The sequence below is a fragment of the Protomyctophum bolini genome (assembly GCF_963924005.1).
Source record: "Protomyctophum bolini genome assembly, chromosome: 17".
NCBI lineage: Eukaryota > Metazoa > Chordata > Actinopteri > Myctophiformes > Myctophidae > Protomyctophum > Protomyctophum bolini.
Genome location: NC_137878.1, coordinates 28,555,546 through 28,675,387, shown reverse-complemented (window position 1 = coordinate 28,675,387; position 119,842 = coordinate 28,555,546). Strand labels below are relative to the sequence as shown.

At 41.2% G+C, this 119,842-nt stretch overlaps 7 protein-coding genes and 1 pseudogene across 17 annotated transcripts; 4 read left to right on the top strand and 4 right to left on the bottom strand.

The window, feature by feature from the left end:
• Positions 1-20,816: 20,816 nt before the first annotated feature.
• Positions 20,817-32,764, top strand: LOC308331523 (serine/threonine-protein kinase Sgk1). Of its 2 annotated transcripts, none has more exons than XM_080786985.1 (13): positions 20,817-21,168; positions 27,372-27,447; positions 28,493-28,571; positions 28,677-28,720; positions 28,904-28,961; positions 29,070-29,153; positions 29,322-29,453; positions 29,548-29,660; positions 29,814-29,937; positions 30,071-30,166; positions 30,648-30,803; positions 31,026-31,115; positions 31,220-32,764. In XM_080786985.1, exons 1-13 carry the CDS (start codon positions 21,141-21,143, stop codon positions 31,385-31,387), a joined length of 1,248 nt encoding a protein of 415 aa, XP_080643111.1. In that variant the 5' UTR covers positions 20,817-21,140; the 3' UTR covers positions 31,388-32,764. The 2 variants fall into 2 exon arrangements, with proteins under 2 accessions (XP_080643111.1, XP_080643110.1); XM_080786984.1 differs by lacking the exon at positions 20,817-21,168 and adding an exon at positions 26,500-26,718.
• Positions 32,765-34,166: 1,402 nt separating this feature from the next.
• Positions 34,167-40,468, bottom strand: LOC308332375 (annotated as a pseudogene). The gene is made up of 7 exons (XR_013966244.1): positions 40,313-40,468; positions 38,591-38,730; positions 37,408-37,471; positions 36,847-36,953; positions 36,416-36,633; positions 35,304-35,381; positions 34,167-35,138 (listed from the first exon to the last, which is right to left on the bottom strand). The product of XR_013966244.1 is annotated as an uncharacterized misc_RNA (transcript).
• Positions 40,469-41,288: 820 nt separating this feature from the next.
• LOC308331531 (XK-related protein 8-like) lies at positions 41,289-44,990 on the top strand. Its single transcript, XM_080786995.1, has 3 exons — positions 41,289-41,986; positions 42,781-42,968; positions 43,506-44,990. Exons 1-3 carry the CDS (start codon positions 41,658-41,660, stop codon positions 44,261-44,263), a joined length of 1,275 nt encoding a protein of 424 aa, XP_080643121.1. The 5' UTR covers positions 41,289-41,657; the 3' UTR covers positions 44,264-44,990.
• A 774-nt stretch (positions 44,991-45,764) lies between these two features.
• LOC308331497 (XK-related protein 8-like) lies at positions 45,765-48,493 on the top strand. The gene is made up of 3 exons (XM_080786958.1): positions 45,765-46,190; positions 46,796-46,986; positions 47,561-48,493. The coding sequence occupies exons 1-3, from the start codon at positions 45,889-45,891 to the stop codon at positions 48,337-48,339; spliced, it is 1,272 nt and encodes a 423-aa protein (XP_080643084.1). The 5' UTR covers positions 45,765-45,888; the 3' UTR covers positions 48,340-48,493.
• Positions 48,494-48,886: 393 nt separating this feature from the next.
• On the bottom strand, positions 48,887-64,803 carry eya3 (EYA transcriptional coactivator and phosphatase 3). Of its 5 annotated transcripts, none has more exons than XM_080786911.1 (19): positions 64,689-64,803; positions 60,806-60,910; positions 60,524-60,573; positions 59,215-59,309; positions 59,028-59,108; positions 58,866-58,935; positions 58,564-58,673; positions 58,177-58,314; positions 57,863-57,948; positions 57,560-57,740; positions 56,521-56,690; positions 56,086-56,169; positions 55,890-55,979; positions 55,568-55,626; positions 55,074-55,231; positions 54,707-54,833; positions 53,563-53,684; positions 52,951-53,051; positions 48,887-52,369 (listed from the first exon to the last, which is right to left on the bottom strand). In XM_080786911.1, exons 2-19 carry the CDS (start codon positions 60,836-60,838, stop codon positions 52,289-52,291), a joined length of 1,836 nt encoding a protein of 611 aa, XP_080643037.1. In that variant the 5' UTR covers positions 60,839-60,910; positions 64,689-64,803; the 3' UTR covers positions 48,887-52,288. The 5 variants fall into 5 exon arrangements, with proteins under 5 accessions (XP_080643037.1, XP_080643038.1, XP_080643039.1 ...); XM_080786912.1 differs by having other exon boundaries at positions 54,719-54,833; XM_080786913.1 differs by having other exon boundaries at positions 55,074-55,192.
• Positions 64,804-65,571: 768 nt separating this feature from the next.
• On the bottom strand, positions 65,572-74,146 carry msto1 (misato mitochondrial distribution and morphology regulator 1). The gene is made up of 14 exons (XM_080786918.1): positions 73,959-74,146; positions 72,945-73,062; positions 71,912-71,984; positions 71,585-71,660; positions 71,237-71,288; positions 70,912-71,056; positions 70,452-70,566; positions 69,757-69,891; positions 69,399-69,551; positions 68,418-68,549; positions 68,015-68,199; positions 67,651-67,728; positions 67,412-67,527; positions 65,572-67,278 (listed from the first exon to the last, which is right to left on the bottom strand). Exons 1-14 carry the CDS (start codon positions 74,040-74,042, stop codon positions 67,022-67,024), a joined length of 1,719 nt encoding a protein of 572 aa, XP_080643044.1. The 5' UTR covers positions 74,043-74,146; the 3' UTR covers positions 65,572-67,021.
• Positions 74,147-75,649: 1,503 nt separating this feature from the next.
• Positions 75,650-79,797, top strand: LOC308331365 (transmembrane protein 79-like). 2 transcript variants are annotated; one of them, XM_080786781.1, is made up of 5 exons: positions 75,650-75,786; positions 76,211-77,017; positions 77,709-77,894; positions 78,219-78,441; positions 78,685-79,797. In XM_080786781.1, the coding sequence occupies exons 2-5, from the start codon at positions 76,318-76,320 to the stop codon at positions 78,878-78,880; spliced, it is 1,305 nt and encodes a 434-aa protein (XP_080642907.1). In that variant the 5' UTR covers positions 75,650-75,786; positions 76,211-76,317; the 3' UTR covers positions 78,881-79,797. The 2 variants fall into 2 exon arrangements, with proteins under 2 accessions (XP_080642907.1, XP_080642908.1); XM_080786782.1 differs by having other exon boundaries at positions 75,666-75,782.
• A 362-nt stretch (positions 79,798-80,159) lies between these two features.
• On the bottom strand, positions 80,160-111,012 carry LOC308332106 (myocyte-specific enhancer factor 2D homolog). Of its 4 annotated transcripts, none has more exons than XM_080787745.1 (12): positions 110,829-111,012; positions 100,330-100,750; positions 95,247-95,450; positions 94,230-94,367; positions 93,752-93,968; positions 92,315-92,371; positions 90,785-90,966; positions 87,705-87,834; positions 87,236-87,470; positions 86,032-86,100; positions 84,624-84,674; positions 80,160-84,104 (listed from the first exon to the last, which is right to left on the bottom strand). In XM_080787745.1, exons 2-12 carry the CDS (start codon positions 100,381-100,383, stop codon positions 83,663-83,665), a joined length of 1,779 nt encoding a protein of 592 aa, XP_080643871.1. In that variant the 5' UTR covers positions 100,384-100,750; positions 110,829-111,012; the 3' UTR covers positions 80,160-83,662. The 4 variants fall into 4 exon arrangements, with proteins under 4 accessions (XP_080643871.1, XP_080643873.1, XP_080643872.1 ...); XM_080787747.1 differs by having other exon boundaries at positions 93,752-93,965; XM_080787746.1 differs by having other exon boundaries at positions 100,330-100,745.
• Positions 111,013-119,842: the final 8,830 nt, after the last annotated feature.

Sequence of the window (119,842 nt, the reverse complement as noted above, 5' to 3'; positions counted from 1 at the left end):
CAAAGTACTGTACAAATCTGGTTGTGGCTGTGCTCCAATTGGGAACATTGCGTTCTTAACTTCTTTTGCATGCTGGCCAAAATATAATCACAGGAGTTTAGCCAACTCAGTCGAACCTGTTCTTAAGGATATGATTCATCAGTCATCTTCTCGATACTCATCAGTCATTGGTGGTGAGTTTAACTTTATGGTGCTATAGTCAAGGGGACACAGGCCCAAAAGCTCATAGGAACACACACACACACACATACACACACACACACACACACACACACACACACACACAATTGCGGAAATTGCGGAAATGGAAATTGAGGAAATGGTGGAAATGGAAATTGCGGAAATTGCGGAAATGGTAATTGCGGAAATTGCTCTTCAGTTATAGCTATCTATTTTCAGGTAGATTGTTTTATTTTACTCAGTCAGCCATATCACTACTCATTTTTTTTCATGAAAAAGGTCATAGCTTGGTAATCTATTTTCAGGCAAATTGTGTTTATTGTATTTTATTTTACTCAGCCATAACAATTTATTTTCTGTTAACCAACTTGCTGGCTGGCAGGCAGACAGCTACTCATAGACAGGCAGACAGACAGACAGCTACTCATGGAGAATTGGACAGGCAGGCAGTCAGACAGCTACTCATAGACAGGCAGACAGACAGCTACTCATGGAGAATTGGACAGGCAGGCAGACAGCTACTCATGGACAATTGGACAGGCAGGAAGGCAGACAGCTACTCATAGACAGACAGACAGCTACTCATGGACAATTGGACAGGCAGGAAGGCAGACAGCTACTCATAGACAATTGGGCAGGCAGGCAGACAGCTACTCATAGACAGACAGACAGCTACTCATGGACAATTGGACAGGCAGGAAGGCAGACAGCTACTCATAGACAGGCAGACAGACAGCTACTCATGGACAATTAGGCAGGCAGGCAGACAGCTACTCATAGACAGGCAGACAGACAGCTACTCATGGACAATTAGGCAGGCAGGCAGACAGCTACTCAGACAGGCAGACAGACAGCTACTCATGGACAATTGGACAGGCAGGCAGGCAGACAGACAGCTACTCATAGACAGGCAGGCAGACAGCTACTCATAGACAGGCAGACAGTAAGACAGCTACTCATTGACAGACAGACAAATAACTACTCATGGACAGACAGACAGACAGGCAGGCAGGCAGGCAGGCAGGCAAAGAGCTACTCATGTTATGTTATTAATTATTATAACAGCTACTCATGTTATGTGCAATAATTTGTGCAGTTATGGAAACAGCTCTTTGTGTTTATGCAAGAAAATGTAACACATTTATTTATTTACATATTGTGTGCATGCACATTGTACTTTGATACATTTTGCGAAAATAAAGCAATTGAAAGAGAGAAGTTATCAAGTATCATTAATGTCGTAATTTTATCTACTGGCCCCTGGCCCCTTGCCATTTTTGTAATGTGGCCCACAGGTAAATCTATTTGAGTATCCCTGCCCTAACCCCTCTTTCACTCCTGGTGGAAGCTGATCGTGACAATACATTATTGTCATTTGAAGACGGCATTATATATTCTTATTCTATAAAAAAATGCAGATTCAATAACAAGCATTGTCTCAGAGTGAACTTTGATCAGTGTGAGCGTGTCAGAGGGGAGGCCAAACAAAAGCACATAACACCAGACATCTGGAGACATGTCAGTTGTTGAGCTGCTATTATTAGCCAGACACATTCAGCCTGAGCCTAGTAGGAAGTGTATCAGCAGGAGGTGTAAAGTCCAAGTCGACACGACACTGCTGGGAACTGCGCGGCAGACTTTTGATGTGCCTGATGATGGGGCCGCCGTAGCCTCTTACCGTAACACAACAACACCCAGGAAAACCCATCGAGTTAATTTAACTCTGAGATTGTACAATCTCAGAGTTACTAATGGATAAATGAACTCTGACTGACTGAGGATTTGAAGCTGTCTTTCCAGGAAAGCTTCACGCACGCAGGCACGCACGCACGCACACAAACTCACTCACTCACTCACTCACTCACTCACTCACTCACTCACTCACTCACACACACACACACACACACACACACACACACACACACACACACACACACACACACACACACACACACACACACACACACACACACACACACACACACACACACACACACACACACACACACACACACACACACACACACACACACACACACACACACACACAATCCCTGTTTTTTGAGCCAAAATGTTTTTCCTGTAAGCCTTTATGTTGTATAAGGAGATTGGCTTAAAAGGCAATAGAAGTGTACTCAGTAGTACAGGCTGCCTAAAGTGTTTAGATCTGTCCAACTGTGTGTGTTGTGTATCTGTCCAATTAACCCTGCTTCTACAGCTGTTGCTGCAGGGGGCAAGCAGGCTTGGACAAGCTGTACTGTACTTTTTGGGAGTCTTGGCTATGTGTTTTATTTATGTTCATGTGTGTTTATTGCCACATACACAGCACAGCTGGTAGCAGCATGGCAGGCAGTGAAATGATTTGTGTGCGTGCGTGCGCTTTTCTATATTACATCCGTTTAGAGATCTTTACTCAGCTTGTTGAAATCTATAGTAATTTGATACATGAAGTCCACAATTATAGTAGAACGGAGATCAGATTATGGGTGTGGCACTTGAACTGGCCAGGTTACATTTCCTGTGTTGCTGTGTGTGTGTGTGTGTGTGTGTGTGTGTGTGTGTGTGTGTGTGTGTGTGTGTGTGTGTGTGTGTGTGTGTGTGTGTCTCAATGTTGCTGTAATTCCATACGTGTGCCACTGAACTATATTATCAGACAATAAACGAGATAATGTATGTGACCTATTTAATGCATACAGTATAATGGAGATTCTTAGTTCACGTTGCCTATATCGCCTAATTCTGACGTGGCTGTTTCACCATGTCAAGTGGAAGTGGTGGAAAAAGTACTCACATATTAAATGTATCAAATATAGAAATACTAAGTAAAAGTCTGGAATTCCAAAAAAGTATTGGAATCGAAATATACTTAAAGTACCAAAAATAGAAATTACTCACTATGCAGAATGTCCGTATGTATATAAATCTGGTGAAAATAGCAGACCTACAAGCTCACAATGTGTTACATTGCGATGCATTTTGAGCTTGTAGATCGTCTATTTTCAAATGGCCGAAATGTATATAGGGCTGAAGTGGCTAATGTATGTTTTGTAATAATAATCATAAGTAATAAGTAATTAGTAGCTAAAGTTTCCGACCAACCAACCGCAGCAGCAGCAGCAGCCAGGAGAATGAGACTAGCAGGACACTGCCAAAGACACCAAGAGTGGACCACTCTCAATATCTTTTATCAAATTCTATCCATAACCCTATACTTGTGGGGAAAGGTGGCCCTCACGTATAGTATAGTAAGTATAGTATAGTAAGTATATAGTAGGTATGTAGACACACGCACGCACGCACGCACGCACACAAAAACTACTATTCTGCTGGCTCATCTTCTCGATACTCATTCACAAACTCAGATTAAGCACACATCACCTCTTAATACCTTCCATAATCCATTCGCCTTGTAAGCCTTGTTATGAAGAGGATTGCATATTTGTGAATGATGTCCCCCCCCCCCTTCAGATTATGCTATGGGAGGTTCCGCTGATGTAATTTACCCAGAAGAATTTAAATCCAACAAAAGCCCAGTCCCAGCTGTTGAACGATACACACAGCCGCAATATTGAAGAATACTGTAAGCCTTTCAGAAATATGAATGGAAAGACAGGAAGGAAGAAGAATAATCTATTTATGTATGTACAGTATGTATATCATATATTTGTATTTACATTTCAGGGTCCTTGAAGACACTATACATTAGATCATCTAACCAGTCTCAAACATGGCGTTCCTATTTTGGACATGTCAATGTAAGCAAAGATTTTCAATTGTAAAAATAGTGAAAATAGCTGTTATTGATTGAATAAAGTAAATAAACATAACTAAAAAACATCGCATAGATGCAGCTTGGACGTATCCCCAGTGATGTATCCTGAGGTCAACAGGGTTTCGGGTCTCTCAACATCATACCCCTCACTCAGGCGACCCAGATCAAGTCCCGACTTACGTCCCAGTAGCTACCCTCAATCAGTCCCACTAGGGAAAAACCAGGGGCACACAATCCGTTGGAACTACTCCAGAACTACTCTGCCAGGGCTGGGAGGTACACTTCTGGTGCATGGAGGGACTAGGCTCTGTGGGTTGTCTCCTGTCCGGGCCACTCCTACGTCTCACCAGGTCCACTCCTGCTCTCACCAGGAGTAGAGCGAGGACCTGTGCGTTGCACCAGAGTCCCAGCACCAGACAGTTAATTCAGGAGTGGTGGGCAATGGTGAGTGAGGGAGATTACTAGAGGGATGGAGCAGTGATGGAAAATGTCCTGTTAACCAGGGTTCAACCAACAGATTATGCTGGTCACGGTCTATCTATACCACACATGCACACGACAGGGGCCGCGCTATCCCCTTCAGTGTTAGTGGAAAGCCTCCAAGCAGTTACACTGGATTGATGCCTGATTTATACGTTGGGAAAAAAACACATTTAAACGCACGTATAAATCAAGGCAGTTACGCACATACAAAATTTAATTAAATACCTATTTAATGATATTGCTATAGTTTCACTATGTCACACACATTTTATTTACAGCGGCACTATGTCAGTTCTTTATGAATAAAATGTCATGTTAATACAATATAACTTAGGATCAGGATCTGACACAAATTTTGACCTGATGGTCAAGATTCAATTCATACCCTGAGCAAGCAGGTAATGGTAAAAATGCGCGTTCATAAATTGCTCAATGTTGGCAAAGGCTCATTACATAACCCTTGCATGGCATGTTAGCGTAATCCCATTCCTGTGGTTCTATATAGCTAAGCATATAAAGAATTTACTCACTAAGTACTAAGTAGTGGCTCGCGAGCAGAGTATTCAGCAAATAGTGTGTGTGTGTGTGTGTGTGTGTGTGTGTGTGTGTGTGTGTGTGTGTGTGTATGTGTGTGTGTGTGTGTGTGTGCGCGCGTGCGTGCGCATGAGTTCATGCGTGCAAGCGAGGTTAGTGACCTATGTCTGTGGTCTGCACGATTGATCAGTCTCTTGTTCTCATGGTACAGCTCAGTAGTTCCTCGTCTCAATTAAATTCAAAAGAGCTTTATTGGCATGAGAAAACATAGGTTTACATTGCCAAAGCAAGTGTCAAAATATAATAAAAACTGTTGAAAATGGGGAAAGTATACAGTTGGAGGGGGTACAGCATTTTGTAAACAGAGCTATGTCACATTGTGTTGTTATACACAGCTATCCTATAAAGCTTTTTTGAAACAAATAACACCGAGTGTGAGTTTTGCAGTCACTTTGGGACAAATAGCAGCATTTTTACTCAAGACTATTTAAATAGTAGGCCTATACAAGACTTAAGATGCGTTTAAAGGTAGCAGCTCTGTTTACATGTGAAGTAGGTCTAGTAGTGGTCTCATGACCAACTTGTAATGCCTTGTTACAGCATTCGCCACACCGCAGGTCACACCACACTGCATTGCACAGACAGATTCAGAGAGAATCAATTTGATAGACGATGCATTCATCCTTAAAAGAAAAGAAAAAAAGTATACACTTTATAGCACTCCAAATTCATGATGAATGTGTCTATGATCATCAATATCTTGTGATTTGTTTGTGGAGAAGCCTAATAGGCACATTACATGATGTCAGAGGCCCTGCAATAAATCGATATGTTCACACTTGGCAGATGAGTGTGTCTGTATCATCACTCATCATTGTACAGTATGGCTGGTTGTGACATTCTAGCACTGGGACATTACACAAAGGGCCGGGCTGTAAGCCGAGCTATGTTTGGAGTCTCCCTGGATCTAGGGCAGTTACATGAGCCTGTCAATGCATCCTCACCACTCACACATGAGTCATGACTGGATCCCTTCCAAGGTGTCAGGTTGAAGCCAGGTTGAGGATAATGGCACAGGAATATCCACATGATCATCCATCATCCACATGTATTGCTTCATGGGCTTCTAAACTTTGTAGGTAGAAGCAGGCGCTGGTTAGGAAGAAGAAAATGATCAATGACCCTGGTGAAGACAGCAGCTTCTCCAGCCTTTCCCCCCTCACTGTGGCTGTATGAAATAAACTTCAAAGAGCCCAGAACACCAACCAGGCAAAGGCAGCAGTCTGTACTGTACCTTTTGATCTGCAATCTGTGATCTGGTTATCAGCTGCTGCCCGTGGAACCACAAGAAAAACATCCACTTAGAGTCATTATGTTCCTTTCTGGCTGAAGTGCTGCTTTTATCAGGGGTGGGAGGAAAGTATAGTATATGTTGAGATGGACATTTTCAAATATATCAAAGTAAATGAAAGCTACAAAGGGAGAGTTGTGATAAGCAACTAGCTGAGAGGCAGGATTGTCATTTTATAAAGAGATGTACGTCAAGTTTGGTGCACAGGCTGTTCTGTTTGTTATCGAACAATCTGTTCTGCTCATGTATACTTATACTTTATACTCTTTATGTCGATGACCACAAAAGAACACATCCACACTGGTTTGTTTTTTCATCTCTGAGTGAGTAGGTGCTGAATCTGCAGATATGAGGACATTTGTTATCTGGAATGGCCGGAAGGCGGAGATTATGTTTTCGCCATAGACTGAAAAGGTTTTCACCCATGTCCGTCTGTATGTCTGTTTCTTTTGCCCCATTGTCAAACTTTAAAACAAACCTATACAGGAATAATCTTCCAAAAGACTATTTCATCAACATAGAATATCTGTTCACCTAATGGGTCTAGTTTGATCTCCTTTGACAGTATTGTGGTTTGTTAAAGGCGTAGTTTATCATTTACTCAGCCTGTGATGAATGCACACAATGACGCACAGTCGCATACACCTGGGTGCATGTGCATGTGTGTGTGTGTTTTGTTTTTTTCTTTTATTGTTTGTTTACAACAGACAATATTGTGAGCGTTGTTTTGGAGTTTTTTGATAATCTTGGCCTCCATTTTACTTCAATTCATAAAGTATTTTCTCATTTTTTGGATTCTTCATTCACCATGAAAACGAAAATTCTTAATTTTTTTGAGGAGAACTTCTCTACGTTTATACATGTGCCTTTTTGTGAGCGGCCAAAAGCGCTGCCATGTATGCCACCGCCATTTTGGCTATTCAGTGCGAAAAGTTAATCTGTTCTTACTCAGGCCACGACCGGACCAACCGTTCCAACCTTTTGTGCAAATCTGTTTATGAGACAACAAGCTACAGGTAAACACATTATCCACTTGAATGAGGTCTTGTTCCCTGCCCTGTGTGTACAGCTTAATGGAAAGTGAAACATTTGTAAGAGGTGAAAATAACCTGTGCACATCATTGCCAGTTCCTAAACATCGAGGCCAGGTGGGGTGAGGCAGATGATCAACTTAGATGCTGTCCATTACGTCGAAACCATGACAGTGATATTTTTAACTGGGGTGTTGTTGCTGAGTGTTGTTAAATTAAGCATGATATTTGAATCCCATCATGGTATTTCTAACCTACAGTACAGAGTACAATAGAAACTCTGCTTTGAACCGGTCTGCTCATAGCACACCTCTCTTGAACAATAATACCATTGTAATTATGTCAATGCCAGAAGCTGTTGCTGTTGCTGTGTCTGCAAACCGGTGTATAATCTCATTGTCCCATGGCCAACTTTTCTAGGTCAAGCATTATTGAAACTAGTATAATAAAATGAAATGACAATATATTCCAAGAAACTGTATCAATGTTTGTTTGTTTTTTCATTTAAAACACTGTCACATGCACTGCAGTGACCCACTTCCACCTGTGTCTATAACACAAGATAAAGGAGCAACGCTGTTCTCACCGGGGAAGGCACGAAGTGGAAAATTCCTTCTGCAGTGGTCAAACAAACAGCGTGGGGCCAAGACGATGCCTGGACAAACTCAGCATTGTTCTGAAGAATAACTGCTTATCTGTGGAATCTCTGGACCATGGAGAAATGGTGGGAGTTGCAAAGCATTTCTCTGCATCAAGAAACATATTGACATTTCACAGAGTAGAAGCTGGGGAAGAGCAACAGCTGAAGGCAAGGTGAACTATTGATTATCATATGGCTGTAATCATGACCAACATTAAGAGCAGTGGCTTATAAAAGCAGAGCTCTTTAATTGTATTTTCATATATATATGCCTATGCCTACATTTAAACGTCCATTTATTTTCATATCGGCATCCCTAGGGCAGAATAATTTGAAATGGGGGTCTATGGCTTAATGAAAGTCAATATAGGGGTTTGGGACATTAAACATTTTGAAAACGCCTGACCTAGAGTACTCTCGTCTAAACAATAAACAAAGGTGAAAGATAAAGTTAATATAGATTATATTGTTTGTTGAGTTTTGATGAAAAGTACCCCTCAGGAAAAGAGCACCACGTGTGGTGTAAGTTTCTGGTCTCGTAAGTTAATATGCACATGGCTTACCAAAACAAAACTTTAGGGGAAACATTTGTTGAACACTCAAGTGCCACCACAAGCACAAATCAGCATCAACATCAATAAGTGGCTTCAGGACAATATCAGGGAAAGGAGACCTGACACTTATCCGGCTGGTAGCTCCGGAGTCACGTCAGCTCATTTGTCCCAAGACATCTCACAGTCCACTGATTTCATTACACTGATGGACCTGTTACATAAGGGGGTGTATGCAACAAGGGAGAATGTGATAGGATGCCAAGAAGCCCCCCTCTAAGTGAATTTCCAACATTAGGTTATGATGAATCACAGCTAAATTGGTCAAGTACACTTTTTTTCTTTTTCAGCACATGCACCTCGCGTGCCTTTGGGTCCCGAGCGTACAATCCAGATTCCAGACATCATGCGTAACATTAGGAGTGTTTCAATAAGCATGGTAAAAGTGATTACAAGAACCATATGAATAAATTAAAATAAATGATGGATGCTCGTCCACACAAAATGTGCTTGCGTACTCCTCATTGTCTCTCTGTGGCAGTGCGGAGATTAATAGATTTAGACTAGAGAACTCAGCCAGGGTGTGGTGTTTCTTGAGCTGGCAGGATGAGAGGATAGGTCACAGAGGTATGAATTCATGGCACGGTGCCGAGCTGCAGAAGGGTGTGAGGTGGCGTGATGCCGAGCCACAGAATGCCAGGGCATAATGTAGCTGCCTTTGCAGCAGATGTTCACTCTTTCATAACAGGTCGCTGCTGTGTTCTTAATCCCCCCATCAAGCTTTGCCTTTCATTTCTGACCCATGCCAGGCTTTAACCCCCCCCCCCCCCAGGCACAGTGTACACTCATTTATCTCTGTCTGTGCTCTCTATGTCCCCTAAGTCCTCTTCTTTGTCATTATCTTTCATTATGTTTCATTATCGTCAAGCGGAACGATTAAGCCTTGATTTGCTACGGAAGCATGTCTTGACTGTGCTGGTTCATCATACTTTGGTGTTAAATCTCTTCTTGTATTGATTGGCCTCATCATGCTCAACCAGTATCAACCTACAGTAGCTTACTACGTATACCAGTAAGACGCGCAAACGCGGGAAGCGAACGCAGCTGAGACCCTGCAGATAATGTCTGTCTGTCTGTGTGTCTGTCCCGCTGTTACTGTATATGTGGACCTGGCCCCTTTTGTGCCCATATAAGGAGCTGAGTGATTTGTTTGTGATTGATGCAACACACTCCCTTATTTGGACGTCTTGATGCAACACACTCCATATTTGGACGTATAGCGGGACAGACAGACACACACACACACACACAGACAGACATGATCTGCTAGGTCTCATAGTAAGTGCTCACTGCGTTCGCAATCACTGCGTTCGCAATAATCTATAAAACCTACAAATCTATCTGTCTGTCTGTGTCCCTTTTATGCCCATATAGGGAGATGTCATCAATATGACGTCATAGTATGTCATAGACTGGCTTCCAAGTACTACTAACCTGTATTGCATTACAGTAAGTACTCTGACAACAGGTAATGTATAATATATGAGTTCCCATTCCCAACAGGCATTGCCCTCTGAAAATGGGCTGAAAACAGGTAACCTCCAGAGGGGCTATTATTCCCAACAGACATGCGGCCCTAATTTAACAAAATCTAAACATAACCTACTGGCAGCATGCACAAGACCACTGCTCGGTCCAGCCGTTTGCGAGATTAGCCTCGGACAGACTCACAGACATTTTACACAGGATTTTGCTGTGCATTATTTGAATGACCTTGGATTCACCCAGTGATATAATCCGAGCCCTTTCAGATCCACTGGTAATACGGAGATAATATTTCACCAAATCTCACTGTAATCATGTTTATATCCAGTTAATACCCACTTAAACAATAAAGTTCTTGCTTCTTTTACCATACAGTTAGAGTGAGGGCTTTGCCTCTCTAAAATATATCCAGTTAATACCCAATTAGGGAGTTTAAATCACTCTGCTTACATGCCTCCTATATGTATTTTTTGATAACAACATGAACCTTGAGTTCCATGTCAAAAACGTCACCCAGGCGTGCTATTATCACTTACGCAACATTGCTAAAATAAAGCCTATTCTCACTCTCACCCTGACCTAGAAAACATGCATGCAGGCATTTTTTTCTTCCAGCCTTGATTATTGCAACGGATTCTACACCACTCTAAGCCGCTCCTCGTTATCCAGAGTTCCAGACTAGAACTTGTACAGAACACAGCAGCCAGAACCCTCACCAACAGTAACCGCCGAGGACACATCACCCCGGTCTTAGCCGCATTCACTGACCGTCCAGGGAGAGGTCGGAGTCCAAAAAGACACCAAGGTTTCTGGCTGTAGATTTGATATTGGGACGTAGGGGGCCGAGGCTAATTTCGACGTGCTCTGTCAATAGGCTGCAAGTGTACTCTGAGAGTAGCCTACACTTGTACATTTGTACACTCTCAGAGAGAGTTAAATTAACTTTGATTTTACACTACAAATTGGGGTCCCATGATAGAAATGCCATTAAATGGGGGGTCCATAGACTAATGCATGTCAAACCGGGGGGGTCCTTGAAATTAAACAGGTTGAGAATCTCGTCTAGAGCCGTAAAAATCTTCTCTTGTGGGGGTCCCTGACTGCACTGGCTACCCATCAAGGCCAGAATAGATTTAAAAACCTTTTAACCACAAAGCCCTACACGGACTGGCCCCACCTTATATTACTGATCTTCTTCTGTCTTTTTGGCATTATTACACAATTTTGTCTTGTTTTAACTTGTTTATATTGTACAGCACTTTGTAACTTTGTTTCGAAAGGTACTTACTACTTACTTACTTCTCAATTCAATGATATGTTATATAACTATTATTCCAAACTAGTTATATAATTTGGTATACTGTATGTTGACCCGCCATGTCAGCCTTTACCCCCCACCACAAGCGTTAGCTAAGTGCCCTTATACTTTGCTGTCTTTTTGGATTATTTTGTTCAATTGAACAACAAGATGATGATATAAGAGAGGTTCCGTTGAAATGAAAGAACATTCTCTCTCTCTCTCCCCATCATACTCTGATGTGATACTGTACTCCCGGGCTGCAGCAGCATTAACCCAGATACAGGACAGTCATTTGGTAAGAAAAGAAGCTAGCTATTTACGCCACATATCTTGAATAGGCCATCATCACCAGTGGCCTTGCCTGATCCTAGGAGGCCAGAGTGAGAGCGTCAAAGCCAAAGAAAGAAATGAAAAACCAGAGCATCATATAGAGGTAAAGTAAAGAAAAGGAATGGACGGAATGTGGAAGCGAAAACAAATACAGGCTGTACCAACGGACATACATCTGTATGTGAGGCTCTGAGATGTCAGCCATACGTCGACAAAGAGCCTAAATACGGTAGCTGTTCTTTTTCATAATGTTTTGTGTCTCAAGTGCTGTCCTAGACTGAAGGTTTATTATGCAAGAGCAAGATCTGGAATAAGGCTAAATGACGTCAGTAGTCTCTAAGGGATCAGGAGAGATTTAAACAAGAGAGAACGATACAGGCGAATTAAGACTATTCATCAGAGTAATCCAGAGAAGAGAGTAATCCAGAGAAAATGACCTGATCATTGCAGTTTGGCATTTATGGTCAATTGCACTATGGAACATTTTCACCAACAGCAGCAACATCAGGACACATAAGTGGCTAATCAATTGAAATTTTGTTTTTGAGGGGCGTATCCCCTCCAACGCCTGGCTTTCAGAAATCACGTCATATGACACTTTAAGTTTAAGGACCTTTTAATGATGTAAATAAATAAACGGCACCACTTGTGACGTCATGTGGCAGTCTATGGAGTTTTAATGTTTGCTTAACAAACAGAACCCCAAACCCCAGACAAGTCTAGGGACTTAAGCGCTGCGGGCTAAGGTGAAGTCTGAAGAGGTGGGTTTTCAGACTACGAAGATTCGAGTCATTATTAGTTATTATTATTATTATTATTATTAGTTATTAAATAATAATTCGATGAAATGAACACACACATCAACTAGTTGTCAATTGCAGTATTTACATGTTATTATGATTTTTATATAAGGAGAGTATCTAGATAACATGGGAGCTGTCAGATTCACAAGGTCTGTGCACTGGCTGGCAGCTCCACTACGCACTAATTCGTGGAATAGTTCCAGGAATTAATTGTTGCTTAAACACTTGACAGTGGCCTTGTAGTTAGAGTGTCCGTCCTGAAACTGGGAGGTCGGGGGTTCGATCCCTGGCCGGGTCATACCAAAGACTGTAAAAATGGGACCCAATGCCTCCTGCTTGGCAATCAGCATCAAAGGGTTGGATTGGGGGGTCAAATCAACTAATCGAATGATTCCCGAGCGCGGCACAGCTGCAGCTCACCGCTCCAAGGGTCAAATGCGGAGAACAAATTTCACTGTGGTAACGTGTGTGACAAATCGTATGACTTAGACTTTTTCCAGTAGACAAATTAGCCATTCAATAGTTCCATGCTTATTTCCCTTCAGCAGTGATCACAAATAGAGCATGTCGACATGCTCTATTTGTTTCTGACCAAAAGTTTTGCATCCTGTGACTGGTTAATGTGGGCTGTTTGTTGACACAAAGCCATCCATCACTCGCGATCCATTGTCGAGACTCACAAGTTTCGAGTGAACAAAGCCTCAGGTTATTTGAACTCAACTGTGAACGTAAATTCCCCGAATAACTAGAAATCCTAATACCATCTTCGTATTTCTTGAAAACCTCTTGGTATTCCCTTTTGGCAACACGCATTTACTTTACATCTAGCCTTTTAACCAAAGACGTGACTTCAGCCTGTGGCGTCCTGTCATGGGACTGTATTATAATATGAAGGAAACAAAAGGCCTATTCTCTATAGTCTCTCTCCCGGAGGGCACATATAGTGAGCATGTGTTCGTAGTAGGTATTGAACTTGTGCATTACTGCTAAAATCTCAATAGCTGATACAGGTTTCAACACTTATGGTTGTAACCAGTATAGCCATGTGAAAGTGCAGCAGAGAGATCACGGGCACTCTGAGGGAAATTGACGTCTAAGATAAACAGAGGGAAAGGGAACAAGGGATTCAGGGGAGGTTAGACGGGGTGATACGATCACGATTAGAATCGAGCAGTTTCTCGTGTCACCGTACAGTTTTCCCTCGTTAATAAATGAATTGCCACCCTTATTTAGCAGGCTTGTTGTCACACTGGTAGCTTTCATTTAAAAGCTTGAGGTCCAATATGTTTTGTCAGGCCTATAAAATAATAAAACATAATGCAGGTGCATCCACAGCAATCAGAGGCCTAAATAGTTTTTCTGCTTTCAAAGACCCATTCAAATGCTATCATACACTTGTTTAAATAGGCTTTTCTTTAATTTCCTTTTTTGTTTTGTTTTTTTGCATTTTGGCTTTTTGATCATATACCCTTTATGGGAAGAAGGCCAATTTCTCTATCCTGTGTAGAGTAATAAACATGCCCACTTGCCCAGGCCCAAGCACGTCCAGTTTCAGTTAGGCTGAAAAAGAAAGAACCTGCATTCAGGCCTTCAAGTGAACCAAAATAGCTTCTTGATCTAGTTTAATAGTTTCCTGTTTGCTCCTTTTCCTTAGTGAAAGTCCTTCCTTACTGAAAGTGTTGATGTTTTCAGGGGCAAAAGGTTAAAGTGGTGTCCAGACCGGCACTCAAAACAGCCATATCATTCTCTGCACTGGATTCATTCTAGCCTGAAAGAGCCCTATGCTTTTCTGGGCATAGAGGGGTGGAACAAACTAGCACTGGAAACCGATGCCGACTTCCTATTGGTTCACCAACACTGACATCACCAAATTTGACTGCACTGTCTGCACTGTTATTGGTTTAGCGAAATACAAGGTTCACGCCCACTCCTATGCCACATTTCCTGGCTCGTTCGCCCAGGCTTTTTGAGTGGCGCTAGCCCCTCATATGTTCAGCTTTGAGGGTCTGCGCAAACACAAACATTGAAGAAAAAAGTGTGTAAACACAAACATTGAAGACAAAACTGAGGACACAAATTGTGATTGGCCAGAATGAGATGATGTATGATGACATTATGATAAGAGAGGGCCCCTCACTTCACACGAGTGCGATTATTTTCCCCCATTGAAAACAAAACGCCTGCAATGTGCATTTTCCGAAGCTAATTCATTGGAGGCTCTCACCCTATAGAATAGAATACTTTATTGGCAGTATTCTTTTACTTTTATCATTTAAAAGAAACGCCAAATTGACTTAGACACAAAAAAGCCTTCGCTTGTTTCCATTGTGGTCCACTTTGTAACATAAAAACTATACACATACATACTGTACAGACAACAACCATGGAACATATAATAAATAATCCTTATATATAAGGCTGGGAGCTATATACATAGGACAAGAGGTACCCTGAGAGAATAGTTCTGAGCATGGGAGATGGGCTATCCAGGGTCAGAAGCTAACTATGACCAGTGAGTGTGTAGATGGAGCCATGATTTCAGGTCTTTCCTAAATATTGCAATAGAATTTAGGGATTTCAGGGCTGGAGGGAGTGCATTCCACAGAGTAGTGGCTGCGTAGAAAAAAGCATTTTTTCCCATGAGTGTCCTGAAACTGGGGGGAACTAGATCATAACGACTTCCTCTGGTTGAGTACCTGTGAGCATCCCTCACTCTGGGCAGGTAGCCCATCAGGTACTCTGGAACAGAGGCACCTAGGCTGAGATACTCTCTCCTCCACCCTTAGCCATCCCAGACTACTAAAGTGGGCAGAGGTAAGATGAGACCCTAGTACTACTACTGAATGATAACATCAGGATTCATGATGACACAGAATAAGAATGCCCTCACTTGAAATTCTTAAAAATACATTTTATAGACACATCATAAACTGCTGAGTCTCTTTCATGCAAGGCTTTGTTCTGAAACAGAATGATGATGTAACGTCCTTCTCTTTTCACACTACCTTTAATTATTTCATGCCTTATCCAGCACTGCCATTCCACGCCAACGGCTTTGAAGTGGTCTGGGTTGCAGCAGCAGGACAAAGATGAAATATGAAAAGGGAATTGATGAAAGAGGATGTTCCACATTTATTCAAATGACTATGCAGATATAGAAGTAACCCTCTCACAACACTTGTTTTACAAGTAATTTGCTAGACAAATTTTAATACACACACACACTGTGACACACACGCAAACACACTGTGACACGCACGCACACACACACACACACACACACACACACACACACACACACACACACACACACACACACACACACACACACACACACACACACACACACACACACACACACACACTATGTAAATGTGATTGTCATCACCAGTGGACATACACCTGCTTCTTCTATCCATTCCCCCCCCCCACATATAGAAGCCATGCTTTTTCACTCAAATAGTGATATTTTGAACAGAGGATATAGATAATCTCTGCCTGATGGAACTATTTCTCTTTTCCTTGTGGGGGATGTGTGTGGGGGTCCTTCAGGTGGCCCAGGATCTTATATAGCAAGTATACAAATTAATTACTCCGGGCTGTTTGCGGTGCATCCGTCCGGAATCAAGTGCAGGAGAAGAACAAGCATTCATTCAGTGCTGTTACATAAAAGCCTTGTCTGAATGCAGCGAACCATCACGCTCTATCCAGACCAGTGACCAAGTTCAGTTTAATGTAAAGGCATTATATGTACAGTACTTTACGGTGTGTGTGTGTGTGTGTGCGTGCGAGTGTGTGTGCACTGTATATACACACACAAGTACAGTAAGTACTTAGCTACTTTCCACCACTGCATGCCGCACGCATGCATGCACGCACGCACGCACGCACGCACGCACGCACGCACGCACGCACCCACCACTGTGATAGTGATATATGTTTGGTGTAGGTTCAGATCTGCAGCTGTCTTCAGAGCACGCACACATTAAGTGCAATTTAATGTGTGTGTGTGTGTGTGTGTGTGTGTGTGTGTGTGTGTGTGTGTGTGTGTGTGTGTGTGTGTGTGTGCACGCGCGCACACACACACACCCACCTATCCCTCTTGTTCAGAGCAAAACACTCCAGCTTATGTCACAGGGTCTGAACAGGCCATGGGCAGGATGATCGAGCTAGGGATCAGAGTGTGCTCTGAAGACAGCTGCAGATCTGAACCTACACCAAACTGTATATCACTATCACAGTGGTTCCCAAACCTTTTGGCTCAAGACGAAAAAAATAAGAAATTAGACGTTTGCCCAGGACCCAAATTAGTGAAAAGAACAGATCTACAAGCTCACAACACGCATCGTAGGCTTGACCGAGAACTACTGTACTGCCGAAAGTGTCCGTCTAACTGGAAGTACAGGACCATACAGTAGGCTGGACAACAAGCAGACCTGAAATTCCTGTTGGATGTTTTCAGCACTGCCAGATGTTGTTTACAACTAAGTTAAGCCTGACTGGCGATTGAGAAATGATGCGAAGCTTGCGTAGCTAGTTCAGGCAGACAACTCGTGAGCGAGCCAGGTGACTAGTCTCATGCACTCTTTACCTAAACCTAAACCTATCTGCCTTCTCTCTTGCTGTGCGGACGTGGCGCGTTTCTGCTGCTGCTATACTGCTGTCTCCCTGCCTCGCTTGCTGCTAACCTGCTGCTCATGAAGTTTTTGCAAATCCCACTGCCTCCCCAGCATCCACCTGTGTAGGCTCTGTTTCTGTATGTACACCATACAAATAAATGACATACCCATTACCCACAAGTTCACGACACACACGCGTGCTCGCGCATACACGCCACTCACTCATCAAAACACCCTCATGTCATATCCAACACTTCTCACTTCTACACTCTAATCTTCTGTGAGTTAAACTCACACTCAGGAGTTCACTGTGTGTGGGAGGTGTTGTGTAACCTTGCCTTCACACAGTCACTGTGATAGACATTTCTACTCATGCTGCTCGCTGGTGTGGATCAGTGGACATAGTGGGCACACGCGCACACACACGCACACGCACACACACACACACACACACACACACACACACACACACACACACACACACACACACACACACACACACACACACACACACACACACACACACACACACACCAAACGAGTGAACACAATAAATTAAATAAAAACAATTAATTGTTTTTTTGGGGTGGTTGAAATGCTATAAAAGCCATACAAACTGTTAAGCATAGTCATTATTTGACTCAGTTTATGCACCTCTAATGGTTCTAGTTATAGGTTCTAGTTTGCTACTAGCACCATTAACCCTGGCATTCTTAGTTTGGGCAAAAGTTAGGCCCGATTCGAATGCTTAATTTATACTCCTGTGTTGTCATCTCACCATCATGTATGACAAAATATGAAGTCCTACCTACAGTATGATGGTATCCACTATCCTTCGTGAGTTTACTCAAGGCAGGGGTTCAGAGATTTGTGGCTAAACCTCAAGTCAAACCACAAAGGAAACTAATGAACCAGCAGAATAAAAACTGTGGCAAAAAATTGGATCACACAGTTCTTAAGAAGGCCAAGAATGAACAGGCAGTGATAAGCTCTTATGTTTAGAGTGCATCTCTTTAAATACATTCTAGTATGTGACCTGTGGGCCACCGGCCGGCGGCCACCCAGCATAAGGCCTAATGTTACCTTATTCAGCTTTGAACTCCTTGAAATGCTAGAAGATATTTAATTGACTTATTTAACTTCAGATTAAACTAATACACTGTCCAATGAAGTATAAACTCCTCTCATATTATGGTAGTCTAGACAGGTTCGTTCAGAACATTTGCTATAGTAGTCTAGACTCTAGACAGATTCATCAGTCAAAAGTTTGTTCTGCTTAAGTTGACTGTACACATACGGATACAATCTTGGTTTAGTCTGAGACCTCAGTGCAGTCTCTCCAGTCAACCCTGTTCCTAGATCCTAACTGATAGATGACAACACTGCTCCTGCTCCTGATCATATATGACCAGCTTATAAGGCTAAAGATAGCAACAGGTGAGTGCATGGGGTCAGGTTGTCTGTTGACAGAGTCTACACTGGTCATTTAATCTGACCTCCTGGGAACTGATTAGTTCTCATCTAATTATTATTTGCCGCAGTTCGCTTGGTCTTCAACCAGCCAACATTCGCCCTAGCCCCGACGACCTTACAATAAGGTATAAAGCGTATACAAAGGCTCAAGGCTAAATTGTAATTGTAAATTATAATGAACCACTGTATGACTGACTTTTCTCCAGCATTATATCACAACTGAACTCATATCGCCAGCCTTCACTTCAACTAGTTGGCTCACACTCGACTTACATGCAAATCTGCAGAGTCAGAGGGATTTGACATCATAGTCACTACTGTTCTCTACATTGTTAAACTGTTTGTTTAACAATGTACCCATATGTTAAGGTCATAGGCGGATCTAGAAATTATATTTTTTTCCAGACGTGGCGCATACTGTCTGTAGTCTGTACATGTGTACGCATATAACAATTATGACATAGGCCTGCGATATTCAGATTCAGATTCAAAGTAAGACTTTTATTGATTTCTCAAGGTTCCTGATCTGAATGAATGAATATGAATTTTAACAACTTTGTTTGAGCTGTTGTTTTGGGTGCAACACTTTCAATATCAATAGAGGCAGACTGTTGAATGCGTCAAGGCATATACAGTACATGCAAGTAGCCTTGGTCAGAACTTGAAGTAGAGATGTACCGATCACGTTTTTTTGCTCCCGATCCGATTCCAATCATTTGATTTTGAGTATCTGCCGAATGCCGATACCGATTTCTCCCGATCCGATATTTATATTTTTACAGAAAACTTATGCCATATCACAATATCCAGTCTAATATCATGATATGGATATGACGTGATGGCCCCGATTTCTGATCACGTGATCGGATCGGGACAACCCTAGTCATAAGCTTTTGATAATGAATGTATAACAACAAAGTCAGTTTATCGTAAAAACAACTGCACGTACAAGCAGCAATGCTTTTACTGCACACACACAGACCCATATCACACACCATTTCCTGACTGTTCATCTATACATTAGCACACAGTATACACTATACACAAATAAATAAAGGCTTTGCCCCTGGCAACATTTCAACCGTTGTCATTGGCAGGCCATGTTATCATTCTCATTTGCAAAATGCAGAGTGAGCTGAACTTAGGACACCACGCAAGGAATACTGAGTCAGTCTGAGTGAGACAACAGCAAGAAACCATTAATTATTTCATTGTTTTCAACGCCTGTCAATATACGCTAGTCTAGCATCTAGCCAACACAGTACACAGTCATACCTCCACTGCATGTGGGAACACATTCGTTTTCTGCAGAATATTTCTTAAGAGATAAGTGCATGGCAAATCCATTAGTTAGGGAAGTGCATATTGATGAAATATTTCTTATCCAGCATCGAAGGACAAGCAACATAATTTATCACATTGCGTGACTCACCAAATATTGACTTGACTTATCAGTCTTGTTGTCTTGTCTATGGTTTATTTTCACACTGATTAACCTATCTTATATGAATGACTAAGACTAACCCTACAGACCACATTTCTCCATCAGATAATACTCAGTGTAACACTGGCCTAGAGCCCAAGGCTGTCAGCTAACAAAGCAATCAGACCTGTCAGTATGGCTAACCAGATCATATAACCAGCCTCTTCAGAGCACAGTTATTATAGCGCTGTAATGTTCTGTTCAGTTCATTTTAGTTCAATTTTTATGATTTAGAAATATTCCATTTTAGTTTGTGAAGATAATTTGTGTTGACAAATTTGACCAAATTGACAAAGTAAGAGTAAAGACATACAGTATGTGTGTGTGTGTGTGTGTGTGTGTGTGTGTGTGTGTGTGTGTGTGTGTGTGTGTGTGTTATACTATAATAACCTTACTTCAGATATGGAAAATAAATAAGTTATGGGGGCCGACAACCAGCAGGCAGTTAAAGCTAGTTCTTTTAAAAAGGTACTGCCTGTTCCCTGTATTCCACAGGTGACTTCTGTATCATAGGAACCGGCTTTCCCCGGGTGGGACACCCGTACTCACGGGAGCTTGTAACAAGACACCTGCTTTTGTTTTGTCTGTGGCTCCCAGGTATAGATGAAAGAACAGAAGGGGGGGGGGGGGGAGAGAGGGGGGAGCAGGTGCGTCACAGCGCTTTGGTTTCAGTTATATGGTGTCATTGTTTCAGCTCTGCATGTGAGAGGGGAGAGAAGAACCTGAGAGGCAGAGGAAAAAGGGAGCAGGAGGAATTGCGATGAAGAAAGTCGTTTGATGGTGATTGAATAGACTTTATTTCGGCCAGTGCTGCAGTGTGAGAGAGCGAGACACAGAGAGAGAGAGAGCGAAAGAGAGAGAGGAGTGCTATTAAGGAAAAGGTGGATTTACAGCAGCAGAAGTCAGAGGCATCTGTCTTGTGCTCTAAGCCATCAGGAAATTCAGAATCTGACACACATACCTACATTCATCAGAAACGCCGTCTCAGATCATAACACTTTGCATGTAATCACGGGAATACACAGGCTGCACAGCACAAGAGGACATGAAGACCGGCAAGAAATCTTTCATAGGTAGGTGGGGGCTCCTTTCATTATCTCTGTGATGTGTACAATAGCAAGCTGACGTTGACAACCATGGATCTCAGTGGTAAAGCAGTAAAAGGATAACATGCAATTTAGGCCTGCTTCAGTTTTCTGATGCAAGCTCATCATTTAGATTTAATTTACTTTCTTTATCTCCTATCTCACTGTGCCCCTTATTGGATGTAACATACGCATTCCCATTGTGTGACTTTGAATCCTAAATATGTCCGTCTGTTGACTTATTTACATGCATGTCTTCCAATCTGTGAACCTGTGCATTTGCCAGGTTCTGTGTGTGTACAGTATGTCTCTCTCTCTCACTGTTTTATTGATTGTATTATTACATTCCCTCCACCATTTTATATGACCCCTATCTACTCTGTAAGATCCTCAGTTATTTTACAGACCTGAAAGGGTACATTTGGTTCCTAACTATCAATTTAGCTCGGGACTCCCTGGTACCCCCTCAATGTCCAGCTCATCAGCCTTGTGGTTATAGAGTGTCCGCCCAGTACCACCCTGAGATTTGGAGGTTGGGGTTCGATTCCCCCGCTGGGTCATAACAAAGACTGTAAAAATGGGACCCGATGCCTACCTGCTTCGCACTGAGCATTAAGGGTTGGAATGGGGGTAAGTCTCTGTGACATACTAGCGTCATGTCCAGGGGGTGTACTTGTACATTAAGCTGCCTCACGCTACATAAACAGTAGATAGGCTCCTGCCCTATGGGCCTAATGTCAGCAAGGTTTGCATACTTGCATTAGGTCATGAACCCCCATATTATATGACCCCAAGTAATGGTCAATTTGGTTCCTAATTGTCACTCATTTAGCTGGGGACTCCCTGGTACGCCCTGGAGGTCCCTGGATAGTACTATGTTGAGAACAAGTGGTATAATGTATTGTTCAATGTCCATGCCTGGGCCTGGATAGCCCACTCTCCTATTTATTTCATTTCTCAACTGAGCTGAAAGTCCTGACAACCAGGGCCAAGGAGATAGGAGTCGGATCATTCTCAAATACATCCATGCACAGCAAAACATCAAACCTAGCATGAGAATGCACGAGTAGGGTACACACTTGTGCCATGCCCATAGGTCCCTATAATACAATATTATAAAGATGTTGTAAGGCATGTCAAGACTTCTAATTTATATACAGTATAATTGTATGCTGTCAGTTGATTGCAAAATGGTAAGAATAGTAAAGAAAATAAGTTCGCCGCTCGTTGATCCAGTGGGACTCGATCATCTGAGGGCGGCCTAGAGAGACGCTTGTTCACGACCAGTCAGTTTAGAATTGTGAATGAATGAGAGGGCTTGTTCTGTCTGCAACCACTTTGCTGCGCACCACTCACTGAGCCGTGGGTGTTTCTGTAATGGCAGGGAACCTGCTGAGGCATGGATGTCCTTTTACAGTCTTATCTGCTGCAGTGCTGGGGCTGCACCTAGAAGAACACACTCTCCAGATGTTATAATTTAGCTATTCACAATCACACCTGTGTGAAGTGAGGGGGGCTCTATCATCGTACATCATCATGTATAGTAAAATATACACTATGCTGATTTGCTCAGACACTATGACGTAAAATTCTCATTTCATTGTCAATGGGAATTTAATGTCTAGGACGAAAATAATATACACTAAGCCAATTTGCTCAGACACTGACCTAAAGTTCTCCGTTCATTGTCAATGGGAATTTGATGTTTGTGTAGGACGGAAATAGCCCATTTGCTCAGACACATGACACAAATTCTCCATTCATTGTCAATGGGTTCCTTAATGTTTGTGTAGGGCGGAAATGGCAGAATTGTGGTAATAATGATTGCCATTTGTGTGGCATTTTTAGATTAATTTTACTCATGGCTTTCCTGAATATAATGCCACTGATTTGACATCAGTGTGTGAGTCATCACTCATCACATATTAAGTTGCTTATATCTGACAGTGCCGATTTATGAACAGCAGCAAATGTCCTGTGTTGATGTGAAAGGCAGTCATCTTCTGATAGGGAAAGAGTCCGGTACTACTTCTACTGTGACTGTTTGGGACAAAATGTACAACCACTTACTGGGGCCAGGGACTGTAAAGCAGAGCAATAGGACCACAACCTCCAGTCCTGTGTGTTTATGGTTCTGTGGCGAGGATGTGAACAAGGCTGGCTTAGAAAAAGGCAGACATCAGTAACGTCAGAGCTAAAAAAGAAAGCATGGATGATGGACAGATTAATTTATTGGGTCAAACAAGTGAAAGACTCTTGGGACTTTCCTGCAGATCTATTACCTAACACCGCAACTGCCATGACTGTGTTGGATGGAAATTAAGTCTAACCCATGCAGTCAATATAGTTCAGATTTGAAATGTAAAAAACCCCCGACTACTATGAAAGATGAGGTGCTGGAGTCACAAAAGTATAGCAATGAAAAAATAAAGAAAGCCTCCTCACACTCAAATCTGTGCACAATCAATTTATTGCTGCAAGCTTTCGGTCTACTGACCTTCTTCAGGCTATAGTTCAGATTTTAGAAATGGTGGTCACCCAGGACCTGCTTGCCTATGTGACTCATCCGTTGACCCTGGATCTAGGCACAGCCTCGCCTTTTATGCAAATATCAACTTCCATCTCCCAGTCTCCACACACCAGCTCTACTTGTAGCCAAGGCAACACACTGTAGTAACCGTGATAATAGATGGCATCATGGCTCCCTGTCAAATTTAGAGGCTTGTATTGGCTTTGCTGACACAGTTCCTGGTAACACACATGGGCAGTCTACAAACGGAAGGAGCGCCTCTACCACCTGCCCACTTGGCACCACTCGCACAATTTCACAGTGACAGAAAGTGGGGAATCTATTGAGGAGGTGTTAAATAAAAACTTGCCAAGTCCATGCCATTGTCTTTAAGATAGGAAGGGCATCTGTCACTGTGTTAGTTTCAGTTAGTTTACAAAGTGCGTTTGCTCATTTCAGTTTAGTTTTCATTTAAAATTTCAGAATATATGCAGAAATTAATCTAGAAGCTGGTACTGACTTGACAATAACACGACTATGATTATTAGTGAAAAGAAAAGCATTGCAGAGACGGTATAATTTCTAATTTAGGGCGGCTGTGGCTCAGGAGGTAGAGCAGGTCGGTTCGAATCCCGGCTCCTCCTGTCTACATGTCGAAGCGTCCTTGGGCAAGACACTGAACCCTACATTGCCTCCAATGAGTTGGTCGGTGTGAGCTTGCCACCATTGGTGTGTGAATGTGGGAAGTGAGGACGCTGGCGTCGACTGTTCGCCGCTTCACCTCCCAATGTATGAATGAATGAACCATTGTAAGCGCTTTGAGTAGGCACGTAGTGCATAGAAAAGCGCTATAAAAATGCAATTCATTATTAAATCAGACAGGAGGATGCTGGTCAATTTGTATGACTCATGTAAAAAACACACAGAGGAGTGGACTACCCACAACTCTGACATCCCATTACTCCCGACTACACGGCTTCGTGTGCGGTTAGGGCCAGGGTTAGTAATGTGGCGAGTCGGACCAATGTACACGCCGTCACTGCACCAAACACATGCACGTATGCCAAACCCATTGCACACTGCAATAATGCAATTGCAAAGCTTCTGTCATTCATTAGCCTACTGCTGTTATTGATGATACTGACTGAGAAGGAAATCCTCTAAATATATAAGATTACTAATTAATAATATTATATCATTGCAAAAACAGTTAGTATTATTAATGTGATAGCATAATAATATTAATATTTTACGGAAGTACCACTGAAGCATATAGCTGTAACTGACTTTCTGTTTCACACTCAAACATACAAGGCATACAAATAAATTGCAACCAATAGGTGGAAGTGAAACATAAATTATATACTGTTCCGTGGAACGTCCCTAATCATGTCCAGGGTATGCGATACATGACTCATGACACACATGAGACATAAAGGCTTTTCATGCAACTGGGGTTGGAGAATAAGCCATGCCATGTGGAGTCTGTGTCGTTGAACTGGAAGAGGTATGTAAATAATTCTGGACCATGGATTCTTGATCAGTGAGCTCACTCTGTTCTTTGGTCATGCAGCCAACAATAGAATACTTCAGCTCCTCTTTGCCAAAACAAGAACTACCGGTCAAAATAAGTCTTGAGTTGCTTCCTTTAAAACATGCATGACTGTCACTTGTCACATGAGAGGCAAACCAGGATGTCCCATCAGGTCGCTTTTCAGGTGTTGCTGGTTAAGCCAATTTCAAACAGAGGAAAAGTGACACTTCAGACAGACATACTGTATACTTTAAGGATGAAGCCACCTGCAGTACAAGTATTTACAGTAGGAAAGGTTGATTCCTTGAGTGTTCGTCTCTGTCTTATATAACACTGAACACAGAAAAAAGAGTTTACAAATGAAGGAACCATTTAGTTACATTTGTACAACAGAGTTACATTAACACTGAGGTTTTTTTTCTTTCTGTGCATGCTGTATAGGCCGTGCTATTATGGCACAGTTATATAACTTATCGGTGTCAGAAGGGCCACATCTGCACAACTGGTCAGATAATTATGTGGGCTTAAATGAACATGATGTCATATTGATTTAATTGCATTTATATAATTTCACTTTACCATGGTACTTCTATGATCTTGACTTCTTGTGGCCATCTCTTAGGCCATGTGAGCAGATAGAACTCCTTGTGAGTTACCACATGCAGTGCAGAGGACAAAGAGGGATTTTGTTTATTATTTAATTGCATGGGAACATGCACAAACTTCAGTGCTTGTGTGCATGTTTTATTTGAACTATAATCAGTCATTCTTTTAACATGACATGCTCAAAAAGTGGGACACCGTGACAACACCATTAAGCATAAAACATATATTTGCCCTCATCTTCGTGAAACGGACCTATAGGTTAGGCAAAGATTAAAGATGCAGTCTATTTGCACTGCTCACTGGTCATCTGGGGTATAGCCATATATTGTCCCTTTTCATAATTCATAATGTGACTATGCCTACAGTAGTGATTCTGGGAAGATTATCACAGTAAGGTTGTACATCAACATTTCCATGGAGAGAAAGGAAGTTAGGAGGAGGGGGCGTCTATGCGGTGAGCGCTCTTCGTCAGCTCCGCCCGCCTCCCATAGAGTTATATGCCGCCGCCTGCAGTCAAACCACAGAGCTGCGGAATCCCGTGACATCACTTCTCTGGCAGTTGCCTTGGTTACACGAGTGATGTCAGTAATGTTTCGCCTCCGATACCACGTGTTCCGTATAATAACCGAGTGCCTGTCGCGCACTGGCCAACATTTAGAACTGTAGTCAGTCTGCCCCACAAGAGCGAAGTGGGCCAATTAGACATATAGACTAGGCTATAGTAGCACCTTTAATTTTCTAGGAGAACGTTTTTTTGTTTTGTTTTTTCAGCTACAGAACTTTGTTTTCCTTTTTGGTGGATTATATTTTTCGCTCATCATGGCAGTTACTGAGGCTGGAAAAGAACTGACTTACTGCAAAATGAGAGGAATTGTAGGCGTTCTCGCCGGTGAGCCTATATTATACCTGCCTACGTTAGTCTTAAAATGATATCTTCGACTTGAGAAATCTATTGCTAGTTGCTGATGGTGGAGTTTGTTTTCGTAGACTTATAGGCTATTCTGTGACTGTGTGGTCCATTATAACTGTAGGGTTAAAAATGTATGTTAAAATAATATTAATATTGTCTGTGCAACTTGAGTGCTCTAAACTCTAAATTACTTTATATTAACCAAATGTTAATTTGTATTCTAGTAGAACGTTGAATATCCCTGTTCGCCCATCGCGGCTATAGGCCTATATAGTGGCCAAATCGTGTATCGTTCGTGGTGGTTGCATAACACAAGCCTTGAAGCCTGCAGCATAACATAACGCATCCCGAAAATATAGGCTAGCCTACAAATTAGTAATAGGCTACTAATTACAATAGCATAGCCTACAGCGGCAGTTAATATAATGTAAAACTAGGCTACAAAATAGCAGATTAAAAACACAACATGAAATCGTATTGTAGCATTATTTCATAGTGACATTTTTCAGTCCAATGCGAAGAAGCGGCGAAGCCTGGCTATTATAATGTATTGCTTTGAATGGGAGTATATGAGACGCAGTGTGTGACGTTTTGGCCGTTAATGCTCTCCATTGATGTGTCTCCATTCGCAGCTTTCATCAAGGAGAGAAAAATGGGACTGAACGACTTCATTCAGAAGCTGGTATCAACGCCAAACATCTGTCAACAGTGAGTCTACAGATGAGCTCTTAAAATGCATTGTTATTCTTCATCACGTTCAGAAAAAAAAGAAAGAAAAAAATAATGAATTGAATGTTAACTGAATGGATTTTTTGTAATATTATAATATATATTATTAGCACACTGGCAAACCAATCAACCATTAGGTTTTGGCTGCACAGCACATTCCATGACAAGTAGACTAATCTCAAGGCAGGTGTAAGAATAGTTCGTGAAGCGCGCTGACCTTTTGCAGCGCCTAATCATCTCAGTAAATCCCTTAGCCTATGTTCCCGGGGCGAGGATAAACCGGTAATTCAATTATTACATGATATGGGTTGACCCATCATTCTGAACATCCCCGCATGCAGGACGATGTCCGGTACAGCGGAAAATTCCAGCACAGCCACTATATATCTAGAATGTATACGCTTAGAAAATACTGCAGTAGTTGTAGACAAGTCCTATTCTTCTGTCCTTGTTTAGGGTCAGCAGCTTTAGCTGTCTCACTCAGACAGGTTAGGTAACCATCACGTCTGTGACTTGACCTGTCCTGGATCTGTCCATATGTATAGGCCTACAGCTTAAGTCTGTAGGCCATTGAAAGTCATGTTGTCATTACACAACAAGAGCAAACCTTGTGTCCACTATCTAGCAATTAGAAAATACCACAGTAGGCTACTTGTGTGTAGACAAGTCCTATTCTATACTGTTCTTGTTTAGGGACAGCAACTTTATAGCAGTCTCAGGCAGGTTAAGGTCTTATTATACCATCAAGTCTGCCCTGTCCTGAACCGGACCGTCTGTCACTGGTCCATAGGCCCACAGCATAAGTCTGTGTAGGCCATTGAACATCATGTTGCCATTATACACAAGGGCAAAACTTGTGATTTCACTGTGACCAGACCTATTGCAAACCAAATAAACACATCCATGTCGGATCATTTAATGTTATCTTCCATATAGTGCTAAAAGACATCTTTAATAATCCACTTAATAAAACATAATAAAATAGCAATAACCTAACCTTCGGATTGATCTCCTTTTTCCCCAGTGCTGACGTCACAAACTTTCTGAAAATTGACGAGAATCTAAATCTAGATTTGGAGGATTATGAAGGTCCTAGCCACCATGTGAGCATAATGTGCACAGTAACTGAACTCGATACGATAATTGCTATACATTTTGTTTTAGAGCACTGTATTTTTTTTAATATTTCTTCCTTTCATGTTGTTCAGATGTTGCATCTGGAATCAAGAACGTCACTGGCTGAGGAGACTCAGTAAGTGGTGAAATAGTTTTTTATAGTGTGTGTGTGTGTGTGGGGTGTGGTAGGTTTGGTGTGTGTGTGTGTGTGTGTGTGTGTGTGTGTGTGCGCATGTGTGTGAGAACATCGTTCAAATACAACTCTGTCTCTCTATACCAGTGTAATCCTAATGTTTGTTATTTTCCTGTCCATCTTCAGGATCAAACCCTGTGATTTTGACTACCTCAAAATCATTGGCAAAGGCAGCTTTGGAAAGGTGAGCATCTGTCTGATTGTGTAACTCTTCATCTGCTCACCAGCTGTTCATGAAATCTCTATCACAGTTTATGTGGTGCACAAGCTGACATTGTCTGCGTGGTTACAGGTTCTGTTGGCTAGACACAAGGAATCAGGCCAGTACTATGCTATCAAAGTCCTCCAGAAGAAAATCATCATGAAAAAGAAAGAGGTCAGTCGTATATTACATTAGCCTGCTGCCATAGGCTGCCACAAACCCATTTTCTTCACACCCTGAACCAATGTTTTGGAGACAAAAAAATTGTTTAAAGAGACACTGTTAATTTAATTGCAAATTATATTTTCTCATCTTTTTACCCCCCTTGACTTCTCCTTTCAGCAAAAGCATATCATGGCAGAGCGAAGCGTGCTAATGAAGAATATCAAACATCCGTTCCTGGTGGGGCTACACTACTCCTTCCAGACAACAGAGAAGCTCTACTTTGTTCTTGACTATGTCAATGGCGGAGAAGTAAGCCAAATCTCTTCAGTGTGACACACAGAATTGTGTCTGGTCAGAATAACGTTTCATATAGATTTTAAAACACACTTTTCACTCTCCTTAGCTCTTCTACCATCTTCAGAGGGAGAGGGTCTTCCTTGAGTGTAGAGCAAGATTCTATGCTGCTGAAATTGCCTGTGCACTTGGCTACCTCCACGCCCTGCATATTGTTTACAGGTATGGTACTAACTATGTATGAACCAGTCTACAGTACCCCCTAGTGGGCATTTACACACAGAGCAGAAACGAGTGCAGGATGATTTTGGACCAAGAAATGGTGACAATTTGTTCAGATAAGTTGCAGTGATCATTATTCCTTGTACTTTACAGGGATCTCAAGCCTGAGAACATCCTGCTGGACTCACAGGGTCACATCGTTCTGACAGACTTTGGTCTCTGTAAAGAGGGCGTGGAAGCCAACGACACCACATCAACCTTCTGTGGAACCCCTGAGGTACAGAACATACTGTATACTTGTACAGTACACCCTTGAAATGTACAACAGGAACTACAAGTAATGATTAATGATAAGATTTGGTGTAGAATGGACCATGGTTGACCATGTTTTCCCTTCTTTCTGTTCACAGTACCTGGCTCCTGAGGTTCTCCAGAAGCAGGCATATGACCGCACTGTTGACTGGTGGTGCCTGGGATGTGTGCTCTATGAGATGCTCTATGGACTGGTGAGTGAAAATCACTTATTACAATGCCCTATGAATTTGTTTTGCCGGATCGTCTCTCTATCGATTTCATTTTCATTTCTTTGTTTTTTCATAAATGAATGGTAAATGGTGCCCCCTCGAGAGACCCGGAAAATAAATCCCCGTTCATTTTCCTCATAGACTTTTCAGAAAGTCTTTATTTAAAGACATTTACGCCGCGGACAAAGCAAACTCTTGTTGTGACAAATCATGAAAATGATGTTTTGGGCCAAACAAAGAATAAAAACGGCACGTTACAACACTTTTTGTTGTTGTTTTTCTTCTTTGTAATTATTTGTTTAGTCCAAAATATTGTGTTTGTTGTCATGATTTGTCACGACTCCAGTTGGCTTCGTACGACGCTAAAAAGGTTTTAAATAAATACTTTTTGAAATGTCTATGGGAAAAATGCATTGGGATTGGCAATATAATTCTAAACTTAATTTTGTTTCTCCCCAAACAGCCCCCATTCTACAGTCGTAATACAGCTGAGATGTACAATAACATCCTGAACAAGGCTCCAGCGCTCAAGCCCAATGTGTCCAACGCAGGCAGGGAAATCTTGGAGGGGCTTTTGCAGAAAGACCGTACCAAGAGGCTGGGAGCAAAAGAGGATTTTGTAAGTCTACTCTGCTGCACCTTGCTACCACTTCCTTTACTTGTGACGATGCAGATCTAGGAAGTTTTACTCTACTCTACTCTACTGCACACATTGTTAGTGCAGTTAATATCAAATGGTCTAAAAATGTGATCTTATAAAAAAGGTTATCCTGATACCTTTTTAAGTTAAAGCAAGCCGTTTTTTCCTGGTCTTATATATCGTTCTTTTGTCGTCCGACAGCTGGAGCTCAAGTTCCACTGCTTCTTCTCTCCCATTAACTGGGACGACCTGATGGCGAGGAAGATCACACCTCCATTTGCCCCCGCAGTGGTAAGTTTACATATCGAAATGAAATGCCTACATGAAAGCACTTAATGATGGATTGTTTTCACTGCATGCATGTCTCTAATGTGTTATCATCATTGTCTTCACAGTACGGCCCTACCGACCTCAAACACTTCGACCCCGAGTTTACCCTCCTCCCCGTGACCTCATCTCTGTGCAACACAGACTCCCTGTGTATTACAAACAGCGTCAAGGAGGCTGCTGGAGCTTTCCCAGGCTTTTCATATGGACCTCCTGCTGAGCTCTACTTCGAGTGAACTTTTTCAGTTGGACCGGGCCTCTGACACGTTCTCTATTTCTGACTGTAACAGCAGAGGATTTCCCTCAACACAGGACTAAACAGACCTGGGGATCTACATGCATTTCTAATATCGGCCAGCAGATGGACAGAATACAAAATACGCACAAGTAAATGGAAAAGGCTTGAGCTCAGGACAAACACTGCCTTGGTTTGGTTATGCAGTATGGGGAGCACGATGGAGGGGAAAACGTAGGGGTGATCATACATGGCCTGTTACCAGGATCTCAATGACTTGACAGACACAAGTATTTGTGTGGAGTTCTTGAAAGATTGTGAGCATTATGTGTGGAGATTGCACAAGACTGTCATCTCTCAACATCAACGGCTTACTTTTCCACTTCCAACCCCATGACTGATAAAGGGTGTGCCAAGTTTGGAAATGCACTTTTGTACTCAAGGGACATTGCTCTGTGATGGCTATGGACCTCAGACATTATGATGATGATGTGACATTAAGAGATGAAGTGACTGTGAAATTAAGTACATTAAGTGCCTGAGGTACTAAAGGCAGTGTGGACTGTAGCTTGGCAAGAACCAGCTTTATCAAAGTAAAATATGAGACTTTTCAGAACATGGGATGCATATGAAAGATAATTATTTGTGTCAAGATTCACTTTGGATTTATTGTTATTTCCATGTAAACTTTCCATGTCCAATTGCACTTGAGGGAATAAGGGTTCAAATATACTGTTATTCCAACTGTTATTCTTGGTTTAGAATTTAGAACAAATTTAAAAGTTCAGTGTTCTATATTAGTGATGATAATTATCGAATGGACCAAACAATTCTCAACCAAACCAAACAATTTTACTGACCAGTTTTCCCTCATACACCGAAAAAGCTGTACAAACTATTTAATTTCAACTAAATGGTTTTCCTTTCTCTAGTAACAGCCATTCAGTTCACTTTGACCTTGTATCTAATCTTATATCTTACAAATTCTTAACTCCAATTCAAATTGTACACCTGTTCAGAAGTATGGCCTGTGCAAGGGTATGTCTTATTTTTGTATGTTTAAAATATGTGCTCATATTTCATACCAGATAGTCAACATATCTGCCGTTTGCAGACTTGCTGAAATATGTTCATAAATCCAGAGAACGCGATATACAGTCTAACCAGCAATAATAGGTCTGCAGTAATGATAGCACATTCATCAATACAATTTTTTGTTTTCGAGTGAAAGTGATTGCCGTTTTATGGCAAACATGAGAGAATCTGCTATAATAGTTTTATATTATACACGTATGTACATATATAGAAATTATGTTCATGTGTTTAAGTGTACATTTCAAAGATGGAAAGTGATATTAATGAAATTATCTTTATTTTCTTATGTTGTATCTTTGCGTTATTTATGTCATGAATGTTGACATTCTGCGAAACATGTGACACGGTCCCTTTTGGAGAAGCCTCGATTCGGTATTGGGATCCAAACATTAACCAAATAGCGCAAACACACATTTTGCCGTAAAAAACATTAAAGTTATGAACAAAAACATGGTTGTGCTTTGTCCTATCTTGGGTAGGGGTATCTAAAAAAAACTAAAACCTTTATCGGGTTTTGCTAACCCTACGCCAATAGTGGTTCTCAAAGTGGGGTCCTTTCCTGGGATGATAAAATAAGGAAAAGTTTAACCATTTAAATGTTATATTTAGGCTATTTTCAAATAGCCGATCTACTAGACCACAATGCGTGGTAATGAAATATCTTGAAATATAAAATTTACTTTTATAATACTTCCAAAATTTATTTCAAATCAGCCTATAGAAAATTAACTCAAGCTGGCAAGAGATTGAGACTGCCAGTTGTCACCACTAGAGGGAAGCGTTGGCCTAAAAGTCAGTGTATTTGGTCCTATCAATATCAGACAAATGTCCAATCTGGCAATAAATTCCTTACCAAAAAACACATCTCACAAAGATTGAAATTCAGTTTCCCTAGGGGAAAGCAGCTAAAAGTTGGTGCTAACCTATCTGCAGGCAACATTTTGTAGCATGCAAGGGGTAAAACTAGTTTTTTCAGGATTCTGAAGCCATTGCAAACACTTGTTTTGTACAAACACTAAAAATGGCCATAACCATCACCACAAATGTGATGACCTGGAAAAGTGGCTACCGGTATATATATAGGAATTTACCGTCTAGGCCTCAAATGGGTGGGTACTGGGTACACATGCGCCCACACAAATTATATCGGGTGTCTTTGCAATTGACAGGTGTCACGTCTCGTGAAGTCACAGGGGTCCCGTTGACCACCAACTTAGCAGTAGACGGCTACATAATCCGAGTTCCCAGAAGTTCTCGCCGGCTGTGGCATACAAACGGGAAGGGCGAGAAACAGCTGCTACAACTCACTTCATCCCAACCAACACATTGCCAAATTTAAACTATAATTCAAACGACCATACAACAGTATTAAGCAGTAATACTCACTCAGGCAGCCTACAAGCACAATATTACTGTGTTTAACCCATTCTGGGCGGGAACGCATTTTGGTGTTTTACCAACTCAGATCGGGAACTAATATTTGGGTTCTGTACAGTATTCAAAAATGTAAACATTTTGATTCTGCTATATAAATATTTGAAGTTTTTCAGAAACCTTAGGTCAGGATTTAGAGGCGTTTTTAGAATCGGCCTCAGGCCTAAATGGGTGACAGACACACACACACACACACGTAATATTAACATAAACATATCTTCATCTTCAAATAAGTGAAATAGACAAATCTAGATCAGGCATTAATCTTTATTTAATGCAAATGATAAAAATGTTTCACGAAAGGTGATGCATATCACAGTATGAAAACGGATCCCACGAGCACATCAACAGAATAGTATGCTTGTATGTGCGATGAACATACTAAGACACTACAGCATCAGCATATTTTTGATCCATTTAAATGTACAAAAATTGAGCTCTCCACCTGTTATGTCCCAAACTAACTGTTTAGTTGTCATTCCGTTATGTCAAACACCTCCATAAGAGAGAACACTACTGGAAAAATATGTTGAATAAAAAATAAAATAAAATGGAGAAGCATTTGCATGAGAGACATCAAGCAACCGAGTGTAGCCTATAGTATTCTACACATATTTAAAAACAAAAAACGACACATGGTTAAGGATTTTTGGGGAATGTAAAAGGAACAGGGAGACAGGATAAGGGCTCATGGCAGGACAGTCCCATCTCAGGACTAGGAACGGGAACGAGACCGTGAGCGGGACTGGGAGCGTGATTTGGAGCGAGACTCTGAGCGGGACGGGGATGGGGATCGGGCTTTAACAGGTGAGGGGGAACGGGACTTTGATTTAGATTTGGACTTTGATCTGGCTCTGGGCTTGGCTTCAACAGGGGAGCGTGAGCGAGAACGAGAGCCTTTCTCAGCAGCGCCTCCCTCCTCATCACTTTTTGCCTGATCGCCCTTGGCGCTGGACTTTTTAGGACGATCCTTGACGCCTGACCTAGATCGAGACCTGGAGCGAGATCGTGATCTGGACCTCGACTCATCTTTTCGGCTCTTCTTTCCGTCTTTCTTGTTCTTTTTGCTCTTTGGGCTGCGGCTCCTGCTGCGACTGCGCCCTTCGTCACGGCTGCGACTATCCTTGGTTTTGTGAGCACCATTACTGCGCTCTTCCTCCTCCTTCTTTCCCTTCTTGTTCTTCTTACTGCGAGAGCGGCTGCGGGAGTGAGAAGCCTTGTCCCTGGGGACAAGACAACTTGGTAAATCAAAACGTCTTAATAGCTAAAGGATTTACTTTCTGCCATTATGCCACTTAGTTTGTCACGTTAAAAATTGCTCCATGCATGTAGAAATTCACATACTAACAGGCATTTCCTTTGTACCATTCTCTACTGTGGTCTCTCACCTGGAACGGGAACGACTGCGACTGCTGCTTTCACTGCGACTACGACTCTTGCGAGACCGGCGGCTTCTGGAGCGAGACCTGAGAACCAACCGGGAATAAGTCTTGGTTAGAAATACTGTTGTGGTCCCACGAAGAACATTAAAAATGTTCATGACTAATTACACTGTATGAAATGCACTGTACACAATCACATTTCCCTTGTTCTCATATTGTGCACGAAGCAGGTCCATTCTTAACAGGATTGTGAAGGCAACTATGGTATTTGGCAAATCAAGTCAAGGCCATTTATCGATTTCCTCTTTTTTGTGTGCAACACAGCAGTTGAGAACGCAACTATGCATTCCTTTAAGCAACACAACTTCTGCAGCTGCACCCATATGTTTAGAATTTGCATCAAACCCCTAATAAAATATATATGTTTTGTAAACAGGCGACACACGGCTGTATCAGAAATGACGTTGGACAGGTGGAAAACTTTAAACTTGCAGAGTGACTCATTACTTTACCTGGGCAAGCTGGGTTATCTTCTGATAGTTGTACTTGAATGTTGACATGAAATAATCCCGTTTAGTTTCATAAGCGCGAGCGTGAAGAAAATACAGCTTGTACTAGCGACGCTGAACGCATGCCGAGAGGCCAGGATAAAGATGGCAAGGATTCGACAGTGATGTCACTATTATGAGACACGGAAGGAGCACGGATGTACGCTGAAGCTGGTTATAAAGATACCAAGGACTCGACAGTGATGTCACTTTTATGCGACACTGGAGGAGCAGCAGCCCATTGCTGTTATGCTAACAAACAATAGCTCTCGACAGTTCTCCGCACACGGCCAACTGCTATAAGAATAACTGTCTGAGTAGCGGCTCTCCACCGCTTAAAAAAACCAGCACACCCCCACAGATCAATGCAGCCAACCTCGTCAACAGCAGGGATTTCCTAGAATGGCAGCGGGATCCATAATAACGCGTCAAAGCCACCGCAGTCCAGCCAACCACAGGGAAAACTATTTTATGATTTCCATTTTGAGTCGAGATGAGCATGAGTCAAAAATAGTTGATTTAACTTTTTTTCAAATCCTTAATGGCAACCATCATTTGTGATTTCTTTACCTGGAGCGGCTGCGACTACGGGAATAGGAGCGACGAGAACGTCGGGCACCAGGACGGTCCTCAATAAGCCGGATCTTCCTGCCGTTCACCTCTGTGCCATCCAGCTTATCCAGGGCCCTCTTCATGTCAGCATACAGCCTGAACTCTATGACTCCCTCATTCCTACGGCCCTTGTTGGTGTCAGCATAAGTCACCTCCCCCGCCTGTCTCATATAGTCCTAATGAGTGGATGAAAACAAGAATTACATGATTACAACTTGTTAAATAAATTCTAGAATTTGGATTAGAGTCCATTTTAATGCAATTATCCATCAGTGGACATATTGTATATTTGTACATTTACTGCTTAAACTACTACTGAACTTAAATTCCATTTAAGACGCTTTAAAAAAGGCTTGACGTAAGACTTGATTAGAGACTTGCCCACATACCTTCAAATCTTGCCAGCTGCAGCGACTAGAAAGGTTCTCAACAATGAGGCGATAATCTGTCCGTGTAGGTGGGCCGTATCTGTCCCTTGCTCCACGCCCATATCCACCTTTTAAGTTAAAGAAGGAAGTCCAGAAAAAATGAGGACATGAGACCAACGAAGACATGGTTAACAATACTACACTCCAAGCTACACACTAGAAACAATGTCCATATAAATTTGGGAGAAAGCAAACAAAAAGGGGTAAAATAAAGATGATAGAGCTACATAAAAATGTGAAATAAAAACAACTCATTACAATTTAAGACTAGCTCATCTATCCTATTAGACGACGAAACCTTTTATTTATGAACATCATTAAGGCCTATGGTTAACAATCTATATTGATTAAAATGTGGTAGCATTGACTAAATAACCCTGCTCTACTTTAAGACAGTGAAATAAGACAAAACATATTTAAACAATTTCTGAAGTACTTACGGTGAACTAAAGCAACTTTCTAAACTACCACATCTACTAAACATTTCACTTTTTCATAAGAACAAGTTCTTTTTTCAGGCACCTATAAGAGCTGAACCCACATCTGTTTTCCTAAACCCATGGTATCCTCACCACCCGGCCTGGGCCTAATGGGAAAAGCGGTCTTCATTCACAATGGCTCCCTTTTTTGGTCTGCCCAGGGGCCCAGAATGGTCAAACCACACTCTTGGAAAGGGACACCATGGCCAGCAATAGGGGCAGGCAGTCAGCAAAGGACTCTTTCAATTAAAACATTGAGGTTCTTTGTTAAATCTTTACCGTTATATTGACATTTTAAATAAAATTAAAAAATCCTGAACAAAAAACAGCAACAGATTACAAGATACTTCATCACAATTAAAAGTAAATGTACAGTTTTAGTCAAATCAAGACATTTGTCTACCCATCAGCAAGCATGTACATTTCCACATTCAAAACATTACATGGTCCTATATTAGTGATTTCACTGTGAGACCAAGTATATGGAATCCCATGATCATTTCAAGTCATTGGTGGCCCTTGTGCACACAAAAAAGTCACCATCAACTAACATACTGTATTGGTATGTAACTATATCAACCCAGTTGAACTTGGTACTTCCTCATGGTCAAAGACTATTGTTTGGCAGATAAAGCAAGACAGATAAACTACCTGAAGCAGACAGTCATCAATATTGAAATGTCATGCACCATATTGTAATAATTTGTTAAACAAAAGAGCACATCCTTACTTTCAAGTGCTAGAAATGTTCATATTTTTATTTTTTTTGGTGCCCTAACTGAAAGCTTTGCCACACCTGTATGCTAATTCAATCAACAAACTCAGTGAATGGCTAAATTAGCCCAAAATAGTGCGTCACACATGAAAGACCACCAATTCCTCTTTACTACTAAATTGCACTTAATGTGGAGAGGTTTTTCAAATTGAAAAGTGAATAATGTAGGTTGTACCAATAGTTAAGATAGCTATAGTAAAATGTTTTTAATATATTAATTGAATGCACATCAGCCACCAAGGACATGTTTAAAATTCATGCAAGTATTTTAATTGATTTAACAATGATTTTCTGAAGTGGATGAAAAGCCCTCCACAATCACATTTATTCCCAAAACTTAAACTACAAAAGTAACATTTTAATGAGAACTTACTCCTTCCTCCGCCTCCTCCGCCTCCTCCTCCACCACCACCACCCCCTCCTCCGCCTCCTCCTCCTCCTCCACCACCACCTCCGCCACCATAGCCTCCATCTCGACGTGGGCCCTTGGTGTGTTCGACTATAACCCTCTCTCCACACAAGTCTTTCCCATTGAGGTCATCCACAGCATCATCTGCATCACGGGGGTCATCAAATTCGACAAACCCATACCTTCAAGATAGAGGATTTTGCCAAAAGCTCAATGTTAATAACAACAACAACAACAGTGTATGTGCACACTACACACCAGTGCAAACACATGCAATACAAAATAAAATATAAGGGGTCTCCAAATCTACCTATATTTGGTATTATAGCACATTCCAACGACCAAGATCGAACCAGTGCATCATAGAGCATAATATACAGACATGCAAAAGAAAATTGAGGAAAACAAGTAAACACACGAAAATAAAATAAAATAAATTTTAATAAAATAAAATATATGCAGCACGTTAAAGGTAGGCCGTGAGGGGGGGGGGGGGTCAGCCCTATGTTCCACGTTTTTTTGCCATCTTTGTTGAAGAGTCTGAGCAATTAAGTTTTAGTTTATTTTATGCCAGTGTTAAAGTCAATGGATTGTTCAAAGACTGATCTTAAATCTTGAATTTGCTACTAAAAGTAACACTAAGTTGCTAAAATACATATTTTAGTCTTAAAATGACTAGGTTAGGTTTCTGGTTTAGGTTTATTCTAAGTGGGGAACAAAGAACCTTTTTTGCATGGTGGGGAACATAGAACCTGGGGCTACATATGTACGCTTACGTTGTAAGCGAGACCAGAGACCACGATTGAAAATGTCATTCAGTAATAGTATGCAGAGTGGGTACATTTCAAAAGAAAGCACAAGTCAGTAACCATCATAATTCTGTGAACTCTAAAACATCAGTCTTAACTAGGCCAGATGTCCATTTTGTAATGAAATCGCGAAAAACCGCAGGCCAACGAAATACAAATAACAAAAATGTAAATAATGTTGTTCTTCAACAATGTCACCCTCACGCCCCCCCCCCTTTTTGTGATAATTAAATAGATCTAACCTCGTAGGTCCGTTTTTTTTAAATAATCAATAGGGATAAAGTGGTTAAGCAGACATCACCGATACCGGTAAATTGGTCAAAAGGCGGTTTCATTAAATTACATTATGCATGATGTTAAATGTAATAACGCACGCTTGTCTTTGTATCCTGACTGGCTGTACAACAACATGGCCACGTATCATTCACAGCAGCAGGCTATATAGCAGCAAGTAGCTACAACGTTAGCATGCCCACACAGCCTCAATAGCATTAGCGCTACTACTAGTATACTACCACCGGTCAAGAAGAGCTGTAGGAACTCACTATGCAGTGAGTGTACCGTGTGGCCCTTTCTTCAATTTACAGCAAACGCAAAAGTAATGTTATTTGCCTGAATCTCTTTGTGGAAACAACATTTCCCCCCTCCCACACACACGGGTTAGCAAGCCAGGCTTGTTGGTTAATGTAGGCATAGTCGCGCGAGCGTTTCGCGCAACAACAAAAACGGCATTTGTGGGCACATATAACCCTATTTTGAACTGCAGATCGTCAAAAATGTGCAGCTTTTGTCGAGGCAAAAGGTGGTGCGTGAGCCCGTGCTCCGTGTGTGTGGTGCTGACGAGGCCTGCAGTGAAACAAGGCCCACATGCCGAGGCCTAAACGTTAACGCTACCGACTATAATGAACTTTTCCCCCCGCTTTCTTGCTCCAATAGCACGTAATTTCAACCTTACCCGTTTTTTAGATCGACTTCCAGTATCTTCCCGTAGCCTTTGAAGAACTTCTCGACGTCCTTTTCTCTGGCTCGGTAGCTCAATCTTCCAATGTATACTCTCGACATGTCCCTGCTTTGTGTGTGAAGTCGAGTCCGTCAAACACACACCGGAGGAAGAGGCAGTGAGTGAGTGAGCGGCACACAGACAAGACACGTGAGTTATATGGATGGGCGTGGCTTTGTGTCTCCCTCTTTCTTTGGTGTCGCCAAGGTGGCGCCAAGTTCACAAAAACTATGCCTAAAATAAAAACCCTATTAAACCTCACAAACGCACCTGACCGACCCTAGAAACGTCACAGAAATGATGCCTAAAGTAAACATGAGCTAACATTACACCTCCCCCGTTTTCTACTTATGTACACATGTCGTTTTATATTTGTTGATGATATTGACATTTTGGTGTTATTTTATGTTTATGAAACAATTCCCCATGACTTTTTTGTGTTATCCCTTTTTATCTCTACGTGACATGTACATAAAGTATTCAATCAATCAATCAACAACCTATATATACCCGATATGTTAATGTTTATTTCTTTTTTGTCCATTGTTAGGCATTAGGCTTCTTTTGTTTTTGTAAAACATGTTTTTCATTGATTGAATACTTTATTATATTGGCTTGTTTGTTGTTTCCATTGGGAATATTCAATTCACGTCAAGTTGCATTGTTATGGAATTGTCTCACCTGTGACCTGTGTACTGTGCAATAATGACAATTTGTTATTCGAAGTCAGTCCAGGTGAGACAGACAGACGGACGGACGGACGTTACATTATTATAGGTGTATACATCGAACCATCAAGACAAGATTCATCCATGCATGGAGTGGACACTGGACAGCACTTTTGGTGGGAGCATACATGTAGATGGTGGGAGGGACTATAGCCATAGCCAGCTACTAACTTTTGATGCAGGCCAGTCGTGTCACTGCGGGGTCGGGTCAGTCGTCGTTCATTGTTGTTCAACCGACCGCCGGAATACAAACATAGCAGCCTGTTCACGTCGAACTCCGTGTACTAGTGTTGTAGTAACATTCTAATACATTTATCGCAGTTAAATGAGCAGAATACTCGACACATCGCAATGTATTTTAACGAGTAGATATACGTGGTCTGTCAAACATGTCGAAATGTAAGTTATACACCCCCCCTAACGGACTGAAGAAAGTCGCATGGAGAAGATAGCGGTACACACGAGCGAGCGCGGGGGGGATTAGCTAGTCATGTTAGCTCATGTTAACAGGTAGCTCGTCATTCATCACTCAGTGACTCAGTCCACTCTAAACTTTTTTATGAAAAAACAGAATGGTGTATCCAGCTTTTTCCAAATACTCGTGGCTCGATTTCGCCTTCTCCGTGATCGGGGTGTGCACCTTCCTCTTCGACTGGGGCGCAGACGTGTGGGTCGCCGTGGAGTTCTACTGCCGCGGGGACGTGCTGTGGTTCGGGGTGCTGGTCGGCCTCATGGTGCTGTCCTCCGTCGTGGTCCAGATGTTCAGCTGGTTCTGGCTGAAGTACGACCGCGAGTTGGAGGGCTTCGATGGCGCGCAGACACCGGGGACCGTGCTCCTCTTTGGAAACCGACTGAAACTCTCGTGCTTTCTACATGTGTTCCAGCTCGGCTTCTTTTGCAGGTAACGTTAGGGATACATTATGTTTACTTAGGAAATGCAATGTATGTGTCATACATACATTACATTGCATTTCGTAAGTAACTTTGTAAACAAGGCCAGTGATGAGTAGCCTACCTTACTACCATTAGTGACGAAGTAATCAGGGATTTTGTGTTCCCGTAACAGACTGACACTGACAGACTCAGACAGTCTGAGAACCAACCAATCACTCATCTAATTGGATTTGAAAAGCTAAAAGTTAACGGTACTAAACTAGGTCCAAACTAGGTCCTACTCAAATTATTGAAATTAATGTTATTATTATGATGTCATATTCAAGCTATGGATGTGATTGTTGTAGTAACCACCTTGTGATTAACTGACAGTGATTTGTTATGGTAGGCTATTGGAAATCATTGGAACTGGAACTGGTTAGGTTACTGACGTCACAAGCAAATAGCAGTTCCTCCATATCAACTTTAAAATTATTTACACTACAGCTTGTTTGGTCTAACATTAGACAGCTAGACTCTAGCTGTCTAATGTTAGTCGTGTTAAACTTGACACACAGTCAGCTTAAACCTGCATCTATGGTATTTGACAGGTGCAGCGTTTCAGTGAAAAGAAAATGTAGTGCCATGTAAAAAGCATATAGCCTATATTGTAATATGATGAAGGAAAGCTGACAGGTTTGATTAAATTGAAGCACTTTGCACAGGGAATGCATGCTGTTTAAGAGCATGTTTATCCTGGCCCTATACCCTTCATTTATTACTTGAGTCTTTAATACACCTTTTCTTACACTATCCATGCAGGCACATCTCTGCCATATGGCAAGGCTTCCGGGTTTGGTGGCGGAAGGAGCAGGGCTCAGAGTATGCTGTGTACCTCATACATGACCTGAGCATGCTCCGGCTCATCGAGACTTTCTGTGAGAGCGCTCCTCAACTTACCCTCATGATCTATATTATGCTTCACACCAACAAGGCCTGGACTGTACAGTGTAAGCATATATATATCTTCCGCTTTCCCCCCCTGCAATCTTTCACTCAAAAGCAGAAATATAGACAAAACAAAAACAATATAGAAGTATCATGGTTGTGAAAACTGCTGCTTGCTTCCTGTTCCTGATAACAAACACAGCAAAGACATATAGTCATAACTCATATCCACTTCCTCATGTGTGTAAAGCTGGGTTACTGGTTAAAAACATGAAATAATTCTCTTCTGCTGCATGGACATTGTATGTCTTGTCTCTTTTCTCTCATCACGGCGTCTTTTCCCAAACTTATTATCATTACCCACTCTTAAGTTGGTAGCTTTGGTTGAAAAGTAGTTACCTAGTACTATAAACAGGTAATAGACCTGGTAATACCACCCTGCTGTCAGGGTGTTCCTGTGTTAATTAGTGCTGTGTATACATGCTTAGTTGCTAGACAATATGAGTGGATGTATCTTTTTTTTTATGCTCTTTGATCAAAATCAAAATGCCCCTTGGGACCTCTGGTGTGAAACTTATGGCTCAACTGTCATTTTGTAGGTGTGAGTGTTGCTGCATCAACCACTTCCATAGCCTGGATGGTAGTGGACTATCACCGCTCCCTGCGCTCCTTCCTCCCAGACAAGGCTAAGCAAGGCTGGGGCTCCTCCATGGTCTATTTTCTGTGGAACCTGCTGCTGATTGCCCCACGCGTGGCAACAATTGCCCTCTTCGCCTCTGTCCTGCCCAACTACATCGCTGCCCACTTCCTCCTGCTGTGGCCTGTCTTTGTGTTCTGGGCCTGGCGTCAGGAGACATACTTCATGGACAGCGCTGCAGGGGAGTGGCTCTACCGAGCTACCATAGGTCTCATCTGGTACTTCAGCTGGTTCAACGTGGCAGAGGGGAGTACCAGGGGCAGGAGCATCATTTACCATGCATTTATGACTATGGACGGAGGGATCCTGCTTGCCACTTGGTGGTGCTACAGGGACCCAGTCCTGACACAATGCTATGCCACCGTCCTGTTCATTGCTCTGCCAGTCACCTACCTCCTCGGACTGGTCTTCAAAGCCGTCTACTACTGCTGCTTCCACCCAAAGCTGTGGCGGCCTCCGGTGAGAGAACCTGGACTTGGCAAAGAGATACCCGATGGAAATATTGTCTTCAGAGACTCCCCAATCCAGGATGAGTCCCTGGCTTCTCAGCTGTTCAACAAGAGGATGGCCCATCATGCCACTCATTTTTACTCTGAGGAGTCGGGTGATGTTACAAGGCCTCTTAAGACGCAGAGACACAAGGCCAGCAGTGTTGTATAACCACAATGTGTCAAACCAAACCATGCACTACTACTTCAAGGCTGTGGACATGCCGGACAGTTTTCCTAACCGTCTTGTGTAACTCGGCTTGTCTTTTATGCTGTATTTTCATGATATTTAGAGGTTAAATGTGTTCTGTTCTATACCAATTTGCAGACACAGAAGCTGTTGTTATTTGATAAGCTTATTCTAAAATATGTATATATTTTGTATAAAATTAATAATTTGTTTGTACACAAATGTTTTTATTTTTACATTATGTAAATGTTCCTCTTTTGTAGTGCACATGACCTTATTTTTGATAGATCCTACTGCATAAAAACTATGCATTTGTGTATTTTTGGATGATTCTGTATACTTTACTATCACTTAACTTTGTTTACGTTTTCAGAGAGCATTGAATGTACAGTCTACCTGGTAGACTCTACCATCAGACTTGACTATTTAATTTTGTCCTATTTGCTTGCTGTGCCACTCAGTTGTTTGGGTACACAAATATGTTCAGTATTTCTTTCTTTATGACACTTGGATGTATTATATTCAGTTCAAAGGAAGGATTCAAAGTCTTTCCATGTCTTTCAAGCAGCCATTTTTAAACTATGCCATAAAGTGGTTTATCCTTATATCCGGTAAGGAAAGGCACTCTTTTCCTGTCCTGATATCTTCTTCCTGATATCATAATTAGCTTTATTAATTTGTGTCCGGTGAACGTTAGTGTATGACAGTGTCTGGTGGATTCCAAAAGTTATATGCCAAATACATTTTTCTAACTGAAGATATTTCCCAAATGATGATGTCTTATTGTACATACTCTCTGTTTGTATAACTTGTTCAAATACCACTGATTGCAAAACAGTATTTACTCGAGTATCAGTTGGAAGTAAAAGGTTGAAGGTTCACAGTTTATTTACTTGAGTATCAGTTGGAAGTTAAAGATCTACACGCCTAGAAATATTATTTGTGTGTTTAGGGTAAAACTTACGGTATTATAAGAATTTATAAGAAATTGCGGAAAAATTCCGGAAATTGTAATTGCGGAATTGCGGAAATGCTAATTGCGGAAATTCCGGAAATGGAAATTGCGGAAATGGGAATTGCGGAAAAATTGCGGAAATTGCGGAAAAATTCTTTATGTATTACATTTACCAATACAAATGGATGTAGTATACTGTAAGTAAACCTGGTTAGTTTCCCTAAACTCTCCTGAACACAGGGTCAAGGTCAGTACAGATGTTTTGCCTTTCCTCATTTGCTATGCAGGAAACTTCAAGTCTTCAAGAGACCGTTCTAAAACTCCAAGTTCATAAACACAGGCTATCAACATACAAAATATAGCCCTTTGTTTGTTTGACTTGTGTATATTTAGTATAAAGATGGAACATTACGCAGGTACATTTCACACCAGTGCCTTTAAGAACTCATATTACAGTGGGCGGGTTCATGGGAATGGAGGGGTGTGTAAACTGAAAGTAAGCAAACAGCCAAGGTCCAAACCTTGGCTGTTTCCTGTTTGCTTACTTTCAGTTTGCACTTGCCCGGGTATGAGTGTGAGAGAAACGGAAGACCCACACACACAGCTGCTAGCAGATGATAGCTTAAAGTGAGAGGTCTGAAAGTTTGACACCATGGAGGATGATCCCTTTAGGTACTCTTCGGTGGATTTTGTCTTTACATTTGTGAGTCTGCTGTTCTTTTTCTTGGATATAGTACTAGATATATGGGCAGCTGTGTCTTTCTACCATGAAGGGGACTATATTGTCCTGGGACTCCTGCTGCTGTTTTTGCTCGGCTCCTCAGCCCTTACACAGATGTTCAGCTGGCTGTGGTATCATTATGACTACAAAACAGACTCTTGTGCAGTAGAGCGCTGCCTCAACCGTTCATCTCTCATGGCTCTACACGTGTTTCAGATGGGAGTCTACCTCAGGTTGTGCAAACTTTGTTTACTAAAGAATTTAGCATGTTGAAATTGCCATGAGCTGTATTTCCATTTATGGTGCTTAGTTTTCACAATGTATGCAGGAAATTGGGTTTGCTATGATGGATATACTGCTGATGTAGTGGACAAAAATGATTAAAATGTACAACCAAGTATTTTTTCCCACTGGGTTCCTGACATTCCTCCTTCTATTTACAGGAAATAGGGATGGGTCACATAATAACTTTTTTAATGTAGTCTGTTACTGAATACAAATGGCATGGTTGATTCCACGTTTGTATTCTATAAACACATTTGGCATATTCAGTATTTACAGTTGGTAAAGTTAGAACTACCCGTACAAAAACATTACTGGCACAAACTACAGATGCGCTGTGTATTCTACAATCTGATTACTTAATCCTGATTGCCCAACTCTAAAAGTAAATAACAATGATGTTGCCTGCTACATTGTTTAATATTCACAGAAAACATCTTGGGAATATTATACTCTCTTATGCCACGTGCAATCAGTTTTTAAAAATCCTTGCTATTCTGGTGGTGCTGAAGCAAAGTTAAACATCAGATTAATGAATATGCATTTCCTTCTTTAGGTATGCTTGTGTAATGGAAGTGTCCATACTCAGCTTCATAACAAAGCAGCGTGACCCTGAGGGTACTGCAGCGTTTCTCACCCATGACCTCAGCATGCTGCGACTCATAGAGACATTTTCTGAGAGCGCTCCACAGTTCGTCCTCATGCTCACTATCATTGTCCAGAGAGGTCATTTGGACCCTTTAACAAGTAGGTACATGCCTATGTTAGGAATGAAAAATAATGATAGCCTACAAACACATACAAACTTACATAATATCACTGAAAGATCAAGTGAAGATCAAGTTTGTAATGCCAGAAGACAGAAGGTTGCGGTTGTCATGCGTTTAAACAAAACGGCATGGTTAGTCACAGATACGAATTTCAATTCATTTCATGAATAAATCTTTTCCCCAGGGAATATATTCTGCTGCAACCATAATGTCACTTTGATAAACGAATTACAGAGCAGTATAAGACCTCAAGCAAGTTTCTAGTCTCCTTTAAGTTGATTTTCTCAAACGAAGGGCAAATATTAGCTTCCTCCAAGACCAAACAAACCACACTGTTGTGGTATGTCAAGTATACAGTGAGTCGTAGTCAACAGCTCAGTCCCAATTCACCTCCTGGGCATTGTCAATGTGCACTTCAGCAATGCACCGCACCCCTCGTATGATTTGAGGTATTTTTAGTGAGTGACTTAACCGCTTATAACCAGTTATCTGTCATAATGTATTAAGGCAAATTGTTGGCTTCTCTATGACCTGACCTCTCTCTTTCTCAGTGTTAAAGGCAGCCGGTTCAGCATCAGCCATCGCCTGTGGTTTAACAATGTACCATCGTTCTCTGCGCTCCATCTTGCCCGACACGGATAAGCAAAACCTTTGCTCCTTTTTTATCAACTTTGTCTGGAACCTGCTACTCATCGTTGCCCGTCTTGTCGCAATTGCCCTTTTTGCCTCTGTACTGCCCTGTTACATCTTCACCCACTTTCTATGTTCTTGGATTCTTTTTTTCTTTTTCGCATGGCGATCAAAGACCAGCTTCATGAACAGTCCTGGTGGAGAGTGGCTCTTCCGGGCCACAGTAAGCCTAATTTGGTATTTCAGTTGGTTCAATTTGCTCGAAGGTCAAACAAGGTACACGTCTATGCTCTACCACATCTACGTGATACTTGATCTCGTACTGCTTTGTGGTCTGTGGTGCTTGCAGATTTACAGGGAACAATTGTATTTTGAACTGCCAGCCTATTATACTATCATAATAAGTTCGATCATAATTGCATTATACATCATTGGTCTCTCTCTAAAAGGAATATATTATAAGTTCTTTCATCCCAGGCTTTCTAAGCTTGCTGAGCATGAAGTGAGTGAAAGGTCAGAAACTGTGGAGCACCCTCGAATGCTATGCTCAGTTGGAGGAGATACCGTAGATGGTCGGATGGTAACAGACCTTGAGGACAGCGAACCACACACCACGGATGGCATGATGAGGGCACCGACAATGACTCAAAAACGAGAAAATAAAAGAATGAGGAAATTGGCAGAGAATTTCTACAGCTGATCTGCACCAGCTGACCGATTGGTTTTGTCACACTGGCACAGACACATTCACATGGGAAGTCATGCATTGTGTGGCCTCGTCAGTCAGCTTTCGAAGAGGCAGATGTAATAACCTGACCTCTTTTTTTGAATATGGGCTTAAATGTGACATACTGTAACTGTTACAGTATGTCACATTTAAGCCCATATTCAAAACGAATTGCCTGCTTATTACATCTGCCTCTTCGAAAGCTGACTGACGAGGCCACACAATGTATGACTTCCCATGTGAATGACATTGCCTTTTCTTATTATGTCAGAACGTATTTAAATTGTATGAACCCTAGTTATTTACCGACCTAGAGTTCATCCAGCCTGGGAAGTTTTCCTTTAAATACAATTACATCCAGGAGAAATGGTGGAGGTGGCCATCGCAAGCTGCTTAGAACTTTTATAAAATGAAAACTAGTGTTATTATGGCACATGGGACGGTTTAATTTATGGTTTTCTGTAATATATTAAATATTTTTATTTATATTTTAATGAAGTCAATTATGCGTTGGTCAAGCCTTTTTCAAATGATTTATTTACATTGTCTTGTGTCCTCACTACACAGGAAAATCATGTTGGACCAAGTGTTCTGGTTCCGAACAGCAAGTGTGAGACATGATATCTAGTATTCCATAATGACTAAATATTTTGACAGCATTGAGAGGTTCATGTTGAGTCAAATATGACAATACTATACTCTCACAGCTCAGTGAAACGTGAGGAGAAAAACATTTAAAAGAAAATGAAATGGAAAAAATAAAACAGACATGACATTTAAAAAAAAAAGTTTTTGGCATTGAAAAAAAAAAAGTTTAAAATCTAAAGCATAACCCCATAAATATTGCATGGTCAAATGTCCATTGCCATGGCATAGTTTACACGAAAGACTGACATGCAGACACAAAAGTATAACTAGTAAACATCAAATGCTAATAGAGGAAAAACAGGGAGGCAAAGCCCCATGATTATTTGAAAACGATGTAAAGATTGCATATAGTCTCTGAACTTTATAAAACGTAGGACAGCATCGACTTCGTCAAAGGACACAAATGATTCATTCAGAATTTCCCTTTGACTCATTTAGGTAGTACAACATTGAACTAAACAAAAATCAAACTTAGCATTAGATTGCCTGTGTATACACGGCATCATGAGGATATTGTGGACTTAATTTAACATACCACATTCAACAGACTGATTGTCTAAGCGAAACAAGCATTTCACAGCAAAAAAAAGCCATTTCCTTTTCAAAAGGCAACAGGGGGTTCCATTTCAAAGCAGACAACTATGATTGCTGAGCAATGATTAACCTAATTAACATAATATAGCTGACAATAAGCTTTGGCAGCACAAAGTATGAAGTAAAAAAAGAAAATGAAGTAAAATAACACTTCAGATAACATGATACTGACATAATGTTGATAATGTTAATGTATTTAACACATTTTTAAGTAGTTCCCTTAAAGATTATGTGTACAGATGAAGGTTAAAGGCACAATATAAATATGTACAGTCACGCAAGAGAAAGGAGAACAAATACACACAAAGAAAAAAAAAATACACATTCTTAATGGTCAAGCTGCATGTTTGTACTGTAAATGCAAAATCTTCCTCAGGCTCAGTATTGTTCAGTCAGTCTCACACAAACCAGGGATAGTTGACCCCCATCCAGCTTTCTTGACCAGTTACATCAGGTGAATCTAACCTCTTGAAATACAGTCACTGACCATTTGCACTAGCTAGAAATGTATTGCACAGTCATCCCTTGTGTTTACCAATGACATTTAATGACAAGGGCATAGGGTTTTTAAAAGTGACCGATGATGCCAGAATCTGTGTAAAATCCAGAGCTGTACGAGTTCCAGGTTACTTTGGGGTAGTAGCTGTCAAAGAACAACGAAGAGAATATCCCCAAGTGCCTCTCTATTGCAAATTATAATTAACCAACTACTGCCTCATCCATAATTGATTGTGCAACAGGTCACACCATGGAAAATAGCACATCTATGAGATTGTAGATCTGCTATTTTCAATCTGCGACACCGGTGCACAGCAAAGTATAAATAACTAAGGCATAATGGACCACACTTATAATTTACCCTGCCATTATAAAGTTGTTGTTCATGCGAGAGTGAGGTCTAGTAACTGACCGAATGGTGTTTTAAAAGTTATTTGGATACAAGAACATTGGAAGGGGTTGGGTTAAAAAGAACATCATGCTGGGGAAAAAAGAATACATTTAACAGTATTTGAAATATCAGATCTAAATGTACCTACTTATTTTTTCTGCAAGTGGACTACAGGTATTTGTTTCATCCCAATGAATCACAAGATCATTGGTGGTGTTAACATACCCAAATAGTTCAATGGACTCTACGCCATCTAATTAAACTATCCACCCTGACTATTTAAAACTAATGCGTTTTTGTGAATACTGTGATTATTTGTGATGCGAGAGATTTAAATAACATTTTGTTATTGTGGTCTATTCATATCTTCCTTATTCTAATGCTCTATTATCCAACAACTGTAACCCAACCCCAAGAAATAATATTTTTTTTATTAATACAATTTGTGTGCAATTGTGTGATTAATTTGCATCCTAACCCTTTGTTTAAGCCTTATTCAATAGAAGAAATGAAAGACACTTTCTCCATCATACATACATAATACTCCTAGATTACTTTTTAAAAATTGTACCGTACCAGCTTTCAAAGTAACACCAGAGGATTTATACAGTTCAATGCTTTGGCTTGTCTAGTTATGTAGTTCGTAGACATATTTGACAACAGCCAATTGATCCTCAACATCCATGCACTTCACAGATGGTTCCTTCCAGTCCTCTGATCTAAAGCAGTGTTTCGCAAACGTTTTTATGTCATGGATCCCCAAATCCCCCAAAAATGTTGTGTGACTCCCATAAGCAAAGATTTGTGTTCTTAAAACTATTTTCATAATTCATTGAGTGTGTGCAGATGAGCTATTTTTGAATAGCCAAAGCTATTCCCCCCCACATTAAGGCCACAGCAGACTGTCGTTGCAACACAGTGGAGAGGTCAGGACAGCTGACTGGCTGATGGTCTGGTTTGGTCAGATCATGGGGTTGGGAGACTCATGGTTAATAAGAACACTATCAGTACCTTTAGTCAAGGAGTTGAACTAAACAAAAAAATATAGTTATGTGACTATGCTTAAAACAAAACAAGGAGAATCACTGATCTCAGCTCAGTAACTCAAAGGCAACATTGTACATCACTGCTTTCAAGCTGGGGAATGAGTGCAAACGAAACTAGGGGAAAAAAGGATTTTCGAGTTGTGACATTTCCTTCACTAAGGACTGTGAAGAAGAAAAGCGAAATAAAAAATAATAATAACAAAAACCAAAGAGTACAGAATGATCACCAGTCAGTTCCTTTGGTTGATTCTATTCTGACATCAACAGAGAGAAACCAGATGGACAATGACATCTTCTGGGACCTTGAGCTACACACATGTACGTATTAAAAATAAAAAAAGGACACAGAAAGATGAGGGAGAATGCAGACATAAAGGTGGGTTGTCTTTCCTTCCATGCCCCAGTCAGTGCCAGTTTTCAGCCTTAAAGAGGTTAGCTGCCGTAGAGGTGGGAGATTTCTGGGCATGAAAAGCTAATATAAACTGTACATCCAGTCTGCTTCCCACAATCACTACCGACCCAAAATGTCCCCCTCAGTACATTACCATCACACTGGGTATTCTTAAGAGGTCACCAGAGAGAGCAGGGATACGCTTGTGATGCGTGTGTGTGTGTGACTGTGATTGCAGGGCTTTGTAGGGGATTCTGAAGGCCTACTGTTACTCCACAAGCCAGTAGAGATAACTAAAATGTTATTTTCCCCTTTAGTGTGTTGGCATCCAGCCACCCCAATCTCCCTACTCCTTTACAAGAAATCCAGTTCCAGGGCTTGGTGTAGGGAAACCAGATCCCCATGGGTGGAGATCCGCCAGAAAGGCATATTGTGCTGTTAAGAAAAACCCAATATATTCAGCATAGAGTATTTTCCCAATACAGAGACAAATGAGGCAAGCCATCTATGCTTCTGGGTCTGTGTGTGTTGTCTGGAGCAAATCTCACAAACCGCTGAACGATAGATCTTCACATATTGTGCAAATGAACAGAAGCTTAACTAGTAGGCACTTTCCCAAAGCAATTGACAATTTAAAATAAATAATTAAATAATTATACTGTATACGCGATAACATATTTTATTTCAGTTCACTTTTTTTTCATCGGATATCGATGATTTATTTTTCTTTGAGAAACTAAAAAAGGGATCCAGAATAATTCTAAATCGATAAAACTGTATTTCTTTTATAGATAGAAACTTGTACTATACTTCATAATACAACTTTTTTACACGCATAAAGTAGGTAGGTAGCAAATAGCTAAACCAACATTTAAAACGTTCCTTCACAGAGAAGCTGAGATTTGACTGTTTGTAGCGGTCGACAGTACTTGTGCGCTGGCCTACTAGTGTGCAACAAGCAAGTAGGCACTCGACAGAGTGCAGTTCTAGTTAAGACTTTTTTTTTCTTTTCTTACCTGTTTTGCTGCAAATTCCTCATCTCGTCCGTCTCCTATCACCACATAGGTCACTTTCTTCCCAAAGCGAGAGACGATCCGCTCAAAGCAGCTTTCTTTCCCTATTTGAATGAGATCAACAGGCAGAAATTAGACATAAATGAACCGCCAATTCTAAACGGATGTGTAGATTACAGGCACTGTAAAGCCACATTTACACGATAACGATCAGAACAGAAAACAACATTGTGCTGTTACGTTCTCACTTTTTATTCTGCGTTTACACAGAGACGCCAAAGTGATGAAAGTTGAAACGCTGTAGTGTGCATGCCAGGTAGCATGGTGATGGTGAGATGCGCTGCCACATAGACCAGTCACACATGCCTAGAACCTACTTCCTTATCATAAGCTGTTAATTTACACCAATGTAATAGCCTAGGTTTTCCGTTTCCCCCGTATTGCATTTTACTGGAGATTTAAGGCGGAGAGCTTTCAAATATTTCGACTCTGGAAGAGGGTTTCACTTTGTTGTGGTTTCAACACCTGACAATGCAGTTGCTGTCTAAACAGCCCCTAAGACATGACAAGGATTCATAATTTGATCCATTTGTTTTGTTTGTGTGTCAAATCTACCTATCTTGGTGGCGCTGTATATGTTCTCGATGGGGAAGACCTCTCCCAGGCCATAGAGTAGCACCTTGGCCAGGGCTGGAACCAGCTGAGTGGTCGTCACCAGGACATTCATACACTTGCCCCTGTCAGCAGTCAGAAAATAAAAAGAATTTAGTTGGTGTTGTGACGGACAACCACACACACACACACACACACACACACACACACACACACACACACACACACACACACACACACACACACACACACACACACACACACACACACACACACACACACACACACACACACACACACACACACACGCACACGCACACACACAACATTCAATGAGTCAGTCGGTGTGACATTGGTGTGTGAATGCGGGAAGTGAGGACGCTGGCGTCGACTGTGCCACTTCACAACCCAATGTATGAATGAATGAATGGACCAATGTATAGCACTTGGAAAAGTGCTATCAAAATGCAATCCATTATTATTAAAGTAATGTATATTATTCAGTGGTGCTGGATTGATAAACAACATGGGGGGGATGAAGATGACTTAAAGGAAAATGAAGATGACTACCGTACATAGAAGACATGAAATATTTGTTTATAAAATAGAGCGACATGAAATATTCGTTTATAAAATAGAGCTTGAAGAGAGAAGCTACTTCAGTAGTGCAGAGTTAAAATGAGATGGAGCTTTTGCAACCGAGTGTGGAGTTGTAAAGTTACCTTGAATTATTTGCTCAGCTGAAGCACGCCTTTCTAATTCTAAACATTAATTGCGTAATGTCGTCACTTTGCAATGGTGTGTGTAAATATCCTACATGGGTGAGATCGCTGCTTAACTTAAACGCTTAAAATGATTTGGAAAAATTACTTGCTTTGGCTCATTCATTTTCAACTACTTCCTCTCCGTTTATACGTAGCAGCTGCACGATGGAGTTGTTTCTATGCAAAGTGGGTACTTCTCTTCTATTGTTCTGTAGAAGACAGCTCTGTTTCATCTGGTGGTGTTGTGGCATTCAGTGTGAAATTCACAGTCAGGGACAGAGCAGACAGCAAGTGTTCAAAGGGGCCAATAAACAAATTGTGTGTAGTTACAATGGGGGTAGCTAGACTGATTCATATGTGTCAATAATGACACAATAACCCACCCCTGTGCTGACCTGGACTGGATGAGCAGCAGGGATTTGAGTGCTGTGCTGAGCCAGGTGTCTGTCACGTTCTCTATTTCTGACTGTAGCCGCAGGAGAAGTTCCCTCTTCATAGGACTCAACAGACCTGGGGATCAGCGTGCATTTAGAATATCAGCCAGCAGATGGCACAGGAGGACAGCCTAAATACATCAACAGCTGAAGCATTAATTAACATCAGAGATAGTGGGTAATTAAGAATAAAAGTTGCTGCATTTAGGGATTATACTACTGTTTGGCAAATTAGTCAACATTTCAGAGTCCAGCCTAAGGTGTTTCCAGAAAGCATCACTCAACTCAAGTGATCCAAATGATGAAGCAATCTCACCTCCGACATTCCCTTTGTATCCATTGTAGATCTCTTTTAGCCGCCGGTAGCGAAAGGCCAATTTGCGCATCCACTCCACACCTCCCTGTACTCCTGTTGTGGCAGTTTGCCCTCCACCGCTGGGGCCATTGAAGCCATCCGCCAAGAAGTTATAATTACTAAGGAGGGTTAACAATGTGGAAACAGGTTTGTGTGTAAAATTTGAAAAATAAATCATGATAAAGCATAAGATTTATTGTATTGACAGTTTGTTTAACCACTTAAGCCCTAGCTGACAGTTTTTACATCAACACCAAATGTCTTGGCCAAAAATACCAGCTCACAATGCGAACATAGGACATCTACAAGCACAGTGCTTGTAGATCTGATCTTTTCACAGAATGTTCGCCAAATAGAGACGATAATATCGTCTCTATTTGGCGAACATTCTGTGATAAACCATATTATGGTTTATGTGATTAGCCTGGCAGAGTAATGACAAAAGAGGCCCTTACCTCAGGTCCTGTCCATTGTCATCAGAGGCCACATCCTCCACATGGACCTGATCACACTCCTTGGGAGGAAAAAATATTTTTTATATAATTTTTATGTAATATATTTACACACATCGGTTTGTTCATTAACAGGGGTTTCCCCGTCTCTCAAGGACTTTGTCAGGTGGCTTGGCAATTTCATCCAATCAAGAGAGAGTACCCTTTTATCAGCTACAATTTTATAGCGTTACTTCCAGTTTAAATATTGTTTGCTTATTTATTCGTGTCATCATCAGTTATTCCTTTTTTGCAGTATTCTGAAGCAGGGTACAACTCACTGTACCTCTAAGTCATTGAAGAACAAGTGGGTGTCTGCCAGCTCAAAGATCAATTCTTCCATTTGCAAGCCCAAATTCAGTACAGTGGCTGGATCCTGGGCAAATAAAAACAACATACATTCTTCACATAAATGGCACCCACGTTTGACATTTTATGGCGTTATGATGGAGTTGATGGAATTATTCATGGTAGGTACAAACCTTGCCAAACTTTTGAGCAAAGGAACCAGTAAGCAGTGAGTGGAAAATAATGATGGTCTCATCCAGATCCCATAGAAATATCCGCTACAAAATGGAAGTAAATAAAAACTTAATTTCATGTGGAAAATAATATATTTTTGTTGCATTTTCCTTCCATACTATTATTTTATTCCATCGATTATTATAGACAAAAGTAAAACGCAGCTAAAATAATATTAAGCTACTGATTTTGTACCAATCAGTCCTGATAATTGATATAAACACACATTTGTATTTGGCCAACATTGACCCACGTATCCAGGTAAGTTTGGGAACGTAGTAATGCTAAAACAAAGTCTAAAAAAATTAATCTATTAATTTGAAAATTGTATAGTTTTATGTACAATATGTAGCCAAAGGCAGTGATGTCTTTTCCATTACAGATAACACAATCACCTCCAGGTCACTGTCTGTAGCCGGGGAACTATCCGACTTCTTGGCCTTGCCCTTGGCTTTTCCAACAGAGTTCCTGCCTGTAGCCTCATCCTGGTCTCTGGCACCGGTGGGAAGGGCTACACCCGTAGGCAGGGCAACGCCTGTTGGGAGGTTCTCATGCGGAGGCACATCTACGGTTGAAATTAACATGTTGGCCATTAATCCTGGACTAATTAAAAAAGAAATAAAGATACGCACTTGAAAAACAAACCTGATACTAAATAAAATAAAAATAAATAAAGTCAATACAAGGCTTTAAGATGGGGTGCCGTGATCCCCCCCCCCCCCCCATCAGGTACTATGATTATACTAGGAAGGTTTCTTTCAAAAAGTGTACAGGAAGCGTTAAAATTATGTTTTTATACAGTTCATTAAGTATATGGTTTTCACCGTAGCACCACCCACGTGAACTTAAGCCTCGCCCACTGCCGTGTGTTGTTGCAACCATAGGTCGCAGTTTACTTTGAAAACCTGCATTTACGCCTAGTGACATCACGCCTCCATATATGGTCGCCCCTCGTGACATCACGCCTCCATATATGGTCACGCCTCATGACATCACGCCTCCATCTCCATATATGGAGCTGACCTGTTCTGACATTCCATATGCTGATCCTTCCCCACCCGTACTTCCTCTTCGATGTCTCCCTTTTGACCGATACCTGTCCATTCAAACTCTAGACAACCCGCCCCAAAGTTATTAGGGCAGCTGCGCTCGGAAGCCGGTGAAAGAGTTCTCAACAGGCCTGCTGCCACCCTTAGATCTCCATATATGGAGCTGACCTGTTCTGACATTCCATTGTTGATCTGACCTCATCAAACCCTGTACACTTAAGACATGCTCCATATATGGCCAGACCTCATCAATGCCCTATACACTCAAGAGGCGCTAAAAAAATCATGGCACTCCATCTTTTAGAATATTTCGACCAACATGTCACATGCCATCTTAAATGAGGAAGATGTCTTGCATGCGAGAAATAAGCACAATGCCAAGTACCTGTAGTGTTAGGGAGACTGGCTGAGGCTGTGTTCTCTGATTTGACTGCTGGATACCCAGCCACTCCCACACTGGCACCATGGCCATCACTATTGGGCAGACCAGCGGGTGCATAGCTGGGAGGAGGCGCATAGTACTGAGGGAACTGATTCTGTCCTAGAGAGTTATAGTTGCTAAATTCCTACAAATGGAAAGAAAGATAAACATATATGGGGACGGTAAAACGATGAGCAGAGGGACAAAGAATGATTTATTTATTTCACTGAATAAAATCCAGCCGTATCTGATTTTGAGGACACTTGCCTGGTGTGCCACAGTGGCTGAGCCAGTGGTGGCAGCCGTAGCCGACGGGATGTTGGTGTATACACTGGACGTTGTGAAACTAGAACCTGGAGACAGAAAACAAAACATTAAAGCGACAGATGCTTCCGGATGAAAACAATTATATACGCCAATTACGCATGCAGCTTGACACCAGGACATTTGAAGTGGCTTAACGAAAGAAGAAGAGAGCTGTGCCCCTGCAGAACCAGCAGTCCATTTGGGTCACTGTCCGGTTAAAGTATGTGGAAAGCACACAGCTAGATATTGTGAGACAGGGTGAGGATGCCGCTTGCCTTGGCTGGGGTATGAGTAGTGGAGTTGGCCTGTCTGGGTTGAGGTATATGCGGAGCTGAAGCTGAGAAACCCAGGCTGGCCAACAGAGGGCGCCTCAGGCAACCCTGTCTCTGTCTTTATGCCAGGCCACATAGCACCTGAAGATGAACAGAGCAACAGAAGCAGAAAAAGAAAAGGAAAATGGGAACAAAGAGAAGGAGCAGAGAGTGAAAGTAAGTTAGATGTAGGCAACAGGTTGTCTTTGTGTGCATGTGTGTTTGTCAGGAAAAAATTAACAGCGCCAAAGCATGTTGAAGCCTAATAAAGCAAAGTCAGAGGCGCAGTGCTGGTTTTAGTGAGCATACAATGTTAAGCAGGACTGTGAGGGAAGAAAGGGGGGAACAAACCAAACGGTGGAAGGCCATAGGTCTGGCCCGTTTGAGGGAAGGCAGAGTACACGGTGGATTGGACCAGAGGAGGGAAAGCCACCTGGCTGGTATAGGCTGTCACAGCTGGGCTGAAATAACGAGAGAGAATAAAGGACCTGTAAGGTTAACTGCAGCAAAGTTTATGTCACCAATGCAGGAGTACAAGTAATTCCGTTCAGAGGTGCACACGCACGCGGTGCACACAGTTCTAACAGCTGTGTAAAATTGGGATAGCAACCAAAATTAAATACATTTATATCACATTTGTGCAAAATACTCACTTGCTTCCTTGGTACATCTGTGAGGTATATTCAGAGGCAGCCGTTGCATCTGGCTCTTTGCAGGTCACAACTTCAATGAAATAACAACACATGATAGTTCAAAGAAGAGGTTAATTTTATCACAGTATTGTTTTGAAAACGAATGCCCAGTTCTCTTCATACCAGAATGTGTGTAGGAGTTCATGGTGTCACCACATGCTTGAGGCACTGCTTCTCTCTCTGGCCCGGCTTGCCGTTGCTGCTCTGTAAATCATGAGCAAACTGTCAACATCCTCATGAAGGGAAGGGCTCTATTAAAGTCAAGTCAAAGTCATACGACGAAGGAGACTTCCCACATTTGTCCACTTACCTCCATCCAGGGGGCCAGAAGACAAGGCAGAGTAAGAACTGTCCTGCTCTGCTGAGCCAAGGAGGACAGGTGGACTCCCATCTTCACCTAAACCACTTTAAACAAGAACAAATTACAAATGTCATGTGTGTGATTGGGATACCAGATTGTAATTTTATAAATGAAACCTTTCCAACGCTCTTTTATTTGTAAATCTGTGTATCCTCCATCGAATCTCTAATTAATTACACCAACAAAGCAGGCACAGCCTTGCGGATGTAATAGCTGGTGAGTCAAGCGAGCAAATGTACAGTACATTCACAATCAGCGCAAACACAGTTAAGGTCCTTACAGACTGATGCAATTTTATGCTGTCTTTTCACCATTTCCCCCAAAAACACAACACAGATTCCAATATATGACATTATTAAATTATATTAATATTGAACTCACTGCTGAATCATTTAAATTTTTAGTTTTACTGGTAAAAGTAGATGGTAAGACCCCCTTCCCCTCACTGACGCTCTTAAAGAGACAGAGACAGGCAGACTCTATGCCCATGGATTAGCGCTAGCGCCCTTTAAAAATCATACTTGTGTGAAGTGAGTGGCGCTCTTATCATCATACATCATCACATTGCGGGCCGGTAAATCACTTTTGGCATCCCCACTTTTCTGTTTAACTTTTTAAGCCCTCAGCCAATCAAATCATCACTATCGGACGGGTACACACAAACACTCGGAAAAATATAAATGTCCATGGGTGTAATGCAGGAGAACTTTAATCCCTGGATACAGTAATTACAAGGGTCTGGATAATCAATAAAGGACTAAGACGTAAAAACACAATCCAGATATGATCTATCCATCCCTAGCTCAGATAAACCAGAAAGATGCTAAAACAATACATGTAGACACTTTCAAACTGACGACAATAACAGTTAATCCACCAACTCACATGTACTTTGGGTCTGCTACTCTACTCTACTAAATGAGAAAGCTTTGTTTGTTTAGCCTGTTTAGTCAAGTACTTACCATTGTGGTGAGATCAATTATACTGTGAGAAATAATCTTGGGCTTCTCTTTCCATGAACCTTTCTATTGTTGACTAGCATACTAAATTGGTTGATTATAGCTAACTCAGTTAGTCTATGCTAATTACAAGATAGAAATTAACAAACTAACAGCCGGACGGACGGATGTGTACAAGGGTTTTGTCCAACTTTAGCATTTGGATGAAAAGGTAAGGATGCGGGCAATAAAAAAGGGGTAGAACTGACAAATACAACATTGTTGTGCCTGAGGGCTTGTTTCATGCACAGAAGACTGACCTTGGCTCTTTCTTCTGTGAAACAGTCAACTCAAGCCTGGCCTTCTTTACCTGCAAAAAATAAAGACATTCACATACTTAAAAAAATAATCATCATGTAGGATAATATTGACAATGCTCAGTCACTTGTTGTTGTGTTAATGTTCTTAACTAAAAACTTTCAAGATTTTAGCATTTTATTAAATATTGGTCAACATCAGTAATCGTTGGTCTCACTCTCCAAAATCAGGATCAAATCCATCAGGCAGGCTCTAATGACAGGAATTGAACTGAGTGCACTCACCGGCATCTCGGTCAGCTCTTGCGAGTCCTCCATCTCTGCAGCAGAGCGACCTGACACGTCTGCACGTTTAGCCTACTCTTTGTATCTGGGAAGGTTTTTTGGACCCTGATCCACACAAACAGTCAAAAACACATATGAGTTGGACAGTGGCTCACTGCTTTATGTAGTCTTTGTGACCTGCTAGTACACCACACCCCTCCCCTTCATCCTCAATTCCCCATACACTAGCATCAATAAGTGTATCCGCTTGGGCACTTCCTGTTATCACATGCCGGTGGGTGATCAGTGGCGAGACAGCATGTGGGGCACGTGTGGCACTGACATTGCGCCCCGCCCCCTACCAGTACGAACCACCACTAGTGTGATTACTGTTGGATTAAGGCAGCATAGCCTCCTTACATGACCTAACCTAAATTCAGAGAATTATATTCTCCTGCATTAGGTGTTCCAAGTACAAGCTCTTGTATCAATAAGTACTCTGGGGGATAAGATCTAACGTCATTCATGCCTCTGCTGGCCTTTTACTGACAACGGAAAAGATAGGTATAACATTTATATAACTGCCATAATGCGAGAAAACCCTGAAAATAGGTCAGACACGACATTCAAAAGCATCCTAATGTCAAGCACTTGTTAATGGTTCGTTCACAAATCACACGTGCCATCAACAGCATCCCACATTTTCAAAGCAGATGTCAGCTTATGCAAGTTCTATATTAATGATCCCAAAAGCACGTTGACATTCAGAGGAAAATAAGGCCACCTTGTCCTTTCCAATTAGCCTCTATAATTACTATAGTTAGATCATATATAAAGCAATTATTCTCCAAAACAGTAAGCACTCTCAGACAACAATACATTTAATAATCCTACTATTTCAAATGAACACAATTAACGCATTTTAATGGCATGATAATTGGGACATTTGAGACACTTGTCGTGAGAATCTCACAAAATAAACGCTCCTGGTGTGTAAGGACCTTATTACAACTATTGCCCAGTGGCATAGCAGGGGCTGTGCAGTCATTACACTTAACACTGGGGCCTGTGCCCCCTGCCTGCAGACTGCAGTATGATGGGTGAAGAACGGGTCCTTTGCGAGTGAATACGTTTTCTGCCTCCAAAGTTTAAAGAAGTTACTTTGAACTAATATTGAACTACATTCTCCGGCTGCAATTTGCTAGAATAACCTAAAAAACACAAAGTCAACACACTGTTTTGGTAAAATAGTCAGATAACAAAAGTATGTTTATTCTACATAAGCTATACAATCTATACAGACTTAAAAATGACTCAATTAATAAAAAAAAACGTTGTTATATGCATACATTGATGATTGCTAATGTTGTCTAATGTCAAGTCTCTAATTCATCATGTGACGACCGCCGACGGTGTCTGTCAGTGCGCATTTATAAACTGTATACTTTACTGCGCATGTACCTACTACCTACTGTGTTTTCGTTTGAAGGTAACGGCCAACAATTTAGTGTTTTAAACGTCTATGGTTTTAAAATCGTTTTTAATCATATGCGTGATATTTGTGAGGTCCACAACTCCACATGTACAATCTGTGTGTGATTCAAAATAGTGTACACTCTGGGGTGGGGTGGCTGGGGGACCATCACAATCCCAAATACTAAATAAATGGAGCCCACTGTTAACCATGCTATGCCACAGGCTTTACACACAATGATAACTGATTAGCATAGGTTTGGTGAGTATTTTGGCGGTCTAGAAAATCATATGTACATATGAGGTAGCCTTTTCTGCAAAGAAAAGATAACCAGACTATATTGCACCACTTTGTTATAATGCTTGGTGCCATGGCTGCCTGGTTGAATTCCTTAACTTATTGATTTACCTTATTACAACATTTTAAAGGCTGAATTTAGAGTGCAAGACTAGCAGTCAGACTCTATCTTAGTTATTCATAGTGGGACAGCTATTAATCCAGTTCTAAAATGACCCTGGAAGAGGCAGGATCGCAATTTATAGGTCCAAACTGGCACGGGAGATAGTGGCGTACAAAAATTAATTAGGCCTGGCTAAACCACTAAAGCAGGAGCCTCAAGCATTCATTACATTTAACATCACTGCATTGTTTTTGTTTTCCACAATTTTTTTTATCCCACATTTTTGCAACCCTTTTTTTCACCCAGTGTCAATTATCTAATGTAATCCTGGGAGCTACACTTCCTCTTACAACCTGAGAGGGCAGCGGACTGACCTCATGCTTCCTTCTAAGCATGATGAGTCCAAGCCGCTTCTTTTCACCTGACAGGTGACGTAGCACGTGGAAGGAACACGTTATTCTGACCAGTTCCTTTCCCCTCCATCAGGTGCCCCGGCAGGCCAGGGGGAGGTAGTTTAGACTAGAGACCAGGATTACTTTACTGCATGTTTTTTTTGTGAGGGTACCTGCCCTAGGGGACACGGGGAGAACATGAAAACTCCACACATCACTGGCATTGTTATCATGTGCACAGACATGTCATCATATTACTGTAATTGTTGCACAACTTTGCCTGCTGTATATGTATTATGTAGTGCAGTTACTGTATGCACAATATTGCATTAATCACATTTTTACGAAACCTACTCATTGAGTGGTTTAAGCTTGTATGTTGTCTCTAGTCTACTCTAGTCTCTATACTGCTAGTCGGGAATGTATTGCTATGCAATGTTGCTACTGCTACTGAAAGTACAGTTCAATACAATACAAGCCTACAAGGTCTGCTAAGAGGATTTAAAACCCAAGAAAGCCAATTGGCTTGTTTCCATTGGGGTCCTTCATATTAAATCCATCAGAACAATTCATCCAGACCAGTACAGTATTGTGTTGGTGACAGACACTAGTAGATAAACTTAAAACTTCTTCACTCAAACTCACACTAATAAGGCCTCGCTTATGATTCTGCAGGTAAATCATACTTCTGAGACTCATTTTTTTTTACTTTGTGTGCCCGGATCCTTTTTATCTAAGTGTAGTGCTTTATTGGGTCGTCCACTCAGTTAACAGTTTTTGTATCAAGTTGTGGTTGAAATATACTGTAATTCTTCAAACTGTTAATACATACTTCAATCAATCAAACCGAAGAACAGAAATTACACTAGTGCATTGCAGTCGGAGTCCGTGTTTGTATTCATATATTAATATACAGACAGCACGTGCGGGCTGCATTTGAACACACTGCATTGATCTACCCCGACCACCTTGTGTGTGTAAACAACTGCAATGCTTCTACCTGGCCCACCTAGTTTGTAAATCATGCTGAAGCAGAACGCGGCCAAGGACGGTAAACCGTATCGTCTGAAGGTGAGCTACAACAACTCTATAGACAGACTACTTCCTGGAATGCTATGTGCACATTGTGCAGCTAGCCATGATATTGCAAGCCTGGGTATTCTCCTGAATCTGAGACGGGACCACATCACTAGCCAACATACATACATAAGTCAAGACAGAGACCAAACGGAGTATAATAATAGGTTTTATCTCTGCTCGAGGACGGGAAATTATTAATGTGTTCCAGAAAACACAGCAAGCTAACGTTAGCCTAATAGCCAGGGACGGTAACATTACCTATCTCGCGTTTCAAATGATATAAAAGAAAGCCCTTATATTTATTATCCTGGCATGTACAGGGCTTTTACACGGCAAACTTCCACGCGTATACGGTCTGCAGCCAACGCATCACTGTAAATGATCAAATGATAAACGAACAATTGAACCATATAGACTGTTTTTTTTAGGCTCCAGATAATAGTCCGGACCGGTTTAAGCAGGGATCGAGTGAAATGGCCCCACATTCACTGCAGCACTAACTAACTACAGCCTACACTCTATCGTACATGCATGCATTTATGAATTGCAAAAGCTTACCATTGAGGAGGTAAATGTGCTATATTTAACGTTTAAATTAAACGTCTTCACTTGAATATTCCACACTGTTAAGCTTTGTCTGTTGTTAGGGACCACTATTTTGCAGGAAGTTTTGATGCTCACGCAACTGCGCAAACGCAAAACGTCCATTCATGCGAATCCCTCCTTTCCTTGCGTTAGTCACTCAGTAGCATAACAAAAAATCTATTATATTAATTTATAATAAATTAGACATGGATGTCGACTAGGATTATTGTATTAAATTATTATTGGCCTATTATGCGATTATAATTCACTAAATCATTCAGGTCAAAAATATGATCATGTAAAAGCTATTGTCTTACGAATTTAAATATAAGTTCAACTAATGCATGTCATTTTAATTTTAATTTATTTACAATTATTTTTCTTAATTATTCATTTCTTGGTAAGGAATTTATTCCCAGATTGAAACATTTTCTGATAATATTCCTTGCTCTCAGGATAGGAACTAGCTAGGTCTCATAGTAAGTGCTCAGTACGTTCGCAACAAATACACTCACTCACTTTTAGGCCAATGCTTCCCTCTAGTGGTGACTCGGAGAACTGACACCCTCAATCTCTTGATAGCTTGTATTGATGTCAGGCGGATTAATAGGGCTGCCTACACATTCATATATTTAGGAAGTATGACAAAACTATTATAAAAGTCAAATTTAAATTCCTCAAACATATCCAGTTTCAATTTAGATTGTAGGAAAATGTTGCAGATTTATTATGGGATCTAAACTAAATATGACACTGTAGTGTGCACTTTATGGTATTGTTATCTTGCAGAGGTGCAACAAGACAGTCGACAAAAGGCATTTAAAACATACATTGTGATACTGACCATGACACATCACGGACATTTTTTCTTACTTACGCCACTAACTCGGTATGATGACAATAAATTCGGATTATTAGGGATGCACCGAATATCCGGCCACTGAAACTATTCGGCAGAATAGTGGCAAAAAAACATATTCGGTTTATTTTAGAGCTGAAACCAAATAGTCAAAGAATTGGGGTTACCTTAACCTACCATTTTGTTGCGACGTGATCAAAACGCAGCTTCAAGCACGCCACACACATGCCTGTACGTAGCAACAAAGGTACGGCGATGACAGCAATGGTACAAAAACGGGTAAAAAAATATATATATAATTGTAATCATATTCGACAAACTGTTTCCTATATTCAGTATTTGGTTTCCCATTCAGTGCATCCCTACTGATTATGCTGACATGGTACCATGATAGGGAAGCACCATAGAATGGTAAATGGTGCATTACATTTACCCATTCAGTTGTTAATGAATAATGTTGTAATCTTGTTCCCGGTGGGTGAATCTTTATTTTTAGGCTTTAAGGCGAGGAGCATGGAGGCAGCCTGCCTCCCTCCCCACTCTCATGGAGCATCTGAATGAGTGAGTCCTGACTACTCTTCCAACAAACCTTTAAAAAAAAAGTTTCAAATTGCATGGCATCAGATCTTCTATAAATTGTCAGCACATCCCATCTCTCAGATTGGTTGCCACAAGCCCTGAAAACTGCAGTCATCAAGCCACACAAATATAATCTATTCTATACATGTACCTGATGAACAACACAACCTACAACCTCCTGTTGGAAGATAATTCAGTAAAATAATTGGAAAAAGATGTCTTTTAACAAACGTCTTGGCACTAAACAACAGCTTTGATGTTTTCCAGTCAGGATTTCCACCACATCACTGCACTGAGACTCCTAATAAAGATATTGTAATGATGATGTACTCTCTCAAAACAAAAGCACTTACGTATAAAACACATTTAATTACACATTAAGAAACATAACAGTTCCTTGTGCACTGTAAAATAAAAGAACTGAAAACTAAAGTATTAAGTTACTGTAAAGTAAGTACTGTAAGTAATTGAACTAGAGTGTAAAAATGGAAATGACATTTTCACACTGTGTGAAAAAAAAATGGATAACAGGATTTACTGTGTGCTAATGTTTTTTTTTTTTTTTTTTCATTTTACATCTTAACAAGACAGGCTTCTTTCTTCTGGTTAATGTGCTACAATCTATGAACCGTTTCAACTCATTCAATAGCTGTGTGTAATGTAGTCCTTGTCCTCATTCAAACCAGAAGTACAGCTCTTTCTTCTCACTATGCATGCAAGGTGCGTGTGTTGATCGGCAGGGTGAATACACAGCTGTTGGGCTGACATATATATGGCAGTCAGTGGACATCAGTCTATCCACATGACTATGTACGTAGTGCATGGAACTCTTCTAAACGCACTAACGCAGACTCTCACAATGTCATTTTCAGTCATCATCCTCAGAAGAAGACGAGCATGCCACTCCACCACTGTCGTCCCGGTAACATCGGGCCAGGAGACGCAGCTCCTCCAGAGCCTCCATGTAGTCAGTCATTTCTGGTCCATGTGAGAAGAAGCTGGGGGACCTACGGCCAATGTCAAGAGCGCTGACATCGTGATGCATATCTGACAGCCATTGGCCGATCGCGGGGCTTGACTGGAGGGAGGTCAGGATAGGCAGGGAAGAGACTACTGGTGCTGAAGCTGCACACAATGAAGAAAGAAACAGAAGTTCAAGAAAGGAGGGCAAAATCACAGAGGCTCCATTTGAAAGAAATTAACCAGAATCAGTTTTTATATAAAAAAGCTATAATGATTGAAATGACTGTATACTCACAGCCAGGGGGAGGGGGCTGACTCTGTAATAAGCCCTGCACACCAAGCCCTTTCCCACAGCATATGCGTGGGAAAGGAGGTGTCAGTTTGCTGGGGGCTGAAACCAGTTGCAATGCCCTGTACAGCAAAGGATGGAGACAAAAAACGTCAATCAGTAGTTACATATACACAATAGTTGTTATTATCTATAGTTACAGTATATTTAATATACATCTGGGTGTGTGAGTGTGAGAGACTCACAGATCTGTGGTAGGATAGAAGGATCTGATGTAGGCTTCAAGGACATCGTCCCAACGGTTAAGGCCTGGTTCCAGAGACCTATAGTATGGATTGTAGTTTTAGTTGTTTTTTCATCAAGTATTACAATAGCAGTGATGCAAATAGCCTGCATCCTGCACCCTTAGACTCACTAAATTGAGAAAGGACGCAATTATTCATGTCACCCTCCGGGGGTCCTGGGATGCAATACTGTACTGTAGGCTGTCATTGAAGTAGGACTCATAAAATGTCCCTGGGACCCATCTAAAAGACAACCCCTGGGTTTCAGGACCAAACATTGAAAACCTATTTACATCACTGCAATAGTCACATGGAAGATGCAAACCTGACCAGGCTCTGTCCCTCCAAGCCCTTGAGTGTCACCATCTGGCTGTAACATCGGCCATCACCAAGTTCCGGGCAAGCTGATAAGGGTTTCCATGGCAGTGCATCAACACAGGATGACAAGGCATCAAAGAGACAGCTGTCTTCCATCATGGGAAAGGGAACGGCACCATACGCAGCCACCACCTGCAATTAACCACAAGCTAAAAGCCTCTTGCATGGTATGTAGGAAATATTGTTGCTTTTGCTGTTGTGTTTATATGACCATATAGGATTGTCCTTTCATAGAGGAAAATCACATATGATGACCCTAAAACCTTAAGTTCAGTGGTGCTAGGACAGGTAAGCCACATTACAAAACAACATAGAAAAACTATTGTGTTCATATGAGAGCATGAAGTTACCTTTCTCCCGGACAAGGTCAGCGCCTCTGCCACTTGCCACATGGGGACACTGTTGTTCCTCAGCCTGTAGGATGCAGTAAGGGCATCCAGACCTAGAGCCAGGACAGAGCTGCTGTGGTACCACAGTGAGGGCTGGCACAAAGGAAATATAAATCTCTATTACTAGACATAGATCAATTGATAAATTAGATAATGCAACATAAAACGCTGGGAAAATGTCTAGGGTAAAGTTGGTAAACTGGCAATTATCTCTCTTGGACGAAAACAAAATCTGGCTTCTCAATTAGGAATGGCAGGCTGGCAAAGGATTAAAACACTGCCCACCACACCGCCCGGGTTCAATTGCGTTGGGAAGCAGACACGGGATCATGTCCTTGTCAGTGCCCGGCCTAGAAACCTCTGACTGCTGGTCGGGGTGCCTGCTCAGCACGGACGGGGTCTAGGGGAGGTAACCGGAACGGTCGGCACCAATACCAACTACTCGTCACCATATTCGCGCAAAGCTCGGCACCAGCGAGCCGAATGTAACTTGAACTCAACACCGTTCAAGTTACATCCTGATAGGGAGTAGGGACAGAACCATAAATCATCGCCCCCCCCTAGTCTCTGTATCCCCAAGACATCAAACATGGCCGTTTTGGGATTGAGAATTCATTGTATTCCTGCCTGGGGCAGAGTAGGTTCTGGTGCCGAACCCGAGGTCACTGATTTGACTGGGGCCGAGTAGGTTTTGGTGCAGAGTGCCGACCAATCTTGTATTCTTAGGGGAGATAGCATGAAAACTCATAGTCCCTCATGTCAGGTGAAAAGAAGCAGTTGGTAATTCCATGTGAGGAATATTACACATCCTCCTCAGACACAACACTGAGGGGGCTGGCCATGTCAGCGCAGTACACACAGGGAATTGGCAGGGACTAAATTGAGGCAAAAATCGGATTAAAGAAAGAAATAATAACGTGTAAATAAATAAGTGAGACTCACGTCGTAGTTTAGATGAGGAAAGGCCACGGGATAGGTGGGTCGTCTGCCCAGCCCACCCCTCAAAGTCATAGGGCAGAAGAAAGAACTGTTCCTGGCAAGATGCACTGTCCCTAATGCACAGTTTACCATGTGGTAGAGGTCCTTCATTGGAGTCTGAACCAGAGAAGCAATAGCATTACAAAACAAGCTTTGTGTATGTTGTAATAGTATAAAAAAAATAGTGGTGCTTTTAGTAAGAAAAAAGAGATAAAGGAACTATAAACTAGCTCAGAGTTAAATGACAGGGTTAGACAATGAACAAAACTTATAATCTTGGAGTTTTGCAGATAGCTACCATAGAACATTTCTCATTACTCACCGAGTCTGGGTGGCTGACAGGTGCCAACCCCCAGGTTAGGATGCCTCTACCACCATATGAGTCCTGCAGCATTTCTGTGACCTTTGACCCCAGGCCGGAAAAACCATCGGCCAAGTCACACAACACCTGGAACCCCTGAGAGAAACAAGGGATGCAGAAAGAGGACGAGATAGGAGGGGAAAAAGAAGGAAGAATATAATATGAGAACTTTCACGATATGTTCTTGTCTTTGTTCAACATCACTGGATGCACTTGAAATAAACAAGATAAAGTAGTAATTGGAAGTTCCTCTATAATCTTCGGTGCAATAATGCGAATAATAATAGAACATGCATATGATCAAATCTGATATTAATGCACTACTAGAGTAGCTTTATTTTGAAAGGTGTTTATTTAATTTTTTAGGGTTAGGAGGATTAGGGATTTTTCCAAAGTTGGTGGAAAAGATTTATATATTTTTATTACATTCATCTTGTTTCCATGAGTTAAGAACTGAGTTCCTAACTTGTGTGGAGGTACGTTGTAAGTTGAGAGTGTGTACAATGACATTATTTAAAATGAGTATAATTACACTGATGAAGGCCTGTGTGCAAGACTCCTAAGATTCCTGAACTTTTCTAGACTGTTCTTGAGTCGAAGTGAGTACTATTTAAAATCAAAACAGTTAGTAGAGTTTAACTGTGTATTGTAGCTACCTGAAGGTGATCACATTCCTCTACAAAAAAGTGCAGTCTGTCATCCAGCTCTTCCAACACCGATCCCTGGAGCAGTGCCTCTCCCTGGCCAAACGCTTCCAGACGTTGAGTCTCCCTGGACATCCACACACATACATCCACACTTTGAGCTGTTGTTGAGACTGACATGCATTTTAGACATGCATATACTGTATGATCAAGGGTTGGATTGGGGGTAAATCCCTGCAACATTCTAGCGTCATGTCCAGGGGCCGGGGGTGTAGCTTCACTACAGAAACAGGAGATAGGCTCCTACCCTATAGGCATCGTGGCTCTGCAACTTCGGCAAGGATTACTTATTTATATTATGGAACTGAATATAATGAACTATGGTGCACCAGATAAGTCCATAACATAATCTGGACATCCCAAATAGTCCCACAATCCCTTCTCCAAGAACTGTATAAGCGCTGCCGCTCACCCATCGTGGTTGTACTGGTGGATGACAGAGATGGTGCGAGGGTGCAGGTGGATCCTGAGGAAGTCAGACCATACCCTCACACTGCCCTCCAGCCTATAGGTGTTCTGCAACCGCTCCAGATGGTCGTTCACAGTGGCCACGCTCACTGCGGTTGACAACAGTAGTTTCATGAATTATCTCAGGTTACTTTTAATTACACACAAGGAGGGAACCCCCATGAACGGCATTTAAAGATCACACGCAAGCAATTGATAACAATGTAAAACTATATATATTTAATAGAAAATAGATTATTTGGAGTTCTGAGATTGGAGTGTTCCAATACCTGAGCACTGAGGGTGAGACTGGGAGGCAAAATCAGCAAATATCTCCCCCTTCTGAAAACATAGAGGGATGTCAGAATAAGATAACTGCATGAGAATGTTTTCATGATTCAAGTTCAGTACTAGACACATGAAAGTTACAAGTGGATGGAAAAACAAAGCCCTGCCCTTAATCTCAGGACTTTTCAGTGACGGAATGAACAATAAACAAACTAAATATAATTATTTATGTCGATGTCACAGAACCACTTTTCTTCATTTTCAAAAGACATTTTACAAGCATTGTGTCATAAGATCAAATTTTAAAAAAGTGTAATGCACAGGATTTCCATCTCATTAGAAATACTCACATCTAGTTTGTCCAGGTCTTGGAGGAAGGGGTTCTTTGTTGGGGGGGTCTCTTTGTGCGTCGTAATGTTTCCCTCCCTGACAAGAGGAGCACATATTCACATCGAATACAAATAAATACAACTAATAACTTGTTATGCAAAGATTGTTAGACCAAAATTAGAAAATATTTTAATATTTTTGTAATGGGAGAATATTCAATATATTTGAAATTGTCAAAGGGTTTAAGATTTAACATTTGTGAAATGTGGTTTACATCTTATCAAATGTATTGTCATTTATACTATATTTAGTTATTGGTACCCTCTAAGCAGCCAAATAATACATACCATGTGAAAGCAATATTGCCATCTTTGTCAGTTTCATACAGACTTCCCTGTTGCCTTAGAGTCGAAAGACTACCTGTTATAGAGGAACAGAGTGAGAGAGGTATGAAGAAGAGAGATTTTATCTTAACAAGTGTAACAAGCCAGGACCAGAAATCATGATGCAAAGAACTTGCCCCCTGCACATTTTTTGACCATGCTAAAACATTTTACACTGTGCCAAATTGAGTGTGATGAAAGTACAACCTGTCAGCTGACATATGTTGGGGCAATATTTACCTTGAATAAAACAAAACAAAATAAATAATTAAAGGGGGAACATTTAGAGTTTTAGACTCTGACTTGGCTTGATGATTCTCCAAATGGTAGTGGTAATATCTCCAGTCATGTTTACACATAGACTAGCAGAAGTGTTTGATTCCTGTACTTGAACACATGAAACATAAAATATTTGTTGCAGTAGTTTGTCTGGTAAAGGATAGAAACACACTTAACAACCATGGCATATCATTTCGGCACATTGGATGTTACATGTGACACATTGGATGTTACAATAGACTAACAACAATGCAACAAAGTAACAGAGAGAGCATTATATACAATCATTATCATAGCAAATAGCACAAAGGACTGACGAAGACCCTCCAGCCTCAGGCTGGTAGAGGAACACAATACGTCCTTCCCACCACTCACTCGCTCTTCAATGTGGAGGGTGTGGGAGGAGTGGTATCTCTGTACACACACCTTCACCAAATCCTCCCGTGTAACCCCAACAACAGAACCCCACAAACCTGTTTAGGCTTATTGTGTCCGCAGCCTTCATGCGACACCCCCACCCCACAGTAGGCTATCGCAAAGAAGAGGACACTGGCCATTACAGACTGATAGAACATCTGCAGTGCAGCATCCTGTAACACACACCTAAGGATCTGAGCTTCCTCAGCAGAAACAAGCCTGCTTTGGCCCTTATTACTGTAGAACTTTGGTCTGGGCCAACATATCATACATACAGTGCATGCGTGCATGGTCAGCTTACCTTTGAGATCCATGGCAATTAGACGAGGGGTGTAAGTGACATGACCCCCCGGAGTCTGTCCCTCACGAAACACAACGTCATTGTGGACCTCGTCGGGGCTATTTGATGAAGAAGCATCCTGAAGACAACAAGAAGGGAGAGAGGCTGAGGTGAGTGGAAGACTCGACACACTCAATATTACCAGAGGTGATAGTGTAATCATAGAAAATTAGAAATGTTAGCTAGGTTTTGTTCTAAAAAACAATGGATCATACTTAATGAAACGTTGAACACCAAGGCAAGTTAAAGGTTTTGTGATAAATGACCAGTATCTTACCAAGAAAATGCATAATCATAAGCTAACTCAAGTGGATCTAAAGGAATGTTTAAATATCTTGCTTTAATATGGGACATAACTCAGACACTCAGAGGCACTAGCCTAGTAGGAAGGTATTCATTGGAATACCAAATCAGTGATTACATTAAGAATGCAATTCAACACAGGACCACCACCTAGCTGCAACTGCAAGCTAGGCTATCCATATGGGTATGGTATGGATACCATCTGATTCGCTGGTATGATACGAACTATGAACTATGACATAAATAAATCAAGGACTTGATATACTGCTTTGTCAGTGTATGAAAAACTGACTTTGAATCCCATACACACTGAATGCATCCTTCACATACATCTCTTCCAGAGAGAACAAACAATAGTTAGTTTACTACAAATCCTACGAGTTGAAATAAGGTTTCTGTACTTATGTAATATGTATGCATTGCATATCTACGGTATGCATGTATGCAGAAACATTAGACAGTATGGTCTTTGTCTGTCTAGCAGCTAACTAAAGCTAAGGCTATACTGTCCTTCCTGTTAGCTTCTGTTCATAATATAGTGTATACTATACATTAATTTTCAATACTAGCTATTATCAGACATGAACACAAGTTTTGAACTTGGATAAGTTATACATATATGACTTACCGTTATAGTTAAGTTAGCTAACGCTAACAACCATAAACACTAACCTGTAAATTCCACCAGTGTGTTCCCACAAAGTTTGAATAGTGTCCCAATTGAAGGGTAACGACTTCTCTGCAAGGGCTACTCATCGTGACGGTTATTAGCGATCAAAACAATCTGTAAATTTCTGGAACATTTTGGAAATAATGTCGACAACACTGTTTTCACTCTGTCTACCTAATATTAGTGCGTACCTACTACCTAACATCATAGCTTACAACAATCACGACCATTGGTTGGGTTGACGTGCGTACAGAAATGCCATTGGCTGATCCTAAAACGCTGTGTGGTAGTTCGGTTTCACTGCGCCATTGGCCTCACATGTGGCGCACGCGGCTCCGATTGGCTAGAGTTTATATCACATATCCCAGAGAGGCACGACAAGGGCTGTGATAGGCCTAGTTGGTTGTTAGGCAACTGCTAAATCACGTAAATAATTAATTAATCGAATGGACAATTAACTTACACACTGCAGTTAAACACTGGTTATGGGTGCGAGACTGCGATATGATTTTACGCACAGATTGTCGAACATTATTTCCCAGCGCGGTTATTATTGTTGTTAATGTTATTGTCCGTGACAGACAAACATCAACAACAACAACCCAGGCTATGGGATGGCGCAAGTGCACTCGCCAAAGCGATCCTAGTCCTACGAAACGTTTAATTTAATTACAAAATAAATGCGATGGATTAGTGTAGCGTATATAGGTCTAGAATTATCGAAATATTTACTGCCTTGAACTATGAAAAACATTTTGTTTAACACATCCAGTCCCTGAGTCCCCCACTGAACCGAAAATGTTCTAGTATTTTAACTCTGTCTGTGACATTATACAACTTTCTGGAAAAGTTATGAATTATATACCACACCATATATTACACTGATACCTTGAACTGCCATCCTGTTTTAATGTTCTATGTGTACTATGTGCCTTTTTACTGTGTTTTTGTGTTTCGTGTTACCTGCCTGTGTTATGCCTTGCTGTGTAAACCAAATCGCCCCACGGGGACAAACAAATAAATGAACCTGAACCTGACATCATGTGTCAGTCAAATTATATGTCATAGGCCTATAACTATTTGTTATTATGCAGCTCATTCTAAATGTATAGGTAATGTTACTAATACTGTCTTAACTTAACTCTTAATAAAGTATTGGGGCCTAAAATATCAAATTATGTTCTGCCCCATATGCCCGTTGGGGGTGGGCAAGCCGTAATGCTCTGGTCCATATGCAGGACCAGAGCTAGGCAAGCCGGTGAGACAGGTTTGCATTGTCGAGAGAATCTCAGATTCTCAGTCATGGACAAATACAATGGTGTCTCTCAGGAACAGTATGAGATGTTGTAAGTGACACAGTCAGTGAGTCACTCTCAATATAATAGGACAAATGGGCTGCCAGAGGCGGCCTGGGTAAAGTTTAACTTGAGTGTGGCTTCTTCTGAGAGTCTGCAAAGAGACTTCAGATGAACACTGAGGATTTTACTGTGTAGCCTGCGTCTACCCACTATAAGCCTACCGCCTTCGCCTACTATAGCCTACTATTACTTCCCCGGCCATCAGCCTGGCCATCATCAACTGACTGTCTGTGTGTTTTTTTGTTTTGTGTACTAGCTACTAGCCGCGGCCCAGGGGCAAAGTCTCCCTATAGTTGCTCCGCCCTACCTCATGTAAAGAATGAACCTGCTAGCCACACCTGCCCAGTAACTTTTCTGACACTCTCACCTAATATCAAGACAAGCAGAACTTATTGTCAAACAGGGGCGCATTCAGGATCGTTTACGTCTTCTACGCGGGTTGATTTCGGCAATGGAGCGGGTTTAATAGTAGGTAGGCTATGCTCTCTGTACAATCATATTAAGTATTGGTAGACTACCCTGAAGGATCGCAATTTAGACCGCCCCACACAGGAATGTTTTTTTTGCTATCATCTGAACCCGAACAGTTGTCACGCGGGTGTGAAAAACTATAATCGCATTTATACCACTAGGGAAAAGTTTAACTTCAACTTTAATAAGGCATTGAGCTTTTCATACTGTCTCAGGCTCCAGCCAGGCTATAGACCTAGATTGTAGCCTGCCTAAAGTTGTTATTCATACAGTAGTGATGGTGGTGTGTATTATTGGAGGCTATAGTCTATACTTTTTTGGTAGGCTATTGTTTGTAATATGACACACAGACACACCCATGATAACAAGTGAACTTTGCTTTTTGAAAATGGGAGTTGAATTTGATAATAACATTTATGTTTCAGAATCCACTGAAGACTGTATTCATGACATGCAACAACAAAAATGAGTTGTAGAGGCACAAAGAGACTAAAGACAGACACAGATAAATAAAAGTTATTGTCAGACAAAAATGTCTGGGCAAAGTAATTTAATCACAGAATCCGAAGCCACCCATAGTCCTTCTGCTGTAGTAGGCCTACTCCAAGTAACAGAGGCCAACAATCAACATGTAGAGAAGGGGACAGAAGAAGAGAAAGATGACAACATTGAAGCACAAGAGCTGATAAAAGTGCAGGAGCAGGAATTACACAAGGAGGAGGAAGTGTTTGGCTCTGCTGTTTTGGAACCAAGCACTTTGCCATGGCCAGGAGATGAAATGAGAAGGCTGGAGATGGTGAACAAGGGATTGTCATCAGAAAACACAGCTGAAAAGATTGAGAGGGACCAGGACATGGGTAAAGGAAGCCATGACCTGTCAGAGAACCAAAGCCAGGCATCAAGTGACACAAAGGGCAAAGCCAAATGGAGGGAGAGCATGCCTGAGGGAGAAAGGTGGAGGGACGAGGACATGGACAGGCATGAGTCTGACAAAGGTGACGGTTCATTCGCGGATGATGAGGAAGAGGACGAAGAACCAGTGAATTGGATGCCAGAGAAAGCAGCTTTGGTGTTCACCCCGCAAGTTAACATTGTGCATCAGTCCAGCAAAGAGCTTCCCCAAGAGAGCAGTCACTATATTGACCAGGACAAGAATGAGCTGCAGACGGAAAACCCAGCCTCAGCAGGCCAGCTGTACTCGGAGTGGACAGGAGATGACAAGTATGATGCATGTACGTATGTATCCTAGATCAGATTGATATGTGATATGTACTAAACAGAATATAGGCCTATTGTAAGATACGTACCGGTCTGGTACATCAGATGGCATGACACAAAAGAGCATCCATTATATTCAGTGGAATGTGATTAGGTTAGGTTAATTTGTAAATGTAACAGAACAAAACAATACTGAATAACATTGAATAAAATAAGTAGTAGTGTGAAGATCAACATTAAAGATTATAACATTTAAAAAGGGGAACATTATAGTACGGTAAATGCATGCGTGTCAGGTCAAATCCAATAGTTTTCCATCTTTGCTTATTGAGATAAGGGCTTCTCTGACACGCTTGCACATTTTGGGCTCAGGGATGGCATTGGCACCCGTTTCAATGTACTTGACTGTTGCAAACCATAAAGGTTTGACCTTTGCAAACCATGGATCATCACCTTTGGAGTCCCCAGGTAGTCACAGTATGTGCTGTACTAATCCTCGACTTGTCATACAGTGATAATCACTACAATGAAACATAGGAGCTAGGACTTCCCTTTGTGTCTTCCTCTTATCTGACCTACACCTTTGTTTTTGTTCTGCTAGAATTTATTTAAACATTTTAACACAATTCGATGGTTCTATTCTATTATAAACATAAAGGAAAGAAAATAAACAATACAACTCTGTAATTTTTTCTCCTTTCTTAGACAATATGTGCGGTGAAAAACTTAAACTTGGTCTGGGGATAGCTGCAGCAGCTGTCATATTCCCCTTCCTGGTGTGGGGGGGCTATGCCCTCCTTCCCTTCGATGTACCACCGCTCAAGAGTGCTCCTGTTAGGCTGGTGTACACGTTGCGCTGCTCTTTCTTTGCCATCATCCCCATTGTACTTGGTAAGACGTTAACTTGTAACTTACTGTATGAATTAAGAAGTGTTGTGCCATGCCATAGAAGCAGCCCATCTGAAAATAGGTTCCGTAATACATACAAGTTGTTGGCTAATGCTTTGTAGCACTGCAGACTAAAACAATGTGTGCAAGGACCACCCTGCAGTGTTCACACCACAGCTATGCACAATAATTTCTAATAAATTCAATTACAAGACTAAACGTATCATTCTTTGCAGAAAAGTAAAACGAAAGCAAACACTGGAGGAATGAGGAAATCACACACCGTCCTCCCTTTCTGCATGCCTTCACTGTTCTGTCTTTCTGCAGGTGTGTTGGTGCAGGGGGTGGCAAGGCTGCGGTACAGTGCACTGAGCCCCCTATACGAGGGCAAGCTGGAGAACAGGGAAGTGGCCGTCCACTGGCACTATGTCAACGATTCACTGAGCCTCTTCCTAGTCTACTTCCTGCAACTAGCCGTCATGGCAACCTACATCAGCCAAGAACTCCTCAAGCTTGTGCCCCTGCTCACTATAATATTTGCCTTTGGCAGGTGGGTGTGTATGAGTTTCAACAGTCTGTCTTAATGTACTGCTATTTTACTGTTTTTATGCTCCTGGTGGAGATTAATCATATCTCTACCAGATTAATCATATCCTTATCTACCATATTAATCATAAATTATGAGTTTCTCCACAAATTAGTCATTTCTATGTTTGCTCTCCTTTGGTCTGTCTAATATGTTCTCCAAATTCGTTATTTTCGTCGGAAATAACTATTGTTTTCTTTTATGAAGGTTGATCTACTGGGTATGTCTTTCACTGGGCAGCAGTGTGAGGGGGCTGGGATTCGGTCTCTCCTTCTTCCCCATACTAGTCATGCTGGGTGCCAATCTGTACTACGTATGCTCATCACTTGGAGAAGAGTCAATCTTTGATGTGGCACCAGCTACTACCACGGCTCCACCTTCCATGAAAAGGTGGTGGGGTTAAGGGATGAAGTCTGGGGCAATGTTGTTCATAGATGCAAGGCTATAAGAGAATATGTGCAATGCTTTTTGTTTCACGACACATCAACTTAAAAAACAGCATATTGGGATAATTATGGTTTTCATCCTCATAAACATTCATTTTAATTCAATGGCATGTGTTCTTAAAGCAAACCAGCTGTCTTGAATTCACAGTGTAACATTATTCTGGGTGTGTTTCTAAATCTGGTGTGACTGTCCCAATATACACCGAAGCAGCAGCCAATGCAGAGTGATATTTATACACGGCCGATATGAAGGAGACAGGAAGAAATTAAAACTGTCAGTCACAACTAATAAACCATCTGATTGCACAGAATTCATATGAAGTGTCTTGGCATATTGTTACCTAGCAAGCTCAGTCAAGCTCAGTGAGATTGGTGTCACTTGGTTACTATAGCAAAAGGTACATGTTCTGTTCCTCATGGGTCAGACGAGTGCCCAGACTACATGCACATTCTGAGATCCTATGATTTTAAGAACATCAATTCTGATGGGGCTTTTAACAGCCAGTGTCCATTTCTGGGAGAAAAAAAATCTATATGTAAGCATACATGAAATACTACAGGACAAAACAGTAAATTGCCAACTACATTATATGCGCATGCTCATTGCCTTTTTAGGGTTATGTGGAATATGGAATATTCAATTAATTATTAAACAATTGCTAGTCTTGCCAGAAATGTGTTCTAATGTAGAATGTATATTTTTTATCAATTTGAAACCAATGTTTACAATGGGCTACTAATCGTTTACGTTTTCCAGTGATTAAAGGCTTTTATCCTTTTTTGTCCACAGAAGCACATTACTTGTTCACTTTTGTATACTCTTTGGTGTTTTATATAAACTGTCGAATTATCTTATCAATGGAAATAATTTCTATTCAAAATAAACATTATTTCAAACAAAAATTCGACAGCTCAGGTCATTCTCACTGATCACCTTATATTTCATTCATCCGTCCATCCATCTTCAACCGCTTATCTGTAGTCGGGTCGCGGGAGCTCCACCAGAGAGCTCCAGACTGATGTGCCTTGGTCTGCCCCGGGGTCTCCTCCCAGTGGGACGTGCCTTGAGGACGTCTAGGGAGACACCCGACGCACCCTAACCACCTAAGCTGGCTCCTTTCCAAGCGAAGAGGTAGCGACTCTACTCGGAGTCTCTCTCGTGTGACTGAACTTCTCACCCCATCTCTAAGATAAAATGATTACCATTATAAAAGAAATAAACAAGGTTCATACACATTTCACTCAAGTTTGTCTATTTAATATATAAAATACGGTAAAACATACGCAAAAAGGATAAGGTTTCAAGGGACTTGGATACTTTGGTACAACAAACACTTTTTTTGTAAAAGCGGTATAGAATTTTAGTAACATATCAGTGCATACTTTGTATATGAAAATATACACAAATTGTATATCATTCTCGAAAAAACAACAAAAAGAAATATTTCTTTACAACAAAACCCAAAGCAGACTAGCTGAACACAATATATTAGCTATAAATTTCCTCTTTAGTATTTCATATGCTACATTTTTCTGAGTTGTTTTAAACTCATTTGTGATGCATGTCCTTTATCATTATGGTATGTAACATATCTTTTGTTGTTACTTGTTGCTATCCCATGCATGTACATTTTTCAAATTTTATGAATTGCTAAATTTCAGTTGTTTCCCCCCATTTTATAAATATATTCTATATCTTAATTAAAACTGCAGCATTTAACTGGTATTTTCCTTCATTGCATTTGCTAATACCACAATAACTGATCGTGCAATTTTTAGCAAGTTGTTTAAAAAAAAAAGGAAACCAGTACTATATATGTATATGATAAGGTACATCAAATAAAAAAAAGAAAAACTGTTGGCTATCCTACACAAAATAGCAATGAAATAAAAAGCTCCATAATAATATCATAATAATAATAGACAATGGAACTGTCACCAGCACAAATTAACAATCCAAAAATAGTGAGATTCTAAAAAACATTGTACACAACAAGAAAAAGGGGTGCAGGTTTTCATTTCTCATATAAGATTGTCTTGAGACTAAATTGCTAGATTGGACAGAGAACCTTTTGTACATGAATGACCTGCATATGGCAGGATGTCGAAGCCAAATGCTGTGGTGTCACATATTTCACTCGACCACCTGCTCCCATGGAGCAAAGTCTTTCCATTGAAATGAGTCTGGTTCAAAAGGGAAATGGCCACGTGACGGTTATTATTCTTAATGGAGCGAAGAGAAGGTAAAATTACCTAAGCAATTGAACTTCTGAATTATTTCCTACCATACTGACATGGTATTGTATCATGTTGACATTTTCTCAATCTCACACACTGCATGCAACACTACAGCAGCTGTAGCAGGGAGGAAGGGTGTAAATGTCTTTGTTAGCTGCCCCAAAAAAGTGCAAACATCAGCATCTGCTCTCACATTTTAACAGCGAGGAAGATACACTGAAAACACTGCATTGCACTATGGGAGGGCCCAGGACAAGCCATGCTGAACATCCATTCAGGAGTCTGCTACCTTTGTGCACCTGGACCAAATTTTTTCCCACCATTTCCCCAACACAGACTTAGCACTGCTGCAAGAGTATACATAACCCATGTCTTTAAGAAGTAGCACGACATTGTTTACCTGCATGCATGATCTGTAGAAACCGATGCTGATTGTATAGTTTTCATAAAATGTGTATCCTATCTATGAGAACTTGGCAGAATGTTACCTCTTAACAGAAGTTTGTTCTTTTTTTTCACGGTAGGAGTCTAGATGCGTTTGCTCAATGCATAGAGCCTGTATTTTCATGATTTCAAGATCAGTCTTGATTCTGTGAAGAAACAAGGTATACTAAGTCTTCACATTATTCAAATTTGAATGTCTGTCCATCTGGATTTCATCCAAATGTCTTGTGGCTTTTGACATCAAATGTTAAAATGGGTGGTTAGAGAACATAGTGACACCACAACCAAGCAGGCCTCTGTGAGTGAGAGACAGAAAGTGCACACACCATCAACACTAGCATAAAATAGGTTACTGAAACGAGTCCGATTCACCAGCACTAGCATGTGCGGCTTAACCCCTGCGTCGTAGCTCGAAACATATCAAATTCACACTCATATAATGCAAACAGATCCACTGAGAATTAACACATTGCTTGTTTTAGGGATACCTAGCAAAGTCTATGCAAATATATTCATATGTACATACACGTCATCCAAGCTGAAAAGCTATTTTACTTTGCTGCCAACTGAAGCGGTAGAAATATAGAAAACGTCTGTTCCTTTCACTTTTTGAAACACCACAAAGAGCTAAGGAGAGCTAGTAGATTGCTAGAGGGTGGACATCAAAGCTTTTTGTATAAGGAGTGATTTTATACAAAGTCAGAATTCCTACTTCTGGACTACTAACAGACCCTCAAAACAGATTTAAAATACCAACAGATAAAGAACACTTGGACTGAAACTTGAACCAAATACTTCCCTATACCAAAAAGCCATCGGAGGCTCCAATAACTGACTACACGTTTAAAGTGGATGGCATCTAGCTCCTGTTGTTAAGCTTTTATTACGCTGGCTGGATTTCTGGTGCGACAACTTCCATCCACGTTCTAAAGGTGGCGAGGCGTGAGGACTGGAGAAGCACCCAAACTGAGGAGAGAGCTACGGCCGACTCAAAGCGCTTATATTTTGCTAGCTTCACAAATAGTATCATATAATAAGTCATTACTGTGGGAGTGTCAGAGTGCGAGTGATATTCTCCGGTGTCCCTGCACCATGTGTGAGAGGCATTTGGCATTTTCAAAGAGAGGAGGTTGATATTGGCACTCTGGCATGGCGCTTGGGTCTTTAGTCGTAGTTGGTAGCACACGTTGACCGCAGAGTGCCACCTTTAGCCCAGGGAGGGGGTTGGTAAATGTGTCAGGGAAGGGATCCATTCTTGGTGAATTATTCTTACCCGGAAGCCTGTCTAAGGCTCTTTGTCCAGTGCCAACCACTATGTTGAGCCAACAGTCTTCACAAACCATACTCGTCCAGGTACAGTGGCTTCCAAAAGTGCATTTTGGAAGGTATATTCATGAGAATGAACAGTACTCACTGCAAATAAATGACACTCGATTTGTAATAGCGAGAGTGGACAGTCAATATGGTATTCAAAGTTCCATGTGGACAACCAGCCTGTGTGCCACCTTTCAAACTGTGAGCAATGTGGCAGTGCTCAGTGAACATACATAAATGTGATGCTGTCAACAGGATCTAACAACATAGATTCTGTTTCACAATTGGTATAAGCACCGAAACCACGTGAAAGGTAAATGTTTTGCATAAAGTCTTCAAAGCAAGCCTCGGTTCTGCCAAAAAGGGGGGAAAATAAAAAATACTATGGGAGTCTGTTCATTCAAGCCACATTTGCTTTGAGGTTCTACCTTCTCTCTATTTACTGCACTGCCACAGACACAAAATCTTACTGGGCCACACCTCCCTCACTCAGAGCATGCCCCCAGAAGTGTTTTTCTATTTATTAATTTTTTACTTGTTTTGGCAAAGCCTCAAAAGTCTGGACAAATCAGTGGGGTAGGTGGGTATACAGTTTTGGACAGAGGCAGATGTGTGATGATAGTGTCATTTGGCAGTGGGGTTGAGGCAGTGGATGGGAGGGTACAGGGATGAGCATGTGGAGGTGATGGGAAGGTGTTTTAAGTGTCACCAGGACTGCAGGCGGCAGGCGGCCCTTTCTGCCTCTATGTGACCCAGCCGTCCAATCTCATGCGCTTTACGTTACCGCCCTCCTGCTCCGATTCACTCTGCACTCTAAGTAGCTCGGTGGAGGGGCTGAAGTCAGAGGGCAGGGATCGCCCGGCAGAACCAGCGGTGATTGTTGCCGTGATGCCGCCCCCCGCTCCGGACTCGTCGCGATCGCTGCCTTCGTACGAACTGGCGTTGCTGCTCACGCTGTCAGCGGGAGAGCGGCCGGTCGGCGGCTCCAAGCAGAGCAGGGAGCCAGGGTACTGAGGTGGCGCAGTCAGGATGCTCACTCCGGAGGTTGATGCGGGCGTAGTGGAAGAGGGAGGCGGGCAGGGTGTGCTGCGGTCTCGCCCGGGTGAGATAGGCTCCGACTTGATGCAAATGTTGGAATTGGTGTTGACAGTCAGCATGGCGCCTTGAGGTATATGAGTCACAGGCCTGAAGGATGAAGGACAGACAAAGAGAGAGACAGAGAGAAGAAAGTGGAAGACGGGGGACAGAACATATGAAAAAAGAAACTAGAGGAAAGAGAAGACAGAAAACCTTTATCTTTTCTTTTTATAATTGCCAAGTCACTGGACAGAAAGCGTACAAGAGTAACTGGCGCATCACTCGAATGTCAGACAAAAAGAAACCTGACAATTACACGGCACAGCACCGACAAGGAGAAGCCACACCAACTGATTAAAAAAAACCCAGTCCATTCCAAGCACTTTCCAAGCATATGCAATAATCTTGCACCCAAATTATCCACAAAACAGCCCAAGAAGCATGAAATGATTGACGGGTTGATTGGCCATGAGTCGGCTATGTTGTGAAGAAACTTCAAATTAAAATAATCCTGGGCCAGAGAGGTATGTCTATTTCCTGCAGACATAACTTGACATGCTTGGGGGAGGGGGGGGGGGGGCAGCCAAAAGCACACAAACACACAGGAACAGAAGAGGGATACAGTACCGGCCCAACCACTCATCTCTACCCAAGAGCAGGTTGGACGGAGAGCCAACACTGTGGGGAGAAAAGAAAATGTTGGAGCCTGCATCCAAAAGGAAAAGGTGAATTTGAAGCATGTGGGGGAAAAACCCAAGAAGAAAAAAAACAAACAAAAAAACTGACTTCTCTGTAGTCATAGAGCTTGGATGGTCAACGCTAGACTAGAGCAACATTTGATTAGCATCAAACACTCTACTTAGCACCAGGGGGGTTGTATAATAATAAGCTACTGTATGCTGAAAACACAACTTACTCGATGAGAACAGACAAAATTATTTTTCTCACCGGCTTATCAAGTCTTCCTACAAAAGATGACTGTTTGAAAGAATGAATCTATCATTATTTCATCCTCATTTTCCCATATCTTTCTAAACATCACAAGACGGAAGGTCTGGGTGTTTGTTTTTGTTGAGGTTTAATCATGTTTAAGCCTAAAGTCTTTTTGTTACATCATTTGTATTTAAATTTTTACATTGAGCGATATTCTGATACCGCTCAATTATGTATGAAATCAATGATATCATGTTCAAAAGCAGAGAAGTTTACACAATAGCCAGTCAACACTCTTGCAACCTTTCCATTAACTTAACTTCCGACACGTGAACAACTCTTTGCTGGCTAGCTGGCTGCTCCCCTATACAACTATCATTTATTAAATGATCAGTATTGATGACGTCATATAAGTATACAGTAGTATCAATAAACTATACATAGATAGACACAGAGTTGGAGCATATAGAAAAAGTGAGAGATAGGAAATAGGCCATTGTTATGATTATTAAAACTGTGACGATCTTCATGCAGACTGAGTTATTTTGTGTGTGTGTGTGTGTGTGTGTGTGTGTGTGTGTACGTACTGTGTAATCACATGTACTGTATGCACGCACACATCAGTTTATTTATTCATAAACGGCAGCCGAAAATCAAAAGGGAGACACAAAAATAAGAGTGCCTTCCATCTAAAGGTGGAATAAATAGTGCCCCAGACAAAGGTTATAAGTATAACATTTGACTAGGGCTGAGCGATATGGACAACATTTCTAACTAAATATCTCTCAATATCGATACTGACAATGATATATATTCCTTCTTTTTTTTTTTTTAAATAGCAGATTTACAAGCTCACAGCACGTTGGAAGTATGTACATCTGCTACTTCCATTATATTTGACAGTAGTATAAAATAAGGCTTTTTAGTGGTTGAAACCAGGAAAACAAAACAACACGTGTGCCATATCACAATGTCACTGTTACGATGTCCAATATCGCCGAGACAATGTCTAGTCTCAATAATCAATATAGTATATTATTTATATATTGCCCAGCCCTACATGTGACACACTCCCACGCACACACACTGGTTGGCTGTTCACCTCAGATTGGCAGCCAGACTGGAGACCTGGCTAGACAGCTCGCCGCTCTGTCTGTCCACGCCCCACATGCTGTGGACGAGAGGAGAAGAACAAACTTCAAGGTTCGGCTGCAGAGCCCGACCGATGCCAGATTGTTGGGTCCCATCTTGACGCTGGAGAGTCCGGGACCACCGATTACCCATGTTTTGACCCATTGTTTTGTCAAAACGTGCACAAATGTTCTAATCAATTTGAAGAACTTTTTTAAGTTCCTATTTCAGAACATTTCACTTATACGCAAAAAAATTAATACAAATACACAAATAACTGTTGATATACTGTATATTATATATATATATATATATATATATATATATATATATATATTATTTCTTTAAGTTTATTTAATTTAATAATTTACTGTAAGCCCTATTTAAAAACTTTCAAAAATAACTGATCTAAAAGCTGTTCACCTATAATAGGGATATAAGGTGGAAAGTGGATTAAAAATTGAGGAACGGAATATTTGCCGACGCAGATGTTGGCATTTAGTTAAATAATGTCTGGCCCTAGTTCTGTATTCCGAACTGAACAGTGCCGTGCCGGGTTATGAGTGGCAATTGACGTAGTTCCACTGTCCGCAATCCACAGAGATGTGTGTACCGGTACATATGTATATAATGCATCTTGTATTTGTAATATAGAATAAACTAATTGTGGAGCATTCTATGTCCAAGACTGCTGACACTTTGAGACAATCAACTACAACCATCTCACCAACTATGTCCATTATAACACATCATCTCCATTCTCCCTCCTTGCTACCACACAGTTCACAAAAGCACTGTATGTCAAGTCCATGTCCTAAATATTAGGGTACCGGTTAAAATGAAGATATGAAGAAACTGAGATGGTGAGATGCTGGTGAGAGACCAATTCACCAATTCAGGAAATGTGAATTGCTAGCATAGTTATGGTATGGGGACTCCATGCTAGCTGACTTGGAGTCAGCAGCATTGCATTAAAAAAAAAAGAAGAAATCAACTTTGCCCAGAGGATTGATTGATCGTACACAAGGGCTGTCGGTTTGCCAAAAATGTCTTAGCCACCAGGTTCATCCCGGCCACAGGCCAAGGATGATGGTAGCGATTTTTTGGAAACACAACCCAGATGCTTGGAAAAGGCTGTGAGGTCAGTGAGATAATTAAGAATCAATTGTACTTACACCAGGTTACTGAGTGACGCGAGATTGAGCTGTTGCTGTTGCTGCTGTTGTTGCTGCTGCTGCTGTTGTTGTTGTTGTTGTTGCTGCTGCTGTTGCTGTTGCTGCTGTTGTTGTGATTGTTGCTGCTGTTGCTGATTAACCGACTGTTGCCATGCCGTCACATTGGTTGGCAACAGGCCTCCAGGTGACGTCAGGGCATGTAAAGCTGTTATGTCAGCACTCGTCAGCTGGTACTCTAGGAACCACAAATAAAAATCATGAATCTGAAGCAATTCCTCCTCTGAATTTTCCTTAAATGACACATTCTTCCAACCGCTGTTCATGAACAAAGTTTAGCTCTGTACAGTATGTCACCCTCACCACCAACACACAGATACAGTAGATAAGCAGATACAAGAAAGGACATACATAGAAGGGGAAAAGAACTGAATGAGTTTTAATTCAGAGGATATGTTTATTATAATTTTACCTGTGTTGTAAGCTGTGGGCATAGCCGAGAAAGGCAGGCCCTGTGCTAGGAGGCTAGGCGTGGCCACAGAGACCACTGGCGTAGTGAGCGTTTGTGCCACCTGGGTAGCTGCTGCTAACCGCTGGGCGTTCTGCCAGAAAGGAAAACAGGAGGTTAGATGCAATAAATACCCAAGACAAATGTTGGTGTGAATCAATCAGAATATTGTCTTGAATGAATGCAACTTTTTGACATGCTTGAAATGAAAATGTGAATCAGGCTGGATTCATAAATGGTATAGTGTGTGGAGTGAACCTTTAACATGTTTGTTTGTTTGTTTAATAATTGACTTGAGGATGACGTAAAGAAATAAGCAAAAGAACCCCAACCTATGAATTACTAATGAGGTGGACATTGTATGAATTATTAAGCTAACAAAAGTAGTCTGTGGTTCCACTGCATACTGTAGCAGTGCTGCACTGTTTCTTAATCTGTGGCTGTGCTTTGACTTTTATGAAACCAGACTAAACCTTTAAGGAGACTTATTAAAATCAGATCATAGCAAAAAGGCCAACTGGGGATGGTTATAGAAACAAATGCGTGGTAAAAATAATAATAATAATAATAATAATAATAATAATAATAATAAAGTAAAGTATACAGTATTGTCAAACCCGTGACAGAAACATATAGCTGACTGTAATGCTGAATTAACAGAGTAAATTTTGAACTGGTTGTGGACAGTCACTGGGTTCCACACATTGCCAATGCAGCAATGAGTGTCTCTCTAGTCTCTCTACTGGAAAAAGAAAAAGGTGGTACTTGCAGGTTTTTACATCTTTTTGTATCATAAATAACAAAACAAGTATTCAGTGGTACAGTGGGTGGTACAGTAGGTGAAAATGAGAACCAGTGTGGGATTTTGGCGAACAAGAAACATGCATGTGAAAAGACATCCATGCTTCCAAGTGTTGTCATAGAATGGAGATAACGAGATCTCAATCAAACAGAAAGTGTTTCGTCAATGTTGCTCTGTTTGTAAGCGTAGCCTACCGTGGAGTTTTGCATTTACAAATTGAGAGAGAGAACTAGCATTTGTTTAACGATCATACGAGTATGATCCTGGGACTGTACACAATCATGCTGGAACCACAAAACAATGAGCCTTGAATCACATGCAGTCCGGTGACGGGCCCGAACTGCCAGTTTGCCGAGATCAAAAGGGAAAAACTATCGTTTCTTAGGCACACGTATGAGGACATTGCATCCATGCTAATGTGGAGGCAGTCGATGGCAAATCAACTCATGCGAGTGATTGACATGGGGAAATTCACCTCGTTCACCAATTCCAGCTCATCCTCTGTCTGCAAAAGGTGGTAACAGAGAGGGTTACAACTCTGGCCTGTGGTTATTGTACTGTAGCTATAAAAATAATAAGAAAATAACAAAACCTAAAAAGCCATATAAAAAACTAAATGACAGTCAAATCTATGCCTAAAAAAGAACTGTGTGTGTGTGTGTGTGTGTGGGGGGGGGGGGTGTCCATTGTTTGTCCTACATTATACAAATACTAAACAATAATAGTATAAACAATTTTATGCTTTAACCTAAATATAACCTTAATATCTGTTAATCTTAAGGTGACTTGACAAACTTGTTCAGACTAGTCTGACTGCTTAATACTGTCAGATTGCAACAGACTAGCATTTTTTAATCAGCACAAAACCATTCGCCCGACGAAACATAATCTTTCGCTTATAATAAGCAGAACTGGCAACACTGCAAACTGCGTGCGCTGCGGGCTGCTATTTGCAATTTTCAAAAAGCAGCCTGCAGCACAGTTTGCAGTGTAACCAGCTCTGCTTATTATAAGCGACTTTGGGTTAGTTTTCCTGTAATTCTCCATAGATTAATATTCATAGTTGCTTTAGTTTGGGCTTATTTCTGAAGTGCAGTTGCTTATTTGGGCTTGCTTTCATGATTCTTTTAGAGAATAGCGGATGTAATACAGTGGAGTATTTATTTACCCCCGTATCACTACAACACGGATAGCATCGGCTACCGATGGTCACCAGCCGACCGAACAGGTTCAGTTCTTGCCTGTTGTAGTTCCGGATCGCGACGGTGGCATATCTTTCGGTTCGACAACAAGCCATGGAACTATTTTCAGGGGGTACATTGGATATATTAATTTAAACCGTTGCGGCTTGAGAATCCACCATTCCTGAATAAAGTGCCTGGTGCTGGGAGTCTGGTGCAACGCACAGGGCCTGGCCTGGTGAGAGCAGGAGTGGACCTGGTGAGACGTAGGAGGGGCCCGGACAGGTGTCAACCCACAGAGCCTAGTCCTTCCATGTGCCAGAATGGTACCTCCCAGTCCCGGCAGAGTAGTTCAGGAGGAATGGATTGTGTGGCCCTGGTTTTTCCCTAATGGGACTTATCGAGGGTAGCTACTGGGACGTAAGTCGGGACTTGATCACTCCCGGCTGGGTCACCTGAGTGAGGGGTATGATGTTGCGAGACCCGAAACCCCGATGACCTTGGGATACATCACTGAGGATACGTCCCAGGCGCATCCATTTATGTATGTATTTTGTTATATTATATAAAGCCCTCAAAGTGTTAAATATTGAATTTCTAGAATTGTATTTCAATATAAGAACAGCAGGTGAGCAGCAAGTGTTAAATGGTTAGTGTTTACTTATTCCCAATTCCAGAAAAAGAACAACAAATCAGACAGCTTATATTGTATAGAATCTATACAATGTCTGTATACAATGAGGTAAATGCATTATTTTTGTGGCACATGTTTTGCTGGTACTGACAGTAAATCATTCTTTAATTCACTGTCCGTTTAGAGGATGCCTTTTTTTTGACATATTGAAATCATATACTTTTATGTTTATATTGCTATAAACATTTCTCCACCAACTCCAAGATAATATATCATAGCTGCAACGTTATGCTTGCTTGGTTAGTCTGGCAAGTACCTGGCCACTAAAGACAAGAACAGTTTAGTGAGAGACGGACAAGATTAAGCCCATGAACTTAGTTAAGCGAGTCAGCCCTCGTGAAGACGGGTTCGGCGTGTTTAAGCTCACCATCTGCATGAGGTTCTTTCCCCCCTGTGAGGTGATGACCCTCAGGTCTGGCTTGCGGCTGTTGGCCATCTGGGGGCTGGGGGGCGGCGGTGGAGACTTGGCCGGAACTACTTTCCCCAGGCTGTTGCCATTGGAGACTGAGAGGAGGCCTGGGGAGGCCCTGGCACTGATGTATCCGTTTGCTGCAGGGGAAAGGAAACAGGTGAAGCTGAATGGAAATCAATGACAAAGCCCAGGCGTGTAAAGGAACGAACAAAGTAGTATACATACGTACATACTGTAGTATATTGACGACAAAACATTCAGGAAAGGCTAAAAGTTGTGAGAACATTCAAATGTTTTGGCAAACAGTGTCCGTTGAGGTCACATTAGCAGAAAAAACTAAAAAAGATGAAAATCAACTTCAAGACAAAGTTTGAATCATAATGCCAATAGGCCGCTAGGAAGTTGGTTCAATGGAGCAAATAACCTTGTAGAAATTGAACAGTTTCTGTTCAGATGTTAATAATATTCAAACCTTCAGCCAAGTTACTGATTGATTACCTCTACATTATCTTAATAATTATTTCTCATGATGCTTTGTCCCTTGGCTTTCAACTTTAACCCATTTTGACCTGAGATCAGATTTTAAAAATGTCTTCTACATCCTGACAGTTTTCTGAAAAAGCTATGTTTCTGTCATTCGTTCTTCGATTTTTCAAAAATAGCAGACCTACAAGCTCGTAGCGCTATGAGCTTGTAGATCCCGCCCAAAATGGGTTTTAAAGTAGTGTAATAGTAATCCAGAATTAAATTAATTATTGAAAGGCATAAAAGTTCTCCATTTTATTTATATCCATCAAGACAATCCATTCCTTATGACACATTTATAGATTGGTTGCCACAGTATTGTGCTGTGCAAGGTGTTTGTACTCAATATAGTTGTTTATAGTTTAATACGTTTATGTACATGAAAATTCGTTGTTTCATGTAAGCAATGACAAATAAAGATCTATCTATCTATCTAAAAAAGATGCCAAGTTTAGAACACACTACCCTGATGATTCCTCTACGCCTTGGTTCAAATAAGTAAAGAGGCCGTGCTTAGCATACTGTAGTATGTAGAGGTCATTGAGGAATTTATGATGAAATGCATAACACATTTAAGGTATGAAAACACTATCTGCCGGTATCAGCACATTCAATTAAAGACGTTTTACTTTTAATACCTTTTAATATGTTTTGAAAGATTTTGAAAATGTGGCACAAATCTTTGAATATATATTCTTTCAGAGTGGACGTCTTTAACTAAAATCTTTGCTCCTTGATCTTTGAAAAAGGTTGAGCACCACTGACAGAAACATTTGTAGTATCTGGTCTCCATTACAGACCACTTTTGCATAAAATCGCTAGATAGCAATGCTAATGCAGAATTGCCTACTTACAGGGATTAGTTGGATGGGCTACGGTTGCACACATACTGTAGGTCCCACTCATAAAACTGAGATGACATATAACTGATTATGAATTAGGTAATTCACAAATACTTACGGACTGGACTTGGGCAACCCCCATTCGAATTATTCAGGTCACCTCCGAGAAGAGCCCCTGTTGAAACGAGAGAAAACCGTCAGACTACACGAGTAAGTAGCCTGGAAAATAACAAGCGATTTATCTTTCGCTTAAATAACACAAAAATTGGGAAGGCCGCTTCTTATCACCTAACGGTGGGAGTTTCTCCGGTAGGACATAGCACATGGATGGAACATGTTATTCCAACCAGTTAATTTCCCCTCCATCAGGTGCCCCAGCTGACCAGGGGGAGGCAGTATAGAGAGACCAGGTTATTGTTTTTTTGTGAGGGTACCTACCCTCACAATTATTAGTATTATTAACTAGTAAGATGGATATTGAAAAACCCACATACCGGTAGTCTGATAACATAAAAAATGTCAACTGTATCGACATTATAAAGGTCTTTTAACAAGGAGAGCGACTGATGCGGAAGAGGCCACAATCCAGAGAAACTGTCACGTTCATGCTAGTCTCACACCCGCATCATGTCTGTCACTGAGTTGAACTGAGCTGAAATTTCTTCCATGTGAAGTGTAGAAACACATCTATTCACATGACAACTCCACAGATCCAAGCGAGTATGCAGGCATGCTGCCTGACTGTGTGAAAAGATCTTAATATACTGAGTAAATCCATGTATGCAAGTATCTGAATAATACAAAATAAGCACATAGATCTAAGGTAGCATCTCAGTATTTAGTAAATTATAATCTATTAATTTGGCTTTAAAGTATGAGGAAAGTTTTGAGCTCAATGCGTTTGTTTGTCTTTGTTCCCTTCATGCTACCTATTCTCCTTCTTATTCAAATATATTTCAAATTTCAATCACTCCACAATTTAACAAAATGATTTGTTTGCGTGACAGTAAAATGTATTATAACAAATTTCCTTCCAGTGTCGATTCTAATCACTCATATGCGATTTCATTTTCTATTCCCTGTGTGTTTGGAGGTCATTTGCAGAAGATTCCAAATTGTAATTTGATGCCACTCATGGAAAATGAGTTTAAGGATTTATCACCAAGCACTGCCTGATCTGTGAGTATCCACACTGTCAAATCTTGGTTGATGAATGAGCTATATTTAGATGCTTATTTTACATGTTTAATTTGTTTATAGAACACGTTCGTCGTTGCAATAACATCTAGCAGATAAAACTTTCAACGTCGATTTTATGACTAAACATAAATTTAAAAAAACAGTCGCAACAATTACATTCTGAAGCACAGGAATGACTAGCCAAGTCAAATACAAACACTAATTGCACAAAGAGGAGACGACTACAATGGAAGACCAGAGAGAGAGAGCTCAGTTGCTTTCGTGTTACTGTTGGAATTGATGACTTGTTAAGTCAAGGCATGCATGACTTCATTCTTAGCACAATCATTAGAATGCCCCTAGATCCTTTCCTCACCTGCGCTGGCCGGTCGCTGTGGCAACCCAGGAGATACCGTGTTCCTCTGAAGCGCTGGTTGCTGAGGCGACAGCAGGTGAGGATCGGAAAGTGAAGACGAGGTCACGTAGGAGGTGGTCACCAGGGCGTTGCCAGGGTTACTGAACTGTAACGTGTTCTGATTCGATGCCTGGACGGTGACTGGCATGGAGAATGTAGGGGGCTGGGCTGTAGACTGCTAGAATGGAAAGAGAAAACTTCAGTTTTAGTCACCACCACAGCTTACTGGTCCTAGGAGAGGTAGCATACCGTAATTATGGCTTTGCTCATATCACCTCACACAGGTATGTATCATCAAGTATAAAAATGTCAAAGTCAAATGACGGCAGATGAAATAAAATCCCACATTACTTTGAAATACTTTCAGCTGAAAAAGGTTCTCGTCTTCTCGACTGACATTGTTTGTAGAGTGACAACGTATAAATTAGGACAGACTTACTCCATAACGTTTGAAGAGTATGTCCAAGTCCTCAGTTGTCTTGCGGTACTTGTCATCGTTTAAAGGACTTTGATCGATGGAATCCTCTCCATCGGGCTCTGGGCTGTCACATCCATTAAAACCTTTCTTTCTCAACGTCTGAAGGCAAGAGAATTTCAGGTTAACAGGGAGGAATTTCAGTTACTTTAACCCATTTCATTTTTTAATAATCTAATGAATTATTATGGTGTGAATAAGAAAATCTATTTTGATTTTAGTCAAAAGCAGATCAAACACCATTACCACATGTGAGAGGAAACATGTTTTCCAAAACAGCAACAACATATATTTTGCAAATAATTCAGATAATAATAGTAATAATCATAATCATTTCTATTATTGAAATATTAAAATGGCATAATTTGTTTCATTATACAAAGCACAATCATAATCCCACTAAAATATAAGCTTTCTTGTACACATGTACACCACCGTCCACGACACAAACCCAAATGTCATCGTGATTTACTGACATTTGCTTGTTTGACAAAGCATGATATATTTAAAGATGGAGTGCCGTGATTTTTGTACTTTTTCCAATTTTTCATGTGTTTAAGAGGTGACAGTACTTCATTAGACCCCTTGGTGTGGTTGTTATGTGCAATGATGTCTTCCCTTTGTATTTAGGGTTTCTTCCTGGAGGCTGAAACCTTGACAGTCAAACGTGCCAATGAAAAAAACAGTAATATAGTGACATCACACTAACTGCCACTCCCCTAACACCTCCCCCTTTATCATACAACAACAGCTGGCTTCAGTTCAGGTGGATCACCACCATGAACTGGTGGGCGTGCACACATAAAAACGACATTTTAACAAATACTGTACTAACAAATTCTTCCTCCTTATATAACAATAAGACCTGATGATCATGTTTTAGGGTGGGAAAAAAATCATGCCACTCCATCTTTAAATTTTGCCTGCGATAGAGGAGTTGAGTATCCCAGATATCTCAAGATGATTTGGGAGGCGGTTTACCTCAATGATGTCTGCGTTGGTCCGGCTCTCGTGAGGCTCGTTGTACTCTGTATATTTGAGCAGGACCTTGTCCATGTCAGTACTGGCGTACTGGAACAGCTTGTTGGAGTGGTTGAAGATGATGAGTGCGATCTCACAGTCACACAACACGCTGAGCTCGTAGGCCTTCTTCATCAAGCCAAACTTCCGCTTGGTGAAGGTCACCTGAGGGGAACAGGGGAGGGGAAACAGATGGCAGTGGGTGTCAAAAAATAAATATGTAAAGATGGACACATCGGAATAAATGGTCCACTGACTGACTGTTGACAATTACAGACACGTTTTGAAGATTAATTGTGACAGATGGATGGTGAACTGAATTACGTACTGTTCTTCTGTGCTCATTCTCACTTAGTTTCTCCGTTTTCTTTCTACCTGAATGCGGTTTCTCTCATTTGCAACACAGTGCTAATGAGATGGATATTGTATCAGAAAATATGGATTCTATAAATATTCCTCACTAAGCCAATGTCAAGTTATTATCAGTATTCAGTACACTGGCCTGTAATTCGTGTTCATGCTCTGTCCAGTTAGCCCACAGTTTGGTTTGTTTGTACTTTGGTTTTAACAATTTTAGTTTGGTTGCAGTAATGTTTGGATATAAACACACACACACACACACACACACACACACACACACACACACACACACACACACACACACACACACACACACACACACACACACACACACACACACACACACACACACACACACACACACACACACACACACACACACACACACACACACACACACACACACACACACACACACACACACACACACACACACACACACACACACACAGGTCCATCCCAAAGAATTTGAATAATCTGAAAAAGTTCATTATTTGCCATAATGTAATAAAAATAAATAAACTTTCATATATTTTAGATTAATTACACAACAACTTAAATAATTCAAGCCTTTTATTGTTTTAATATTGATAATTATGGCGTACAGCTCATGAAAATCAAAAAATCCTATCAGTGAATTAGAATATTTTACGAGACCACTAAAGAAATCTTTTTTAAACGAGAAATGTCGACCATCTGAAAAGTATATTAATGTATGCAATTACTACTTGGACTGGGCAACTTTTAAACCATGTTTGCTTTAATAACAGCCGTAAATTAAGTTGTATTGTTCAGTCTTATGTCTCACCTTCCTCTTGACAATACAATAGGGGTTCAGGTCAGGCCTGTTGGCTGGTCAGTTAAGCAAGTTAAGTCAGTACACCAGTTAATAGTAGTTTTGACACTGTGGGCAGGTGCCAAATCGAGCTGGAAAGGAAAATTAGCATCTCCATGAAGCTTGTCAACATACTGAAGCACAATGTACTCTAAAAAGATGGCTGTGTTGAAACCATTGTTAAATTTTCAGTCATGAGTCAGTCAGTGGAACAACACCAGCAGATAACATGGCCTAAATCATCACTGTGTTTTGTCATGTCCAGAGTCTCAACACAACCATCTATTATGATATTTTACAGCACTGTGCTAGCACCTGACGAAGCTCACGGCCAAACGCGTCGTGCTAATACATAAGTTGATGCAGTAAGTTGTCCGTCTCTGTTCCCTGGAGTATGCAGTCCCTTCTTTGGAAGTTTTTTTTCCCTTTTTGATGTCTATGCCTGCTAACTAGACTTGCACCTCCCACGGGTCTTTTTTGATGTGCAGGAGTCCCCTTATATATATATATATATATATATATATACACACACACACACACACCCCCCCCCCCCCCGTCGGGATCGGGCTACGGAGCCAGCCATCAGTATGACTGTATGACAATAAGATTATTGTCTGCCTTTCATTATTTAAGGGGGAAAAACTAACATTATTTCACTATTCATTTCACTAACTTCACTGTGTGTAAGAGGGGAGGGACTATCACAAAGAAAAACATCAAATTACAGCAGTAAAACTATGAACTCTGTATAAGGACTTAAAAATGTGCTTACAACAATATTGTCACTATATGGTGGGTTAGGAAGGTTTGACCAACTGATGGTGGCCCTCCTGAAAAATGGCTCCCATAGCCACGAGGGCGCAAATTAGTGATGCCCCAATATATATATCTGCCAAATGTTGCGCTTTTATCAAAGAATTTAAGATGGTTTGATATGTTGAGCTATGCCACCCCACCCCACTAAAGGAGATTCATTCTATGACCAAAATCAAATTCATGTCCAAATGTGCAACATTACTTATATGACTAGGAATGAAAAAAGGGCGGGAAAGATTTATTACGACTGTAGGTCGCAGATTACTATGAAAACCTGCAAAACCTGTCAGTCCGTCAGTCAATCCGACACGCCTCCATACTGGTTGTCAGTCCATCACGCCTCGTGGCACATCATGCCATAATATACTGTATGGTCGTCACAAAACTAACCTCATCAAACCATAGATAGCCGGCTATACATGGAGAAGACTGGCCCTTTAGCTGCATATATGGAGCCGGCCAGCAACTCTACATCTGACCTCAAACCTCAAACCCTTAGATCTCCATATATGGAGCTGACCTAGAGAAAAAACTAACGACAATAGAGAAAAGTCAGAGAACAGAGAAGACTGCACAACAGAAAATATTGTTTGGGTTCATCCTTCTTCAGAATCAGTTTAGTGTCAGATATAGACTATGTAAAGAATTCATCGATGTAAGGTGCCTGCAGAGTACCGACAGCATGATTTTGTCCATCTGAACACAATTTGTGCCCAAGACGCCCACAGACGTCCTAGGAACTACCGCATGTAGTGCTCAGGACATCTGTACACGTCTTGGGGAAGAAAAAAAGATTTGTTTTCTTCAAAATGTGGGTCAAAATGTCGCTATTTTGAAAGAATGAAAGGGCACATAATGTGTTCTGATCTTTACATCTGTCTTCACACAGATTATTGTGCATTCTGCAAGGTGATGTTTATGCTACAATATGGAAAAAAAGACAGAACAAAGACAGCTGGTATTGTGCAATGTGTGACAGCGACAGTCATGAGTGTCACTATTTACTTCAGTCATGAATGTCAATCAAAAGTATTGAAAACCTTGTACGGTACAGGTGTCCACCCGACAGCGACTATATAGACAAGGTCTATAGTTATAGAATTATAGTAGCTATATCATCATCATCATACTCGAGGTACTGCACAGGATGTTTGGCACTGCTCTGTAGTGCTTGGAAATGAGCTTGTATCTTTTGTCTTTTCTCGTTTAATTTGTCTGAAATGCAACATATTTCCAAACAGCACTTGCACCGTTTTCTAGCTATTAAATTATTAATTCAATATGAATTGACTTTTGTCCAGAACACCATCTCATATTGCTCAGTCGAAGGTTCATGGAGGCTCTGCGCACTTGTCATCTTCAACAAGTTGACACCATGACAAGACCCGCAAACTATTTCAGTGAGAGGCGGGGCTGCTCCATGTGGGCAGGGGTGTGTATGTGGCCCCCAACTGGTCATACGCAGCCGTGTGTGTGTGTGTGTGTGTGTGTGTGTGTGTGTCACTGTTGCAATGCAGGGAGACTTTTCCACTAGGAAAGAGTCATAGGAGAACGTGCGGCTGGTATCATACCAACAAATACTTCCAGTCATACACTTCCAAGATAAAACTCACGGTGGGGTCACATTACATGGTACACGCCGTAATATACGTATGTTGTGTTCAGGGGACTCACTTTGAATGGGCAGTTGCTTGGCACAATTTTTCGGGACAATGAACGGGAGGCGGGAGCCAAAGCCAATTCTATTACAGCTAAACAGAACTTTATTGGTGTCCCTTCTGCTGCGTTACCGCAGTCACTCCTGCCATCAGTCACTTTCTTTACACAAAGCCAGCTACACTAAACTGCAGTTACTTTGTCCCCTCGGCCCTCATTATGCATTCCAATTGACCGGTCGCCAGTTGTTTTTAACACAGATCTTCCTACAATTTAGGCATTTAGAAGACACTAAATACAACGTGCACGATCAGACTATTGGCTAAGGATGTCAGAAATGACAGTGGCAAATGGGAATGTAACAACAAACACAGTTGAATAGTGTGTTGCAAAGATAGATGATCATTCTCATTTGCCGAGCGGCTGTTGCTGAGGTGCGAAGGGTACAGAATTCGACATTTCAGAGACATGTCTGCCCAGTGTGCCCAGTGTAAATTCCGCTTATGATCTTGTGTGTGTCCATGTTTTGCAGACTTAAGCCTCGAGTCTTTGATGAATGGAAATCGGACGCAGTGGTCCACAAATCTCTGCTTGTGCCATGTCAGCTCTAATACAACACATTCCCTCCAACTATGATGAAGCATTTCTATGCTTTTCTTTTAAGAAATGCTGCCTGTCAACCATGCAAAATACACACAGCACAAGCATGGATGAATATTAACACAAGTACACACTCACAGAACAGTCACATGTGTGCTGGAGGACTGCAGCTGCTACGGAAGGATTGATTGATCTGGAGCAGCTGTCCTGGGGCTCGTGTGACTGAGATGATTGGGCTTCCCGATGCTTACTACAACAGTGCAGCACTATCTCTCTCTCTCTCTGTTTCTGGCACAACAGCGCCACTTTTGCCCCTACTGGTACTCATAGTCACACACTGGTACTCATAGTCACACACATAGGTTAACACGGACATATAGGTTAACACAGACATTGCTGTTCTTTGGAGTGGTTGCACCACTCAAAATCCCTAACACCAAATCTTGTGCTGCTCATAATGTCATACTCTTTACTGCTGCTGCCAGTCCCTGAAACTGACCCCGACGGGACAGCCAAGACCTCTGAGGTATCATGGATTCATGGGTCTGTGTAGCAACATCTGAGCGAGCCAAGTGTGAGATTATTTCTAATCCATCTATCACGTTATTTTTCACAGAATATGACATAAAATAAGATAACTTTATCCGATGCAAACAAAAAGAGAGAAGAAGCCAAATGCTTAATTTATAATTTGTCGTACGATGGCGTCACATTGTTGCATAGACATTCCACAAGCTCACAGCGCGTCACAATGGAGTAGAAGGGGAGGGGGCTCACCTGCTTGTTCCTTTCATCTGTGATCCGCTGGATCTGAATCTTTTTCCTCCCCATGATGCCTTGCAGTTGCGGAGAAGGATGCTGAGATCAGTCAAGTAGAGAAGTGCCTCTCAGAGGGCGAGAGGGAACGCAGCCTACTACTTGTACAGCCAAACACTCACACACAGGCATGCAAGCAGGGACACACGCGCACACACATTTCTCTGCCCTGGCGTGGTGTGCCAAGGTAAATTACTCTATTGACGAAAGGCTGCGCCAGGCGATGGTGGGCACCGCTGAGTGAGGGGTGCAGGGTGTGTGCGTGTGTGTGTGGAGGGGTGTGTGTGTGGAGGGGAGTGTCTTAGTTCATTGTTTACTTAAAAGGGACAACACTGGCCAACTTCTCTATTGTTGTAGAGGTGCGGAAAACGTCACTCCTGTCCTGAGAGAGAGAGAGAGAGAGAGAGAGAGAGAGAGAGAGAGAGAGAGAGAGAGATTATTCCAATATTAGTTTAATATTATCAGTCATATCAGAGGAGGCTAATATAAAGTAATGTGTGCACATGTAGGCACAATGTGAGTGTATCAGAGAGATAACAACTGACAAGAGTCCGATAATATGAAGACAATGCATTAATTTGCACAGACTATAAAAGTGTTTTGGACGGTAAATCTAAAATTAGATATATTTCTGTAGTTACACCACACACAAATAGTAAATTTATACGAGCAACTGAAATAGCATGTGCAACCACAGACTGTTGCTCAGAAACAAATTACTATTATTATTAATGAGGACAATGGTGTCAGACAATGTTCCCTCATATAAACAAACACACTTGCAAAGTTGCACACACAGGTGTGTGCACACAATGTCATTCACACACACCCACACAAACATAAAATCAATCTGAAACTACACCTCCCAAAAACTGAGAAAGGAAGTTGTCATCTGTTCATCATTTCCTTCACGAAAACATATTTTAGTTTTCATTTCTGTTAAGCAGCAAGCTATATATGGTTCAAATAACTTAAATAAATGAATTGATTTACAGTAGGACACTTCTTGAGTGGTGCTGGCCACTCCTATAGACAGCAATGTGTGTCCCTGGCTGGCTGGGTCTGTCCCTGTGTCCGTCCGAGTACGCAAATAGCGTTTGTTGAGTGTCACTGTTGCGCAGCCCCACACACAGGGCTTGTACATAGTACAGCACCACTCAGTTCAGATGGCTCTGATGTGTAGTTGTATTTTCTATGTACCTGTACACAAGATGTAACAATAAAGCACAACCTTGAATTTTGAAGAATGGTATAGTTTCCCCTTGGTGCCATTGTGACAAGATATGAATTATCATATATACAAGTGAAAAGGTGTACCCATACTCATTCTTCATGCTCTATCTCCGACCGAACCACACTTTCACCACACATCTCTATATGCAAAATAAATTCGCCACCCTCCCCGAACTGACATAGCCTATTTTTTAGCCGTTCAAGTTTCTTAGTTACTCTGCAAATATTACTTTTATGAAAATCACGATCGAGCCAGCAGATAAACGGGTGCCACAACACGCCGAGAAACAAGGAATTTAACCACGCTACTTGCATACACTGCAACTCGCTTACAATTCGCAAACCTGGCAACACTGCCTGCCTCTTACGTCACCAGCTCTGTTCCTCCTGGCCTCCGTAGTCCGTCGCGCTCACAATCTGTCGCAGCCATCTTGCTTTTCTTTTGGATGGGCGAGTGGACATTTAATGCTAATAAATTAATTATAGGTCCAGCAAGCAAATCATGATGGTCTGATTGTGCTCAATAGGTCACAATAACATTCCGAAATTAGGTGTTGTGTTTTGTATGGCATTTTCCCCAGTAGTAGTTGCATATCTATCTCAGCTTTTGCCTGATAGCACACATGCTAACGTCAGCAGCCATAGCAACATACAGTGTGCGCAGACATAACATGAGTTGTTTACAACACAAACACACGGCCTTTTAACCACGCAATACACACAACAGCTCGGGAGTTATTAAACCGAACGTGGACGCTGTTTCAGTGTTACATTTGCTGCGCATATCGGAATAATTGTAACGGCATGCATGATAAATGTAACAACGCTAAAAAACACCATTAAACATATCGTTTTCAGCTTAAAGCTATTACATTTCATTGAAGCAACTCCTTAGCATTGTTTTCATACCATGGATGTGATAAGATAATGTATCAAACATAAGGGAAATATTAAATAGCATCGGGTGTACCAGTTTGGCCATTTCTTTTTTTTCAATGGGGCAATACATTGATTAAACAAACGTTTGATTGATTGAGTTGTACAACGTTATACAACCCTAAACTAATTTTAGAATACACTACACAATACAATACAATTTTAGAACATATTTTGCACGTTCCATTTTTTTACTCAGAGATCCCTTTAGCTACACATGTCATATTTCCAGGCAACGGACCTACACATGTCAGCTACCATAAACCACTTCAAGTTATTAGGACGAAATAACTGACAGGAGTGACGGTGCTGTGCTGTGAGTAAACTAATAGGGGAGAGCCGCCAAGGATGTAACATTTTGCACGTTTCATTCTTTTACTCAGAGATCCGTTTAGCTACACATGTAATATTTTCAGGCAACGGACCTACACATGTCAGCTACCATAAACCACTTCAAGTTATTTTTTTGATAAAACAGGTCGGGAGTTATTCAACCGAACGTGGACGCTGTTTCAGTGTTACATTTGCTGCGCATATCGGATCAATTGTAACGGCATGCATGATAAATGTAACAACGCTAAAAAACACCATTAAACATATCGTTCTCAGCTTAAAGCAATTACATTTCATTGAAGCAACTCCTTAGCATTGTTTTCATACCATGGATGTGATAAGAAAATGTATCAAACATAAGGGAAATATTAAATAGTATCGGGTGTACCAGTACCAGTTTGGCCATTTCTTTTTTTTCAATGGGGCAATACATTGATTAAACAAACGTTTGATTGATTGAGTTGTACAACGTTATACAACCCTAAACTAATTTCAGAATACACTACACGATACAATACCATTTCAGAACATATAATATTGGCCAATATGTCAAATATGTAAATATTACATATAATGGCATTGAATGGAAGCGGACCATTTGTAACACATGTTACAAATGACCCGCTTTTGCAAGTTTTCTTTGCAGTTGCTTACAGACCAGAATGAACGTGAATTCCGTCTAAACACGATGCAAACTAATGAAGAACATAAGCATGAACACATCCATGTGGATTTTTATTCACCAACACCAAAGACAAAAATTGTACCACACATATACTCCAGGTGTAAAATTAGACGCATTTTGAAGGTAAACACTTCAAACTTCAAACTCCTGGCCACGTAGAGTACGTTGCTGTACACATACTGACGCGATGGCGTCATGGTGGCGTTGACCAATCAAGATATAACGTCCATGTTACAACCGTGAAGCGTTACAACCTTGGCGGCTCTCCCCTACATTTGTTACTAACATTAGGTTGTGGCGAAGTAGACACGTGGCCAGCAGATACTGTGTTTTGGACAAACAGGCTAGGTATTGGTGTTGATTTGGGTCAACTGGACAAACAGCGTGGTGTTGTTTTGTGTCTGTGTTTGTGTTGGAGCGCCTCAGTGTGGCCGTACAGGTCATGTGCAACCTCTTCCACAGAGAGATGGAGACACTAAATCTCAGCTGGACAAACATGTTTGCATGCATGCATCGCTGCCTTGCATGCTGTGTGCTACTGTTGAGTCTGTCACTTACTTTGACTGATTTATGGCATTGTCTTTCTGTTAAAATCCAACTATGTTAATTTAAGAACTCTGGGCATATAGGTCATTGTTTATTCACTGTGCACACGTGTAGCCTATTGTATGTCAGACTGTATGTCTGTCCCACAGTCACAATCCTTTAGTACTTAGGCTGTGGAAATATTCAGGACAAAACAATGGTACATTTCCAATAACCCATTCGTTACTACATGTGGAGTCAACTCCCGCCATTTATTTCTTCCCATAGTGCGTGGCAAAGTCGCTCTGGGATGAGTGCGCGCGTAGCGCGCACGAAATTCTAGTATTCTACAAGGCTAAAAAAAACAATCAATGGCGTCTTCCTTGGGGGTGGACGGGGGTGGACGGGTCATAACCGGATAACTTACAATGGATTGAATGTCATACAATGGACCTGAAAATGGGGGTAGCACAGTAGATGGCAATTATTATATTACAATGAAATGTGGAGGGCAATACAGCCTGAGGTCTCAAGACTCAATTCTTTCTGCTGACTCCTCCTAAAGCTTGCACTGTTATGAGAAAGAAAGCCTTAATGTGTTCTCCATTTCCTCTGAATAGGTTGCAGGCAGATTTAAACTTAAGGAATAGGATAATCTCATTAGTGTACTGTCAACTAAGACACAACTTGGGCTAGTTGTGTAAATAAATGTTATATTCCGTTTATGATGTGACAAGAATGTTAATTGAGTAGAAGGCGTCAACTGGTCATGTAGTATGGGTGCTAATCTCTAGTAGTACACAGTAAGTATCGCTTTTTGAGCGGAGGATCGCTGTGGATATCATGTCCATCCATCGCATAACTACCAAAGCATGATGTTCCAACTGTCCAACGTCATGCTGTTATCTGTACATGAACCCCATCCAGTCTTGACCCTCAAAGCTCATGCTTTTCTGTGGGATATTTGTGAGGTTAAATGGAGAATACTAGTTAGCTGGTGGAGTGTGCTTTAAGCCCTTTGAAATTTAAGCTGCTTCTGTGATGTGTTCAGAGGATGTGAGAAGTTAGTTAGGGTTAGGGGTGTCTCTAAGGATGCTATGTAGCTTGGTCGGCCGGTTGGTTTGTCAATCAGTTCGTCCGTTCAATATTTTGCACAAATTGCTCTCAAACAACATACATTGTGACATTCCGTGATTATTTTCCATAATCATATTAAAAAAATTATGGTTTTCAGCCAAATACACCGAGACTGGGGGTGCGTCAGCTAGGTCAGGAGGTAACAGGGGGTGCACGGCCAAAAACGTTTCTATCACCACTCTTAGGCCATCATTTCAAGTTGGACACAAGATATCTCAAAACGGAAAGGGCAAACGATCGTGCTTGCTGAGCACACATGTTGTGTGGTGGATGAACATGAACCATTTAGGCAGCCCCATGATGTGCAGCCTATAGTGGCACGCCGCACACCCCCAGCCCAAAATATCAACTTTTGAAAAAGGCAGATTGCTGAATGAATCTTAATGTTTTTCCCCGTTGCTGTGTCCCTCCCTGTCATGCTTTAATATGCAAAAATACATTTAAAAAAAATGAGAATGAGCATGTGAATATATGGCATCATGTGTCCTGGACATGAGGAGACATTCTTTTAGGCTACAGTGATTCTGACCACAGTAGCACGGCCAATGCATTTAGTCTACCTCTCCTTTCCAGGTGATGTTGTTACGGTGAGCAGAGAGCTTTGTTTTCCCCCATCTCCTGAATCATTTTTTTACTTTCTGTTTCTGTTGACATGTTTATTATTATTACCTATGTTTTTCTCCTTGCTCTCCCTTTCTCTGAACCTCCCTTTTACACCTGTAAACGAGTGATGAGACAATACAATTTATTCTGATTTTTATACTGATTCACTGTTGACGTGCAGTTTGGTCATGTTTCAATGACTATGGAGAAAACTAAATGTAAATGTCCTATGTTACAATACAGTGGCCCTAGCATACATACAAAGACCATTTTCCATTATCCAACTCCTGCCGCATATGGCTGAGCAGTTATGTATTCATGGCTGATGGCTGTAAAAGTGGCTTTCCCTGCGGTTTCTGTTGAAAAAACCATATCCTATATAATATACAATTGTCTAAAGTCAGGTAAAAGCTGCTTCAGAAGGTGTTTTATTATAAATGTTAAATGAAACAAAGGTCCACTGACTGTTTTATGATGCCACACTCAAAACCTTCTCTATTTTGGATTGAGAAGTGCTTGAGAAATTGTCACAGCAGCTCTTTGCTTATAGGCCATGGCAATTTAACAATCTGTGGTATTGGCAATAATAATGAAATGATCTCCAAGGGTTTCGATTGCTGTAATGATTTCTATTATCAAACATTACATGCACTCAGAGTCAGACTAGCACTTAATCAGGAGCATGTACAGCACACTAATATTGTTCCGTGCTGTGCATAGATGGCGCTTTCATGTCTATTAGGGCCCTATTCCCGAGCAGGCCACAATAGAAATCATTCAGTCATTAGCTCTAACTTACTGAAAATCGCTGACCCTGAACAATTACCACAACAAGAAATGTTGTAGAAACTGCCACTGCCAGAAGCAAACATGATTAAAACATACTGACTCTCCAAACTTTGCAACTGTCAGGCAATATTATCTTTAATTTGCTATGGACTGGTGTGAGTGGGGCAGCCCTTCAGGACCCGGGTGCAGCCTTATTCTGCCCACCAACCTCTGCATGGCTGACCCCTCATTACTGTAATTGTCACGTTCATCCGTCCTCGACACCCTCAAGGCACTGATGGTTCAATTAAGAGCAAGCTAGAGGACTGATTGGATGCCAAGATAATGAGGTCGCTACTTGGGTCAAAATTCTGTGACATGAAGGAAACAAGAACCCAGTAAACCCCAAACTAGAGATGACTCAAGACAGACACCTGTACTGATGGAAAATGAACAACTTTGGTATGTACAAATTCTGCCTCATTGTCTTTGGAGGACAGGAATCTGCCACCTTGGTTAACCACTTGAGTAGATAATAATAATAATAGCTCAGATTTATATAGCGCTTTTCTAAATACCCAAAGCGCTTTACAAGGGAACACAATATATACATTGTTGAGTGTTCCCGTAAAACAATACAAGGGTGTAAGCCCTAATATGACTATAGCTAAAGTTCTACAGGCGCACTCTGCTATTTATTTTTGCCCTCACACCTTTTGGTCGGATATGCCCAAATTATGAGTGTATGAGAGGCACCAAGGGGAATAGCTCACCTAAAGTCACCTCGGCCATTAATCCGGCAGTACGTTAGACCGGTCTCTACCTGGCAATTCCTAAACGTAACCTCAGTAAACTATGCCTAAACGGTTAAACATAACCTTATTCCTATTATTCCTAACCTTAACCTCAGTAAAACGGTGCAAAAACCTATGCCTATTCCTAAACTTAACCTCAGTAAAACTAATAATTATTATTATTATTTTCAAATGATGACTTTTTTGAAAATGTACACAAACCAGGCTGGGACAAATGGGCATTTGCTTGAATCACCCAAAGGACAATTTAGCAACATATAAACATTTCTTTGATGAGGAAAAGCAGTGTGCAATCATCCTCTGGGAAAGCACTTCTATGTTTTGGAGTGGTTCAGTGGCAGTGACCTTTCTGAGATATGGTCAGTGAAATAGCCAAAGCACTGAGAGTCCTCTAACCTGGCACAAAGAAGGGCTTAACACAAAAAGCCCTCTCAGAGAAAAGTTTTTGAATTGATGATGACTTTACTACCCGAAGATGGACAACTTGTGTGATTTAAAATTAATGATGACTTGTAACATCACCCACAAAATAAAAATAAATGTTCTGCTGACAACAAAAAGGAAAGCAAGATGTCTAACACCAAAATTGATTGTCTAATCTTTATGTAGCCTACAAGCATGATTGACAGTAATTACATTGGAAGGTGTCTAGTTTTTCTTTCTTAGGAATTGTCTTATTGCTGAATCTACCTTTACCATTACCTAACCATGAATCAAAGTTTTGCTTCCCCACCTTATGGCCTCTGCAGTTCCAGAACACAATTATAAGTTTACACCAGGGGGCAGTCAGACGGATATTTTGTGAAGCCACTAAGGAAATGAAAGTTCATATAATGGCCTGTTGTGGCGCTCTCATTGGGCTCAAAAAAACCCATAGCCCCATAGAAGTCCATGTATTTTGGCCCAACTTCACCTAGACTGTATTACCTTAATAAACATGGTCATGAATACTTTTTGCTTCCAGTCACTAGTTTAAAGTCTCATTTCTAATGTCATAATATTCTTTTTGGAAAATTATGGTCCCATTTATTAGAAAAATGACCATAAAGTCGCGCATGTTCTGAGGGGCGTGGCTACCGTTACAGTCTATGAACGGGATCCCCCACCCACTCGAGTCAAAATAAAAACCAACGAAGAAGAAGGGGGAAGTCCCGCCTCGTTGTCTGGGCCAGCCAATGGCCAGCTGGGCCAAAACGGATCTAGAAAGATGGCGACTTCCATTGCAAGGACTGACAGGCTTCATTTTACGTTCACGTTAGACCCGCGGAACGCTTTGTCCATATTTTTTACAGTCTATGGTTTACACACGTGCTATAACTACATAATTCAAACCAGATTTACAACAAATATAGACTTCTGCACATAAATCATTGTCAAGATTTTGTGTAATATGACAGTGTTTGACAAATTATATCACCCTGACCCTGACCACTACAAACGTTTACAAAAACAGTTCCCCAGAGGAGACAAACACATTCAAAAGATTATAACGTCATATTTAAAGTCACTTTTATGATCTGCATGAACCAAAGTATTCAAATCAAACACAAGTAAAATAAATCACCATTTGGCATCCCATTCCCTTTAACTTTTAGTTAATGGGAATGGTGAACTTGAATCACCTTCAAGTTCACCATAAAATGATCATTAGCAGACAACAGTAGCCCTTTTAAAACCTTCTGTGCTGACAGAAGGTTCCCCTGCACTGTTACCCATTTCAATTTAGCTGAATCAGAGAGAACTACAGAAAGGAAAGCATATCGTTAATACCACCTACTCCAATTTGAGAGTGATAAAGTCACAGTTGTTCACCTATAACTTTTAATTTAAATTATTGTTACATCTTAGGTACCTTTAGCCAATGTGCATACACCGTGCAGACTTACAATGAGTGACCACCAGGTACTGAACTCTCTGCCTTGTTCAATGACACTCCATGACCGGTTGTTGATAATATTGAACCTGTGATGTTCTGATCACAGTACAGTCTTTTTAACCAAGTGTTATGCCCTAACCACACCAGAGGGTCGCCCCTTGTCAGGAGAGATCCTACTGTTGCTCATGCCTGGATGCAGAAATAGATTTATGGAACTTCGAGAACATAGTCTTTAACTTTCCTTTTGTTTCATCAGGCTTTAACAATTAAAACACATCATAGAGATGATTAGTATTACAATAAACAAGCTGTGGTTCATTTCACACGTTACACCGAGCTCCTTGTATCTACTAACATGGCCCAGATGCCCTGGAGCCTGTCTTTTGTGTTTTCTCTGTTCATATGAGTGGAGCTGAACTTCCCTACATTAGATGACTCCATCAGTGTTGGGGGTGTACTATGGTGCATGACACTGTCAAACTGGCCTACTTCTGGCCAACAGCTTTAGTATGCTCTCTTGGGATGCCACAGAAAACTGTGTCTGCATGACACCAAAATGACAAAGTCCTGTGTTAAGCCACAGTCCATGCCGTTTAATGTATTCCTTATGGAAGTTGCCCATTAAGGCAATGATTGAAACAAATATTTGTAAGCTACTATAGTTGCTTCTCTGGGGGAACGTGCACATTTGGCACCAGGTGTAAAAAAGAACTGTTAGGCGAGATTTATATAATTTGATGATTATTATTGTTGTACCCTAACATGTCTGTTCCCAGGGCTTCAAAATATATTAAAAATCTATATTCAATATTACACCGAACGGTTCAACTAACCCTTTCCTCGTTATACGTAGACCTCAAGAACTGAAGAAAAAAAGCTATTTGCTGGGTAGCTTTGAACAAAAGGCCCAGTATCTGTGTAGTTATTGGCTACTTAATTCCATTAGGCTACGGAGCATGTTATTGGAGTGAGCTCCTTGGGATTGGATTTAGGAAAAATAGGGCAAGAAGCTCGGCCACTATTACCATAGATGACTATTACAGTATTACTCAAAACTATGTTATAAATGCCCGTAACTAACGTTATGAAGCGAAGTAGGCCCCCACTGACGGCAGACAGGTAAATAAATAATATGATTTGACAGCTTGGAAGCATTCGCGTACAGCCAAATGAGCTGTGCGATTAATTTGACCCATAAACCAAACTGCCTGTTTATCTTGACATAACAAATCGCGGTTTGTAGAATATGACATATACTGTAGCCTATGTGTATACTACTAGCCATTTCACAATATACGAATCCGACCGACGGACAGCCATTACCTTTTTTGCACTCTCCACAAGTCGGTTCTCGATCTGGAGTACACAATCATTTAAAAATCCTAATAATGGCATTGGTATCACGACATATGCACTGTAGATTTCGGGCCGTATATACAATGCGAATTCTACGTGTTTATTTTTTGTTATGTCTACATAATAAATGTAAGCAGTTCTGTCCCTGCGAGAGGAAAAAAGACGCAGGAAGGAAATGTATCATTCCACTTACCCTGAAATGACTGTCCAAAGCCCACGACAGGCCAATCAATCCGCGTTTCAATACGGCGTTTCGTAACTCAAACACATTCAATTATTCAGCTTGAAGCGATGTCGCTATTTACATCCATCCATGGCATTATTTTCTGTTTAATATTCGAAGTAACTATACTGTCCACCCAGGCGATACAGTATAACCAGTGTACGACCGACGTCATTGACATAGTTTATGACTGACGGTGTCGGCGTCCAATGAGAACCCGACTTTGGAGGAGCTTGGCCAATCGCTGAAGTGGGCGGGCCCAGAGGAGAGGACATGACGGAGGTGACGGCCATGTTCTGCCATGGTGTTCGTATCCCTCCGCCTCACTATTTACCTTTTGCATGATTTTGCATGTGGGGGGAAAATGTCACTGTAACCCGACCGTGGAGTAACCCACCTCCTTTCATTAGGAAGGTCCGTTAGGCCATTTGTTTTTTCACATTTGTTACTATAACAGCGGTGTGAACAACAGCTGGGCAGGTCCCAGGTTCCTTTGGAGATGGCAACTGGCAAATGAAAGAATACCATTATGAGGGACGGGTAGCTACTATTGTTGTGTTAAACCCATAGGTTACACCATAGAGGCCTATTACATTCCTAATTTCCTGGTCGGGCTAGAGTTCACACAGGAATGCCAAAGGTTAGAGCTACTGTAGCCTGTAGGACTCGGAGCTGTGGTTTGATTGATTGATTGAAGTATTTATTAATAGTTTGCAGAATTACAGTAGGCCTACATTTAAAGCACAACTCAATACAGTATTGCCTGGCTGTGCCTTCTTTACGGTTTGCACTGAAGGTGCGCCAAATTCTTCATTGTGCCAAGTTGCGCACTGATTTTTGAGGCCCAGCTTTGTGTGTTTGTAGTTTGTACCACGAAAATGATTTGATTGGCTGAGCACAGAATGTGATGTATGATGACAAGCGCCCCCTCAATTCACACGAGTGTGATAATGACGTAAATTCTCCATTCATTGTCAATGGGAATTGGGAATTTAATGTTTGTGTAAAAAATCTAGTATAATAGCTGAATATCAATAAATGTAAATAATATCAATGAAAAGGTAGGTATGCATTCTTATGAATGAATGATATGAGTGGAGATACATACAGTATGAGATGTATGGGGGGTAAAGAAGAAACTGCAATCAGGCTTGCCTGAAAACTGGCCTGGTGGTGACCAAGTGATGAACTTAATTTCCAGCTCACTTCCCTGCTGGCCTGGAGAGAGAAGGCAGGATGCAACCGACGACCCTCTTGCCTGAGCAGATGATCCGCTGCAGTCTGTCCTTATCCTTGGCGGTAGAGGCAGTGAACCAGATGGTGATGAAGATGGACTCCATGATATAGCTATGGAGAACTGCACCACCATTTTCTCCAGCAGGTTGAATTCCTTCAGCTGCCTCAGAAAGAACATACTCCGCTTGGGCCTACTGGGTGGGTGACAGAAGACACATGATGACAATGTGAATTCATGCGACAGGGGTGGTTTACCAGGTTAGTGATAACCAGGGAATCAGGATGAGGGTGGGGCTGCTGTCTTTTACAGCCTTTAGACTAATAGGGTCTTCCAGACTCCATTTGGTTCCATTTATACGATCTCAGGCATCTTTTCCACCAAAAGAACCTTGGTTCCTTGTGGTGCTTTCACAGAACCGGCAGGCCATTTTTTGGTTCCAGTTCCGAACCAACTTTTAGGGTTCTGAACCAAAGTATTTTCAGAGGAATCACTCTGAACTAGGTCAATATTAGACAGGGAAAAAACTGGTTCAACCCCGGGGGAACATGGAAAAGGGGCAGAGTTATACAGACCTGCAAGGCCCTTGCAGGTCTGTAACTCTGCCCCGTTGCTTGGATGGGCTTTAAGCCCTGCATATCCAATTGGTTCTTATACTCAGCGACCCATGTGGGTCCCTAGACCCCACTTGAGAACCAGTATTTTAATTTAGAGCATTGGGAACTGAGAACCTAATTTAACTTTGTTCATGAAGCCAGGATCCAATCAAATAGCACAATAGCCTATATAGGCTAATGCCAACAAAGATGTTCTCAGTCAGCGACCTTGTTGTATACACATTATTTTCTGGACCATCCACTGGTCCCCCAAGGGTCTACTATAGACCCCATCCTTTTTATCAGCTTTACACCAAATCTATTGAACGAAAATAGCAGATCTACAAGCTGATATCGTAACACAATGCTTTGTGAATTTATAGACCCATTTTGCCAAATGTTTTCCCCAGAATGGGGACGCAAGGATTCATGTGGTTAACACCTTATAGATTTGGTGTAGAAAGTGGAAACTAGGCTATAGGACCCCTGGGGGACATGACCTAATGGTTATGGAAACCATTCCCCTACATTACCATTTCTCCTGATAAAATGGTTGGATCCGTAGTATAGGTTTTTCAAATTAATAGTAATTCCTTGTAAACCATTAGTTAAATATTCCAAGGATCAAATGTAACAACTATAACAAAGGTGATGATTTCAGTTGCAGTTGGTTGTGCATCTGTGCAGGTCACATTGAAGCAGTACATCACTTTAAGCAAGACAATATATCTGGCTCATAATAGCAGGCCTACAAGCTTACAGTGACAGGGTTTTCTTATTCTGTAAGACAGGGGTCTCCCCATCTCTCCGCCTACTGTTCTCGGTCACTTCATTAATTTCAGACACTATAAGAAGTCATTGTGATATTTCATTGACTGTCATTATTCACATTTGTTTATTATTATTATAGGCTAGAATATATAGGCTCCAAAATATTGCATGTCAGAAATGTGTAGGCTATTTTACTGTGTTTTGACACTGGCACATGTGTGCAAGTGTAACTCTGTATCCGACTATTGTTAGATGCTCCAGGGCTGAAGTGAAATAAAAGCAGTCAGATGCAACATTGTTCACATTAGGCCTACACTTTTAAGACCACTGGAGCTGGAGGGCATTCGCAAGCCAGCAGGAGTCACCACCACGCCACCGGTTAAAATGTTGACTATACCCTCGGTCGACAGACGGGGCAGCAGTGTCTTTGGAATTCATACATCTACGGTTATTCTGTGCAATGCAATATATCACCACACGATGGTAGCATTGTCCCATAAAATAAATGACCACTCGACCTGTAAAACGAAATCTATACATTTTATGTCTGACATCGTAATGGCCCTGGCCCCTGGGAGAATGGCACTAATTTCAGGGCTTCAGGCACTATAAGAAGTCATCGTGATATTTCATTGACTGTCATTATTCACATTTGATTATTTATTATTATTATTTATTATTATGTAATAAAAATCAGAGTGCCGTCCATACCCCAATTTAACCATTTAGTCCTATAGCCTATTGAAGAGATTAGGCTTAGCCAGGTTTAAAAAGTGATTAGCATACTTTTAGCAAGTGGCTTTACCATGTAAGGCCCAATAATTTCCCTATAATTTCAATATGCCATGGTGTGTTTTTGACATATGCAGGCTTTCTATACAAACTGAAGTCGAATCTTCCTTATTTCGAGGGAAATGCCTACCTGTTGCAGCCTCTGGTCTGCTGCCTACCTTAAGTTAAAGGTGTTGTATTAAGTTATTTTGGTTAAAACAAAACATTTTTGTTAAAGTTAAACCTATAGCATAGCCTATATAAAGCTAATTCTCTCTCTCTCTCGCACATTTTCAGATGGGTTGACAATTTAATCCTCATTTAATCATGAGGGAGACCCCGCGTTTATTATATCTTACAATAGGCTAGTAGCCCAGTTCCAAACTTGTCTGCTAATTTCTTTGTTTCATCACTTCCAGTTCCACTGCTGAGTTCTCTCTCTCCTGGTTATTAAATAGGTTTCCCGACCTGAAAATGTATTTTCTGTTTACTAAAGAGCTGCGATATGGGCCATCTTTTATTTTTGTGTGTGCAATAATGTAACATTCGAAATACTTCTTGTCTATAGTATACCAGATACCAACATTTTCTATTAAATGTGTATTTTTATTCATTTTTGGAAGTATACAGTCCTACCATTATATGAATAAAATAAACTCATTCCAAAATTTATATTTATTTACAGAAATCCATAATCATGACTTTCTGCAATGCAATTAAAAGATGGGCAAAGTTTGTTGATCTGCCTTTGGCTTTTCATCCATTGTTTTAGATTTATAGATTAACTTTTGACTGGGTAAAACGTGTCCTTTCAAATGTCTCTAAGAATGACATATAGTATAGATTATAATATATAATAAGCCTATGGCTATAAGTTTAACTTTTATTATTTTTTGTAGAGCGTTTTTCCACTATAGTTAACCTATGGCAACTAATTAAGGCAAGAGACCATGCTGCATAAAAGCACTAGTCCTATCAGACCAGACGGACCTCATGTTGAAAACTTCCATAAGCAAAGAATATAGTTTTGAACCACCGCAGGCAGAGGAACGTCCACTCCACTCTGATGAGGTGCGATCGAGCAAACGCATGCTTAAAACAATTAAGAAGAATTTGAAACGGAATATAAAATCCATACATCACAATTATTTCCCTTGTTTTAATGTTGGACTAGCTATAACAGCTTAATTAGCAAATGCTGTTAGGCTACATGGGGCCTATACATTAACAATTAATTTACATCTATCTATCTATCTATCTATCTATCTATCTATCTATCTGTGATAGCCTATATCACCACATATTTTCATGCGTGCAATAATCCACTCATCCACTGAATGTCCTGCTCGTTTGAGTCTTTTGAATGTCCCACAATGTCAATAAAAAGTGGCAGAACAGCTTTTAGGGTTTCACGGGAGAGACATAGGCTATATATACTTACTTCACAGAATGCTCAAATGTGTCTTGATGCAAGGTGTATGCACAAATCCATATTGGGCAGGGCTATTTTAATCAATTAAATAGCCTGATGTCTGCACCCAGACACGTGCATGCACTGTGGTGCATGGAAGCTGTATTGTATATATTTCATTGTGTATGCATAACATAGTTATAGTCAAAGCTTTCATTGAAACATTTTTTTAAAACATGTCCACAATCCTAGATTTTTTTTAAATTTGCATGTCCAAAATATGTATGTGTTGCTATATATTCAATGCAGACCCCCAGAGTGACAGTGGGGAATACTGGAGAACTCGGGTCGCCGACTCTTCTTCATCTTTGCCGAGATTTCTTCCCCTTTCGCCGACTCTTCGTCACTTTCCGGTCCGAGTTCTGTCTGAGAACTCGGACGGAAAGTGACGAAGAGTCGCCGAAACGGGAAGAAATCTCGGCACTGGAGCGCGCATCTAGCTACTGCATGATGATCATGCACGCTGATCAGACAGCAGATCAATAAAAGCATGCAAAAGCATTCAGCTTTCACAAGTGTGCCCATATAGAGAAGGAAAATAATTAAGAATTCGGTGGCATTTCTCTCAGTCCCTGTCGCAGGGTAAACAAAACGTCATATAGCACATGGCTAATTGTACCGTGCCAGGGAGGAGGAGGAGGAGGCGGAGCGGCTGTAACTTTCTCCAGGCCAATAATGGATTTAATCATTCCAAATAGGTCTCCATTCATTGCTACGGTCGACATGCTCGTCTCACTGTCACTCGCTTTTAGTTTTGACTAATTAAAAAAATTATAGGCAGAGATGAAGTGAAGTTGAACAGCCAAGCAGCAGCAAGCTACGCTACGCTAAGCTAACATCACCACCACCATGGCTGGTGTTGTGTTAGCTTAGCAGCTAAGCCTTAGCTTCTTGCAATGCTATAGCGTTCTCACTGCGGTCTCACGGTGCAGGCACTGTGGGCTGCTGCTTGGAGAGGAGAGGCTACAGGCGGCTCAGCGGCTGCTATGACCAAATTGATTGTGTGCAACATGACAACTGTTTTAAAGTATTGTACAGTGACAACTATTGAAACTTTATTGTAAACAAACACTGCGGTCCACCCAGCTCCACCCCCCTGGCTACAGCAGGCAGCCAGCAGTGAGCCTGAGCACCGCCACCGCGTCGAGCGTTGTTTCCTTCCTGAAAATGATCATTATCATCGCTCCCGTTGACTTTCATTCCCGTCCCGTCCCGATCACGGGATTAATATTTTTTTTTGGTTGTGTTGCTTTAGCATCGTTAGCACAGTAGCTAGCAGTAGCTAACATTCAGAAACTTGCAGCTGCAGCTGCTGAAAGTGCCCCGAAACGTGGAGAATATTCGGCAGAATCTGAAGAAGAGTCGTCGCGCGGCGAATCTTCTTAAGAGTCTGCCGAATATTCTCCACGGTTTGCCGACTTGTCTTGAGAAGTCGGCAAAAAGGGTAAATCCGCCGAGTGTTCTTGTTACCACAGTGGGCATATAGTCAGACCTTACAAACCGTTTAAAATGGGTCAAGTGCAAGGTGTTCATTTTATTGTCTGTCTGTCTGTCTGTCTGTCTGTCTGTCTGTCTGTCTGTCTGTCTGTCTGTCTGTCTGTCTGTCTGTCTGTCTGTCTGTCTGTCTGTCTGTCTACATGTCTGTCTGTCTGTTTGTTTGTTAGTTAGTTTGTCTGTCAGTGAGGCTTTATCATCATCACAGCTGCAAGTGATGACCATGGCTCATTGGCTCATGGAAATCTGTTCCTTGTTTGTTGTCCAATGAAACCTAAAGCCTATAAACACACTGTTATGTATAGCCAACATACCGAGTTCTCATGGCGCCTTATTATTATTTAGCGCCTATAATGAGCCAATAATTGTTACTTAGTTGTTACTTAATTGTTGTTAGCTCTTAATTATTTAAAAATGTTACAAATGATTTCATCATCCACTCATCCAGCCTTTTTAGTCAAGCCTAATTTAAGATATTCGTTGAAGTTAACTTGAAGTATATTTTTAGCTTGTTAATTGTTAATCAATAATCAGTTATTTTTCTGCGCGATACCGCCATGGGACGAAGCGGCGTAGCCTATATAGGCCTATACGTTTGTTACACTCTCCAACAACTGTCAAATATATAGGCCCACCACAACACGTCTTTAAATAATCTTAAAAGCAAGTCTGACTTAATGTGTGTGTTTTTTGTCGTATAAGGAGTTAAAAAATGTATTAAATTGCCAATAAGACTTACTATTCTAAAATCCTATATAGTCTAAGACAAGTTAACTCTGAACTGAAGCATGACTTCAAGTTCAAACTTCAAACCCAACTTTAATTCATTCTGCACCATGCACCACCATGTGTCATTAGTATGCATGTTATTCAAATCAGCGGGCCCCAATTTGAATACTGGCGCGACTGTGTGTGTGTGTGTGTGTGTGTGTGGGGGGGTCTGCTTGTTGTGAGCTATAGGCGCATAATGCTCAAGTTCACACACACACACACACACACACACACACACACACACACACACACACACACACACACACACACACACACACACACACACACACACACACACACACACACACACACACACACTCACACTCACACACACACTTTTTACTCGAATCAATCAGTCTTACCCTAAATCACACAATTTGCACATGCATCTGACTGTACATATATAGGCCATATATGTAATTTCCTGCGTAATCTTATATCTTTGAAGCATGGTGGTGATATGTTGCCTTGCCTGGAGCATTGTTTTTTTCTTCTCACGCTGTGCTGCACAACGTTGGGCGGTGTCCCGCCCTGCCGCCATGCATTAAAAACAATAGGGGGGTATGGTTTGGGGCTGTTGGAAAGGTCTCCGATGGTGACCCACGAATCAGCCAAGTGTCTGTTTCTCACGGGCATTGCACTGGCAAAGAGGTGCACGCGAGTTCGTGCCTCAATGGGTTGGTTCGCGTGGGACAGGGGCAGGGAAGTGGTGTTTCTGTCTCCCTGCGCGTGCGTGCGTGTGTGCGTCATGTGTCTGTCAGTCAGGGGATAATGTGTAATGAACTTGTGTTATCTCATCACGATTCTGACAAAGTCTTGGTGAGTGCACTGGATCCTGCAGTTTCCCATAGCAGGAAAAGAAAACATAGGCCCATTGTATATTATCCCTGGCCCATTAGCTGCACTTGCAGTATAGCTTCCCAAGGACCTCGATGGCTCGCCCTTGGTTACCAAGCACGTACCTTTTGACTCCGTGCAAACGAACACGTGCATAATGTTGAACAACCGACTACAACTATACTCTACCTGCTATCTTATAGGCTACTCTAGTCTAGGCCATGTATACCATGTTTTTAATCGCCTGCTGAGTGCTGAAATAGCGGCCAAAGATGCAACTTTGAGAATTATTTTTATTTATGCAAATGTTTGTTATATTATATAACACACATTTGCACCTTATATATAATATATATATATATATATATATATATATAATATATATATAAGGTCAACCGGGTCCACTATACAATGACATTTGCAACAACATTTAAGAAGATTCACCCACTATTGAACAAATTATTTAATGAGCATGTATGTATTGTGTGATTATCATGATAATTAGCCAAGCCAGAGCGCCTCTCAAATTTTGAATTCAGCCTGAGTGCACTTGTTTCTATACCAACGTTTCAACTGCTAGGCCTATATATATACAGCATCCATTCCACTTCATTATTGAAAGCATGCTTGCAGTCCTAAACTGCAACATTAAACTTTTACCCAATGTAAATATCCTGATTCAAAGGCTATTAATCCTATTACCTAATATTATTTATATTGGTATAAAATATATAGGCTATTTAGATTTTCAATGTTGGTGCCAGCTTGAAGGCACATCCTTAATTTCTAAGTGCATGTGCTCCATGTGGCCAGGGAGTGAATGGGCGACACAGTAGACTATACTGCCATGCCATGCACGTCTGTTGGGGGCGTGAGAGACGCTGCGATAGGTCTACAACATTGTAATTACATCGACTGTCTTGCATAACATTAAAAAAAATCTCAGAGGGTGGCGTCAATGTTACCTCACTGATTCACAAGGGGGTGGGTCTTATACGTCGTATATGATTTGGGGCAAATGAGATATAAACCATTTGGA

What these genes read in the sequence shown, in the direction of transcription:
- msto1 (XM_080786918.1), bottom strand. Translation starts at nt 74,042, where the DNA reads ATGAGTAGCCCTTGCAGAGAAGTCGTTACCCTTCAATTGGGACACTAT. An exon ending in CACACTGGTGGAATTTACAG is followed by an intron (nt 73,063 to 73,958) that starts GTTAGTGTTTAT and finishes TGTTGTCTTCAG; the next exon opens with GATGCTTCTTCATCAAATAG. An exon ending in GGCAATATTGCTTTCACATG is followed by an intron (nt 71,661 to 71,911) that starts GTATGTATTATT and finishes TCCTCTTGTCAG; the next exon opens with GGAGGGAAACATTACGACGC.
- LOC308331365 (XM_080786781.1), top strand. Translation starts at nt 76,318, where the DNA reads ATGTCTGGGCAAAGTAATTTAATCACAGAATCCGAAGCCACCCATAGT. An exon ending in AGATGACAAGTATGATGCAT is followed by an intron (nt 77,018 to 77,708) that starts GTACGTATGTAT and finishes CTCCTTTCTTAG; the next exon opens with ACAATATGTGCGGTGAAAAA. An exon ending in CATCATCCCCATTGTACTTG is followed by an intron (nt 77,895 to 78,218) that starts GTAAGACGTTAA and finishes GTCTTTCTGCAG; the next exon opens with GTGTGTTGGTGCAGGGGGTG.
- LOC308331523 (XM_080786984.1), top strand. Translation starts at nt 26,649, where the DNA reads ATGGCAGTTACTGAGGCTGGAAAAGAACTGACTTACTGCAAAATGAGA. An exon ending in ACGCCAAACATCTGTCAACA is followed by an intron (nt 27,448 to 28,492) that starts GTGAGTCTACAG and finishes CTTTTTCCCCAG; the next exon opens with TGCTGACGTCACAAACTTTC. An exon ending in TCACTGGCTGAGGAGACTCA is followed by an intron (nt 28,721 to 28,903) that starts GTAAGTGGTGAA and finishes GTCCATCTTCAG; the next exon opens with GATCAAACCCTGTGATTTTG.
- LOC308331497 (XM_080786958.1), top strand. Translation starts at nt 45,889, where the DNA reads ATGGAGGATGATCCCTTTAGGTACTCTTCGGTGGATTTTGTCTTTACA. An exon ending in CAGATGGGAGTCTACCTCAG is followed by an intron (nt 46,191 to 46,795) that starts GTTGTGCAAACT and finishes TTCCTTCTTTAG; the next exon opens with GTATGCTTGTGTAATGGAAG. An exon ending in TCATTTGGACCCTTTAACAA is followed by an intron (nt 46,987 to 47,560) that starts GTAGGTACATGC and finishes TCTCTTTCTCAG; the next exon opens with TGTTAAAGGCAGCCGGTTCA.
- eya3 (XM_080786911.1), bottom strand. Translation starts at nt 60,838, where the DNA reads ATGGAGGACTCGCAAGAGCTGACCGAGATGCCG. An exon ending in AAGAGCTGACCGAGATGCCG is followed by an intron (nt 60,574 to 60,805) that starts GTGAGTGCACTC and finishes TATTTTTTGCAG; the next exon opens with GTAAAGAAGGCCAGGCTTGA. An exon ending in CAGATGTACCAAGGAAGCAA is followed by an intron (nt 58,674 to 58,865) that starts GTGAGTATTTTG and finishes TCGTTATTTCAG; the next exon opens with CCCAGCTGTGACAGCCTATA.
- LOC308331531 (XM_080786995.1), top strand. Translation starts at nt 41,658, where the DNA reads ATGGTGTATCCAGCTTTTTCCAAATACTCGTGGCTCGATTTCGCCTTC. An exon ending in CAGCTCGGCTTCTTTTGCAG is followed by an intron (nt 41,987 to 42,780) that starts GTAACGTTAGGG and finishes CTATCCATGCAG; the next exon opens with GCACATCTCTGCCATATGGC. An exon ending in CAAGGCCTGGACTGTACAGT is followed by an intron (nt 42,969 to 43,505) that starts GTAAGCATATAT and finishes GTCATTTTGTAG; the next exon opens with GTGTGAGTGTTGCTGCATCA.
- LOC308332106 (XM_080787745.1), bottom strand. Translation starts at nt 100,383, where the DNA reads ATGGGGAGGAAAAAGATTCAGATCCAGCGGATCACAGATGAAAGGAAC. An exon ending in CAGATGAAAGGAACAAGCAG is followed by an intron (nt 95,451 to 100,329) that starts GTGAGCCCCCTC and finishes TGTTCCCCTCAG; the next exon opens with GTGACCTTCACCAAGCGGAA. An exon ending in ACAGCGACCGGCCAGCGCAG is followed by an intron (nt 92,372 to 93,751) that starts GTGAGGAAAGGA and finishes TCGTTTCAACAG; the next exon opens with GGGCTCTTCTCGGAGGTGAC.